At 46.0% G+C, this 144179-nt stretch overlaps 1 protein-coding gene across 2 annotated transcripts; it reads left to right on the top strand.

Moving 5' to 3' along the window:
* Window positions 1-47071: 47071 nt before the first annotated feature.
* LOC140191916 (tubulin alpha-1C chain) lies at window positions 47072-91463 on the top strand. Of its 2 annotated transcripts, none has more exons than XM_072249783.1 (4): window positions 47072-47147; window positions 89829-90051; window positions 90149-90297; window positions 90385-91463. In XM_072249783.1, the coding sequence occupies exons 2-4, from the start codon at window positions 89931-89933 to the stop codon at window positions 91357-91359; spliced, it is 1245 nt and encodes a 414-aa protein (XP_072105884.1). In that variant the 5' UTR covers window positions 47072-47147; window positions 89829-89930; the 3' UTR covers window positions 91360-91463. The 2 variants fall into 2 exon arrangements, with proteins under 2 accessions (XP_072105884.1, XP_072105883.1); XM_072249782.1 differs by lacking the exon at window positions 47072-47147 and adding an exon at window positions 88631-88769.
* Window positions 91464-144179: the final 52716 nt, after the last annotated feature.

The raw sequence follows: 144179 nt of genomic DNA, 5'->3' as shown, positions 1-144179 counted from the left end.
ATGAGTGTGCATGTGAGAGAGTGAGTGAGAGTGAGTGAAGGTGTGAGAAAGAGATTGAGAGTGTGTGAGAGAGATTGAGAGTGAGTGAGGTAGAGGCTGAATGAGAGTGTGTATCAGAGAGAGAGAATTAAAGTGTGTGGTGTGTGTGAGGCAAAGAAAGCAAGTGAGTGTGCATGAGAGTGAGTGAGTGTGGGTGTTGTCCTTGTGAGAGAGTGTGTGTGAGTGAGTGTATGTGATGTGTGTGTGAGAGAGATTGTGTCTGAGAGAGACTGGGTGAGAGTGTGTGATAGATTGAGTGAGGATATGGGAGAGAGTGAGTGAGAAAGTGTGTGAGAAAGAGATTGAGTGAGAGTGAATGAGTGAGAGATTGAGTAAGGGTGTGTGAGAGTGTGAGCGAGAGGGTTGTGTTGAGTGTGTGAAAGTGTGAGAGAGTGAGCATGTGTGTCAGAGAGAGAATTCGTGTGGTGTGAGAGAGATTGAGTGAGAGTGTGAGAGAGAGATTGTGTGGTGTGTGAGGGAAAAAGAATCAGTGAGTGTGCACGAGAGATTGAGTGAGAGTGTGTGAGAGAATTCGAGTGTGTGTTGTGTGAAATAAAGAGAGTCAGTGAGTGTGCATGAGAGAGTGAGTGAGAGTGTGCGTGTTGTGCATGAGTGTGAGTGAGTGTGATGTGAGAGAGAGAGAGTGTGAGAGAGCGAGTGAGAGAGAGAAATTGAGTGATAGTGTGTGTGGTGTGTGTGAGAGAGGTTGAGAGAGAGACTGAGTGAGTGTGTGGTATGTGTGAGAGAAGGAGAGTCAGTGAGTGTGCATGAGAGTGAGTGAGAGTATGTGTGTTGTGCATGAGGGAGAGTGTGAGTGAGTGTATGTGACGTGTGAGAGAGATTGTGTGTGAGAAATTGAGTGATAGTGTGTGTGGTGTGTCTGAGAGAGATTGAGTGTGTGAGAGAGTGAATGAATGAGTGTGAGAGAGTGAGGGTTGAGTGAGTGTGTGAGAGACACATTAAGTGAGAGAGTGAGTGAGTGTGTGTGAGAGAGAATGTGAGTATGTTCGTGAGAGTATGTGGTGAGTGTGAGAGAAAAAATGTCAGTGAGGGTGTGCGTTGTGTGTGAGAGAGCGAGTGAGAGTGTGCATAGTGTATGAGAAAGAGTAAGTTAGAGAGAGAGAGATTGAGTGAGTGTGTGTGTGGTGTGTGTGTGTGAGAGGGATTGAGACTGTGTGTGAAGTGTGTATGAGGGAAATTGAGTGAGAATGTGTGAGAGAGATTGCGTGAATGTGTGAGAGGCAGGTTGAGAATGTGTGAGAGCGAGATTGAGTGAGAGTGTGTGTGAGATTGTGTGAGAGTGTGTTATGTGTGGGAGAGAAATTGAGTGAGTGTGTGAGAGAGTGAGAGTATGTGATGTGTGAGAGAGAGGGAGAGTGGGAGTCTGAGATTGTGTGAGCGTGAGTGAGACTGTGAGAGAGAAATTGAGTGATTGTGTGTGGCATGTCGGAGAGAGAGATTGTGATAGTGTGTGAAAGAAATGGAGTGATAGTGTTTGTGGCTTGTCTGAGAGAGATTGAGTGAGTGTGTGCATGTGTGTGTGAGAGAGAGTGAGTGTGAGGTAGAGGGAGAGTGAATGCGTGTGAGAGGGCGAGTGGGTGTGAGGGAGAAATTGAATTACAGTGTGTGTGGTGTGTGTGAAAGAGATTGAGTGAGTATGTGAGAGAGATTGAGTGAAAGTGTGAGAGAGAATGAGTGAAAGTGAGAGAGAGATTGAGTGAGAAAGAGAGAGTAAGTGAGAGTGTGTGACAGAGAGGGTGAGATTGAGTATAAGACAGTGTGTGAGAATGAAACTGAGTGATAGTGTGTGTGGTGGGTGTTAGATTGAGTGAGAGCATTTGAGAGATAGAGTGTGAGAGAGAGATTCAGTGAGGTGAGAGAGAGATTGAATGAGAGTGTGAGAGGGAGATTGAGAAGGTGCGAGAGATTGAGAGAGTGAAAGGGAGAGTGAGAGAGAGTGACTGAGAGTGTGCAAGAGTGTGAGTGAGAGAGATTGTGTGCAAGTGTGAAAAATTGAGTGAGAGAGATAGAGAGTGTGTAAGGGAGTGATTGAGTGAGAGTGTGAGAGAGATTGAGTGAGAATGTATGTCATAGAGAGAGTCAGTGTGAGAGAGAGATTGAGAGTGTGTGTGTGAGAGTGAAAGTGAGTGTGGTGTGTGTGAGAGTGAGAGATTGAGAGTGTGTGAGAGAGTGATTGAGTGAGAGTGTGAGAGAGAGGGTGAGTGTATGTGAGAAAGAGAGGATGTGAGAGAAATTGAATGGGAGATTGAGTCAGAGCGTATGAGTGGTGTAAGAGAAAGTGGGTCAGAGTGTGTGTGAAAGAGAGAGTCAAGGAGTGTGAGAGAGAGTGAGTCAGGTTCTGTGTATGAGAGAGGCGGTGTATGTGAGACAGATAGGGTGTGTGAAAGAGAGAGAGAGTGTGAGTGACAGAGACACAGAAAGTGTGTGAATGAGAGTGCATGAGAGAGAGTGCGTGAGTGAGAGTGCGTGAGAGGGACATTGAATGAGAGTGTGTGAGAGGGAGATTGAGTGAGAATGTGTGTGAGAGAGAGATTTGTGAGAGAGTGAGGAGTGAGAGATTAAGTGAGTGAGAGTGTGTGATATATTGAGTGAGAGTGGGGGAAGAGAGGGATTGAGTGAGAGATTGAGATTGAGTAGAGCGAGAGACAGAGATCAAGAGAGAGAGAGAGTGCACACGGGAGAGAAAGAAAGAGGGAGATTGAGAGAGAGAGTGGAAGAGAGACCACTGGGGAGAGAGAGGGAAAAAGATCGAGAGAGAGATCGTGAGAGAGAATGTGCACAGTAGAGAGCACGATAGAGAGAGATCGAGATTGTGGGGAGAGAGAAGGAGAGAGATCCAGAGTGAGAGAGAGATCAAGAGAGGGAGAGCGCATGAGAGGGAGAGGGAGATCGAAAGATTGGGAGGGAGAGAGTATGTGAGAGAGAGAGAGAGAGAGCATAGGAGAGGGAGAGATCAAGAGAGTGTGTGGGGGAGAGAGAGAGAGATCGAGAAAGAGAGAGAGAGAGATCGAGAGACAGAAAGTGTGAGTGAGAGAGATAGAATGTGGTTGAGGGAGAGAGAGCATGGGAAAGAGAAAACAAAGGAGTTAGAACGTGGGAGAGAGGTTGAGAGAGAGAGTGGAAGAGAGATTGAGGGAGCTACGAAAGAGGAGACAGTGCACAGGTCTAGGAGCGAAGTTTAAAAGGGGAAAGCTTTGTGGAACTCGGCTATAACCGGCACACCAATTGTGAGTTGGAGAGCTACGAGAGAGGAGGCGGTGCACAGGTCTGACCGAAGTTTAAAAGGGGAATGCTTCATGGCAACTCAGCTATAACCAGCGCACCAATCATGTGTTGGACAACAGAGGAGGTTCAGGTATAAAAGGAAGGCAGTGCCTAGCAGAGTGGTCATCAAAGGAGAGGTCATTGATGGAGTGGTCTGAGTCAGAGTGGTAGAGCTTTGGCTCATTCGGGCTTCGGCGAGGTAAGTGAACCTCGTTTTTGCCTTGCATTTTTTGAGGAATAGAAAGTATTGCTGTAGGGTTAGTGCTTTGCTTTGGGTGTCAGATGTGAGAATACTCGGAATCTTCCAGTCTCCCAGATGGCCACATCTGCACCAGGTGCACCGAGGTGCAGTTCCTGAGAGACCGTGTTAGGGATCTGGAGCTGCGGCTTGATGACCTACAGTTTATTAGGGAAAGTGAGAAGGAGATAAAATAGGAGCTACAGGGAGTTAATCACCCCGAGGGTATAGGAGTTAGACAAGTGGGTGACTGTCAGGGAGGGGAGGGGAAGAGCTCAGATAATAGAGAGCACCCCTGTGGCCATCCCCCTCAGTAATCGTTATCTCGTTTTGGATGCTGTTGAGGGGGGTGACCTGACAGAGGACGACCATGGCGATTGGGTCTCTGGGGCTGAGCCTGGTTCTGTGGTGCAGAAGGGAGAGAAGAGGAGGAGGAATGCGGTAGTCATAGGGGATTTAATAGTGAGGGGAACAGACAGGAGGTTCTGTCAGCCTGATAGAGATTCCCACATGGTGTGTTGTCTCCCAGGTGCCAGGATATGGGATGTCTTGGATCGGGTGCAGAGTATTCTGAAGGGAGAGGGTGAACAGCCAGAAGTCTTGGTACACATTGGTACCAATAACATTGGTAGAAAAGGGGAGGAGATCCTGAAGAGAGAATTCAGATAGTTGGGTAGGAAGCTGAAAAGCAGGACCTTCAGGGTAGTAATCTCAGGATTGCTGCCTGTGCCATGTACTAATGAGCACAAGAATAGCAAGATCAGGCATATTAATGTGTGGCTGAGAGACTGGTGTAGAGGGGCAGAGCTTCGGGTTCCTGGATCATTGGGGCCTCTTCTGGGGGAGGTACGACCTGTACAAAAAGGACAGGCTACACCTGAACCCAAAGGGGTCAAATATCCTCACAGGCAGGTTTGATAGAGCTGTTAGGGAGGGTTTAAACTAATTTGGCAGGGGGATGGGAACTGGAGTGATAGGGCTGAGGAAGGGGAAACAGAACTAAATCAGAGATAGCGTGCAACAGGGATGATAGAAAGGACAGGCAGGAGATGAGGCATAATCACAGCCAGTGGGATGAGTTACAGGGCAATAGAGATATGGTGCAGTTAAAACAGAAAGCAACAAATACTGGACTGGAAGTGTTATATTTGAATGCACACAGCATAAGAAATAAAATGGATGATATTGAAATTTAGCTACAGATTGGCAAGTACAGAGTTGTGGCTATCTCCGAAACTTGGCTAAAGGATGGCTGTCATTGGGAGCTGAACATCCAAGGATATACGGTGTATTGGAAAGATAGATTAGTAGGCAGAGGGGGTGGTGTGGCCCTGTGTATAGGATATAATATTAAATCATTAGAAAGGGATGACGGATAAAGTGTAGGTTAGGGTATGTGTGTGTGTGTGTGTGTGTGAGTGACTGGGTGAAGGGATTTAGAATGTAAGTCTATTACACACTCCGGAGCAGAAGGTGGCGTAATGCACCACTAAGCGGGGTGCCAACCGCCGTAAAGCAAGACGGAGAGAGAGAGGGAGAAAGGGATGACATAGGATTGGAAGGTGTAGAGTCTCTATGGGTTGAGTTAAGAAATGGCAAGGGTAAAAGGACCCTAATGGCAGTTGTATACAGGCCTCCAAACAGCAGCCCGGATGTGGATTACAATTTACAGCAGGAGATAGAAAAGGCTTGTCAGAAGGGCAATGTCATGAGAATTGTTGGGAATTTTAACATGAAAGTGGATTGGGAAAACCAGACCAGTACTGGATCTTAAGAGAGGGAATTTGTAGGATGTCAAAGGGATGGCTTTTTGGAACAGCTTGTTGTTGAGCCCACTAGGGGATCGGCTGTGCTGGATTGGGTGTTGTGCAATGATCCAGAGGTGATAAGAAAGCTTAAGGTTAATGAACCCTTAAGGGAACAGTGATCACAATATGATTGAGTTCACATTGAAATTTGAGGAGAAACTAAAATCCAATGTGTCGGTATTTCAGTGGAATAAAGGGAATTACAATGGCATGAGAGGGAAACTGGCCGAAGTTGACTGGAAAGGGACACTATCAGGAAGGACAGCGGAGCAGCAATGGATGGAGTTTCTGTGAAAATGAGGGAAGTGCAAGACAGATATATTCCAAATAAGAAGAAATTTTCAAAGGGAAGAAGGACTTTGGCAAGTGAAGTCAGAGCCAAAGTAAAAGCAAAAGAGAGGGCATACAAGGAAGCCAAATCTAGTGGGAAGATAAAGGATTCGGAAGCTTTTAAAAACTTGCAGAAGGAAACTAAGAAAGTCATTAGGAAGGAAAAGATGAATTATGAAATGAAGCTGGTGACTAATATCAAAGAAGATACTAAAAGCTTTTTTAAATATATAAAGGGAAAAAGAGAGTTGAGGGTAGATATAGGACCAATAGAAAATGACACTGGAGATATTGTAATGAGAGACGCAGAGATGGCAGAGGAACTGAATGCGTATTTTGCATCACAGTGGAAGACATCTGCAGTATACCGGACATTTAAGAGTGTCAGGGAAGTGAAGTGTGTGCAGTGAAAATTACAACTGAGAAGGTGCTCAGGAAGCTTAATGGTCTGAGGGTATTGTACCGGATGACTGGAAAATTGCAAATGTTACTCCGCTACTTAAGAAGAGTGGGAGGCAGCAGAAAGGAAACTATAGACCTGTTACCCTGACATCCTTGGTTGGAAAGTTGTGGAATCGATTGTTAAGGATGAGATTACAGAGTACCTGGAGGCACATGACAGGGTAGGCCAAAGCCAGCATGGTTTCCTGAAAGGAAAATCCTGCCTGACTAACCTACTACAATTTTTTGAGGAAATTACAAGCAGGGAGATGCAGTAGATGTGATGTACTTGGATTTTCAGAAGGCCTTTGACAAGGTGCCACACATGAGGCTGCTTAGTACGATAAGAGCCCATGGAATTACAGGGATCCTATTCTGGCTGGCTGCCAGATACCAGTGGAGTTCCACAGGGGTCAGTGTTGGGACTGCTGCGTTTTACGATGTATGTCAATGATTTGGACTATGGGATTAATGGATTTGTTGCTAAGTTTGCCAATGATACAAAGATAGGCGGAGGAGCGGGTAGTGTTGAGGAAACAGAGAGCCTGCAGAGAGACTTAGATAGTTTAGGGAAACGGGAAAAGAAGTAGCAAATGAAATACAATGTTGGAAACTGTATGGTCATGCACTTTGGTGGAAGAAATAAATGGGCAGACTAATTAGATGGGGAGAAAATTCAAAATGCGGAGATGCAAAGGGACTTGGGAGTCCTTGTGCAGGATACCCTAAAGGTTAACCTCCAAGTTGAGTCGGTGGTGCAGAACGCGAATGCAATTTTGGCGTTCATTTCTAGAGGTATGAAAGGGTTACCGTACGAGGAACGTCTGGCAGCTCTTGGACTGTATTCCCTGGAGTTCAGGAGAATGAGGGGGGATCTCATAGAAACATTCCAAATGTTAAAAGGCCTGAACAGATTAGATATGGCAAAGTTATTTCCCATGGTAGGGGAGACTAGGACAAGAGGGCATGACTTCAGGATTAAAAGACAACCATTTAGAACAGAGATGCAGAGAAATTACTTTTGTCAGAGGGTAGTAAATCTGTGGAATTTGTTGCCACGAGAAGCTGTGGAGGCCAAGTCATTAGGTGCATTTAAGGCAGAGATAGATAGGTTCTTGATTAGCCAGGTCATCGAAATATTATAGGGTGAAAGCAGGGGTGTGCGAATGACTGGAAGAATTGGATCAGCCTGTGATTGAGAGAGCGTGGGGGAGAGAGGGTGTGGAGTTAGAAGAAGAGAGATAGAGAGGGAGAGAGAGCGTGGGGGGGAGGAAGAGAATCATGGGAGAGAATGACAGAGAGTGATTGAGAGGGTAGTTAAGAAAGCTTATGGGGTGTTAGCTTTCATAAGTCGAGGGATAGAGTTTAAGAGTTGCGAGGTAATGATGCAACTCTATAAAACTCTGGTTAGGCCACACTTGGAGTATTGTGTCCAGTTCTGGTCGCCTCACTATAGGAAGGATGTGGAAGCATTGGAAAGGGTACAGAGGAGATTTACCAGGATGCTGCCTGGTTTAGAGAGTATGCATTATGATCAGAGATTAAGGGAGCTAGGGCTTTACTCTTTGGAGAGAAGGAGGATGAGAGGAGACATGATAGAGATGTACAAGATAATAAGAGGAATAGATAGAGTGGATAGCCAGCGCCTCTTCCCCAGGGCACCACTGCTCAATACAAGAGGACATGGCTTTAAGGTAAGGGGTGGGAAGTTCAAGGGGGATATTAGAGGAAGGTTTTTTACTCAGAGAGTGGTTGGTGCGTGGAATGCACTGCCTGAGTCAGTGGTGGAGGCAGATACACTAGTGAAGTTTAAGAGACTACTGAACAGGTATATGGAGGAATTTAAGGTGGGGGCTTATATGGGAGGCAGGGTTTGAGGGACAGCACAATGTTGTGGGCCGAAGGGCCTGTACTGTGCTGTACTATTCTATGTTCTATGAGAGAGAGAGTGTGGGAGAGAGAGATCAAGAGAGTGTGGGAGGGGGAGAGAGAGAGATGTGAGAGAGCATGGGAGGGAGAGAGAGATCGAGAGAGAGAGAACGATTGTAGCAGAGAGACGTGGGTGCGAGAGAGGGAGGGAGAGCATGGAAGAGATAGAGAGTTCGCAAAAGAGAAAGTTCGAGGAAGAGAGAAAGTGTGGGAGAGAGAGATCTAGAGAGATGAAAATGTGGGAGAGAGAAAGGGATCAAGTGAGGCAGAGCGTGGGAGAGAGGGAGAGAGTGGAGGGAGAGTGATCGCACGTGGGGGAGGGAGAGAGAGAGATCAAGAGAGAGAGTGAGCGTGGGAGGAGAGAGATCATGAGGGAGATAGAGCTCAAAGGAGAGAGAGAGTGGGGAGAGAGAGATCATAGGGGTGACAGAGAGAGAGCAGGAGAGAGAAAGATCGAGAGAGAGAGTGCGTGGGGTAGAGAGAGATCGAGAGAGAGTACACCTGGGGAAAGAGAGTGAGAGATTGAGAGTGGAGGTATGTGAGGGAGAAAGAGAGCGCGCATGATGGGAGAGAGAGAGCATAGGTGGGGGCAGGGAGAGTGTGTGTGGGGGAGAAAAAGATTGCGAGGGAGAGTGATAGTGTGGGGGAGAGAGAGAGTGCATGAGCAAGAGAGAGAGTGAGCACGTCGGAGAGAGAGTGTAGGGGGTACAGCATTGGAGAGACAGAGCGAGTGGGTGAGAAAGAGAGCGTGGGAGAGAGAGCCTGAGAGAAAGAGAGAGATCAGGGGAGAGAGGGAGCTTCAGAGAGGGAGAGAGTGAGAGATCAAGAGAGAGGACACGTTGGAGATAGAGCGTGGAAGAGAGAGAGAGATCGAGAGAGAGTGTGGGGGAGAGGGGGAGCGTAGGAGGGAGTGAGAGAGGGTGAGAGCATGGGAGGGAGAGAGAGAGAGAGACCGAGAGAGAGTGTGCGTGGGAGAGAGAGAAAGATCGAGAGAGCGTGGGAGAGAGAGCATAAGAGAGAGGGATAGATTGAGAGAGAGAGTAGAGTGGGAAAGAGAGAGAGAGAGCATGGGAGAGATCGAGAAGTAGAGAGAGAGAGAGTGAGACCGTGGGAGAGGAAGGATGAGAAAGAGAGCGTGGGGGTGGTAGAGAGATCAAGAGAGAGAGCATGGGAGAGGGAGAGAGATCAAGGGAGAGAGAGCATTGGGGAGAGAGAGAAAGAGATCAAGAAAGAGCAGAGTGGGCGCGTTGAAGTGGAAGAGAGAGATCGAGAGAGAGGGAGCATTGGAGAGAGAGTGGGGGTGATCGAGAGGGGAGAGAGCGTGGGGGAGAGTTAGGGAGTGTGGGAGATAGATCGAGAGGGAGAGCGTGGGAGGAAGAGAGAGATGGAGAGAGACTGCATGGGAAAGATAGAGACATCAAGAGAGACTGCTTGGGGGGAGAGAGAATGTGTAGTAGAGAGAGAGGTGGAGAGAGAGCTTGGGAGAGTTCAAGAGCGATCGAGAGGGAGAGAGTGTAGGAGAGATTGAGATAGAGTGAGTGCATGGGGGAGAGAGGGGGTTCGAGAGAGAGAGATAGCGTGGGGGAGAGAAAGAAAGAGATTGAGAGAGAGAGGGAGGATGGGGAGAGAGAGAGAGACATTATGGGGGTGGAGAGAGAGAAAGCATGGGGGAGAGAGAGTGAGAGAGAATGAGATCGAGGGAGAGATAGAGAGATAGTGCGTGGGAGAAAGAATGATTGCGTGAGAGAGAGAGATGGCATGCGAGAGAGAGCACATAGGAAATCGAGTGAGAGAGCATGTGGGAGAGGGAGCGCGTGGGGCAGAGAGAGAGACCATAGGAGAGATTGAGAGAGGGAGTGTGGGAAAGAGAGAGTGTGTGGAAAAGAGAGAGAGATTGGGAGGGATAGCATGAGAGAGGGGCTGAGAGAGCGTGGTAGTGAGAGAGACTGGCAGAGAGCATGGGAGAGATCAAGACAGAGAGAGAGAGAGAGAGAGAATAAAGAGAGGGAGAGAGATAGATCAAGACAGAGAGAGAGAGAGAGAGAGAATAAAGAGAGGGAGAGAGATAGATCAAGAGAGAGACCGTGGAGGAAAGAGACAGAGAGATCGAGAGAGAGCATGGGGGAGAGAGAGGGGGAGATTGAGAGAGATTCTGGGAGTGAGAGAGAGAAGGGGGGAGAGAGATCATGGGAGCAAGAGAGCGAGATCAAGAGAGAGCATGGGAGAGAGATAGAAAGTGTGGGAGAGAGGGAGATTGAGTGCGAGAGAGAGCACGTAGGAGACAGAGAGAGTGGGGGAGAGAGATCTAGAGTGAGAGTCCGTGAGAGAGAGAGAGGGAGAGACATCGTGGGGGTGAGGGAGAGAGCGTAGGGGAGGGGGGGCTGAGAGAGCATGGTAGAGAGAGAGCTTGGGAGAGAAATAGAGCATCTGAGAGAGAGAGATTGAGTGCAAGAGAGAGTGTGTAGGAGAGAGAGGAGATCGAGAGCGAGCGTAGGGGAGGGAGATCTAGTGAGTCAGTGGGAGGAAGAGAGATCAATAGAGAGAGAGAGAGAGAGAGAGCATGGGAGAAAGCGTGCGTGGGAGAGAGAGAGTGCACGGGAAAGAGAGTGTGGGACAGAGAGGGGGTGAGAGAGCGTGGTAGTGAGAGAGACTGGGAGAGAGTGAGAGCTTGGGAGAGATAGAGGCAGATAGAAGGATAGAAAGAGGGAGCATGGGGGAGAGAGAGTGAGAGAGAGGAAGAGATATCGAGGGAGAGAGGGGGCTAAGAGAGCATGGTAGAGAGACAGCCCAGGAGAGAAATAGAGAGCGTGGGAGAGAGAGAGAGATTGAGTGTGAGAGAGAGCACGTAGGAGAGAGGGAGTGTGGTGGAGAGAGATCTAGAGTGAGAGTCCATGGGAGAGAGAATGAGAGCATGGGAGAGAGAGTGCGTGGGCAAAAGAGAAAGAGTGCATTGGAGAGAGAGAGAGAGCTATCGAGAGAGAGAGCGTGTGAGATATCGAGTAAAGGGACATGGGAGACAGAGAGTGTGTGGGACAGAGAGAGGAGGTGACAGAGCATGGTAGTGAGAGAGACTGGGAGAGAGTGAGAGTGTGGGAGAGATCAAGGCAGAGAGAGGGAGAGAGACATATGGAGAGAGAGAGCATGGGGGAAAGAGAGATACCGAGATAGTGAGAGCGTGGGGGAGAGAAAGGCAGAGAGATCGAGGCGTGAGAGAGAGTACGTGGGGGGGTTGAGAGAGAGCGAGCATGTGTGGGGGAGTGAGAGAGACATCAAGAGAGCGTGGGGGACAGAGAGAGATTGAGGGAGAGACAGCATAGGGAGAGAGAGCATCGGTGAGATAGAGAAAGAGCTCAAGAGAGAGAAGTCATGGGGGTGAGAGAAAGATCATGGGAGAGAGAGATTGGGAGAGGTGATGCGTGGGGGAGAGAGAGATTGAGACCAAGAGAGTGTGGGAGGGAGAGAGATCGAGAGGGTGAGAGATATCATGGGATCAAGAGGGAGGGATCGAGAGAGAGAGTGTGCAGGGAGAAAGAGAGCGCGTGTGGAGAGAGAGCGTGTGCATAGGGGGAGAGAGAGTGAGACAGCACTTAGGGTGGAGACAGAGAGAGCGTGTGAAGGGGAGAGAGGGAAAGACAGAGCGCATGGGGGGAAAACAAGAAAGAGAGTGCATGTGGGAGAGAGAAATTGAGAGTGGGAGATCAAGAGAGAGCGCGCGTGGGGGAGAGAGAGATCCACAGAGAGAGCGCTTGGAGAGAGAGAGATTGAGAGAAAGTAGGGGGAGAGAGATCGAGTGAGAGTGTGTGTGTGGGAGAGAGAGATTGAGATAGAGAGAGCGCATGGGGAGAGAGAGAGCACATGTGGGAGAGAGAGAGATCAAGGTTGAGAGCGCGTGAGGGAAGAGAGATCGAGTGAGAGAGTGCATGTGGGAGAGAGAGAGAGCACATGGGGAAGAGATCGAGTGAGAGAGCACGTGGGGGAGAGAGATCGACAGAGAGAGTGCTTGGGGGAGAGAGAGAGTGGGGGAGAGAGAGAGCATGGGGGAGAGAGATCGAGTGAGAGAGTGCATGTGGGAGAGAGAGATTGAGATAGAGAGCGCGTGACGGAAGAGAGATCGAGTGAGAGTGCATGTGGGAGAGAGAGAGTACATGGGGGGTTTTGAGAGAGATCGAGAGAGAAAGTATGTGGGGGAGAGATCGAGAGAGAGGGCATGTGGGAGAGAGATTAAGAGAGGGCATGTGTGGGCAAGAGAGAGAGAGCACGTTGGATGGAGAGAGGGAGATTGAGAGAACATGTGGGACACAGAGAGATTGAGAGAGAGCATGGGGGAGAGAGATATTGAGAAAGCGAGCATGTGGGGGAGAGAGAATGGGGGAGGGAGAGAGAGAGATTGAGAGAGAGCGTGGGGGAGAGAGAGAGGGAGAAAGAATGGGGGAGGGGGAGAGAGAGAGATTGAGAGAGAGCGTGGGAGAGATCGAGAGAGAGAGCATGTGGAGAGAGAGAGAGCGCATGTAGAGATGATAGTGAGAGTGTGTGTAGGAGAGAGAGAGATCGAGAGAGAGCTTGGGGAAGAAAGAAGTCAGAGATCGAGAGAGAGGGCGTGTGGGAGAGAGATTAAGGGAGGGCATATGTGGGCAAGAGAGAGAGCACGTGGGAGGTGAGAGAGGGAGATTGAGAGAACATGTGGGAGGGGGAGAGAGAGATTGAGAGAGAGCGTGGGGGAGAGAGAGAGGGAGAAAGAGAGCATGTGGGAGAGAGAGAATGGGGGAGGGAGAGAGAGAGATTGAGAGAGAGCATGGGGGAGAGAGAGAGAAAGAATGGGGGAGGGGAGAGAGAGAGATTGAGAGAGAGCATGGGAGAGATTGAGAGAGAGCATGTGGAGAGAGAGAGAGCGCATGTAGAGATGATAGTGAGAGTGTGTGTAGGAGAGAGAGAGATCGAGAGAGAGCTTGGGGAAGAAAGAAGTCAGAGATTGAGAGAGAGACAGTGTGGGGGAGAGAGAGATTGAGAGAGAGAACATATGGGGGAGAGAGATCGAGAGAGCATGGTGGAGAGAGCGCATGGGGGACAGAGAAAGATTGAGAGAGAGTCAGGAGAGTGAGAGATTGAGAGAGAGAGAGAGTGAGTGGGGTAGAGAGGGTACGAGACAGAGATCGAGAGATAGGGTGCGTGGGGGAAAGAGAGAATTCATGTGTTAGGGAGCCTGTGGGGGAGAGAGAGATCGAGAGAGAAAGTGCGTGTGCGAGAGAGACAGATCAAAAGAGGGAGTGTGGTGGAGAGGGTGAGAGAGAGAGCACGTGGGGCAGAGAAAGAGTACGTGGAGGAGACAGAGAGAAATTTAGAGAGAGACAGAGTGCATGGGGGAGAGAGAAATCGAATGAGAGAGAGAGCATGTGGTGGAGAGAGCGATCAATAGAGAGAGGGAGAAAGAGAGATCGAGAGAGGGCACATGTGTTGGAGAGAGAGATTGAGAGGGAGAGCGCGTGGGGGAGAGAGAGAGATTGTGGTGGAGAGGGTGTGTGAGTGACAGTGTGGGGGAGAGAGAGAGATCGAGAGGGAGAGAGTACATGGGGAGAGAGAGGGGCCGAGTGAGGGAGAGTGTGTGGTGGAGAAAGAGAGACAAATCAAGAGAGAGAGCACGTGGGGGAGAGAGAGAGAGAGAGCAATCATGGGGCAAGAGAGATCGAGAGATGGGAGAGATCATGGGGGCAAGGGAGGGAGATCGATAGAGAGTGTGTGGGTTAAGAGAGGAAGATTGATAGAGAGCAGGTGGGAAGAAGGAGAGCATGGAGGGGAGAGAGAGAGAAAGTGTAGGAGGGAGAGAGAGTGAAAGAGTGCTTAGGGTGGGGATAGAGAGAGAATGGGGAGAGAGAGATCGAGAAAGAGTGCACATCAGGGGGAGAGAGATCGAAAGGGAGAGCGCGCATGGGGGAGAGAGAGGGAGAAAGAGAGATCGATATAGAGAGTGCGTGGGGGGAGAGTTTGAGAGAGAGAGCACGTATGGGTGAGAGAGAGAGATCACGAGAGAGAGTGCATGGGGAGGGGGAGAGAGAGATCGAGAGAGGGACCGCATAAGGGAGAGAGCGTATGTGGGGGGGGGGTGAGAGAGAGCGTGTATGGGAGACGGCGAGAGATTGAGATCGCGAAAGCGTGACGGAGAGAGAGATTAATCATAGGGGAGAGAGATGCCTGGAGGAGAGAGAGATAATGAGCATGGGAGAGAGATCGAGAGAGAGACAGCATGGGGAGAGAGAGCATGGGGGAGAGAGAGACAGAGTGTGGGGAGAGGGAGAGAGATCAAGAGAGAGCATTGGGGAAAGAGAAGGCTCGAGCGAGCGCAGGGGAGAGAGAGAGAGATCGAAAGAGGGTCGAGTGGGAGAGAGAGAGTGCATGGTGGAGAAAGAGTGACTGATCGAGAAAGATCAACATGGAGCGAGATCGTGGGGGCAAGAGAGGGTGATCAATAGAGAGAGAGCATGCGAGGAGAAAGAGCAAGAGAGAGATTGAGACAGAGAGCGCGTGGGGGGAGAGATCAAAAGAGAAAGCGCTTGTGGGGGAGAGAGATCGAGAGAGAGTGCGTGTGGGAGAGAGAGAGGATGTGGGGGAGGGAGAGGTTGAGAGAGAGAGGGTGGTGGAGAAAGAGATCAAGAGACAGAGTGTGGTGGGGAGAGAGAGACAGACAGAGTGAGTATAGGCAAGAGGGAACACGTAGAAGTGATAGAGTGTGTGTGTGCGAGAGACAGATCGAAAGAGAGATTGTGGTGGAGAGGGTGAGAGAAAGCGCATGTGGAAGAGAGAGAGTGTGGGAAGAGAGAAGACAGCGATTGAGAGAGAGAGCGTGGGGGAGAGAGAGATCAAGAGAGCGTGGTGGAGAAAGCAAGAGAGAGCGCATGGGGGACAGAGACAGAGATCGAGAGAGAGTAAGGAGGATGAGAGATTGAGAGAGAGAGAGAGAGAGTGGGGTAGAGAGGGTACAAGACAGAGATCGAGAGATAGGGTGCGTGGGGGAAAGAGAGAATTCATGTGTTAGAGAGCCTGTGGGGGAGAGAGAGATCGAGAGAGAAAGCACGTGTGCAAGAGAGACAGATCGAAAGAGGGAGCGTGTATGGGTGAGAGAGAGATCGAGAGAGAGCATGGTGGAGGGAGATTGTGTTGGAGAGGGCGAGAGAGAGAGCGCGTGGGGCAGAGAGAGAGTGCATGGAGGAGACAGAGAAATCTAGAGAGAGACTGAGAGACAGAGTGTGTGGGGAAGAGAGAGAAGTCGAATGAGAGAGGGAGCATGTGGTGGAGAGACAGAGAGATCAAGAGAGAGGACACATGTGGGAGAGAGAGATTGAGAGGGAGAGCGAGTGGGGGAGAGAGAGATCGAGAGAGATCGTGGTGGAGAGAGAGAGATCGAAAGAAAGATTGTGGTGGAGAGAGCAGTGGGGGAGAGAGAAAGTGTTGGGAGAGAGAGCATGGGGATCAGAGAGGAGAGAAAAAGATCAAAAGAAAGTGTGGGGGAAAGAGAGAAAGAGATCAAGAGAGAGAGAACGTGGGGGACATTGAGAGAAGGATATTGATAAAGAGAGAGCATATGGGAGAGAGAGAGTTCGAGAGAGAGAGAGCGTGTGGGAGAGAGTGAGATCGTGGGGGAGAGAGAGAGCTTGGGGAGAGAGATATTGAGAGAGTATGGGGAGAGGGCATGGGGAACAGAGAGAGAGAGACAGAGGTCGAAAGAGAGCGTGTGGTAAAGAGAAAAAGAGAGAGAGAGTGTGGGGACATCGAGAGAGGGATATTGATAAAGAGAGAGCATATGGGAGAGAGAGAGTTCGAGAGAGAGAGAGCATGTGGGAGAGAGTGAGATCGTGGGGGAGAGAGAGAGAGCTTGGGGAGAGAGATATTGAGAGAGTGTGGGGAGAGAGCATGGGGAACAGAGAGAGAGACAGAGATCGAAAGAGAGCGTGTGGTAAAGAGAAAAACAGATCGAGAGAGAGTGTGGGGACATAGAGAGAGACGGATATTGATAAAGAGAGAGCATATAGGAGAGAGAGTTCGAGAAAGAGAGCATGTGGGAGAGACAGAGAGAGAGCATGGGGGAGGGAGAGAGAGCATGGGAAAGAGAAAACGAGCATTGGGGGGAGAGACAGAGAGAGATCCACAGAGAGAGCATGTATGGGCGAGAGAGAGAGTGTATGGGGTGAAAAAGAGGTCGAGAGAGCGCGTGTGGGAGAGGGGGTGATTGGGAGAAAGTGTGTGTGGGAGGGAGAGAGATTGAGAGAGAAAGGGTGGTGGAGAAAAAGATCGAGAAAGAGTGTGGTGAAGAGAGCAGTGGAGGAGAGAGTGTGGGGAACACAGAGACAGATTGAAAGAGAGCGTGGGGGAAAGAGAGAAAGAGACTGAGAGAGAGCATGGCGGACATCGAGAAAGAGAGATATTGATAAAGAGAGTGCGTATGGGAGAGAGATATCGAGAGAGTGTGTGGGGGAAAGAGGGATAGAGAGAGAGCGTGGGGAAGAGAGAGAAATCAAGAGAGAGAGAGAGAGAGCATGTGGTGGAGGGAGAGAGGGTGATCGATAGAGAGAGCATTTGGGGGAGAGAGAGAGCGATCGAGAGAGAAAGTGTGTGGGGGAGAGAGAGAGAAAGAGCATTTAGGGGAGAGAGGGAGATTAACAGAGAGCCATTGTGGGGGAAGAGAGATCGAGAGAGAGGGAGAGAGCATGGGGAAGAGAGAGACAGAGATTGTGAGAGTGAGAGCATGGGGGAGAGAGAGATTGAGAGAGAGAGTACAAGGGGAGAGAGAGTGTCATGGGGAGAGAGCAAGAGAGCGCATGGGGGACAGAGACAGAGATCGAGAAAGAGTCAGGAGGATGAGAGACCAAGAGATCGAGAGATAGAGTGCGTGGGGGAAAGAGAGAGAATTTGTGTGGAAAGAGAGAGATCAAGTACAGGGGAGCGAGAGAGAGCGTGTGGTGGGGTGGGCCAGAAACAGAAAGTGCATGGGGAAGAGAGAGAGAAATCTAGAGAGAGAGTGTGGGAAGAGAGACAGACAGACAGAAATCAAGAGAGTGAGAGCGTGAGGGAGAGAGAGCAGGGGGAGAAAGATCGAGGGAGAGAGAGATGGAGTGAGAGAATGTGCCTGGGAGAGCAAGAGCATTGAGAGAGAAATCCAGAGAGAGAGCGTGTGGGGAGAGAGAGAGATTGAGAAAGAGAGCACTTTGGGTAGAGTGACAGCACATAGGATGAGTGATCAAGAGAGAGCATGTGTGTTAGAGAGCCCGTGTGCGAGAGGGACAGATCTAGAGAGATAGCATGTATGGGTGAGAGAGGGTGTGTGTGGGAGAGAGAAAGCATGGTGGAGAGAGAGATCAAGAGAGAGGTTGTGCTGGAGAGGGCAAGAGAAAGAGCATCTTGGGGAGACAGAGAGAAATCTAGAGAGAGAGAGGCCAAGAGACAGAGTGCGTGAGGGAGAGAGAGAGGTCAAGTGACAGAGAGAGCATGTGGTGGAGAGAGAGAGATCAAGAGAAGGAGTGTGTGTTGGAGAGAGAGAGGATGCATGCAGGAGAGAAGGATTGAGAGGAAGAGCAAGTGGGGAAGAGCGAGAGATGGTGGTGGGGAGGGCAAGAGAGAGAGCGCGTGGGGGAGAGAGGGTGAAATCAGAGAGAGATCAAGAGAGAGTGAGCATGGGGAAAAGAAAGGCAGATTGAGAGAGTGGGAGAGAGAGAGAGGGTGTGTGAGGGAGAGAGAAAGAGGTCGAATAGGAGAGAGAGCGCGTGGTGGAGAAGGAGTGACAGATCGAGAGAGAGAGCACGTGGGGGTGAGAGAGAGATCGAGAGATGAGAGATTGTGGGGAAAGAGGGAGATTGATAGAGAGTGCGTGGAAAGAAAGGGAGCACGTGGAGGAAAGAGAGATCAAGAGAGAGTGCACATGGGGTAGAGTGAGCAGGTTGGTTGGAGAGAGAGATCAAGATAGAGAGCGCGTGTGGGGGCAGAGATCGAGAGAGAGATCAAGAGAGAATGCACGTGGGGGTGAGCAAGAGATTGAGAGAGAGAGAGCACATGGTGTGGGACAGATCGAGAGAAAGAGCGCATGTGGGAGAGAGATCGAGAGAGAGTTCGTGGGGAGAGAAAGCACGTGGAGGAGTGAGAGAGATCGCGAGAGAGAGCACTTGTGGGAGAGAGAGATTGAGAGAGCATGGGGGGAGAGACAATGATTGAGAGAGAGAGAGCGGGATGGAGAGATTGAGAGAGCATGGGGGGAGAGACAGAGATTGAGAGAGAGAGAGCGGGATGGAGAGATTGAGAGAGCATGGGAGAGAGATGGAGAGAGAGAGTGAGGGACAGAGAGAGATAATGAGAGTGTGGGGGAGAGAGAGGAAGACACGGAGAGCACGTGGGAGAGATCGAGAGAAACAGTGCATGGGTGAGAGAGATTGACAGAGTGCATTGGGGCAAAAGGGATCGAGTGAGAGAATGCATGTGGGAGAGAGAGAGATCAACATAGAGCGCCTGGGGGAGAGAGAGAGATCGAGAGAGAGTGCGCTAGGGGAAGAGAGATTGAATGAGAGAGCGCATGCAGGAGAGAGAGATCGAGATAGAGAGCGCGTGAGGGGAGGGAGCGCATGTAGGAGAGAGAGATCAAGAAAGAGAGCATGTCAGGGGAAGAGATCAAGAGAGAGAGCGCATGTGGGCAAGAGAGAGCGCATGTGGGAGAGAGAGTGCATGGGGGAGAGAGATCGAGAGACAGCACATGGGGGAGTGACAAAGAGCGCGTGGGGGGAGAAATCGAAAAGGAGAGCATGTGTGGGGGAAGAGAAAGATCAAGAGAGAGCATGCATGGTGGAGAGAGTGAGGTGAACAGAGAGACAGACAGATCGAAAGAGTGCGTGGAGGAAAGAGAGACAGAGATCGAGAGAAAGATACCGAGAAAGAGAGAACATATGGGAGAGAGAGATATGGAGAGAGAGAGGGAGAGAGTATAGGGGAATGAGAGAGAGAGGGTGGGGAGAGAGAGAGAGCAAGAGAGAGGATGCATTGGGGAGAGAGAGGGATCGAGAGAGTGAGAGCGTGGGTGAGAGAGAGATCGAGAGAGTGCGTGGGGGAGAGAGAGCGTGCGTGGTGAAGAGAGCGAGGGAGATTGGGAGGGAGAGATGGATAGAGAGAGAGCATTTGGGGTAGAGAGAGATCGAGAGAGAAAGTGCATGGGGGAGAGAGAGAGAGGTCGAGTGAGAGAGCATTTGGGGGAGAGAGAGACAGAAATCAACAGAAAGAGACACTGTGGGGGAAGAGAGATCGAGAGGGAGAGCACATGGGGAGAGAGATCAAGAGAGGGAGAGCATGGGGAAGAGAGAGACAGAGATCGTGGGGGAGAGAGGTTGAGAGAGAGAACATGTGGGGGAGAGAGATTGAGAGAGAGAACACGAGGAGAGAGAGAGAGCGCATGGGGAGAGAGCAAGAGAGAGCGCATGGGGAGAGAGCGGGAGAGGGCGCATGTTGGAGAGAGCAAGAGAGAACCCATGGGGGACAGGAACAGAGATCGAGAAAGAGTCAGGAGGGTGAGAGACAGAGATCGAGAGATAGAGTGCGTGGGGGAAAGAGAGAGAATTCATGTGGGAAGAGAGAGAGATCAAGCACAGGGGAGAGAGAGAGAGAGATCATGTGGGACAGAGAGAGATTGTGGTGGGGTGGGCCAGAGACAGAAAGCGCATGGGGAAGAGTGAGTGTGGGGGGGGGGGAGAGAGAGAGAGAGAGAGAGCGCGCGTGGGGGAGAGAGAAAGATCGAGAGAGGGAGAGAGAGAGTGGGGAGAAAGATTGAGGGAGCAAGAGCACATGGGGAGAGAGATCGAGCGAAAGAACATGTCTGGGAGAGTGAGAGCAGGGAGAGAGAAATCCAGAGAGGGAGCATGTGGGGAGAGAGAGAGATTGAGAAAGAGAGCACGTGTGGGAGAGAGAGAGAGAGATCGAGAGAGAAGAGCGCGTGTGAGGAAGAGCCAGATCTAGAGAGAGAGTGTGTATGGGTGAGAGAGAGATCGAGAAAGAGGGTATGTGTGGGAGAGAGAGAGCATGGTGGATATAGAGATTGAGAGAGAGAGAGAGAGAGAGAGAGGGGCATGTGTTGGAGAGAGAGAGAGGACGCGTGTGGGAGAGAGAGATTGAGAGGGAGAGTGCGTGAGGGGAGAGAGATCAAGTGAAAGATCGCATCTGGGAGAGAGAGATCCAGAGAGAGGGAGATTGAGAAAGAGAGCACATTGGGGAGAGTGACAGCATGTGGGATGAGTGATTGAGAGAGAGCGCGTGTGTTGGAGCCCGCGTGGGAGAGAGAGGTTGAGAGAGAGCGCATGTGTGGGAGAGAGAGCATGGTGGAAAGAGAGATTGTGGTGGAGAGGGCAAGAGAGAGAGAGCCACAAAGCCATCAATTTCATCATCCAAATCATTAACATATAAAGTAAAAAGAAGCGGTCCCAACACAGACCCCTGTGGAACACCTCCTGCCAACCAGCCTGTGCTCTATCCATGCTGGTACCTTTCCTGTAATACCATGGGCTCTTATCTTGTTAAGCAGCCTCATGTGTGGCATCTTGTCAAAGGCCTTCTGAAAATCCAAGTACACAACACCCACCGATTCTCCTTTGTTTATCCTGCTTGTTATTTCTTCAAAGAGTTCCAACAGATTTGTCAGGCAAGACTTTTCCTTGAGGAAACCATACTTACTTTGGCCTATTTTTTTCATCTGCCTCCAAGTACTCCAAAACCACATCCTTAACACTTCCCAACCATAGAGGTCAGGCGAACTGGCCTATGATTTCCTTTCTTCTGCCTCTCTCTCCCTTCTTGAAGAATGGAGTGACATTTGCAAATTTATACCATAAGACATAGGAGCAGAATTAGACCATGTGGTCCATCGAACCTGCTCCGCCATTCAATCATGGCTGATCCTGTTTTTCTATCTCCTCCTCAACCCCAGTTCCTGGCCTTCTCCCCGTAACCTTTGATGCCCCTCTATCCTGAGGCAATGCCCACTTGTCCTGGACTCTCCCACCAGGGGAAACATCCTTTCCACGTCTACTCTGTCTAGGCCTTTCAACATTCGAAAGGTTTCAATGAGATCCGCCTTTATCCTTCTGAATTCTAGTGAGTACAGAACCAGAGCCATCAAATGTTCCTCGTATGATAACCCTTTCGTTCCTGGTATAAGTCCTCCAGAACCATGCCAGAATATATCGATTCTTGAAATATCATTACTAATACCTCCACAATCTCTTTAGCCACCTCTTTCAGAACCCTGGGGTGTACACCACCTGATCCAGGTGATTCATCTACCTTCAAACTTTTCTGTTTCTCAAGAACCTTCTCCCTAGTAATGGCAACTACATTCACTTCTACCCTCTGACACTCTTGAATTACTGGTATATTGTTAGTGTTTCCAGAGTGAAGACTATACGAAATACTTTTTAAGTTTGTTTACCATTTCTTTAACCCCATTACTACCTACCCAGTATCATTTTCCAACAGTCTGATATCTGCTTTCAGCTTTCTTTTATTCTTTGTATAGCTGAAAAAACTTTTGGTATCCTCTTTTATATTATTGACTAACTTACCTTCATATTATGGCTTTTTAGTTGTCTTCTGTTTTTTAAAAAGCTTCCCAATCCCCTAACTGCCCACTATTTTTTGCTATATTTTCTGCCCTCTCATTTGCTTTTATGCCATCCTTAACTTCCCTTGTCAGCCACAGTTGTGTCATCCTCCTTTTAAAATACTTATTCATCTTTGTGATGTATCTTTCCTGCACTTCTGAATTGTTCCCAGAAACTCCAGCCATTGCTGTTCTGCCATCATTCTTGCTAGTGTCCCCTTCCAATCAGCTTTGGCCAGCCCCTGTCTCACCCTATTTCCCTTTACTCCACTGTAATGGTGATACATCTGACTTTGGCTTCTCCCTCTCTAATTGCAGGGTGAATTCTATCATATTCTGATCACTTGCCCACAAGGGTTCTTTTGCCTTGAGCTCTCTAATCAGTTCTAGTTCATTGCACAACACCCAATCCAGAATAGCATATCCCCTAGTGAGCTCAACCATGAGCTGATCTTAAAAGCCACCTTGCAGGCGTTCTACAAATTCTTCCTCTTGAGATTCACCATCAACCTGATTTTCCCAATCTACCTCCACATTGAAATCCTCATGACTATCGTAATATTGCCCTTTTGACATGCATTTTCTATATCCCATTGTAATTCGTAAATTGTAATTACAGACATCTTTGCTACTTTAGATGCTCTGTATATAACTTCCATGAGGGTCCTTTTACCCTTGCAGTTTCTTAGCTCCACCCATAACAATTCTACATGTTCCAGCCCTATGTCACATTTTTCCTCAGGATTTGATTTCATTTTTTACCAACAGAGCCACGCCACCCCCTCTGCCTATCTGCCTGTCCTTTTGATACGTTGTGTATCCTTGGATGTTAAGCTCCCAGCTATAATCTTCCAGTGATGCACACAACATCATACATGGCAATCTCTAATTGTGCTACAAGTTTATCTCCCTTATTCCATGTACTGTGTGTATTCAAATATAACACCTTAAATCCTATATTAATTAGCCTTTTTGATTTTGTCCTCCTTTTACATTGCAGATCATCCCATTGACTGCAATTTTTACTTATCATCAGCATGTCCTTGTTAGCAGTCTCACTGCACACCGCCTCTGTTTGTATACCAACTGCCCCATCCTCAGCCCTATCACTCTGGTTCCCATCTCCTACTAAATTAGTTTAACCCTCCCGAACAGCTCTAGCAAACCCGCCCACAAGGATATTGGCCTCCTCAGGCTCAGGTGTAACCCATCCTTTTTGTACAAGTCATAGTTCCCCTGAGGAGATGCCAATGACCCAGAAATTATTCTTCTTAGGCACTGGTAAAATTGAAACCTACTTGAAGCAAGTGGGTATCTCAGACTGCCGAATCTAGACGTTAAAGATCTCAATGAACAATCTATCCAGTTTATCAGCACAGGGCATTAGTACTTGGCCAGGTACTCCATCTGGGCTGGATGCTTTTCACAGTTCACCCTCTTGAAGGCTGCTCGCACATCAGCCTCAGAGACTGAAATTGGGATCATCGGGGACTATGGGAGTTTGTGATGGTTCCTCCATTTTTTGTCAGTTAAACCGAGCATAGAACGCATTGAGCTCATCTGGAAGTGAAGCCTTGTTGTCGCCTATGTCACTTGATTTCACTTTGTAAGAGGTGATAGAATTCAAGCCCTGACACAGCTGTCGAGCCTCCTTTGTTCATTCAAATTTGGTCTGGAATTGCCACTTCATCCATGAGAAGGCGATCGTACCTGGAACTCTTGAAACTTTCTTGGTCACCAGACTTGAATGTCTCTGATCTGGCCCTCAGTGGTTTGCGGATCTCATGGTTCATTCAGGGTTCTGGTTGGGGAAGATGCTGAATAATTTTATGGGGACACACTCATCTACAACCATTTTTATGAAGTCCATGACAACCATGGTGTATTCATTCAGATCCACAGATGAGTCCTTGAACATGGCCCAGTCCACTGACTTGAAGCAATCCCAAAGCCACTCCTCTCTCTTTCACAACCACAGTTTGCTGTCCTAATAGAACTTTGTTCTTTATCCTTTGGAAGACAGCCAAGTGATCCGGTTTTGCAAAATGTGGTCTGGGCAAGGAACAATAGGTTCAAAGGTTCATTTATTATCAAAGCACGTATCCATATACAGGTCTGAAATTCGTATTCTCCAGATTTCCACGAAACAGAAAGAACGTGAAAGTCGTTCAGAGAGAAACATCAACCACCCCACTCCTCTGTACAAAAAAAGAAGGGTCTCCCAATCATCAACCTCCCCAAAGCCTCCCCCCCCACCCCGCATAAAACGGAACAGGAACATTGACTGCCAAAAAAAGCCCCTCCCCCGCTTTAAAAAACTAACAGAACACAATAAACATCAACCCCCAAACACCCTCCCCCCACACAACAAACCAGAGAAGGAATGGGTGATAAAAAAAAATCAGAATATAAAACCCACAAGTCTGAAAAAGTCCAGTTCATATTGCAATAGTCCAATCCATAAATGCAGAACCACAATAACATCCTACGATATCACTGACGTTCATCGAAAGAGAGGGATACCACACAAGCGCAGAGGCCTACCTACCTGCCACAGTGATAAGAGTCCAGGACCAAAGAATACAGCCTCAGAAGAGATGGGTGTCTTTTTAGAACGGAGATGAAGAGGAATTTCTTTAGCCAGGGAGTGGTGAATCTGTGAAACTCGTTGCCACAGGCAGCTGTGGAGCCAAGTCAGAGAAACATAGAAAACCTACAGCACAATACAGGCCCTTCAACCTACAAAGCTGTGCTGAACATGTCGTTACCTGAGAAATTACCTAGGGTTACCCATAGCCCTCTATTTTTCTGAGCTCCATGTACCTATCCAGGAGTCTCTTAAAAGACCCTATCATATCCACCTCCACCACTGTCACCGGCAGCCCATTCCACATACCCACCACACTCACCACTCTCTGCATAAAACTCTTACCCCTGACATCTCCTCTGTACCTACTTCCAAGCACCTTAAAACTGTGCCCTCTCGTGCTAGCCATTTCAGCCCTGGGAAAAAGCCTCTGACTATCTACACGATCAATGCCTCTCATCATCTTATACACCTCTATCAGGTCATCTCTCATCCTCCATCGCTCCAAGAAAAAAAAGCTGTGTTCACTCAACCTATTCTCATAGGGCATGCTCCCCAATCCAGGCAACATCCTTGTAAATCTCCTCTGCACCCTTTCTATGGTTTCCACATCCTTCCTGTAGTGAGGCGACCAGAACTGAGCACAGTACTCCAAGTGAGGTCTGACCAGGCTGCTATATAGCTGCAACATTACCTCTCAGCTCCTAAATTCAATCCCACGACTGATGAAGGCCAATGCACCGTATACTTTCTTAACCACAGAGTCAACCTGCGCAGCAGCTTTGAGTGTCCTATGGACTCGGACCCCAAGATCTCTCTGATCCTCCACACTGCCAAGAGTCTGACCATTAATACTATATTATCATCATATTTGACTTACCAAAATGAACGACCTCACACTTATCTGGGTTGAACTCCATCTGCCACTTCTCAGCCCATTTTTGCCTCCTATCAATGTCCCACTGTAACTTCTGACAGCCCTCCACACTATCCACAACTCCCCCAACCTTTGTGTCATCAGCAAATTTACTAACCCATCCCTTCACTTCTTCATCCAGGTCATTTATAAAAATCACGAAGAGTAGAGGTCCCAGAACAGATCCCTGAGGCACACCACTGGTCACTGACCTCCATGCAGAATATGACCCGTCTACAACCACTCTTTTCCTTCTGTGGGCAAGCCAGTTCTGGATCCACAAAGCAATTTCCCCTTGGATCCCATGCCCCCTTACTTTCTCAATAAGCCTTGTCAAATGCCTTGCTGAAATCCATATACACTACATCTACTGCTCTACCATCATCAATGTGTTTAGTCACATCCTCAAAACATTCAATCAGGCTCGTAAGGCACGATCTGCCTTTGACAAAGCCATGCTGACTATTCCTAATCATATCATGCCTCTCCAAATGTTCATAAATCCTGCCTCTCAGGATCTTCTCCATCAACTTACCAACCACTGAAGTAAGACTCACTGATCTATAATTTCCTGGGTTATCTCTACTCCCTTTCTTGAATAATGGAACAACATCCCCAGCCCTCCAATCCTCCGGAACCTCTCCAGTCCCCATTGATGATGCAAAGATCATCGCCAGAGGCTCAGCAGTCTCCTCCCTCACCACCCACCATAGCCTGGGGTACAACTCCTCTGGTCCTGGTGATTTATCCAACCTGATGCTTTCCAAAAGCTCCTGCACATCCTCTTTTTTAATATCTACACGCTCAAGCTTTTCAATCTGCTGCAAGTCATCCCTACAATCACCAAGATCCTTTTCCAGAGTGAATACTGAAGCAAAGTATTCATTAAGTACCTCTGCTATCTCCTCCAGTTCCATACACACTTTTCCACTGCCACACTTGATTGGTCCTATTCTCTCACGTCTTATCCTCTTGCTCTTAACATACTTGTAGAATGCCTTGGGGTTTTCCTTAATCCTGTCCACCAAGGCCTTCTCATGGCTCTTTCTTGCTCTCCTAATTTCTTTCTTGAGCTCCTTCCTGCTAGCCTTATAGCTCTCTATCATTACCTAGCTTTTTGAACCTTTCATAAGCTCTTCTTTTCTTCCTGACTAGATTTACAAGAGCCTTTGTACGCCACGGTTCCTGTACCCTACCATCCTTTCCCTGTCTCATTGGAACATACCTATGCAGAACTTCACGCAAATATCCCCTGAAAATTCTCAACATTTCTTCCGTACATTTCCCTGAGAACATCTGTTTCCAATTTATGCTTCCAGGTTCCTGCCTGATAGCCTCATATTTCCCTTTACTCCAATTAAACGCTTTCCTAACTTGTCTGTTCTTATCCCTCTCCAATGCTATGGTAAAGGAGATAGAATTGTGATCACTATCTCCAAAATGCTCTCCCACTGAGAGACCTGACACCTGACCAGGTTCATTTCCCAATACCAGATCAAGTACAGCCTCTCATCTTGTAGGCTTATCTACCTATTGTGTCGAGAACCTTCTTGAACACACCTAACAAACTCCACCCCACCTAAACCCTTCGCTCTAGGGGCATGCCAATCAATATTTGGGGAATTTAAATCTCCCACCACAATAACCCTGTTATTATTACACCTTTCCAGAATCTGTCTCCCTATCTGCTCCTTGATGTCCCTGTTACTATTGGGTGGTCTATAAAAAAGACCCAGTAGAGTTATCCTGTTCCTAACTTCACCCACAGAGACTCCGTAGACAATCCCTCCATGTCTTCCTCCTATCTCTGATCAACAGTGCCACGCTCCCACCTCTTTTCCCTCCCTCCCTGTCCTTTCTGAAACATTTACAGTCTGGCACTCGAAGTAACCATTCCTGCCCCTGAGCCATCCAAGTCTCTGTACCGGCCACAACATCATAGCTCCAAGTACTGATCCACGCTCTAAGCTCATCCGCTTTGTTCATAATACTCCTTGCATTAAAATAGACACATCTCAAACCATTGGTCTGAGTGCATCCCTTCTCGATCACCTGCCTATCCTCCCTCTCGCACTGTCTACAACCTTTCTCTATTTGTGAGCCAACTGCCTCTTCCTCTGTCTCTTCAGTTCGGTTCCCACCCCCCCAGCAATTCTAGTTTAAACTGTCACCAATAGCCTTAGCAAACCTCCCCACCAGGATATTGGTCCCCCTGGGATTCAAGTGCAACCTGTCCTTTTTGTACAGGTCACTCCTGCCCCAAAAGAGGTCCCAATGATCCAGAAATCTGAATCCCTGCCCCCTGCTCCAATCCCTCAGCCATCAATCCCTAAGTCATTATGAATATTTAAGGTAGAGGTTGATAGATTCTTGATTGGTCAAGGCATGAAATGATATGGGAAGAAGGTAGGAGATTGTGGCTGAGGGGAAAATTGGATCAGCTGTGATGAAATGGCGGAGCAGACTTGAAGGGTCAAATAGGCTAATTCTGCTCCTCTATCATATGGTCTTATCTTAGTATAATAGTGGTCTAGTGCGTCGGGACCTCTGGTGCTGCAGGTTATATGCTGATGGTAATTGGGCAGGGTTTTCTTCAAATGAGCCTGGTTGAAGTCCCCTTCTATGATTTGAAATGCGTCGGGATGAACTGTTCCTTGATTGGAAACGGCATCATGCAGTGTCTCAAGAGCTTTATTATAGTTGACCACTGCTTGTATGTAAACTGCGTTCTGAATTATGGAGGAGAACTCACTAGGTAATAGAATGGACAGCATTTAACAGGTATTCAAGGTCAGGGGAACACGATTTTGACAAAACTGCCACATCGGAGCACCACCGAGAGTTTATCATGAAACACACACCTCCACCTTTTGCCTTTTCCAAATCAGCAGTTCAGTCAATTCAGTGAATCAGAGGCCTTCAGGTCTGATCGCCATATCTGGCATGCTGGGAGTAAGCCACGTCTCATTCAAATATAGAACACAACAATCTCTCATTTCTCTCCTATACAGCAATCTTGCCCTCGGTTTCTCAAATTTGTTCTCCAGCAACTGCACATTTTCTAACAAAATGCTGGGTTGAGGGGGTCTCATTCCTCTGTTTCAGCTTGGTTTGGAGTTACCTCCCCCCCCCCACCTTGCTTCTGGCATGGCGATAAACCTTTACCCGCTTAAAGGTGTCATACCTGTTTGCTAGAGAGTTAAAATAAATCCACAGAGTCCTTCAGAAGATTGTCAAATCTGTAGATCATTAAGTTGATTTAAAAGTACATTGCTTAAAGGGAAATTACATAATGCAGATGGCAGTGAGCGTAGTTCAAAAGAGGTATATTTAGAAGTATTATATGTAGCCCACAGAACGTAGCTGTGGTTCACCAGCACCATCTTGCAGAAGGAGACAAGTCAGTAAAGAAAGTGCTTGCATGCTTGTCAGTCAGGGCATTGAGTATGAGAGTCAGGAAGTCATGTTGCAGCTGTATTAAAAAACTGGTTAGGCCTGTTCCTGTGCTGTACTGTTCCATGTTCGATGTGCACCCCTTGACAACTGACTCCACCACCAACAGCTGTGCCTTCAGTTGCTGAGGTACTAAGTTCTGGAATTTTCTCCTGAAACCTCTTCACCTCCCTTTGAGTGAGCATGTGTTCATCTGTACCTAATATCTCCTGACATGACATATGGCAGATCTTGTTTGATAACAATTCTGCAAAGCACCATCAGGCATTTTGCCATGTTAAAGGTGCTTTACAAATGTAAGTTCTTGATGCTCTTGTTATTTAGAATCACCCTAGACACCTAAGAAAGCAAAACAGTGAAATATTACCAACTGCCCCTCACACTACACCTGGCACCAAGAGTAATCTAAGATAAGCTGTAAGATCCAATGAGGCCAGTTCATCAAGCTAACCCCCAAGTTAACTGCAAGCCCTTTTCTTCAAAAGGTCTGCTGTTCAATTCCTATAGAAGCAACACACACAAAAAATGCTGGTGAACACAGCAGGCCAGGCGGCATCTATAGGAAGGGGTACAGTCGACGTTTCGGGCCAGACCCTTTGTCAGGACTAACTGAAGGAAGAGATAGTAAGAGATTTGAAAGTGGGAGGGGAAGGGGGAGATCCGAAATGATAGGAGAAGACAGGAGGGGGAGGGATGAAGCCAAGAGCTGGACAGGTGATTGGCAAAAGGGATACGAGGCTGGAGAATATTCTGTCTGGGTAGCCTCCAACCTGATGGCATGAACATTGACTTCTCTAACTTCCGTTAATGCCCACCTCCCCTTCATACCCCAACCCTTATTTATTTATTTATTTATTTATTTACTTGCCCCTTTTTTCCTCACTCTGTCCCTCTCACTATAACTCCTTGCCCATCCTCTGGGCTCCCCTCCCCCTTTCTTTCTCCCTAGGCCTCCTGTCCTATGATCCTCTCCCTTCTCCAGCCTCGTATCCCTTTTGCCAATCAACCTTCCCAGCTCTTGGCTCCATCCCTCCCCCTCCTGTCTTCTCCTATCATTTCGGATCTCCCCCTCCCCTCCCACTTTCAAACCTCTTACTAGCTCTTCCTTCAGTTAGTCCTGACAAAGGGTCTCGGCCTGAAACGTCGATTGTACCTCTTCCTAGAGATGCTGCCTGGCCTGCTGCGTTCACCAGCAACTTTGATGTGTGTTGCTTGAATTTCCAGCATCCGCTGATTTCCTCGTGTTCGCATTTTAAAATTCCTATAGAAATTAGCTTGGTTAACAGTGAACTTCAATGTGGATGCAGGTCAATTGCCTGACATTATACACAAGCAAATGAGACGAATTTTATTATCATACATTCAGCATATCAAGCTGAATTGTATTGTTACATTTGCAATGGATGAAAAATTAGAGCTTTTAATCGTAAAGGTTAGAATCTGAAGTGAAACTAATTGCTCTCTTTTGACTCTTGGCTTGTTAGAATAACCCTTACTGCAATCCAGTGCTAGAAATACTTTGAAGCAGATGCTCAAAATCTAAAGTAAAAATAGAAAATGCAGGAATTGCTTAGTATGTGTGGAGGGAGACCCAGTTAGCATTCCAGGCTGATTATATTTCATTAGAGCCCATCCTTCCCAGTTTTTTGTTCTTAAAGAGCAGAGGCATGACTTGAGTCACTCTCTCGCCCAAGAATTAAAAGGTTGTGGGGCCCAGGCCTTACTTCTGAGATTTGAGCACAAAATTCAGACTGAGGCTATGCTCCAGTGTTTATGGATGTGGCATTAAAACAAAACCCTGTTTGCTTTTACAGTTGCTTATAAAATATCCCATGGTGTTCCTGCTTCCTCTTTCTCTCGGTTCTCCTCATCTCTCATACCCAGGGGTTAACCTGCAACAGATAGAATTTATCATTAGGTCCTGCCTCATGTCGTAAAATCTTCCAAGATGCTCAGACATAACCCACCATGGAGTCAGATGAACAAATGTCAGGTCTGTTGGTAAAGAAGAGGTCAGGGTCAGAAATGTGTTCAGCTAACTTCAGCAGTAGGTTCATTCTTTGTTTGAATTCTATTACAAGTCACCAGTCCACAGTCACAAGGACTCACTGTTCAAATATTTGATGCATCAGGATCGAAAAAGAAGCTAGTTTGTATGGACACCATTGACAAATAGACAAGAAGGATTCAGCCAGTCCCTGCGACAGCTGAGTGTACAGCTGCCTTCAGTAACATTGTTGGAATTGCAGTTTGCATTATATTACCCGTAGCACACCACATGCCAACTGTACACGTTGTGGTCACAGTAAGCAGCTGGGTACTTTAATCATCTTTTGGCAGGTAGACAAGGACTTTAAAGGATACCAGTGAATAAAATTAACATTTCATTATTTAGTACCTTTAAGACAGTGTGTTCAACAATCAGAACTTGCATTTCAGAACTGTGGCTTAGAAGTTAAAGAAGATTCAGCTCGTCATCAAAGACTGACAGACGTCTACAGACTCACAGTGGAAAGCATTCTAAAGCAACACACACAAGATGCTGGAGGAACTCAGCAGGTCAGGCAGCATCTATGGAAATGAATAAACAGTTGACATTTTGGGCCAAAGATGTCAGAATAAAAAGATGGGGGGAGGTGAAAGAACCTAGCTGGAAAGTGATAGGTGAAGCCAGGTGGGTGGGAAAGGTCAAGGGCTGGAGAAGATAGGAGACGAGAGTGGATCATAGGAGGGTCACCGTGGGGAATAGGTAGGTGAGACGAGGTAGAAAGGTCAGAGTGGGAAATAGAGGAAACGGGGTGGGGGGGGGGGGGGAGTTTTTTTTAACCAGAAGGACAAATCAATATTAATGCTATCAGGTTGGAATGTATGCAGATGGAATACAAGGTGTTGCTCCTCCACCCTGAAGGTAGCCTCATCTTGGCACGAGGAAGCCATGGACCGACATGTCAGAATGGAAATGAGAATCGGAATTAAAATGCTTGGCCACTGGGAAGTTCTGCTTGTAGCGGATGGAGCGGAGGTGCTCAACGGAGCAGTCCCCCAATTTACGACAGGTCTCACCAATGTAGAGGAGGGTGCATTGGGAGCACTGGACACAATAGATGACCCCAGCAGATTTTCAGGTGAAGTGTTCCCTCACGTGTGAGGACTGTTTGAAGCCCTGAATGGAGGCCAGGCAGGTGGTGAATAGGCAGGTACAGCACTTTGGGTGCTTGCAGGGATAAGTGCTGGAAGGAAGAATAGTGGGGAGGGACGAATGGACAAGGGAACCACAGAGTGAGTGATCCCTGTGAGAGCAGTGGGGGGAAGGTAAGATATGTTTAGTGGTAGGATTCCTTTGGAGATGACAGAAGTTGTGGAGGATGATGGGGTAAGGACAAGAGAACTTTATCACTGGGAGGATGGGGTGAGCACCGATGTACTGGTAATGGGTCAGGGGGAGGGGGTGGGGGTACATGGTCGAATAGTCATTCTGACTGGTTGCTTCACAGTCTGGTATGGAAACTCCAACACAAAGTGTTCTGGCTTCTAGAGGCGCAGTCTACTATTGTTTAAATGATATAGATATGGAGCATTGTGTTTGTGTATTACCTTGGTTAACACTGATTGCCAAAAAAATTAACAATATTAGTATATTCAGGCGCATGGCGATTCTGTATTGAACTTAATACGCATTTTTCTTAACTTTCTGCAGTTTCACAAGTAAGATCTCATTAAAAACCTGCTTCCATCTCAGGTGATCTTTCAGAAGGTGTTTAGCTCACTGCATAGCTTTGTACATAAGCACTGTGAGAGCAGTGGACTTAGGAGTGCAAGAGGCTATAGAGAGTGGTGGATGCAACCTGTTCCATCACAGGTACAGCAAGGACATTTACAAGAGGTGATGTCTCAGGAAGGTGACTCCTATCATCAGGTACCCCCACCATCCAGACCATGCCATTTTTTAAATACTTCCATCAAGCAGGAGGTACAGGAGACTGAAGACCCACACCTCAAAGTTCAACAACAGCTTCTTCCCCACTGCCATCAGGTTCTGGAACCAACCAGAAAACCCTAACACTACTTCAGACTATACTTCTTTCTCTCTCTCAACTTGCACTGGTATCATTACGTTTATTTTGTTATGCAAGTTATATATAATTTATGTTAATTTAAGTTGACATTAACTTATGTTTATCATGTTTATGATGTACTGTGCTGCAGCTGCAAGGAGTTAATTTTCATGCTGTTTATACTCTGCGCATGTGTGCCAATTGCAATAAACTGGAACTTGTTACTATGGCGCAGGAGGAAACCGCTGACTTTATCAGGCAGATTGGTTAATGGAGATGAGCTTTCACAAAGGCACTCCCCACCAACCTTGCTGACTGATTGGTTCATGTCGAAAGGCCCATGACTCAGATTGCAAGTGAAGCAGGTTTCAGCATAAAAGCGGTGCATTTTTTTCTTCATTTCTGAAACCCTATAACGTACTCTATAATGTGTATAAGATGATGAGAGGCATTGATTGTGTGGATAGTCAGAGGCTTTTTCCCAGGGCTGAAATGGCTAGCACGAGAGGGCACAGTTTTAAGGTGCTTGGAGGTAGGTACAGAGGAGATGTCGGGGGTAAGTTTTTTACACAGAGGGTGGTGAGTGTGTGGAATGGGCTGCTGGCAACAGTGGTGGAGGCAGATACGATGGGGTCTTTTAAGAGACTCCTGGACAGGTACATGGAACTTAGAAAAATAGAGAGCTATGGGTAACCCTAGGTAATGTCTAAAGTAAGTACATGTTCGGCATAGCATTGTGGGCCGAATGGCCTGTATTGTGCTGTAGGTTTTCTATGTTCTATGTTCATACAGTTCCACTGATGAACTAGCACAGACCCAAGTGTGTCAGCCTGGCATCGTTGTGTCCATTGTTTGCAAAGCAAATTACAGAGCTTGAGTCAGAGAACACAGAATGTAGATCAGTACAGCAGAGTACAGGCTCTTAAGCCTATGATGATCAATCTAACCCTTCCTCCCTACACAATCTCCATTTTTTTGTCATCCACGTGTCTGTCTAAGAGTCGTACACAGATTCGGCATGTCAGCTAAAACTTTGACAAACTCCTATAGATGCATAGTGGAGAGAATACTGACTGATTGCATCACGGCCTAGTATGAGAACACCAATGCCCTCAAACAGAAACATCTACAAAAGGTAGTGGGAAACATCCAGTCCATCACTGGTAAAGCCCTCCCCACCACTGAGCACATCTACAGGCAGTGCTGGTACAGGAAAGTGGCATCCATTATCATGGACTCCCACCATCCAGGAAATGTGTCTTCTTGGTTCTGCCATCAAGAAGGTGGTACAGGAGCCTCAAGTCCTCACCACCAGGTTCAGGGACAGTTACTACCCCTCAAAGTTCAAAGTGAATGTATTATCAAAGAATATACATGTACTATATACAACCCTGAGGTTCATTTTCTTGCAGGCATACTCAGTAAATCCTATAATCTTAATAGAATCAGTGAAAGACTGCTCTAACCATCGGGCTTTTGAACCAGACAGATAACTTCACTCACCCCAACACTGTTCTGATTCCACAACCTATTTAAGGACTCGACAACTCGTGTTCTCAACATCTTATTGTTTGTTTATTTATTTATTATTTCCTTTCTTTATATTTGCAGTTTGTTGTCTTTTGCACATTGGTTGTTCGTCTCTGTCATGTGTGGTTATTCATTGATTCTGTTGTTTCTTAGTACTTACTGTGATTGTCCAAAAGGGGTGGTATATAGTGACACATATGTACTTTGTGAATAACTTTACTTTCAACTTTGAGCTTTGAACTATTGTATCATCCTCAGCAGTAAGTTTCATGCACTTACCACTCTGCAAAAAAAATGCCTCTGACAACTCCCCTAAACTTTCTTCCACCCACCTTAACCAGATGTCCTTTGGTAATGGCTGTTGCCACCCTGGGTAAAAAGGTGCTAGATGTCCATTCTACACCTCTTATAATCTTACACATCTCTACCAAGTCTCACACATAAAATGCTGAGGAACTCAGCAGGTCAGGCAGCATCTATGGAGAGGAATAAAGAGTCAACATTTTGTTCTGAGACCCTTCATCAAGACTGGAAAGGAAGGGGAAAGGAGCCCCCTTCTTCCCCTTTCCTTTCCAGTCCTGATGAAGGGTCTTGGCCCAAAATGTCAACTCTTTATTCCTCTCCGTAGATGCTATGCAAAAGTCTTAGGCACATATATATAGCTAGGGTGCCTAAGACTTTTGCACAGTACTGTATTTGTCAACATGGAGCAGACAGCAAGTTTGTAAACCTGGCAGGAGCAAACTATGTTGGGAATGACAAGGGTGTTCACCACGGGAGGGGTGTGGGACAGGTGGCAGAGAAGGACTGCCAGGGGCAGGAGGTGGTGCAGGTGCAGACACACCCAGCCCAGAGACACCAGGCAAAGTCATTTGATTCCAAACAATTGATTTACTGATCATTGGCTGACATGGACCACCAACACCTCGCTGCTTGTAAAAAAGGCACAACAAAGACTCTCCTTCCTCAGAAAGCTGAAACAGGCCAAACTCCCACAAAAGCTGTTGCTTAACTTTTACAGAAGCACAATTGAAACCATCCTGACCAGCAACGCCACAGTGTGATATGCCAGCCGCACAGCCGCTGAGCGACAAGACCTGCATCGCGTGGTGAAGGCGGCCCAGCGAATTGTCAGGATGGAGCTCCCAGGACTGGACACCATCTATTCCAGCAGACTCAGGAGGAAAGCAATCAGCAAAACCAGAGACACCACACACCCCGGCCACTCCCTGTTTGACCTGCTGCCATGCAGCAAAAGGTTCCGGACACTAAAAGCCAGAACAAATAGACTGAGGAACAGCTTCTATCCCAGAGCTGTGGCCTCCATCACACCACTCCCACAGAACAATGACTGAAACTGTGAGCACACACAAGGACTCAAATACTTGCACTAACGGCACTTTGTGCATTACTGTGATATTCTGGTGCTGTTGCAACTTATTTTCTGCTACTTACGTAGAGCAGAGAGACATTGATAGGATGCAGAAGTGGGCTGTGAAGTGGCAGATGGAGTTCAACCTGGAGAAGTGTGAGGTGGTACACTTTGGAAGGACAAACTCCAAGGCAGAGTACAAAGTAAATGGCAGGATACTTGGTAGTGTGGAGGAGCAGAGGGATCTGGGGGTACATGTCCACAGATTCCTGAAAGTTGCCTCACAAGTGGATAGGGTAGTTAAGAAAGCTTATGGGGTGTTAGCTTTCATAAGTCAAGGGATAGAGTTTAAGAGTCGCGATGTAATGATGCAGCTCTATAAAACTCTGGTTAGGCCACACTTGGAGTACTGTGTCCAGTTCCGGTCGCCTCCCTATAGGAAGGATGTGGAAGCATTGGAAAGGGTACAGAGGAGATTTACCAGGATGCTGCCTGGTTTAGAGAGTATGCATTATGATCAGAGATTAAGGGAGCTAGGGCTTTACTCCTTGGAGAGGAGGAGGATGAGAAGAGACATGATAGAGGTGTACAAGATATTAAGAGGAGCAGATAGAGTGGATAGCCAGTGCCTCTTTCCCAGGGCACCACTGCTCAATACAAGAGGACATGGCTTTAAGGTAAGGGGTGGGAAGTTCAAGGGGGATATTAGAGGAAGGTTTTTTACTCAGAGAGTGGTTGGTGTGTGGAATGCACTGCCTGAGTCAGTGGTGGAGGCAGATACACTAGTGAAGTTTAAGAGACTACTAGACAGGTATATGGAGGAATTTAAGGTGGGGGATTATATGGGAGGCAGGGTTTGAGGGTCAGCACAACAATGTGGGCCGAAGGGACTGTACTGTGCTGTACTATTCTATGTTCTATGTTTATCTATTTAATACTGTTTTTCTATTACTGTCTTGTTTTTACCTATGGCTTTATTTAATTGCCTGAGAGGAAGCCAAACAGAGTTTCAATGACAATAAAGATCATTCATTCAATTCAATTCAATTCATTACAGCATGTCTCGCTGGTGCTTCCCACTCCCTCCCCTCTCCCTTCCCCTTTTCCTAACCATGAATCCCCTCTTCCTGCTCTCTTCCCACTCTCAGTCCACAATAGAAACCCATATCAGATTCAGGTTTATCATCACTCACATATGTCATGAAATCTGTTTTTTAGTGCAGCATTACAGTGCAATACACAAAATTACCTCATTGTGCAAAAGTCTTAGGCTCCTAAGCTATATCGAATTGAGTATAATGTGTCCGTAACTCTAAATTTCCAGCATCTGCAGAATCTCTTGTGTCTATCAAGTCACCTCTTATCCTCCTTCGCTCCAAAGAGAAAAGCTCTAGTTCTAATCCAAGCAGCATCCTGTAAATCTCTACTGCACCCTCTCTAAACCTTCCACATCCTTCCTATAATTAAGTAACAAGAAATGAACACAATACTCCAAGTGTGAGTTTGCTGGGAAACTGGGGGAATCATTGACAAGTATGGGTGCAGAAGAAACACGGCATGCTGTCACATTCAAAGATTAATTACTTTGGTAACCTTGAAATGCGGACTGACTGCAGAAAAGCTCCAGTTATCAGCCAGCTGAGGCTGAACCTTCTCTACTGTATTGTCCGACAACATTTTCTTGTGCAAGTACAAATTACAGCATACAAGATTCACAGCCTGCAGTGGGGTGAATTAAGTGAAATCAAGAAATGCTAATTGGCCAGCATCAATTCTTAATAATAACTGACAGATGACAGGAAATGGAGTGGAATTCCACCATTTTGAGGTCAGCTCGAGCGGTGGTGAATTAGTTGTGCTGCTGTTTTGACAGACAGTAAATTGTAACGGTCAATAAACAGAACACATCTTGCAGTTTGCTTACTCTTTTAGCAGGAGGGGATTGGGCTTTAAGCCCTTTTCATCGTTCCCTGGAACAGCCCCAGAAACAAAATGTCTGTTTGAATGCCAGGTGGAATGCAGAGTAAGTGACAGTTGGCCTTTACTTTTACTTTAACAATTAACTTTACTTTATTGTCACCGAACAATTGATGCTAGAGTGTACAATCATCACAGTGATATTTGATTCTGCGCTTCACGCTCCTTGAAGTACAAATCGATAGTAAATATTAAAAATTTAAATTATAAATCATAAATAGAAAACAGAAAAATGGGAAGTAAGGTAGTGCAAAAAAAACCGAGAGGCAGGTCCAGATATTTGGAGGGTACGGCCCAGATCCGGGTCAGGATCCGTTCAGCAGTCTTATCACAGTTGGAAAGAAGCTGATCCCAAATCTGGCCATACGAGTCTTCAAGCTCCTGAGCCTTCTCCCGGAGGGAAGAGGGATGAAAAGTGTGTTGGCTGGGTGGGTCGTGTCCTTGATTATCCTGGCAGCACTGCTCCGACAGTGTGCGGTGTAAAGTGAGTCCAAGGACGGAAGATTGGTTTGTGTGATGTGCTGGGCTGTGTTCATGATTTTCTGCAGCTTCTTTCGGTCTCGGACGGGACAACTTCCATACCAGGTTGTGATTCACCCTAGAAGAATGCTTTCTACGGTGCATCTATAAAAATTAGTGAGGGTTTTAGGGGACCTCTAGTGGATAGAGATAAACATATAAGGTGACACACAGAAGACTGCAGACACTGGGATCTGGAGCTATACACAAGCTGCTGGTGGAACTCAGACAACCTGCAGCGTCTTTGAAGTGGGGGTGGGGGAGGGAAGGGAGAGACAAGACAGATAAACATATATGTATACTGATTCATTTCTCACCTTCATCTTGCACAAAACCAGTTTCCAATTCTCCCAAAACATGAAAGCAAGCCCTTTGGCCCATCATGTCCATGCTGCCCATTAACTGCCCATCTACTCTAATCCAATTTCCCAGCACTTGATCCATAAACTTCAATACAGTGGCGAGTCAAATGCTCATCTGAATACTTCTTAAATGCTGTGAGAGTCTCTGCCTTCACCACTCCTTCAGGCAGTGTGTTCCAGATTCCAAACACCCCCTCTGGGTGAAGAAATTTCTTCCTCAGGCTCAGAGAAATACAAATTGAGTCCGTGCAGCCAACCACTCATTTACACTGATCTTGTTTTCTCTCCCCACACTCTCATCAGCTCCCCTCAGATTCAACCCTTCATCCCTACACTAGGGACAGTTTGCAGTGATCAATTAACCCACTGACCCACATGTATGGGTTGTGGGAGGAAAATGGAAAAACATGAAAAAACCCACGTGGTCACAGGGAGAACATGCAAACTCCACATGGACAGTGTCGGATGTCAGGATTGAACTTAGGTCTCTGGAGTTGTCAGGTAGTGGCTCTACCCACTGCATAACTGAACTGTCCCTCAGACTCCCTCCATGTCTCTCCCTCCCCATCCTATACCTATATGGTCTAGTTTCGTACTTCCAAACCTCTTGTAACCCCCCCCCCTTCCCCAGCATCCACACCAAGGGCTCAGTGGGTAGATATCCTGCATTCAGTGGGGAGACTGAGGATTCAACTTGTGCTCCAGAGAACTAAGCAGTTGACCCAGTACGAAGGTCCTTTGAACTGTTGAACTGAAGTCCTGTTTTGTACAGACATCAGTCTCTCAGATGTCCCGAGGCCAATATTTACCCCCAACCATCATCACTGGAAAACATTTCTGTGGGAACTTACTGTGCATAAACTTGCTGGATTAAGCAAAAGTCATGCATATCTAGTCAAGCTGTTTCAGGACAACAAGGACACCGGCCCCTACCTGATGATGAGAGACCAGGTATGTCCTGCCCATAAAAAGCAGAACAAATCCAATCTGGCTAACTACAGGTCCATCAGTCTCTTCTCAATCAACAGCTAGGCAGTAGAATGTTACTGACAGACTGTAAGGCATATATTGAAAAAATATTGTGACATTTTAATTGTACAATCTAACTAGGAAGTGACTTTGATTTCCCTTAGTGTCTTAATTTTGTTACTGTTATGGAACAGGGTTTTAAGGTAAGTACAACATGTATTAACTCAGTGTTAATGTGATGCAACACCAAGAAAACGGCACGATGGTCAATTAATTAAAAAGAATGATAATAAGTGGAAAGAATGTATTCCAGCATGAAGAGGTATAAAACTTGTAAACTGCAAAGTCAGCACACTAGGACAGGAGTAAACCAAAACTGTGCAATGCTTAAAAGCAATAGATAATCAGGGACAGAACATGATCTAAATCTACAAAAAAAACATCTTAATAGAATACATCTGGGGCTGAACAAAATGATTGAGAGGTAGGAGAGAACTGAAAACATCAATACTACCTTATTGATGAAACAATTGGTACCAGTGACTGACGACGTGAATGTTCCAGATATCAAATAGCTCAGCCTGCCAAATAAATATGACTGAGAACCAATAGAACACAAGCTGTATTGTGGAGACTAGAAATCTCTAGGGGGTAAGGTAGTTCAATGAACAGCTGGGTACCATGTTGGAATGTAAGGTCAAAGAGCAAATGCAGAGAGAGGGGGAAGGGGAGAGTGAGAGAAAGAGCTGGGGAGAGAGAGCAAGGGCGGGGGGGACCGGAAACAGAGAGGAAAGGTTGGGGCGGGGAAGGGCAGGAGGGGGGAGAGAGAAAGGGAAGGGCGGGAGGGGGAGAGAGGAAGGAAGGGCTGGGTGGGGGGAGACAGAGGAAGAGCAGGAGGGGTGAGAGAGAGGCAGGGCGGGGGAGAGGGAGAAGGACAGGCAATGTGGGGGAGAGAGGAAGAGTGGGGGTGAGAGAGAAGGGAATGGAGGGGGGAGGAGAAAGAGGGAGGGCTGGGGGACTGCGAGAGGGGAAGGGCTGGGAGAGAGAGAGAGAGGAGGGGCAGGGGTGAGAGAGAAGAATGGTGGGAGAAGCGAGAAAGAGGAACGGAGGGGGCGGAGAAGGAGAAAGAAGAGGGAGTGAGAGAGAAAGGGTGGAGGGGTGAGAAGAAGTGCGGGAGGTGAGCAACCAAGGAAGGGTGATGGGAGAGTGAGGAAAAAGGGTGGAGAGAAAGGGCGGGTGCAGAAAGAAAAAAGGTGAGTGGAGAGAGAGAGAGAGAAAAAGGGCGGGTGGAGAAAGAGAGGGAAAGGGTTGGTGGAGAGAGAAAAGGGCAGGTGCAGAGTGAGTGAGAAAAACGGCAGGTGGAGAGAGGGAGAGAGAAAGGGTGGGTGGAGAGAGAGAAAGAAAAAGGGCGGATGGAGAGAGAGAAAAAAAGGGTGGAGTGAGAGAGAAAAAGGGCGGGTGGAGTGAGAGAGAGAAATAGAGCGGGTGGAGAGAGAGAAAGGGGTGGAGGAGAGAGAAATATAGGCGGATGCAGAAAGAGAAAGGGCAGGTGGAGAGAGAGAGAGAGAAAGGGCCAGTGGAGTGAGAGAGAGAAAGGGAGTTTGGAGAGAGAAAAAAAGCTGGGTGGAGAGAGAGAGAAAGAAAAAGGATGGGTGGAGAGAGAGAGAGAGAGAACAAAAGGGCAGGTGAAGAGAGAGAGAAAGAAATAGTGCGGGCAGAGAGAGAGAAAAAAGGGGCAGGTGGAGAGAGAGAGAGAGAGAAAGGGCAGGTAGAGAGAGGAAAAAAAGAGCGGAGGAGAGAGAGAAACGGCCGGTGGAGAGAGAGAGAGAGAGAGAAAGGGCTGGTGGAGAGAGAAAAAAATGTGGGTGGAGAGAGAGAGAGAAAGAAAAAGGATGGATGGAGAGAGAGAAAAAAGGGGCGGGTGAAGAGAAAGAGAGAAATAGGACGGCTGAGAGAGAGAAAGAAAAAGTGCGGGTTGAGAGAGAGAAAGGGCAGGTGGAGAGAGAGAAAGAAAAAGGGCGGATGGAGAGAGAGAAAGGGTGGGTGGAGAGAGAGAGAGACAAAGGATGGTCGAGAGAGAGAACAAAAGGGCAGGTGAGAGAGAGAAAGAAAAAGTGAGTGTGGAGAGAGAAAAAGGGGTGGGTGGAGAGAGAGACAAAGGGCGGGTGAAAGATAGTGATTGTAAAAGGATGGGTGGAGAGAGAGAGAAATTGGATGGCTGAGAGAGAGAAAGAAAAAGTGCGTGTGGAGGGGTGGGTGGAGAGAGAGAAAAGGGTGGGCAGAGAGAGAAAAAGGCAGAGGAGAGAGAGAAATAGAGTGGGTGGAGAGAGAGAAATATAGGGCGGATGGAGAGAGAAAAGGGCAGGCGGAGAGAGAGAAAGGGCGGGTGAAAGATAGTGATTGTAAAAGGGTAGGTGGAGAGAGAGAAAGAAATAGAGCGGGTGGAGAGAGAGAAAGGGGTGGAGGAGAGAGAAATATAGGGCGGATGCAGAAAGAGAAAGGGCGGGTGGAGAGAGAGAGAGGGCGTTTGGAGAGAAAAAAGGTGGGTGGAGAGAGAGAGAGAAAGAAAAAGGATGGGTGGAGAGAGAGAGAGAGAACAAAAGGGCAGGTGAAGAGAGACAGGAAAAGTGTGGGCAGAGAGAGAGAAAAAAGGTGTGGGTGGAGAGAGAGACAAAGGGCAGGTGGAGAGAGAGAGACAAAGGGCAGGTGGAGAGAGAAATAAAAGGGCAGAGGAGAGAGAGAGAAAGGGCCAGTGGAGAAAGAGAGAAAAAAGGGGCGGGTGGAGAGAAAGAGAGAAATAGGACAGCTGAGAGGGAGAAAGAAAAAGGGCGAATGGAGAGAGAGAAAGGGTGGGTGGAGAGAGAGAGAGAACAAAAGGGCAGGTGAAGAGAGAGAAAGAAAAAGTGCGTGTGGAGACAGAAAAAAGGGGCGGGTGGAGAGAGAGATAGAGAAAGGGCGGGTAGAGAGAGAAAAAAAAGAGCGGAGGAGAGAGAGAAACGGCCGGTGGAGAGAGAGAGAGAGAAAGGGCCGGTGGAGAGAGAAAAAAATGTGGGTGGAGAGAGAGACAAAGGGCGGGTGAAAGACAGTGATGTAAAAGGATGGGTGAAGAGAGAGAGAGAAATAGGACGGCTGAGAGAGAGAAAGAAAAAGTGCAGGTTGAGAGAGGGAAAGGGCGGAGGAGAGAGAAATAGAGCGGGTGGAGAGAGAGAGAAAGGGTGGGTGGAGAGAGGGATAGAAAAAAGTCTGGTGGAGAAAGAGAGAGAAAAAATAGTGGGTGGAGAGAGACACAGAAAGTGGGTGGAGAGAGAGAGAGAAAGGGCAGGTAGAGAGAGAGAGAGAGAGAAAGGGCAAGTGGAGGAAGAGAGAAAAAAGGGGTGGGTGGAGAGAGAGAGAGAAACAGAGAAATAGGACGGCTGAGAGAAAGAAAAAGGGCGGGTGGAGAGACAGAAAGTGAGAAAGGATGGCTGAGAGAGAGAGAAAGGGCGGGTGGAGAGAGAGAAAGGGTGGGTGCAGAGAGAGAGAGACAAAGGACGGGTAGAGAGAGAGGAAAAGGGCCAGTGAAAGATAGTGATTGTAAAAGGGCGGGTGGAGAGAGAGAGAGAGAGAAATAGGATGGCTGAGAGAGAGAGAAAGAAAAAGTGCAGGTTGAGAGAGAGGGCAGAGGAGAGAGAAATAGGGCGGGTGGAGAGAGAGAGAAACGGTGGGTGGAGAGAGGGATAGAAAAAAGTCTGGTGGAGAAAGAGAGAAAAAATGGTGGGTGGAGAGAGACACAAAAAGTGGGTGGAGAGAGAGAGAGAAAGAGAAAGAGCCAGTGGAGAGAGAGAGAAAAAGGGTGGAGAGAGAGACAGAAGGGTGGAGAGTGAGAAAAAGGGCGGGTGGAGAGAGAGAGAGGGCGTTTGGAGAGAGAAAAAAGGTGGGTGGAGAGAGAGAGAGAGAAAGAAAAAGGATGGGTGGAGAGAGAGAGAGAGAGAACAAAAGGGCAGGTGAAGAGAGACAGAAAGGAAAAGTGGGCGGAGAGAGAGAAAAAAGGTGTGGGTGGAGAGAGAGACAAAGGGCAGGTGGAGAGAGAAAAAAAAGGGCAGAGGAGAGAGAGAGAAAGGGCCAGTGGAGAAAGAGAGAAAAAAGGGGCGGGTGGAGAGAAAGAGAGAAATAGGACGGCTGAGAGGGAGAAAGAAAAAGGGCGAATGGAGAGAGAGAAAGGGTGGGTGGAGAGAGAGAGAGAACAAAAGGGCAGGTGAAGAGAGAGAAAGAAAAAGTGCATGTGGAGACAGAAAAAAGGGGCGGGTGGAGAGAGAGATAGAGAAAGGGCGGGTAGAGAGAGAAAAAAAAGAGCGGAGGAGAGAGAGAAACGGCCGGTGGAGAGAGAGAGAGAGAAAGGGCCGGTGGAGAGAGAAAAAAATGTGGGTGGAGAGAGAGACAAAGGGCAGGTGGAGAGAGAAAAAAAAGGGCAGAGGAGAGAGAGAGAAAGGGCCAGTGGAGAAAGAGAGAAAAAAGGGGCGGGTGGAGAGAAAGAGAGAAATAGGACGGCTGAGAGGGAGAAAGAAAAAGGGCGAATGGAGAGAGAGAAAGGGTGGGTGGAGAGAGAGAGAGAACAAAAGGGCAGGTGAAGAGAGAGAAAGAAAAAGTGCGTGTGGAGACAGAAAAAAGGGGCGGGTGGAGAGAGAGATAGAGAAAGGGCGGGTAGAGAGAGAAAAAAAAGAGCGGAGGAGAGAGAGAAACGGCCGGTGGAGAGAGAGAGAGAGAAAGGGCCGGTGGAGAGAGAAAAAAATGTGGGTGGAGAGAGAGACAAAGGGCAGGTGGAGAGAGAAAAAAAAGGGCAGAGGAGAGAGAGAGAAAGGGCCAGTGGAGAAAGAGAGAAAAAAGGGGCGGGTGGAGAGAAAGAGAGAAATAGGACGGCTGAGAGGGAGAAAGAAAAAGGGCGAATGGAGAGAGAGAAAGGGTGGGTGGAGAGAGAGAGAGAACAAAAGGGCAGGTGAAGAGAGAGAAAGAAAAAGTGCGTGTGGAGACAGAAAAAAGGGGCGGGTGGAGAGAGAGATAGAGAAAGGGCGGGTAGAGAGAGAAAAAAAAGAGCGGAGGAGAGAGAGAAACGGCCGGTGGAGAGAGAGAGAGAGAAAGGGCCGGTGGAGAGAGAAAAAAATGTGGGTGGAGAGAGAGACAAAGGGCGGGTGAAAGACAGTGATGTAAAAGGATGGGTGAAGAGAGAGAGAAATAGGACGGCTGAGAGAGAGAAAGAAAAAGTGCAGGTTGAGAGAGGGAAAGGGCGGAGGAGAGAGAAATAGAGCGGGTGGAGAGAGAGAGAAAGGGTGGGTGGAGAGAGGGATAGAAAAAAGTCTGGTGGAGAAAGAGAGAGAAAAAATAGTGGGTGGAGAGAGACACAGAAAGTGGGTGGAGAGAGAGAGAGAAAGGGCAGGTAGAGAGAGAGAGTAAAAGGGCCGGTGGAGAGAGAGAGAGAGAGAAAGGGCAGGTGGAGGAAGAGAGAAAAAAGGGGTGGGTGGAGAGAGAGAGAGAAACAGAGAAATAGGACGGCTGAGAGAAAGAAAAAGGGCGGGTGGAGAGAGAGAAAGTGAGAAAGGATGGCTGAGAGAGAGAGAAAGGGCGGGTGGAGAGAGAGAAAGGGTGGGTGCAGAGAGAGAGAGACAAAGGACGGGTAGAGAGAGAGGAAAAGGGCCAGTGAAAGATAGTGATTGTAAAAGGGCGGGTGGAGAGAGAGAGAGAGAAATAGGATGGCTGAGAGAGAGAGAGAGAGAAAGAAAAAGTGCAGGTTGAGAGAGAGAAAGGGCAGAGGAGAGAGAAATAGAGCGGGTGGAGAGAGAGAGAAAGGGTGGGTGGAGAGAGGGATAGAAAAAAGTCTGGTGGAGAAAGAGAGAAAAAATGGTGGGTGGAGAGAGAGAAATAGAGCGGGTGGAGAGAGAGAGAGAAAGAAAAAGGGCAGGTGGAGAGAGAGAAAGGGCATTTGGAGAGAGAAAAAAAGGAGGGTGGAGATAGAAAGAAAGGACGGGTGGAGAGAGAGAGAGAGAACAAAAGGGCAGGTGAAGGGAGAGAGAAAGAAAAAGTGCATGTGGAGAGAGAAAAAGGGCAGGTGGAGAGAGAGAGAAATAGGATGGCTGAGAGAGAGAGAAAGAAAAAGTGCAGATTGAGAGAGAGAAAGGGCGGGTGGGGAGAGAGAGAGAGAGAAAGGATGGGTGGAGAGAGAGAGAACAAAAGGGCGGGTGAAGAGAGAAAAAGGGCAGGTGAAAGATAGTGATTGTAAAAGGGCGGGTGGAGAGAGAGAGAGAGAAATAGGATGGCTGAGAGAGAGAGAAAGGGGTGGAGAGAGAAATAGGGCGGGTGGAGAGAAAGAGAGAGAAAGGGTTGGTGGAGAGAGAAAGAGAGAATAGGATGGCTGAGAGAGAGAGAGAAAGGGGTGGAGAGAGAAAAAAGGTGGAGAGAGAGAAAGAAAAAGGACAGATGGAGAGAGAGAGAGAACAAAACGGCAGGTGAAGAGAGAGAGAGAAAGGGGCGGGTGGAGAGAGAGAAAAATTGGGGTGGAGAGAGAGAGAGACAGAAAGGGCAGGTGGAGAGAGAGAGAGAGAAAGGGCTGATGGAGTGGTACATCTGTAGAAATACTGTATGCTCTGTCTTTTGTGACGTTTCAAATCTCTTCACACTCCTAATCAAGTATAGCTGCTGGCGTGCCTTCTTCATAATTGCATCAAAATGTTGGTCCGAGGATAAAACCTCAGAGATGTTGATGCCTAGGAAGTTGAATCTACTCACTCTTTCCACTACTGACTCCTGGAAGGTGATTGGTGGGTGCTCTCCTGACTTCCCCTACTGAAGTCTAAATCAATACCTTGGTCTTGCTGATATTGGGTGCAATTTTGTTTTTGTGACACCATTCAACCAGATAATCTAAGAACAAAAATAAAAGACAATAGCAACACACAATCTTCTGGAGAGACTGTGGGTTGAGCAGAATCTGTGGAAGGAAAGAAATTGACAATTCCTCCTCCTCCCCCCACAGATGCTGCTCGACTTTCTGTCCCTCCAGCAGATTGTGATCTAGATGCTCTGGATTCCAGCATCATCGTCCCACATGCCCTTTTCTCACTGTTACCGTCAGGAAGGAGGCACACACTCAGCAATTCAGGAACAGCTTCTTCCCCTCTGCCATCCGAATCCTAAATGGACAGACAGTGAATCCATGAACACCACCTCACTTCTTTTTTATTTGTTATTTTGCACTGCTTATTTTAACTTACCTATTTAATAGACTCATCTATACTTAATGCAACTCAGTTTTTTTCCCTCTATTTATTTATTATGTATTGCATTGTACTGCTGCTGCTAAATTAACATATTTCACGACATATGCCGGTAATATTAAATCTGATTCTGATTCTTGTGTCTCCAAAGGACAACAATAATCTGAACGTGTAGCTGCTGACTCATCTTTTATGAAGACTTGAAGACTGAGCTAAAAGCTGTTTTGAGAGTAAGAGTAATTCCTTGTGGATTAGTTATGATATTGTACGAGTCTAACTGGCACCCTCATCAGTTCTTTCGTCGGCAGAGCATTTTTGCATGTGAGGCTGTACTATTTATTAATCGCCCAGCAGATGGCACTGTTCTTTACCCATCGAGATTTGTAGAATCGCAGAGACGATGGCAAGAAGCTGCACGCCCCACCCAACTGTAACTGATCCCAAAAGCAGTCTGAACTGAAAATAAAATTCAACAATACAGGTAATCACGGGGGCGGGGGGGTAATATTTGATATCGGATTCCTGAAACTGCTCTTTGAAACTGTTGCAGAGAATCATAGTTTGAAACACAGAAAAAAAACTGGGCCGAGTTACAATGCAATTTCTTTGTACGGGTAATGCCATTGATATGTGCTTCATAAAAAATTTATCCCTACATCTAGACGATTACTGACAGCTAATCTGACCATGCAGTTTACCGCAGAACCTTTTGTTGCAGACTTTACATTTGAGATCTCCGTGTGCTGGAAATGTAAGCTTCTTCTGACATAATAAAGTGAAAACCCATGCACAAAGGAAGGTCAAAACAACCTCAGATAACGGGAGGATCAAAATGTACGTGCTGCTCCTGAGGCAGACAGTACTCCAATTAGTGCTGTCCTTCCCTTAATGATACTAAGCTGCAGCCAGAGCTAGCTGCCTTAAAATATTCGGATTTTTAAACATGGATAATGAAAGCTCTTTATTTCGCCTGGATCTGTTTCCGTCCTGGTGGCGTGAACATTGAATTTTCAAACTTCCAGTAACTGCTCCCTCTCTGCCCCTATCTTTTTTTTCTTTTCCCTCTGTCCTGATCCACCTGTTCCCGTCACCCCATCTTCCTCCCCCCACTCTCCATCTGCCCATCATCCACACATTCCTTCCACCAATACCCCTCCCCACCTCCTTCCCTTTATTTCATGGTCTGCCATCCTCTTCTATCAGATTCCATCTTCTTCAGCCCCTTGTCACTTCTACCCGTCACCTCCCAACTTCTGACTTACTTCCTCTCGCTCCCCCCTCATCTGTCTATCACCCCCACTCACCTGGATCCATTTATCACTTGCCTACTTCTTTATACTGGCCATCTCCCTCTTTCTTTCCAGTCTAGATGAAGGGTCTCGACCTAAAACATTGATGCTGCCTTACCACTAAGCTCCTGCTGCAGCAACCACAGCCCCTTGTGTCTCATCTTACATTCTTGGTGTTGTTTGGTTTATATTTTTAATATTGTTGGTTCTGTTCAGAGTAGTGTTTGCACATTTTTCTGGATACAGCACCCATGCTGCTCAAGTGGTTCCCTGCGGTGATACACCATTTCATTGTTTGTGCAACACACACAAAACGCTGGAGAAACTCAGCAGGTCATGCAGCATCTATGGAGAGGAATAAGTGATCGCCATTTTGGGCCAAGACTCATCAGTGTCCTGATGAAGGTCTCAGCTCAAAACACTGACTGTTTATTTCCCTCCATTGACTCAGCTTGACCAGCTGAGTTCCTCTAGCACTTTGTGTGTATTGATCTAGATTTCCAGCATCTGCAGAGTCTCTTGTGTCGTTGTTTGAGGAGCTTTCCCACCAGAGTCTGCTCCCCTGTGCTGGGTAGTGGAAGGAGCCCAGACTGTGGTCCATCCCCACAGAGACTTCGCATTGGCTGTGCCAAGCTTCACTGCGCCCTCAGCCTGTACGCCTGCAGCCTAAATATGCCAGTTGGCAGCATTCCTCCACAGACATCTTGAATTGCTGGCAGACCAACAAGTTTCGAGCAGACCAAAGAATGTCATTCACTGAGTTAAGGACCTTCCTGCAGCACTTGATGTCTGTCTCTATTAACCTGTATCCAGAGCTACCTGTGCTGCTCATTGGCCTAAATTCCTGAGAGGCTACAACTAGGTAAAATCAGCCCAGAATGCAGAGGCAGCTTACATTTTCGTTAAAGCAGCATGCATTGTGGCTTGAGCAAGGGCTGTATCTGCCATAGAATCTGAGATGGAAAGCATTGCTACAATATGGAAGTGAACAGGCTGGACAGGAGGACTCAGTGGGGTGGGGCAGAGATGTCCTGTGTCCACAGGGAGTCGGGAGGTCCTTTACAGGCACGTGTTCAATGAGAGGTCTCAAGTCAAGCTACAAAAATTGAATTGAATTGAATTGACTTTATTTCTTACATCCTTCACATACATGAATAAAAATCTTTACGTTATGTCTCCGGCTAAATATGCAATGTGCAATCATAGTAATTTAGAATAATTTATAATAAATAGAACAGTCAATGTAAGATAGAATACACTCAAATCAGCGCCAGTTAATCAGTCTGACGGCCTGGTGGAAGAAGCTGTCCCGGAGCCTGTTGGTCCTGTCTTTTATGCTGCGGTACTGTTTCCCGGATGGTAGCAGCTGGAATAGATTGTGGTTGGGGTGATTCGGGTCCCCAATGATCCTTGGGGCCCTTTTTACACACCTGTCCTTGTAAATGTCCTGAATCATGGGAAGTTCACAACTACAGATGTGCTGGGCTATCCACACCACTCTCTGCAGAGTCCTGCGATTGAGGGGAGTACAGTTCCCATACCAGGCAGTGATGCAGCCAGTCAGGATGCTCTCAAATGTGCCCCTGTAGAAAGTTCTGAGGATATGGGGGCCCATATCAAACTTCCTCAGCAGTCTGAGGTGAAAGAGGCGCTGTTGTGCCTTTTCACCACACAGCTGGTGTGTACAGACCACGTGAGGTCCTCGGTGATGTGGATGCTGAGGAACTTAAAGCTGTTTACCCTCTCAACCCCAGATCCATTGATGTCAATTGGAGTTAACCCGTCTCCATTCCTCCTGTAGTCCACAACCAGCTCCTTTGTTTTTGCGGCATTGAGGGAGAGGTTGTTTTTTTGACACCACTGTGTCAGAGAGATGACTTCTTCCCTGTAGGCCGCCTCATTGTTGTTTGAGATTAGGCCAATCAATGTAGTGTCGTTGGCAAATATAATAAGCAGATTGGAGCTGTGGATGGCGACATAGTCATGGGTATACAGGGAGTAAAGGAGGGGACTTAGTACACAGCCCTGAGGGGCTCCTGAGTTGAGAGTCAGGGGGTTGGAGGTGAGGGAGCCCACTCTTACAACCTGCTGGTGATCTGACAGGAAGTCCAGGATCCAGCTACACAAGGCAGGGTCAACACCGAGGTCTCTGAGCTTCTTGTCGAGCCTGGATGGAACTATGGTGTTGAATGCTGAACTGTAGTCCAAGAACAGCATTCTCACATAAGCATCCTTCTCCAGATGTGTAAGGACAGTATGTAGAGCAGTGGCTATTGCGTTGTCTGTTGATCGGTTGTGTCGGTATGCGAATTGTAGGGGGTCCAGTGTGGGTGATAGCAAGCTGCAGATGTAATCCTTGACCAGCCTCTCAAAGCATTTGCTTATTATTGAGGTGAGTGTGACAGGACGCCAGTTGTTCAGGCATGTTACCTTGGTCTTTTTAGGTACAGGGACAATGGTGGAGGATTTGAAGCAGGAGGGCACTCTACACTGGGAGAGGGAGGGATTAAAAATGTCAGTAAACACACCTGCCAGTTGTGCTGCGCACATCCTGAGTACTCGCCCCAGGATGCCATCCGGTCCCGCAGCCTTGTGACTGTCCACTCGTTGGAAACATCTATGTACCTCAGCCTCAGAGATGACCAGGTTGCAGGTTGTAGCCAAGAAGTTGAGCTACCTAACATGAGTGCTCAAAACCACTGGCTGCATCTTCAAGGGCCATAACCAACCCCTTACACTGAGACACCACTCTCCATTTACTCATTTCTCAATAAACTTCCCCAATTAATCGTGTATTCCAACATCCAGTCACCCACTGGCCACTGCTGTGAGCTTTAAGCACCCGTATCACAGCGTGCACAACACGCCGACCATTGTAATCCGATCATCGAAATACACTGCACTTTTCTTCCTTTCCCCCAGCACCTAACTGGATACATTAGGACAACCTTCCCCCTGCAAAGGAGATGGAGCTCATCGTAAGCAGAAAGGCTATAACCAGCAGAAATGGCCTGTGGCAAAATGGAACCCAGAAGTCAAATTTTATTGCCGTCTGCTCAAGTACAGGTGCGATGAAAAACTTACTTGCAGCAGCATCATAGTACACATCATTGGATACACATTCACAAGCAAAATATAAATTACACACAATTTTGATATAAACACAATTTGAAGAAAAAATATCCATGTTAGTGCAAAGTGGTCGTAGCGTTGCTATACTGAGGTAGTGATTAGGGTTGTGCAGATTAGTTCAAGAACTGAATGTTTGAAGGGAAGTTGCTGCTCCTAAACCTGGTGGTGTAGAGTCTTTAGGCTTCTGTACCTCCTACCTGTTGGTAGCTGCGAGAAGATGGCATGGCCTGGATGGTGGGGATCGCTGAAGGGTGTTTGGCAGCACCTCCTGTAGATACTACCAGTGATGGCGCAGGTTGTGCCCATGATGTATCGAGCAGAGTCCACAGAAGACTCTACCCTCCCACTCAGAGTCCATCTTCCCCACTCTCCCCTTACCTACAAGCTGCAACCGCTGTACATTGCTCACCCTGTCCATCACTGCCAGCCTCATCCCCCTCCCTTTGCGCAAACCTGACAGAGCAGCAAGAATAAGTTAGCACTTAATTTCATACCCATGGCCAGCAGGTCACATGCTGACATGTGCATCATGCCCGAGACGCCAGGCACAAGAGAGAGGAGGTAGCCCAGCTGCTACCTTACCAGAGAAAAAGGTTATACACAGGTTCCGTTGCAGGGAACTCAGTCAGCAACTTTGAGGGGGGCAGCCTACTGAGTAAGGCAGCTGGATACATACGTTGAAGGGTCTTGGCCCAAAATGCCGACTATTTATTCTCTTCAAGATGCTGCCCGACCTGCCGAGTTCCTCCAGTATTTTGTGTGTTTGTGTTGCTATGTACAATGAATTGCTTGGTGCATTGGAACGCTTTCTTGAAAGCCTGTCATTGTTGGGAACTGCGCACAAGACCAGCACCGACCATGTAAAGGGCTTTGTTCCAGAGCCCTTTCCTATAAACACAGGCATAACCATGACACAGCATTTCAGTTGTTAAAAAAAACTCAACTTTAGGAAGATTCAGCAAGTATGCATTAAAAACAGCAAATTTCAGCCAGGGAGGTCTTGATAAACGGCTAATGTGTGGAGTGATTTATTTCAGAATTAGTAAAAGTTAGAAATAAAACAGGTTTAATTTTCAGAGAAGGTGGGAAAAGGAGAGGAGACAGGTGGTGTTGGTCCTGGATTATTTGAATAACTTCCACCACCTTCAACATAAACCACTAGATACCTCTTCCCTTCCCCTCACATTTCAGTAATCCAAAGGACTGTTCCCTCTGGTCTATTCTTACATCCCCACTGATATGGGCTCCCATTTTCACAGCACCTCCCCTTGCAACAGCATCTACCCATGTATCTGTTCCATTTTCTTTGGTCAGGGACATAAATAGTTCTTTCAGCTTGAAAGGAGATTTACATGCCCCATAGAAAACATCCCATCTGGATGTATCACAGCCTGGTATGGCATCTGCTCAGCCCGTGATCACAAGAAACTATAGAGGGTTTTGGACACAGCTCAACACATCACAGAAACCAGCCTCCTCCTTCATGGACTCTGTCTGTACTTCTCATTGCCTCAGTAAAGCAGCCAGCATAATCAAAGACCCCACCCGCCCTAGACATTTCTCTTGTTCCCCTATTCCATCATGTAGTGGATGCGAGAGCCTGAAGACATGTACCATCAAGCTTGAAGACAGCTTCCAGCCTGCTGTTATGACCATTGAACAGTCCCCTAGAATGATAAAATGGACTCTTGACCTCGCAGTCATAGGATGAAGTAAGAAGTTGGGAGGTGAAAGTTGGAAGGGGTATAGGATAATCAATGTTTCCAGTCTTGAAGCTGTCATTTCGAGCATTCACTGTGTTTTTTCACTTTTCTGCTATTTCGCATGCTGGCGGAGCACCTCCTTCAGTGATGCCTTTAGCAGCCGTTTTAATCTGGCCTCATCCGTTCACTCACCTGGTTTCCATCCTAACACAGCTCTCTTCATCTTCAGAGCCCACCCTCCCTGCCGCATCTGCCCTTTCTCCGCAACTTACAATATGGCTTATTTCTAACTTTCCAGTGGTGATGAAAGGTCATCATTCTGAAACACTATCACTGTTTTGTTCCTCTGCTGTATTCCAGCCCTTAGTGTTTATATTTTAACAAAGCTCCAGGATCTATAAAATATTTGCTCAAAGCTGTGAAATGGGAGGAGGGGAAGTAGAAACAAAACAAGTGTTGGAAGCAAACTCAAACCCCATCTCCAAACCTTTCACCTGTTCTCCTCAACCATCCTCCCCCTCTCTCTAATCTCTCTCTCTGGGTTAAAACAAAGAACTTGCAGCTACAGAGAAGGACAATCCATCACTCCTCTTTTAATGAGCTGTGATACGATTAGTGCTGCCTTCGAGTGACTGAAGAGCTGTCGATCAGTCAATTGATGAGCTTCGTGCAAATATACAATCGTCCAAACAAAGGAGATTTATTTTCACTATATAAGCAATGCTTAAAATGCCCAGTCCATTCTAGCATCTGTGTGATCAGATTTTAACTAAAATGTCACTGTTGGCAGAATCTCAGGTGATGACGAGGCGACGTACAGCAGCGAGGTAGATCATCTGGTTATGTGATGTCACCAAAGACGCTTGCAGGTTTTTACAAATGTGCAGTGGAGAGCATTCTGACTGGTGGCATCAGAGCCTGGTGTGGGGGCTCCAATGCACAGGATCAGAAGATGCTGCAGAGGGTCGCACACTTGGGCAGCTCTGACCCTCCCCACCATGCAGTGCCTCAAGAAGGCAGCATCCATCATTAAAAGCCCTCACCATCTGGGACATTCCCTCATCTCTTTACTACCATCAGGGAGGAGGTACAGGAGCCTGAAGACCCACAACGATTCAGCAACAGCTTCTTCCCCTCTGCCACCAGATTTCTGAATGGTCCATGAGCACTATTTCAATACTTTTGCACTATTTATTTTGTAATTTATTGTAATATTTATGCTGCCACAAACCAACAAATTTCATGACATACCATATGTCAGTGATAATAAACTTGATTCATACTTAGTATGACTGGCTAAGGTTATCTGAAAGATGTCATTTTTTCTTGTAAGCACTCATGTATTTTGTGACTTTCTCTGACTCTGTGTGTGAACAGTTCCTAGGGCTGGGAAGGCAATGTTTGAAGCCTCATCTGGTCCGATGTGATTTGGCCAGAAAACAAAGCCACAGAAACCTTATGCAGGCATCACCCCAGGCTGTATAAAACACTGATTTGCAACTGGAAATATGAACTGCTGATGCTTCGAGTAGCTGATGGGTTAACTACACAGGGGAGTGAATTTGATAGGCCCTCTGATACAGAGGGCGGACCAAAATGAGTAATTATAGAGACACAGTCCCAACGTAGGATTTCGACCTGAAACTTAGACAATTCCTTTCCCCCCACCCCCACAGGTGCTGCTTCACCTGTTCGAGTTCCTCCAGCAGATTAATTAAAGGAAATCAGCCCACCAACCCTGTGCCATTTGCTTACTTCCCGGAAAGCACCACCCAGGTACCAGCACGGTACATCGGCTGGATGCTTCATCAGGGCGCCAATGTTGTGAGTGTTTAGCACCGGGTAAAACCAGCCTGGGCAGCTTAAAGCCAGGCGCACCTGCTGAAAGGTAGGCTCAGTAAATTGTGGCTGGAGCAGAGGCTGAATCTGCAATGCAAATGCACAGGAAGCATCAAAAAATGGGACAATGTGGGAGAGAGCAGACTGACATGGCTAGGGTAGATTTCCTGTGTCCACAGGGAGTCGTATGGTCCTTCACAGACACGTGTTCAGAAGGGATGGTAATTGGGAATTAGTTTATTATGGAGATGGCGTGAGAAGCATTAGTTTGCATGCCATCCAGACAGGTCATTCAAGTACCTCGCAGTAGTACCAAAGGAAAAACAATAACAATGCAGAATATGGTGTTACGGTTACAGAGAAAGTGCAGTGCAGATAGACAATAAGGTGCAAGGGTCATGGCACGGCAGATTGAGAGGTCAAGATTTCACCTTTATCATACAAGAAGTCTGTTTCAAGAGTCTGATAACAGTGGGATACAACCTGTCCTTGAACCTGATGGTACATGCTCTGAAGCTTTTGTATCTTCTGCCTGAGGGAGAGGGCAGAAGAGAGAATGGTCAGGGTGGGTGGGGTCCTGGATTCTGTTGGCTGTTTTACCAAGGCACCCGGAAGGAGAGACAGAGTAAATGAAGGGGAAGTGGTTTGCATGACAAACTGGGCTGTGTTCACAATGCTCCGCGATTTCTCACGGCCTTGGGCACAGTTGCCATACCAAGCTGGGAGTAGATCACTGCCAGAGTGGGACCCCAACAACCGGATGCAATGCAACATCCATCTCCAGCCACCCAGGGGACTGTCTGACACACCACACTCCCATCCGTCAACAGACAACAACCTCTGTCAAACAGGACACATTCATTCACCTGCTCCACACTGAACACCACAGGAAGCCTCACACCCACATCTCCACCAGCCCTTGCTGTTTGCCAGCCTGGGCTGCTGCTACATTGCATTCCAAAGACAGGCCTTTTAAGGCCCAGATCCACTCACTATCATTGTCCAAACCTATCTTTGGTGGGGGGGGTGGGGGGGTGAAGGCAGCACAGTAGCATAGTGGTTAGTGTAACACTATTACAGAGCCAGCGACCCGGGTTCAATACGTCCTCCCTGTGACAGCATGGATTTCCTCCAGGTGCTCTGGATTCCTCCCACATCATCTGAAGACATATGGGTTTGTTGGTCAGTTGGTCACCATGGGTGTAATCGGGTAGTGTGGACTCATTGGAGTGGAAGGACACATCACCATGCTGTATTTCTAAATATAAATAAATAAATCTGCTGAAAATCAATAGCCTTCCCCCAAGAGAGCTGCCCTGCATGGCAGCAGTGGTACAGAGAAAGACACCCAGACAACTGCTATTACCAGCTGGCACGAGTCCCAGACTATTGTGGATACCTTGTGAAATTGCTGTCTGTGCCTTGTGCTGTGAATGACTGTTGGTACTGCCTTGCACCTTGGCTCCAGAGAAGGCCTGTTCTGTTTGGCTGTATTCATGAGTGTTTATGTATGGTCAAACGATAATTAAACTTGAGACGAGCTACACAGGACTGATGAAATGAGAGAAGAAAAACTGTTTAAAGATGATACTCCTGATTCTGAATTTAAAACAGAAAGTGCCAGAACTGCTCAATAGACAGGCGACATCTGAGAGCAGAGAAACAAGGGCATTGTTTTAGTTGGTGATCTTCAGATGTGCCCCACTCCACAAACACTGATTTGAATCTTCATCCTTTGAGACAATCTTTCACTGCAGATCAATTTACAGAAGTGGTGAAAGAGTAATATTTAACATCTGGATCTGATCTTAAGCAAGAACTGAGAGAACCTGAAATCATCAGGACAGAGATGTCTCTCAGACCCTGCACAAGTGCCTTTTGCATTTAGCTCTGCGTGTCTAAGCAATAACAAGAGCAAATGTTGTGTCACCTTCAAGGGCTGGAATCCAGTTGGATTCCACAGCACATCAAAAACTCTGACCCAAGCAAGATGGAGGACTAAAATGGGGAAGTAAAACTGAAACGCCTGCAAAACTGTGAAGACTAAGCAAGAAATATTTCACAGAAAAATAAATAGAATGTTATTCCTTGAAAATATTTTAAATCTTGAGTTCTGGGTATCTTTGGATTTGATATTTTTTATTCCTTCCAGCATGCATCACTAGGAAGTCCAGCATTTACAGCTCATCCCTAGTTGCCCCTTCGGAGGGCTCCTGTAGAGCATTTGTGTAAAGAGTTCCAGACCCAGTGATGTTGAGCTCTGGTGTGTGAACTGGATGGGCCCATGCTGACCCCTCCACCAGCCATATCTTACCCCCGCCCCACCACGTCCTGCTTTCTAAAGAGACCAAGCCCTCAGATTCAGATGTACATCAATTCAGATGTATCACATGTGGACAGTAGGTGACTGGATTGATGCGATGGAAGGGACCAATAAACCGGGGAAGGATTTGTGGGAGTCGGTGCACAGAGACAGATCATGGGTGGACACCAGACCTGGTCCCCATACCTGAGTAGTCTGGCTGGGTGCCACTGGCAGTTGGCCTAGTGGCAGTAGGCACAGTTGACATATAGGATGGCACTCTGTGCCCTCTTCCAAGCATTCCACTAGTGTCAAACCAGAGCCCTGGTGGATCAGACCTCCACCGTTGGCTTCTCCATGGGGATCAATGGGGGTTGGTAGCCATGAAGCACTTCAAAGGGTGTCATACCTGTGGCAGAGGAGGTGTGTAGATTGTGGGATAGTTATGCCCAAAGCAAATACTTCTTCCACGTGGAAGGGTTAGAGGTGATGAAGCATTGCAGAAACTTCTCCACTCTCTGATTGAACAGTCAGAAAGAGTCATTGGTCTGCAGGCCATAGCCAGAGGACAAACTCACTGACATGCAAAGGAAGGAGCAGAGGGATTAGCATAAGCAGGAGATGAATTGTGGGCCCTGTCCAACACAATGTCCTGGAGGAGACGTGGAATCAAACTATATGTTGAAGAACCAGGTCTACTATCCCAGCAGCTGATGGGAGTTTGGGGAGAGCAATGAATTAGGCCACCTTGGAGAACTGGTCCACCACTGTCAAATCCCTGGTGATATGGGACCACAGGAGCCCAGAGAACTGCTGGTTGGAGGAATTGGATTGGGCACATTGAGGGCAGGCAGCGATGAACTGACATACATCTGTGATCCTGGTGGGCCACCAGAACCAATGTCACAGAAAGTCCAGAGTGTGTTGTGTGACTGCATGGCCAGAGAGGGGTGAGGAGTAAGCCCATTAGAGTGCCTGAGAGTGCACAGCTACTGGCACATACATGTGATTGTCAGGTGTGTCAGCTAGAGCAAGCTCGTGCAATAGGGCCTGGTGGATCTGGTCCTCAAGTTACCAGAGGATCAGGGCGAGAACCTGAGAGGATGGAATTATGGGCTGAGGGTTGATATCCGTTTCCGCTGGGTCAGACTGTCATGACAGGGTGTCCAACTTAATGTCCTTGGAGCCGGGTCAGTAGGAGATGGTAAAATTGAACTGCTCGAAGAAGAGGGCCCAGCGAACCTGACTTTGGTTAAGTTGGCGGGTCTGTTGAATGGATATGAGGTGGTGGTGGTCAGTCTAGATCAGGAAGAGCTCGGTGCTTCCCATCAGTGAACATCTCCATTCCTCAAGGCCCATTTGATGGTGTTTAGCTCCCTGTCTGCTACTCCATAACGGCGCTGTGTAGTGTTGAACTTGTTTGAGAAGAGGTCACAAGGGTGTGTCTTCCATCTGGTCTTTGCTGTCAGATGCATCCACCTCTACCACAAAAGGTCCGGAGGGGTTCAGATGGTGGAAAATGGGAGCAGTGGTGAAGCGTCTCTTGAGCTCTTTGAAAGCATGGTCAGAGAAAGCAGACCAGGTTATCCATGAGGTAGATGACTTTGTGAGGGAGATGAGAGGAGCGGAGATTTGGCTGTAGTTTCTAATGAACCAGCGGTAGAAGTGCTGCAGCTGTTTGAGGACGTGCAGTCACCATTCAATGACATGGCGCACTTTCTCTGAGTCCATGGAAAACAGCTGGACTGTTGGAAAGTCCAAAAGGCATCACCAAGTATTTGTAGTGGCCAGTGGGTGTTAGGAACACCATCCTCCACTCACCCCCCGGCGGATGAGGATCAGGTTGTACGTGCGCCGTAGATCCAGCTTGGTGAAGATCTGGGCCCCGCGGAGCGTTTCAAATGCACTGTCTATCAGAGGGAAAGGGTAGTGGTGCATCATGGTGATTTTGTTGAGTCCACAGAAGTCAATGCAGGAACAGAGACCCGCATCTTTCTTTTTGACAAAAGAAGGATCCTGCACCAGCTGAGGACTGGGATGGTCGAATGAAGCTGTGCTGTAGCTCTTCAGCGATGTAGTCGTTCATGGCTTGGGTCTAAGGAATGGAGAGAGACAGCAGACGACCTTGAGGGGTAGTGTCAAGAAGGAGTTTGATCGCACAGTCGTGTGGTCTGTGCTGGCTTCACTTTTACTGAAGACAATGGCAAGGTCATGGTATTCCTGGAGAAGTTTGGTGAGGTTGAGGGTTTCCTCCGTCTCCTCGTACTTACAGTGTGAAGTCAGCTCAAGCTGCAGGCAGGTGGGTCCCCAACTCAGCAGTGAACTAGATGACCAGGTGAAGTGAGGGTCGTGAGTGGAGAGCCAGGGGTAACCCAAGATGAGAGGAGTGTTGCGTTAGTCGATCAGGAGGAATAGGATGGATGCTCATCTGCACAAGTCATATGCGCCCTCTAACCATCCTAGACCCCAAGGGATGTCTGTCAATGGTCATGATGCAGAAGGGGTGCGAGGTCGGCTCGGTAGAAAGTCCAAGCTGCACACACACAGCCTGGTCCAGAAAGTTGCCTGCTGTGCCAGAGCCTCCCGTGTGCAAAGCGAGAGTGAGTCAGACCATGGTGCTGGAACAAGGGGCGAGGAGGAGCTGACCAGATAGAAGGCCCATCATCTCTACCTGGTGGTGCTGTTTTCACGGACACAGTGGCTATTTGATGCGTGGGTGATTGGCTGCTCACAAGTTGTTTCTCCACAGACGCTGACACTTGTGGGAGGTTAAGAACCCTAACTGCCCGGGTTCTGGAGGCTTTGCTGAGGATGGTCCTGCAGCCTGAACTGGTTCTGGGAACAGAACTGGGGTTCTGGCTGGTGATCTGGGGGGTCATTCCACAAGATGCTTGTCAACACAGAGGGCCAGAGTAATGAGGCCTCCGAGGTTTGTGGGCATATCCCATGTAGTCATTCAAGCGCTCTGAGTGGTCATGATGGTAATGGGCCAGCAGCACTTCCACATTCCAGCTGCACTCTGCCACAAGCGTCCTGAGTTCCATAGTATTATCCAGCAGCAAATGTAAGCCTTGATGGAGAGGAAGCAGCTGATCCACTGCCTCCCTTCCATTTCCCAGATGGTCAAAAACCCAGCGTATCTCAACAGTGAATTTCTCATATTGATTGCAGATGGTGGTTTTATTGTCCTAGTTAGCAGTAGCCCAGGTCAGAGCTCACCCAATCAAGAGAGCAATGACGAAGGCAATCATGGCTCGCCTTGTAGAATACAGTGTCTGCAGAGTGCAAGACGCACTGGGACAGGAAGTTGCAGCATCCGGTTTGGGATAGAACATAGAATAGTACAGCACAGTACAGGCCCTTCAGCCCACAATGTTGTGCCAACCCTCAAACCCTGCCTCCCATATAAGCCCCCACCTTAAATTCCTCCATATACCTGTCTAGTAGTCTCTTAAACTTCAATGGTGTGTCTGCCTCCACCACTGACTCAGGCAGTGCATTCCACGCACCAACCGCTCCCTGAGTAAAAAACCTTCCTCTAATATCCCCCTTAAACTTCCCACCCCTTACCTTAAAGCCATGTCCTCTTGTATTGAGCAGTGCTGCCCTGGGGAAGAGGCACTGGTTGTCCACTCTATCTATTCCTCTTAATATCTTGTACACCTCTATCATGTCTCCTCTCATCCTCCTTCTCTCCAAAGAGTAAAGCCCTAGCCCCCTTAATCTCTGATCATAATGCATACTCTCTAAACCAGGCAGCATCCTGGTAAATCTCCTCTGTACCCTTTCCAATGCTTCCACATCCTTCCTATAGTGAGGTGATCCGTCGAAGCATTTGAGAACCGGAATCCAGGGCTCCAGGGGAAGAGGTTGACTGGTGTGGGGTTGCTCTAATGAGATGGAGAGTTACAGAGTGGCAAGCAGATGGTCAATGGCTTCCTGTTGCTTTGGAATAGTGTGCTCCAGTCGACGGATGACTTCCTTTAGGCGAACATACTCTGCTGGGTCAGTGGTTGGTTCACTCATCCTGTCAGGAAATGTAGAGGAGACTTGATCCAAATGCGGGGTAGCAGTGATTATTTAGCAGTGAGCAATAACTTTAATAATAAACTGCAAAATAACAAGCCACAAGGAGCCACAGATACTTAACACAACAGGGAGGGATCAAGGAACAACTGCACAGGTGCGAGGACATCAGTGAGTTAGACCGGCGGGAAGAGTTGAAAAAGAAGACAGTTTTATAGAGCGGGCAACAGAGTAGAGGGCTTTGGCTCAATAGGGCTTTGGTGATAACGGGTCGAGGCAAGGTAACTTACCGGTACTTGTGAAGAATGGGATTAGGAAGTATGTCTATATGTTCTGTACTGGGTGTCAGATATGGGATGTCCAGGAGGCTCCCAGCCTCCCAGACGGCCACATCTGCGCCAGGTGCATCGAGCTGCAGCTCCTTAGGGACTGTGTTAGGGAACTGGAGATGCAGCTCTATAACCTTCGTCTGGTCAGGGAAAGTGAGGAGGTGATAGATAGGAGCTATAGGCAAGTAGTCACACTGAGGCTTCAGGAGACAGATAAGTGGGTAACAGTCAGGAGAGGGAAGGGCAAGAGTCAGATACTAGAGAGTACCCCTGTGGCTGTCCCCCTTAACAATAAGTACTCCTGTTTGAGTACTGTTGGGAGGGATGGCCTACCTGGGGGAAGCAACAGTGGTCGCGCCTCTGGCACAGAGTCTGGCCCTGTGGCTCAGAAGGGTAGGGAAAGGAAGAGGATGGCAGCAGTGATAGCGGACTCTATAGTTAGGAGGTCAGACAGGCGATTCTGTGGACGCAGGAAAGAAACATGGATCGTAGTTTGCCTCCCAGGTGCCAGGGTCCAGGGTGTTTCTGATTGTGTCCACGATGTCCTGAAGTGGGAAGGTGAACAGCCAGAGGTTGTGGTACATATTGGTACCAACGACATTGGTAGGAAAAGGGAGGAGGACCTGAAAACAGACTACAGTGAGTTAGGAAAGAAACTGACAAGCAGGACAACGAGGGTAGTAATTTCGGGATTACTGCCTGTGCCACGTGACAGCAAGTATAGGAATAGAATGAGGTGGAGGATAAATGCATGGCTGAGGGATTGGAACAGGGGGCAGGGATTCAGATTTCTGGATCATTGGGACCTCTTTTGGAGCAGGTGTGACCTGTACAAAAAGGACGGGTTGCACTTGAATCCGAGGGGGACCAATATCCTGGCGGGGAGGTTTGCTAAGGCTACTGGGGAGAGTTTAAACTAGAATTGCTGGGGGGTGGGGTGGGAACCGAACTGAAGAGACAGAGGAAGGGGCAGTTGGCTCACATATAGCGAAAGCTTGTAAGCAGTGCGAGAGGGAGGATAGGCAGATGATCGAGAAAGGATGCGCTCAGACTGATGGTTTGAGATGTGTCTATTTTAATGCAAGAAGCATCATGAACAAAGCGGATCAGCATAGAGCGTGGATCAGTACTTGGAGCTATGATGTTGTGGCCAGTACAGAGACTTGGCTACTTACAGGAATGGCTATTTAAAGTGCCAGGCTTTAGATGTTTCAGAAAGGCCAGGGAGGGAGGCAAAAGAGGTGGGGGCGTGGCACAGCTGTTCAGAGACAGGGTCACGGCTGCAGAAAGGGAGGAGGTCATGGAGGGATTGTCTACTGAGTCTCTGTGGGTGGAAGTTAGGAAGAGGAAGGGGGTCAATAACTTGACTGAGTGTTTTTTATAGACCACCCAATAGTAACAGGGACATCGAGGAGCAGGTAGGGAGACAGATTCTGGAAAGGTGTAATAATAACAGGGTTGTCATGGTGGGAGATTTTAATTTCCCCAATATTGATTGGCATCTCCCTAGAGCAAGGGGCTTAGGTGGGGTGGAGTTTATTAGGTGTGTAACTACAGCCTTCATCATGCGGGTAATTAAAAAGCACAATGACAATGCAATATGAAAGCAGTGGATGAGGCTGGGGCCTGTTAATTTCAGCGGACTGACTCATTACAATGAACAATGTAACCTACAGTATTTGCAGTGACCTCACTGATTATTGTCTTTCAGTTTTCATGTTTGCATGAAGTAAAATGTACTCATAGCACAAAGCCAGAGCTCTGCTTATAGACTGTGGATCATCATTGACAAATGACGACTGTGTCAAGTAATAAAAATCACTCCACAATAAACAGACACAGTGTCAGAAATAAGCCAGGAAAATGTGAATCCAGTTATAAACGGTGTGAGAATATGGAACACAAAGTCATGAATCCGGAGTCAACTGAGACCTTTAAAAGGCAGGTAGACATGGAAGAAGAGTGGAGGAATGGGATTGGAGAGCTGGCCATCAAAATTGCAAAACAAGCTCTAAAAGCTCTAATCTCCTGTTCTTATGTCATCTTGAAAACAAGTACAAGTTTAATTTTGTTTTTTGCATTATTGTGTATTCATTCTTCGTATCTTAATGAGAAATATACCTGCTTGCAGCAGCCAGCATTCTCCAGATCAGCTGATACATGGGCTTGGACGGAGGAATTATTGATCTTGGTTCACCTGTTTTTACCTTATGTGACAAATGGATCAATGTTTTGGAGTGACCTGTCTTGCATCGCTCTTCCTTATTCACACTTGCCTCAACACCTTTTCCTCTTACCATTTTTCGGATCCATCAGTAGTCTGGATGTAGGGTGTAAGTTGAATCAAAAGTTATAATTGGCATGTCGCAAAGGTAATGCTACAGTTGTTCTGGGGGACTTCAACATGCAGGTAGACTGGAGGAATCGGGTTGGTACTGGACTCCAAGAAAGGGAGTTTGTGGAGTCCCTCCAAGATGGATTCTTAGAACAGCTTGTACTGGAGCCTACCAGGGAGAAGGCAATTCTACATTTAGTGTTGTGCAATGAACCAGATTTGATCAGGGACCTCGAGGTAAAGGAGCCATTAGGAGGTAGTGACCATAATATGATGAGTTTTAATCTACAATTTGAGAGGGAGAAGGGAAACTCGGAAGTGTCAGTATTACAGATGAACAAAGGGAACTATGGTGCTATGAGGGAGGAGCTGGCCAAAGTTCAATGGAACAATACCCTAGCAGGGATGACAGTGGAATAACAATGGCAAGTGTTTCTGGGAATAATGCAGAAGGTGCAGGATCAGTTCGCTCCAAAGGGGAAGAAAGATCCTAAGGGGAGTAAGGGGAGGCAGTGGCTGACAAGGGAAGTAATGGACAGTATAAAAATAAAAGAGAAGTATAACAGAGCAAAGACGAGTGGGAAGCCGGAGGATTGGGAAACTTTTAAAGAGAACAGGAGGTAACTAAAAAGGCAATATGCGGAGAAAAAATGAGGTACGAAGGTAAACTAGCCAAGAATATAAAGGAGGATAGTAAAAGCTTCTTTAGGTATGTGAAAAGGAAAAAAAAAATAGTTAAGACCAAAATTGGGCCCTTGAAGACGGAAGTGGGTGAATTTATTATGGGGAACAAGGAAGTAGCAGACGAGTTGAACAGGTACTTTGGATCTGTCTTCACTAGGGAAGACACAAACAATCTCCCAGATGTAATAGTGGCCAAAGGACCTAGGGTAATGGATGAATTGAAAGAAATTTATATTAGGCAGGAAATGGTGTTGGATAGGCTAATGGGTCTGAAGGCTGATAAGTCCCCGGGACCTGATGGTCTGCACCCCAGGGTACTTAAGGAGGTGGCTTTAGAAATCGTGGACGCATGGTAATCATTTTCCAATGTTCTATAGATTCAGGATCAGTTCCTGTGGATTGGAGGGTGGCTAATGTTGTCCCTCTCTTCAAGAAGGGAGGAAGAGAGAAAACAGGGAATTATAGACCAGTTAGCCTGACATCAGTGGTGGGAAAGATGCTGGAATCAATTATAAAAGATGAAATTACGACACATCTGGATAGTAGTAACAGGATCGGTCTGAGTCAGCATGGATTTACAAAGGGGAAATCGTGCTTGACTAATCTTCTGGAATTTTTTGAGGATGTAACTATGAAAATGGACAAGGGAGAGCCAGTGGATGTAGTGTACCTGGACTTTCAGAAAGCCTTTGATAAAGTCCCACATAGGAGATTAGTGGGCAAAATTAGGGCACATGGTATTGGGGGCAGAGTACTGACATGGATTGAAAATTGGCTGGCTGACAGAAAACAAAGAGTAGCGATTAACGGGTCCCTTTCGGAATGGCAGGCGGTGACCAGTGGGGTACCGCAGGGTTCAGTGCTGGGACCGCAGCTGTTTACAATATATATTAATGATTTAGATGAGGGAATTAAAAGTAACATTAGCAAATTTGCCGATGACACAAAGCTGGGTGGCAGTGTGAAATGTGAGGAGGATGTTATGAGAATGCAGGGTGACTTGGACGGCTGGGTGAGTGGGCAGATGCAGTTTAATGTGGATAAATGTGAGGTTATCCACTTTGGTGGTAAGAACAGGAAGGCAGATTACTATCTAAATGGAGTCAAGTTAGGAAAAGGGGCAGTACAACGAGATCTAGGTGTTCTTGTACATCAGTCACTGAAAGCAAGCATGCAAGTACAGCAGACAGTGAAGAAAGCTAATGGCATGCTGGCCTTCATAACAAGGGGAGTTGAGTATAGGAGCAAAGAGGTCCTTCTGCAGCTGTACAGGGCCCTGGTGAGACCACACCTGGAGTACTGTGTGCAGTTTTGGTCTCCAAATTTGAGGAAGGACATTCTTGCTATTGAGGGAGTGCAGCGTAGGTTCACAAGGTTAATTCCCGGGATGGCGGGACTGTCATATGTCGAAAGATTGGAGCGACTGGGCTTGTATACTCTGGAATTTAGAAGGCTGAGAGGGGATCTTATTGAAACATATAAGATTATTAAGGGATTGGACACGCTGCAGGCAGGAAGCATGTTCCCGCTGATGGGTGAGTCCAGAACCAGAGGCCACAGTTTAAGAATTAGGGGTAGGCCATTTAGAACGGAGTTGAGGAAAAACTTTTTCACCCAGAGAGTGGTGGGTATATGGAATGCTCTGCCCCAGAAGGCTGTGGAGGCCAAGTCTCTGGATGCTTTCAAAAAAGAGATGGATAGAGCTCTTAAAGATAGTGGAATCAGAGGTTATGGGGATAAGGCAGGAACTGGATACTGATTGTGGATGATCAGCCATGATCACAGTGAATGGTGGTGCTGGCTCGAAGGGCCAAATGGCCTACTCTTACACCTACTGTCTATTGTCATCAGTGGTGATTCCTGCTTCCTTCTGCCACATCAAGGTTCCCTGAGGAGCATAAGACCATAAGACTTTGGAGCAGAAGTAGGCCATTCTGCCCATTGAACCTGCTCGGTCATTCTATTACGGCTGATTTATTATCTGTCTCAACCTCATTCTCTTGCCTTCTCCCTGTAACCTTTGAACCCTGACTAACCAACAACCTATCAACCTCCACTTTAATTAAACCTAATGACTTGGCCTTTACAACCAGTCTCTGGAACTCATACCATATCCATTTTCTCACTTTATTTAACAAGCCTGGTAGGTGTATGTGAGACTGCATGCACAATCTGATCGGAAAGCTATTGATGTTTTCTTGTTTTGTAAGTTACCCTGCCCACTGGGCCATTCCTGAGTGCTTGGTACAAGCTCTAAGTATGATCCCCACATGTTTGGCAGCTACCTAAACACCAGCTCTTCAGTTTTCTTCTGAGAGGAGAGATAAGCCAGTTTAATTTGGAAACAATACTGTTCCTTGCGACATGAACAAAAATGTAAAAACAGGAATTTGAGAAAGCCTCATCATGTTAATTTGTGAAGAAAAAAAGTCCCCAAATTCCTGTGTTCCATTCCTGAAGGTATTGACTCACACTTTAATGCATTTAGCTCCTTAACCATTTATTCACTATATTATGTTGACTACCGACTGACTGTAATTCTGTTCACACTTGCTCACTTTCCAGCACAGGTCACTGAATAATGAGAGGAAGTAGGAACCCAGGATAATTTCTCACTACCAACACCTTCCACCCCCATCTACACTTCCTGCTGCCTCGGGAAAACAGCCAACATAATCAAAGACCCCTCCCACCCCGACAATCCTCCCTTCTCCACCCTCCCATCAGGAGGAAGATACAGCCTGAAAACACATCCCAACCAGGCTCAATGACAGCTTCTATCCCACTGTTATAACACTACTGAAGATAAAATTAGCTTTATTTGTCACATGTACTTTGAAACATCAAAACATACTGAGAAGTGCATCGTTTGTGTTGACCAGCACAGTCCGAGTGTCGGCACCAACATAGCATGCCCACAACTTTTTAACCTTAACCCATACGTCTTTGGAATGTGGGAAGAAACCCACATGGTCATGGGGAGAAAGTATAAATTCCTTGCAGACAGCAGTAGAATTGAAGCCAGATTGATTCTTGAGCTCACATTCTAACATTATGGCCATACACCTTCTTGTCAGCCTGCATTGCACTTTCTCCGTAACTGAAACGCTTTATTCTACACTCTATTATTGCTTTTCCCTTTGTATTATCTTGATGTACTCATGTTTTCAATGATTTGTATAGATGGCATGCAAAACAAAAGCTTTTCACCATTTCTCAGTACGTTTGATGATAATATCCCAATTACCCAGGGTGTATGGGGTATCCAGGGAGGGGTAGCACATCTGGTGAAGGGGCTTGTCGTGTCCATTTTGGGACAGCTCGCTCACCTTTGGTCCCCATGGACACTCAGCTCTCACCTGTGGCTCCAAGTAGCTCTTTGCATGTGACAGTGGCCACACCCCAGTACACCACTTCAACAGGAGTCTAAACCAGCTGAGGGTGGCCAGTAGACCTCATACCCTGGTGAAATAGGGACAGCCTGTCCTAGCAGGAGAAGGCAATTCCAGCGGACTGGTTGGATGGGATCCAATGGCCAGAGAGGCCATTCTGCGATGCTTCGTGGAGAGTGAAGGGCACGATAGGGCACAGAAAAAGTCATGTTCATCCACTGCAACCAAGGAAGATCCCAGTCTGCGACGGCTATTCTCACTTCCTGGACCTCCAGGGTCGAGAGAGTGGAACTGCCCCAGTGCAACAGCTTTTCCAATTGAAAAGCTCTTTCGCACAGGTTTCCTGTCATTGTTGGATAGGAAGCAAAGAGTGGGAATAAACGGGACCTTTTCAGAATGGCAGGCGGTGACTAGTGGGGTACCGCAAGGCTCAGTGCTGGGACCCCAGTGTTTACAATATATATTAATGACTTGGATGAGGGAATTAAATGCAGCATCTCCAAGTTTGCGGATGACACGAAGCTGGGTGGCAGTGTTAGCTGTGAGGAAGATGCTAAGAGGATGCAGGGTGACTTGGATAGGTTAGGTAAGTGGGCAAATTCATGGCAGATGCAATTTAATGTGGATAAATGTGAAGTTATCCACTTTGGTGGCAAAAATAGGAAAACAGATTATTATCTGAATGGTGGCCGATTAGGAAAAGGGGAGGTGCAACGAGACCTGGGTGTCATTATACACCAGTCATTGAAAGTGGGCATGCAGGTACAGCAGGTGGTGAAAAAGGCGAATGGTATGCTGGCATTTATAGCAAGAGGATTCGAGTACAGGAGCAGGGAGGTACTACTGCAGTTGTACAAGGCCTTGGTGAGACCACACCTGGAGTATTGTGTGCAGTTTTGGTCCCCTAATCTGAGGAAAGACATTCTTGCCATAGAGGGAGTACAAAGAAGGTTCACCAGATTGATTCCTGGGATGGCAGGACTTTCATATGAAGAAAGACTGGATGAACTGGGCTTGTACTCGTTGGAATTTAGAAGATTGAGGGGGGATCTGATTGAAACGTATAAGATCCTAAAGGGATTGGACAGGCTAGATGCAGGAAGATTGTTCCCGATGTTGGGGAAGTCCAGAACGAGGGGTCACAGTTTGAGGATAGAGGGGAAGCCTTTTAGGACCGAGATTAGGAAAAACTTCTTCACACAGAGAGTGGTGAATCTGTGGAATTCTCTGCCACAGGAAACAGTTGAGGCCAGTTCATTGGCTATATTTAAGAGGGAGTTAGATATGGCCCTTGTGGCTACGGGGATCAGGAGGGAAGGCTGGTGCAGGGTTCTGAGTTGGATGATCAGCCATGATCATAATAAATGGCGGTGCAGGCTCGAAGGGCCGAATGGCCTACTCCTGCACCTATTTTCTATGTATGTTTCTATAACCAACAACCAATTACCCTCCCCTCAATATTGAACAATATATACAACTGTAGCTCCTCAGTTATATCAAATAACTAAGCAGAGCTGGTATCATATCTCAGCTCTATCTGTTCTGTCTGCTCAGTGTTACTTTGAGTGACAAAAGGACACACACAACAGAAGCTGGAGGGTTCCAGCAGCCCATCCAACCTGCTGCACTATGTAATAAGATCACGGCTGATACTTTGCCACAATCCATCAACTGAATATGCTCAATGAGCAAATATCATAGCTCTTTGGAGTAGCAGATTCCAAAGAATCGCAAAAGAAATTGCTGCTTTTCTCAGTAATAAATGCTTGACCCCTTATCATGAGACTGTTCCCCAGTTTTGGACTCCCCATTCAGAAAAAAAACACTGTCAATTCTCAGAATGTCTCAATAACATCATCTTGTACTCTTCTAAAAAAAATCTGGTGAACGAAGGCTTTTCTTACACAATCATTCCTCCGTGGGCAAGTCATACATCCTGGAAATTAATCTAGTAAAACTACACTCCATGGTCACTTTATCAGGCACACCAGTACACCTTGTTAATGTAAATATCTAATCAGCCAATCATATGGCAGCAACTCATAGAACATACAATAGTACAGCACAGTACAGGCCCTTTGGCCCACAACATTGTGCCGACCCTCAAACCCTACCTCCCATATAACCCCCCACCATAAATTCCTCCATATACCTGTCTAGTAGTCTCTTAAACTTCATGAGTGTATCTGCCTCCACCACTGACTCAGGCAGTGCATTCCACGCACCAACCACTCTCTGAGTTAAAAACCCTCCTCTAATATCCCCCTTGAACTTCCCACCCCCTACCTTAAAGCCATGTCCTCTTGTATTGAGCAGTGCTGCCCTGGGGAAGAGGCGCTGGCTGTCCACTCTATCTATTCCTCTTAATATCTTGTACACCTCTATCATGTCTCCTCTCATTCTCCTTCTCTCCAAAGAGTAAAGCCCTAGCTCCTTTAATCTCTGATCATAATGCATACTCTCTAAACCAGGCAGCATCCTGGTAAATCTCCTCTGTATCCTTTCCAATGCTTCCACATCCTTCCTATCATGAGGCGACCAGAACTGGACACAGTACTCCAAGTGTGGCCTAACCAGAGTTTTATAGAGCTGCATCATTACAATGCGACTCTTAAACTCTGTCCCTCGACTTATGAAAGCTAACACCCCATAAGCTTTCTTAACTACCCTATCCACCTGTGAGGCAACTTTCAGGGATCTGTGGACATGTACCCCGAGATCCCTCTGCTCCTCCACACTACCAAGTATCCTGCCATTTATTTTGTACTCTGCCTTGGAGTTTGTCCTTACAAAGTGTACCACCTCACACTTCTCCGGGTTGAACTCCATCTGCCATTTTTCAGCCCACTTCTGCATCCTATCAATGTCTCTCTGCAATCTTCGACAATCCTCTACACTATTTACAACACCACCAACCTTTGTGTCATCTGCAAACTTGCCAACCCACCCTTCTACCCCCACATCCAGGTTGTTAATAAAAATCATGAAAAGTAGAGGTCCCAGAACCGATCCTTGTGGGACACCACTAGTCACATCCCTCCAATCCGAATGTACTCCCTCCACCACAACCCTCTGCTTTCTGAAGATGATCCAATTCTGAATCCACCTGGCCAAACTTCCCTGGATCCCATGCCTTCTGACTTTCTGAATAAGCCTACCATGTGGAACCTTGTCAAATACCTTATTAAACTGCATGTAGATCACATCCACTGCACTACCCTCATCTATATACCTGGTCACCTCCTCAAAGAACTCTATCAGGCTTGTTAAACACGATCTGCCCTTCACAAAGCCATGCTGACTGTCCCTGATCAGACCATGATTCCCTAAATGCCCAGAGATCCTATCTCTAAGAATCTTTTCCAACAGCTATCCCACCACAGACGTAAGGCTCACTGGTCTATAATTACCTGGACTATCCCTACTACTTCTCTTAAACAAAGGGACAACATTCGCCTCCCTCCAATCCTCCGGTACCATTCCCGTGGACAATGAGGACATAAAGATCCTAGCCAGAGGCTTAGCAATCTCTTCCCTCGCCTCATGGAGCAGCCTGGGGAATATTCCGTCAGGCCCCGGGGACTTTTCCATCCTAATGTATTTTAACAACTCCAACACCTCCTCTCCCTTAATATCAACATGCTCCAGAACATCAACCTCACCCATATTGTCCTGACCTTCATCAAGTTCCCACTCATTGGTGAATACTAAAGAGAAGTATTCATTGAGGACCTCACTCACTTCCACAGCTTCTAGACACATCTTCCCACCTTTATCTCTAATCGGTCCTACCTTCACTCCTGTCATCCTTTTGTTCTTCACATAATTGAAGAATGCCTTGGGGTTTTCCTTTACCCTACTCGCCAAGGCCTTCTCATGCCCCTATCTTGCTCTTCTCAGCCCCTTATTAAGCTCCTTTCTTGCTTCCTTATATTCCTCAATAGACCCATCTGATCCTTGCTTCCTAAACCTCACGTATGCTGCCTTCTTCCACCTGACTAGATTTTCCACCTCACTAGTCACCCATGGTTCTTTCACCCTACCATTCTTTATCTTTCTCACCGGGACAAATTTATCCCTAACATCCTGCAAGAGATCTCTAAACATCGACCACATGTCCATAGTACATCTCCCTACAAAAACATCATCCCAATTCACACCCACAAGTTCTAGCCTTATAGCCTCATAATTTGCCCTTCCCCAATTAAAAATTTTCCTGTCGTCTCTGATTCTATCCTTTTCCATGATAATGCTAAAGGCCAGGGAGCGGTGGTCACTGTCCCCCAGATGCTCACCCACTGAGAGATCTGTGACCTGACCCGGTTCATTACCTAGTACTAGATCTAGTATGGCATTCTCCCTAGCCGGCCTGTCCACATACTGTGACAGGAATCCGTCCTGGACACACTTAACAAACCCTGCCCCATCTAAACCCTTGGAACTAATCAGGTGCCAATCAATATTAGGGAAGTTAAAGTCACCCATGATAACAACCCTGTTATTTTTGCACCTTTCCAAAATCTGCCTCCCAATCTGCTCCCCTGTATCTCTGCTGCTACCAGGGGGCCTATAGGATACCCCCAATAGACTAACTGCTCCCTTCCTGTTCCTGACTTCCACCTATACTGACTCAAAAGAGGATCCTGCTACATTACCCACCCTTTCTGTAGCTGTAATAGTATCCCTGACTAGTAATGCCACCCCTCCTCCTCCCCTTTTTCCGCCCTCTCTATCCCTTTTAAAGCACTGAAATCCAGGAATATTGAGAATCCATTCCTGCCCTGGTGCCAGCCAGTCTCTGTAATGGCCACTACAGCATAATTCCATGTATGTATCCAAGCTCTCAGTTCATCACCTTTGTTCCTGATGCTTCCTGCATTGAGGTACACACATTTCAGCCCTTCTACCTTACTGTCTTTACACCGTTTATTCTGCTTCTCTTTCCTCAAAGCCTCTCTATATGTTAGATCTGGCTTTACTCCATGCACTTCTTTCACTGCTCTATCGCCCTGGGTCCCATCCCCCTCGCAAATTAGTTTAAACCCTCCCAAACCATGCTAGCAAACCTACCTGCAAGGATATTGCTCCCCCTCGAGTTCAGGTGAAACCCATCCAATCTGTACAAGTCCCACCTTCCCCAGAAGAGATCCCAATGATCCAAAAATCTAAAACCCTGCTCCCTGCACCAACTCCTCAGCCACGCATTCAACTGCCATCTCCTCCAATTCTTACCATCTCTGTCACGTAGCACTGGCAGCAATCCTGAGAATGCCACCCTTGAGGTCCTGTTCTTCAGCCTTCTGCCTCGTTCCCGAAACTCACACTTCAGGACCTCATCCCTCTTCCTGCCTATGTCGTTGGTACCAACATGTATCACGACTTCTGGTTGCTTTCCCTCTCGTACCAGGATGTCGTGCACCCGGTCAGAGACATCCCAGACCCTGGCACCCGGGAGGCAACAAACCATGCGGGTGCCCTTCTCACGTCCACAAAATCTCCTGTCTGCTCCCCTGACTATAGAGTCTCCAATGACGACAGCTCTCCTCTTCACCGTCCCACCCTTCTGCACCACAGGGTCAGACTCAGTGCATAAAAGCATGCAGACATGGTCAAGATGTTTAGCTGTTGTTCCGACCAAAACATCAGAATAGAGAAGAAATGTAATCTAAGTAACTTTGATCGTGGAATGATTGTTGGTGGCAGACAGGGTGGTTTGAGTATCTCTGAAACTGCTGGTCTCCTGGGATTTTCATGCATAACAGTCTCTGGAGTTACAGAAAATAGTGTGAAAAAAAAATCCAGTGATCGGCAGTTCTGTTGGTGAAAATGCCTTGTTAATGAGAGAGCTCACAGGAGAATGGTCAGACTGGTTCAAGCTGACAGGAAGGCAACAGTGACTCAAATAGCCTTGCGTTACAACGGTGTGTGCGGAACAGCATCTCTGAATTGACAATATGTCAAACCTTAAAGTTGATGGGCTACAACAGCAGAAGACCATGAACAGACACTCACCGGCCACTTTATTTCCTAATAAAGTGGCCACTGAGTGTATGTACTCTGGATATGGAGACCAGAAATGTACGTAGTACTGGTGAGATCCTGCCAAGACCCTGTTCAAGCAACACACATCAAAGTTGCTGGTGAATGCAGCAGGCCAGGCAGCATCTCTAGGAAGAGGTACAGTTGATGTTTCGGGCCGAGACCCTTCGTCAGGACTAACTGAAAGAAGAGCTAGTAAGAGATTTGAAAGTGGAAGGGGGAGGGGGAGATCCAAAATGATAGGAGAAGACAGGAGGGGGAGGGATGGAGCCAAGAGCTGGACAGGTGATTGGCAAAGGGGATATGAGAGGATCATGGGACAGGAGGTCCAGGGAGAAGCAAAAGGGGGAGGGGGGGAAAAACCCAGAGGATGGGCAAGGGGTATAGTCAGAGGGGCAGAGGGAGAAAAAGGAGAGAGAGAGCAAGAATGTGTGTATATAAATAAATAACGGATGGGGTACGAGGGGGAGGTGGAGCATTAGCGGAAGTTAGAGAAGTCAATGTTCATGCCATCAGGTTGGAGGCTACCCAGATGGAATATAAGGTGTTGTTCCTCCAACCTGAGTGTGGCTTCATCTTTACAGTAGAGGGGGCCGTGGATAGACATATCAGAATGGGAATGGGATGTGGAATTAAAATGTGTGGGCACTGGGAGATCTTGCTTTCTCCAGCGGACAGAGCGTAGGTGTTCAGCAAAACGATCTCCCAGTCTGCGTCGGGTCTCAGCAATATATAGAAGGCCACATCGGGAGCACCGGACGCAGTATATCACCCCAGCCGACTCACAGGTGAAGTGTCGCCTCACCTGGAAGGACTGTTTGGGGCCCTGAATGGTGGTAAGGGAGGAAGTGTAAGGGCATGTGTAGCACTTGTTCCGCTTACGAGGATAAGTGCCGGGAGGGAGGTCGGTGGGGAGGGATGGACAAGGGAGTCGCGTAGGGAGCAATCCCTGCGGAAAGCGGGGGGGGGGGGGAAGATGTGCTTAGTGGTGGGATCCCGTTGGACGTGGCGGAAGTTATGGAGAATAATATGTTGGACCCGGAGGCTGGTGGGGTGGTAGGTGAGGACAAGGGGAACCCTATTCCTAGTGGGGTGGCAGGAGGCTGGAGTGAGAGCAGGTGTGCGTGAAATAGGGGAGATGCGTTTGAGAGCAGAGTTGATGGTGGAGGAAGGGAAGCCCCTTTCTTTAAAAACAGAGGACATCTCCCTCGTCCTGGAATGAAAAGCCTCGATAAGCAGGCACTCCCAGTGGCCACACATTTTAATTCCACATCCCATTCCCATTCTGACATGTCCATCCACGGCCTCCTCTACTGTAAAGATGAAGCCACACTCAGGTTGGAGGAACAACACCTTATATTCCGTCTGGGTAGCCTCCAACCTGATGGCATGAACATTGACTTCTCTAACTTCCGCTAATGCCCCACCTCCCCCTCGTACCCCATCTGTTACTTATTTTTATGCACACATTCTTTCTCTCACTCTCCTTTTTCTCCCTCTGTCCCTCTGACTATACCTCTTGCCCATCCTCTGGGTACCCCCCCCCCCCTGTTTATCTTCCTGGGCCTCCTGTCCCATGATCCTCTCGTATCCCTTTTGCCAATCAATTGCCCAGCTCTTGGCTCCATCCCTCCCCCTCCTGTCTTCTCCTATCATTTTGGATCTCCTCCTCCCCCTTCCACTTTCAAATCTCTTACTAACTCTTCCTTCAGTTAGTCCTGACGAAGGGTCTCGGCCTGAAACGTCGACTGTACCTCTTCCTACAGATGCTGCCTGGCCTGCTGCATTCACCAGCAACTTTGATGTGTGTTGCTTGAATTTCCAGCATCTGCAGAATTCCTCGTGTTTAAGACCCTGTTCGGTTGCCCATGCAGAGGGCCATCACTGAGTCTTTCAGGGATCGATTAGTACTTGGATTACAAAAGGGAATAAATACTTAGCAACTGGGGGGGGGGGGGAAGCAGTTGAGGCAAAGTGATGTCTGTGGTCCTGGCATCAAAAGCCTGATCAACTACAAGACCTCCTTCAACTACTACCACTATGCCTTCTAAATCCACCATCTCCATCACCTAGAAAGCTCAAGAGAACACCAGCCTCTGCAGATTCCCGCCAAGGCACACACCACCCTAACTTGGAAATCTGTCACTGGATTGTGGCGTTTGAAAAAGGCAGCTCACCGCCACGTTCTTAAAGGCAGCTGAAGATAAGTAACAAATGTCAGTGATAGAAATATAAAATGACTCTTGCGTTCATATACCTGACACCTCTTTTGTATTTATTTAATTGAAAAGCAAAATTACTGTTTCACATTACCCTCACTGAGTAGTTTTCAAAATGGTTAATGCAGTGTCCATAAAATGTTTCAATTCTATTGTTACATTGTGCTGCACTGCTGAACAGTGCAGGAATCAATAAGTGGCGCTATCTAACATTCCACACATTGCTGAGTCAGTATCAGACTGCCTCCACGCAGATAAAGCTGCATGCTTGACTTTGTTCAACTGCAGAATGCTCTCACGCAGCATAACAATATAACTTCAAACTGCATTGAAAAGCTTAAACTTGAGAGCTTGTTTCTCATACCTTCCGCGGATCATATCGCCTGTAAAAACCTGCCTTGAACCCGTTTTTTTGGAACCTTGCCGATGTATCAATCTGTTTCAATGTGCTATAAATATTTCAAGGCAGAATAAAAGATAAAATACTCAAAATGGTGAAAGCAGCGGGCGGGGGGGGGGGTAGATTGGAAGTGGTTACTATACAACTTCCTTTTCTTGGACGTCAGCAAGATAATTGTTTAAAATAGCCTGCACTTAACTTCAAAAATAAATTAAAATAGACGTTGAAGTCCTTTAAACTAGTCAGTGCTTCATAATGCTTTTGTTTGAAAAAAAACATAACCAGATTGCCTGACAATGACTTACAAATAAGTTAATACCCCAGCATTATTCTGCACCTTTTGGTTCGGGTTTGGCCTAGAAACTTCTCTTATTCACTTCTCTAAACACTAAAATGAAGGAGCGCTGAAAATTAGAAGCAATGAGTGAACAACTTGTACGTAAGGCAGTATGTAATGCAAGTCATTTCTTCTTCTATACCTTTTATTAATGTCATTTCACAAACAGAAGAGGCACCTACAATGAACCAAATCAACTTATTAGTATTATGCAAACTAGTAAAGAATTGCACAATTGAGTTCAAGAGTCAGGAAGTTTTGATGCAGCCTTATAAAACACTGGTTGGGCCACATCTAGAGTACAGTATTGCATTCAATTCTGTTCAGCCCCATCATAGGAAGGATATGGAGGCTGTGGAGAGGGTGCACAAGTGGTTCAGAATCAAGCTTAATATCACTGGCATATGTCATGAAATTTGTTGTTTTGCAACACATAATAAAATTATAAATTACAATAAGAATTATATATAAAAAAGAAAATTAAATTAAATAAGCAGTGCAAAAAGAGAGGGAGACAAAAAATAGTGAGGTAGTTTTCATGGGTTGGTTCCTTGTCCATTCAGAAATCTGATAGCGGAGGGGAAGAAGCTATTCCTGCAACTATGAGTGTGTGTCTTCAGGCTCCTGTACCTCCTCCTTGATGGTAACAATGAGAAGAGGGCATGTCCTGGGTGATGGAGGTTCTTTATGATGGATGCTGCCTTTTTGAGGCATTGCCTTTTGAAGGGGTCCTGGATGCTGGTAAGGCTAGTATCCATGATAGAGCTGGATGAATTTACAACTTGCTTGCAGCATTTTCAACATCCAAAGTATCAAAGTATGTATTTTGTATATGACCTTGAGATTCATCTCCTTACAGGCAGCTACAAATGAAAGAAACCCACTAGAACCCATTAAAAAAAAGACCATCAAACACCCAATGTGCAGAATAAAACAACAAAGTCCGTGCAAATAACAGAAGTAAGTAACATTGGGAACTGAAGTTCACGAAAGTGAGTCCACAGCCATGAAGCCAGTCACTACTGTAGCCAATCTAGGAGCCCGTTGGTTGCAGACCACGGCATCAGTTCAGCGCGGAGACAAATAAGTTCACAGAGCAGCGAGCTAAACCAGCCCATCACTCCCCTCCAGTCCCAACACCCTGACCTTTCCAATTCAGCCCAGTGCTTAAATCAATCAAACCTCGGGTTGTTCCTTGGTCTTGAATCCAGACCCTGCTGCTTCAATATGCTCTTGGGCCTGAGCATTGCTGGCTCAATTCAGTCTGTACCCGACCCTTCTAATTGGCCCCGGCACTTAAATCAATCAAACCTCGGGTCTTTCCTTGCTCTCAGGCCCCGCTGTCTTGACTCTGCTCACCTCACCTTGGTTCTCGCACATCAAATCGCCTCCAAATCCGCTCCAGCAATGGCCAAACATTGGCTCATTCCCCACTCTCAGGTCCGGGCCCTGCCGCCTCGATTCGGCCTGTACACGCGACATTCGTCCGGCATCTTTGAGATTTCAGTTTACACTGCGAAAATGCCAGGTTGTACAGGCAGTGCAATTCTGAAAGGAAAGCTACAAACTATTGATTGCAGTGATCATGTCTGAGAAAACGTGATTAATACAGTAATTTATGGTTTAGTTTATTTTGTTTGCTACCAGAAAATAGTCCCTGTGCTTCACCAGTGGCATCTTAAACTGGAAGCCTGATTCCAATCCAGTGCAGTGGCCCCTCCATACCAGATTGTAATGCAACCAGTTAGAATGCTCTCTACGGTTCATCTGTAGAAATTTGTGAGTATCTTTGGTGACAAACCAATGCTCCTCAAACTCCAAATGAAATATAGCTGCTGTCATGCCTTCTTTGTGATTGCATCAATATGTTGGGCCCTGGGTAGATCCTCAGAGATGTTGACACCCAAGAACTTGAAACTGTTCACCCTTTCCACTTCTGATCCCTCGATGAGGACTGGTGTGTGTTCCCTCGACTTCCCCTTCCTGAAGTCCAAATCAGTACCTTGGTCTGGCTGATATTGGGTGCGTTGTTGTTGTTTCAACACCACTCAACCAGCTGATCTACCTCACTCCTGTACGCCTCCTCGTCACCATCTGAGATTCTGCCATCAACAGTTGTGTCAGTAAATTTATAGATACCATTTGAGCTGTGCCCAGCCCCACAGTCATGGGTGTAGAGAGTAGAGCAGTGGGCTAAGCACACACCCCTGAGGTGCACCAGTGTTGATCGTCAGTGAGGTGGAGATGTTAGTTCCGCTCCACACAGTCTAGTCTCCTGGTGAGGAAGTCAAGGATCCAGTTGCAGAGGGAGTTACAAAGGCCCAGGTTTTGAAGCTTTTTGATTGGAACTGATTGGTATGATTGTGTTGAACGCTGAGCTGTAGTCAACAAACAGCATACAGACGTAGGTAGTACTATCATCCAGGTGATCCAAGCCCAAATGGAGAGCCAGTGAGATTGCATCTGCTATAGACCTATTGAGATGATAGGCAAATTGCAGCGGGTCCAGGTCCTTGCTTAGGCAGGAGTTGACCTAGCCATGACCAACCTCTCACAGTAGATGCGAGTGCCACTAGGCAATAATCATTGGGGCAACTCACCCTGGTATGATTGTCGCCGTTTTGAAGCAGGTGTGAACCTCTGCAGCAGTGAGAGATTGAAGATGTCCTTGAACACTCCCGCCAGTTGGTTGGCACAGGTTTTCAGAGCCCTATCATCGGGGTTGATGCCTTGCAAGGTTTCATCCTCTTGAAAGATGTTCTGATGTCAGCCTCTGAGACGGAGATCACAGGGTCACCAGATGCCGCAGGGATATGTACAGTTGTAGTTTTACTCTCCCTTTTAAAATGTGCATGAAAGGCAAGGAGCTCATCTGGGAGTGAAGCATCACAGTCATTCATGATGTTTGGTTTCATTTTGTAGTATTAGCCCGCAAACCATGCCAGAGCTTATGTGTATCCATTTCTGTCTCTAACCTCAAGGTTGTACCTGGACTACTTATATAGTTCTGAATCACCGGTCTCTAACCTCAATTGGAATTGTTTTCTCGCTGTTAAAATAGCCTTCCGTAGATTGTACCTGGACTTCTTGTATAGTTCTGAATAACCACTGTTGAATGCCACAGACCTAGCCAACGAACTACGAATCTTCTGGTTCATCCATGGCTTTTGATTTGGGTATGTCCAGTATGTTCTCATCCGCACAGGGTTTGATGAAGTTGGTGATAACTGTGATATTCATTCAGACTCGAGTCCTGTGAGTGCTCCTCCACCTCCCTTGACCAGACTTACTTGTTTCTCACCACTAATGCTGTAGTGTTTAGTCTTTGCCTATACGCTGGGAGTAGAAGTACAGCCAGGTGATCGGACTTCCCTAAGTGTGGACATGAAATGGTAAGCTTTCTTGATAGTGGTATAACAGTGGTAAAGTGTGATGACTTCTCTGGTTCCACAGGTGATGCGTTGGTGGTAGTTGTTCAGAGACTTCTTCAAGCTGGCCTGGTTTAAATCTCCCACGATGATAGGGAAGGCATCAGGGTGCACAGTTTTGTGCCTGCTGATTACGTTGCACAGCTCTTCCAGTGCCTGTCTGACATTGGCCTGAGGTAGAATGTACACGGCTTCCAAGATGATGGCAGAAAACTCCCTCGGCAGGTAAAAAGGGTGACATTTGACTGCTAGATGTGCCAGGTTGGGTGAACAGGACTGAGACAGAACAGCTAAGTTTGTGCACTATGATGAATGAATCATATAACATACTCCATCTCCGCTGCTTTTAAAAGACCGAGCTGTCCTTTCTTTGCGGAGAATGGTGAAGCCATCCAACCCAATGGAACAATGCCCACTTATCAGAAAGAAAAGGCAGCTGATCCCACAAATGGACTCAGACACAGCCACGACCCACTAACTTAAGCAGCAGAGGAAATGAGGAACATAAATATGGTTCTCATGTGGTTCAAAGTTTAAAATTATATATATATAGTCAAAAAAAAACCCAAGATGCAGCCATGCTAAAACTTTACAAGGCAATGATCAGACCACATTCGGAATATTGGGAGCAGTTTTGGGCCCCATGTCAAAGAAAGGATCTGCTGGGATTGGAGAGGGTCCAGGGAAAGAAAGGGTTAACAAATGAGGAGGGTTTGATGGATCTGGACCTGGAGTTTAGAAGAATAGCGGGGGGGGTGGGGGGTCTCATTGAGAGTTAAAGCCTAGATAGAGTGGATGTGGAGGGGATGTTTCCTATAGTGGCAGAGTCTAGGACCAGAGGGCACAGCCTCAGAATAGAAGGATATTCCTTTAGAACAGAGATGAGAAGGAATTTCTTCAGCCAGAGAGTGGTGAATCTGTGGAATTCATTACAAGGCGTTGCTCCTCCAACCTGAGTGTGGCCTCATCGCAACGGTACAGGAGGCCATGGATGGACATGTCAGAATGGGAATGGGAAGTGGAATTAAACTGGGAGATCCTGCTTTTTCTGGCGGATGGAGCATAGGTGCTCGGCAAAGCGGTCTCCCAATCTATGTTGGGTCTTACAGGAGGCCACACTGGGAGCACCAGATAAAATAAATGACCCCAACAAACTCACAGCTGAAGTATCACCTCACCTGGAAGGACTGTTTGGGGTCCTGAATGGTAGTGAGGGAAGAGGTGTAGAGGCAGATGTAGCACTTGTTCGGCTTGCAAGTGCCAGGAGGGAGATCAGTGGGGAGAGATGAATGAACAAGGGAGTCCCATAGGGAGCAATCCCTGCAGAAAACAGAGTGGGGGGGGAGGGAAAGATGTGCTTGGTGGTGGGATCCTGCTGGAGATAGTGGAAGTTACAGAGAGTTATGTGCTGGATGCGGAGGCTGGTGACAGGCTACCTCCGGGCATCCAGCGTCCAGTGTGTGGATTGTGGGCCTGCTATGTTGGCATTTGAATGTGTGGCAACACTTAAGGGCTGCCCCCCAGCACATCCTTAGGTTGTATGTTTCAATGCACATGTGCTAAATAAATGAATCTGAATTTGCATGTGTACAGTAATAAGCATAAAGAAGCATATTGATCATTACTTTAGGGGTTTCAGATTAGACAATGACCTTCCCTGTCCAGAACCATGACACACATCAGGCTGAGTCAATGGTCTCTCAGTTCGTATCAAATTAGTTATCATTCCTACTTCCTTGGGACACTAAAGGAATATGGTACATCCACTTTGACCCTCATCAGTTTTTACAGATGCACCACAGCTTGGTATGGCAACTTACACAAAATGCTGGAGGAACTCAGCAGGTCAGGCAGCATCTATGGAGGGGAATAAACAGTTAATGTTTCAGGCCGAGACTGAAGAAGGGTGTCAGTCTGAAACGTTGACTGTTTATTCCCCTCCATAGATGCTGCCTGGCCTGCTGAGTTCCTCTAGTACATTGTGTGCATTGCGCTAGATTGCCAGCATCTGCGACATCTCTTGTGTTTTTGGCATGACAACTGCTCTGCCCATGACTGCAAGAAACTGCAGAGAATTGCGGACATAGTTCAGCACATCACACCAGCCTCCCTTGCATGGACTCTGTCTACACTTCTTGCTGCCTCAGGAGAGCTGCCAACATAATCAAAGACCCCACGTACCCTGGACATTCTCTCTTCTTCCCCCTCCTGTCAGGCAGAAAATACAAATCCTGAAAGCATGTACCACCAGGCTCAAGGACAGCTTTTCTCCCACTGTTATAAACCTATTGAACAGTCGATACTACAATAAGGTGGACTTTTGAGCTTACAATCTACCATGTTATGGCTTTGCACCTTATTGTCTGCCTACACTTCACTTTCTCTGTAACTGTAAAACTTCATTCTGCATACTGTTATTGCTTTCCCTTGTGCTACCTCAATGCATTGTTGTGATGACATGATATATATGGACAGCATGCAAAACAAAGTCTTTCGCTGTAACTTGGTACATGTGACAATAATAAACTGACAATCTACCAATTTTTACATTGGATCTTTATTTGTTTGGGTTGCAGTTTATTAATGAAAAATGTCTTCAAATTGGGTTGAGGGAAAAGGTTTGACCAACATAAATATAAGGAGTTAAAATATGGTGTCAATCTCTCACAACCCAACTTATAGATACACCAAAGTAAAATGGTCTTCCAGGAAAGCTGAAACGGTGCAGTTGTGCTTTTTTGAAAAAAAATCCTCCTGAACAAGGAATGAAAAAGAAAAAAAAAATGCCCTTTGTATTTTTTTCAGCCGGTGATGTGCAGTTTGAAGTTGTAATGCAGAAAATGTGGCTGCTAAATTATAATGGCCAGCCTACCTTTCTAGCAATGTAGTGAGAGGGATTAATATTTGTCTGGACACCAAAACTTTTTTCAGCTTCCTCACAATAGTGTCACAAAATCTTCTATATTCACCCAAGAAGGCAACTGGGGATGTGAGTTTATATTTTATCTGAAAGACAGCACCTCTCACAGTGTGGTACTTGACTCGCATAGCACGGGAAGTATGAACCCAGATCTTTGTGCTCTAGCTTCAGGTGTGGGATTTGAATCAGAAATCTTCTGACTCAGCAGCTGACCCAGAAGAGTCTGCTGCTGACTCTTGGTACTAAATTGTAAGTCTGGACTGGATTGAACATGTACAGTACATATTGGGTGTGGCTGCTGACTACGAGGCAAGTTTGATCATCTGAATGTTGCTTCTACTCAGATCCTTGCGAATGTAATATGATGCCAATGCAAGCAATAAGAAAGCCTCAGCTTTGAACCTAGTCTCAGTGCTGACAACAGATATGATTTCAGATTAGTTTGAAATGCTGTCGCGCTCAACTGGTATTAAAGCCAGACTTGAATTCCATTGTAATGAATCTGTCTCATGTATGAATTGCTGGGTTGAATATATACAAATCATATCAATATATGATACTGTATTATTCACTGCTGCACAGAATAGAAAGCTTCAAGAAATTTAGGACAGCAAACTCACATACCTTTTATCATTTTGAGAAGATTACAATGTTCTGTGTTATTAATATGTGATTAAAATTAAATCTTTACCAACTCAGGTTGCCATCTGTAGCTATTAGGCTTTAACAAGTGAATCTGGGTGAATTCCAGTATTTATCCGGGTGGCACAGTGGTAGTGCCAGTTGAGCCTCTGCTTAAGAACGCTCGAGATTCGGACTTGATTCCAATCTCAGGTGCTGTCCATGTGGAGTTTGCACGTTCTTCCTGTATGGATTTCCTCTCAAATCCCAAAAGATCTGTGGGTTGATAGGATAATTTGCTGCTGTAAAATGCCTCTTAGTGAGTAGGTGACAATTAGAATCTGGGGGAGTTGTTGGGAATGTGGGAAGAATGAAATGCGATTAAAGTTGTGGTTGATGGTCGGCATGGACTTAGCGGGCTGAAGGGCCTGTTTTCCTGCTGTATTGCTCTATGACTTTCATCAAGGATGCATCTGTATCTCTAAACACTAGGAACATCATGAAAAATCTTTCTCAAAATCTCACTTTAAACCTTTTAAGATGAAAAATAAACTATCAATTGAGTCAATATTTTTAAGAATGTGTTAAAGTAGAAGTACCTTGGATTTCAGGATCCTCCAGCAAGTTCTTCTCCATTCTTAAAAATATTGACTGTTTATAATCTATGTAAGATAACTGCCAAGCTCATCTTTCAAACAAGTGTTGCCGCAGTCCCGACATGTCCTGACACAAGTAGTTTGCTTCAATGGTTACTGGCTGCTTTCAAGAAACACAAGAAAATGTAAAGTCGTGAGTTATATGAGGCTATAAAAGACAACATCCACTCTCCATCTGCAGTAGAGGTAGGGCCGGGGTGGGGGAAGTCACCAGACATCCATTAAATGCAAACCCTGGCCTACCTCTTGCTAGCCTAGGGCAAAATGAGGTTAATTCAGCTGGCCCGCCACTGCCTTAGCTGATATTAACACTGCAAGAACATACTTTGGACTTTATTGTCTAATTCCAGGGCACTTAACCCTTGTAATTCAGAAACCTGCAATGTTGGTGAACAGAGACAATTGTGTTTACATGTTCTGCTGTAAATTGGGGTTGGCGAGTTCAGAGGTCAAAGACCAAAAGTTGAAGCCCTTAGGTTGGCGAGTCTGGAGGTCAGAGGCCCAATGTCTACATGTCGGGGACCATGTTCTGGAGGTTGAAGGCCTGGAGGTGGCCTGTCCTTTGTTTGGAGGCTCATCTATGTGTGTGGGTGGGGAGGTGGGAAAGGGGTTGGTTTTGTTGCTGTTGCTTGTTATTGGTGTTTGTGTTGTTCTGCCGTGATGTGTCAGTGCCAGAACGTGTGGCAACACATCCTGAGACTGTGTTGGTTGTTAACGTAAATGATGCATTTCACTGTGTTTCGATGTACATGCAATAAATAATAAATACATTTAAATCTAAATCTAAATCAGTTAGGTTGTAGTTGGTTTACTGGGGGAAGGGGAATGTACACATACATTTCTATTACATTTATATTGAATTCTCTGCATTTGACCCAAAGCCTCCATTAATTCATGAACAGAGTTTGAGGAAAAAACTCACCCATCCTCCCCAGAGCTCCAAGTATCTTCCTGATACTGTGTCTCTGATATGCCAGCAGGAGCCTGTAGCCCTAAATGACTTTCCCAACTCATTTTCTTTATACAAGAAGAAGGCGAGGATGGCAAGGAGATGGTAGTGGGAGAGAAGGGACTGATGGGGACATGGTGTATCAGAAGTCAAGTGAATGGTGGGAGAGGAAAGGGTTGGTAACTGGGATTGGAAGAGGAATCCCGGAACAGAATGATAAGGATTGAGGAGGAGGGTACAGGTGATCAAAGTTTGGGGAAAAGAGGTCACACCTTACATATTAAGAACACAGTACAGTACAGCACGTGAAATGGCCCTTCAGCCCACCATATCTGTGCTGAGCACAATGCAAAATTAAACTGAATCCCCTTTCTGTCTGCAGATGATCCATATCCCAGCATTCGCTGCATACTCATGCCTCTCTCTAAAAGCCTCTTGAATGCCACCATCGTATCTACTTCCACCACCCTTGGCAGTCCATTCCAGGCACCCACCACTCTGTGTAAAAAACTTATCTCGCACATATCCTTTAAATTTGCCCCCTCTAAAATTAAAAGCATGTCCTCTAGTCTCTGACATGATTCTGGCTGTCTACCCTATCTGTGCCTCTCATCATTTCATAAACATATCCAGCTAGACCCCTGAATCCGTGCATCCAGAAATCCACTCATACCGTATTTTACCCTCCACTGTACAATCTGCAAAGGTGCAATAAATATGCTGCGACATACTTTGTTACTTATATACTGTGTCAACTTGTAGTTGAGTGGTGTAATATCTGCAGCTATTACCAATACGTGCAACTGAAGCTAAGAGCTACTTAAATGTTTTGCTGCATTGCAGTTTCAGAACACAGCTCAGCATATCACAGGAACCAGCCTCCCTTCCATGCACTCTGGCTACACTTCTCACTGCCTCGGTAAAGCAGCTAGTGTAATCCAAGACCCCACCCACACTGGTCATTCTCTCTCCCACCAGGCAGAAAATACGAAAAACAGAAAGCTCGTACCACCAGGCTTAAGGACAGCTTCTACCCGAATGTTATAAGACTATAGAATGGTCATAAGTACGATAAGATGAACTCAACCTCGCAATCTACCTCATTCTGGGCTTGTACCTTATTGCCTGCCATTATCTTATTAAATGATTGCCCAACTCTTGTTCCAAAATCATTCATGCATATTGAATTTCTATCCTGGCTACTTTACTATACTCCATGTCCCCAACTTTGGTGATATGGACACTCAAGGCATTTCATACTTTTGTTCAGTTTAAGAGACGCCCAATGAGAGGCTCAGACACCAAGCATAACTTGAGACAAGAGGTGGTCATTCGTGCTGATCAGAAAAGGCTACAGAAAGTGGTAGATACAGCCCAATCCATCACAGGTAAAGCCCTCCCACAGAAGCATTCATTATCAAAGACCCCTACCATTCAGGCCATCTCCTCTTCTTGCTATTACCATCAGGCAGGAGGTACCAGAGCCTTAGGTCCCACACCACCAGTTTCAGGAACAGTTATTACCCTCCAGCCATCAGGCTTCTGAACTGGCGTGGATAACTTCACTCACCACTATTCTGAACTGAGTCTACGACCTACAGACTCACTTTCAATGACTCTTTACAACTCATGTTCTCAGTATTATACATTTTTGCAGAGCTTGTCTTCTTTTGTACCTTGGTTGTTTTCTCTGTAGCAGTGGAAAATGAGGAGAGACCTGGTATACGTTTATAATCTAATGAGAGACATCGATACAGCTAGTACCTTTATCCCAGGGTTGAATTGTCTAATACAGTACCAGTGGGCACATGTTTAAGGTGAAGGTGTGGGGAGGGGCAAGATCAAAGGAGATGTGCACGGGAAGTTTTTTTTATACAAAGAATGGTGGGTGCCTGGGGTATTGGTAGAGGCAGATACAACAGAGGCATATAGAAGAAGCTTAGATAAAGCACAAGAATGTGCAGAAAAAGTGAACATCCCCATTTCTTATGATGGAAAGATGTCAAACCAGGTCAGTCTCTCCCCCTTCCCCCTTTTTCCATTTCCCATTCCAGCTCCCCTCTTACCCCTTCTCTTCTCCTCACCTGCCTATCACCCCCTCTGGTTCCCATCCTCCTTCCATTTCTCCCATGCTCCAGTCTCCTCTCCTATCAGATTTCTTCTTTTTCAGCCCTTTACCTTTCTGCCACTATTACAGCTCAGATTCCGGAGTTCAATTCTGACATCATCTGTAAGGAGCCTGCAGTCCCTGTGAAATGTGTGTGTTTCCTCTGTATTCCCTGTGGAATTGTGGGTTTTCTCTGGGTGCTCTGGTTTCCTCCCACAGTACAAAGATGTACTGCTGAGTAGGTTAATTGGCCATTATAAATTGTCTTGTGATTAGGCCAGGGTTAAATTGGGGATTGAAGGACTGGAAGGACCTATTCCACATTGTTTCCCAATAAAATAATCACCTCTGTACTTCTCATTTCATTTCCCCCTTCCCTCACCTACCCACCATTCCCCCTCACCTATCATCTGCGAACATGTACTCTTTCCCCTCCCTTCCACCTTCTCATTCTGGCTTCTTCCCCCTTCCTTTCCAGTCCTGATGAAGGCTGTTGGCCCAAAACGTCAACTGTTTATTCCCCGCTGACTTGTTAACTCTTCCAGCATTTTGTAAGGAATTGAAGCCTGGGGCAGAGTATCATATATGGAGGTACATGTGTGAAGGCACAAGTGGTCAACTTCTGCTCCTACTTTCTTGTGCATATCAAACTAGGAAATTACAACAAAACATTTAGGAAGTTTTCCTGATGGACTCAGTCACCTAAAATCTCGAAGTATGTTTATTAACCAAAATACCAGAAGACCTTAAGACACAGGAGCAGAATTATGCCATTCACCTCATCGAGTCTGCTCTGCTATTTTAATGGAAAAATCCATGGCTATTAAACGTCTGTTTTCCATGTTATCACCAATAAATTTACAAAAGCCTAATAGATTAAAAGTGTAAGATGTAAACTAAAAAGGTTAACTATTTTGAATATTTAGCCGTAAAGATGATGTAAGACGTGTTGGAAATAATGTCACGCTTTTGGCTGAAGCTTTGAGGCAAATTATCTGTTTCTGAGATCATGGCGCTTAATTGATACTGTACTGCAGCAGCACCAGCGTGCAACGAGGGGAGCTGCGCCTTTTCCAAAGCTGTTCTTCACAAGATGCCACATTTCCTTTTCGAGTAATTTTTGTTTAAAATGTGATGAGATGACCAATTGCGCCGCGCCCCGCCGAGAGCGCGCCTGTCAGTCAAGCCTCGTTTGCCCCACCTAAACCCATTGCCCCGCCCACCATTATGTGACGTCACAGACCCTATTAAAGTAGCCGCACCCGCACGGAAGAAACAGAGATCTCTTACAGCGACTCATTGCGGTCACTTTGTAAGAGAAGAAGCGACTCAGCAACGGTCATCAAATCGCTATTTTCTTGAAATCTGAAAGAAGCTGAAAGCACGAACCAATATGGTGAGTCTTTTTACATTCATAATGTAGTGGGAAAGTAATTGTAAGCGGGTGACTTTTGGTTTCCATCTTTATAATCGGACCCTCCCTCCTAAAGTTATCTTCACTTAACTTCAATTTGAAATTTCACTTATCTATTTCTTCCCTTTAACCTCCCGTCCCTTGTCTTGTTTTCTGTTTTTCCCGCCTTTCAGTCGTTAACGGTTACAGTGAGCGATAAATTTTAGAGAATTTGGCGCCGAAGGGATCGGAGAATGAAGGGGTGTGAGAGTAACTGAATTTGCGTTGGTTTTAAAATAAAAAAAACTTTTTTTTGAGTTAACGAAAAAGTTGGTGCGCCCCTTTTGCCTTGTCGGATGTTAAGATGGTGGCGCGCGGTGACGGTTGCCGTTGGACCGAGCACGAGGCGGCGGTTTAGCCGCGCGCTGATTGGCCACGAGGCCAACTGCCGCCGCACTTCAAAAAAAAAAGCCGTTATGCCCACTTGTCTATTCCCGGCGTTGGTTGACTTTTAATCACTTTTTTTGTGATAGTAGTCAATAGCTACGACCTAATTGCTAGTTTAGCTAGTTTTGTTCTGCTTGAAGATGCCTTTATCTGGAGGAGATGATGTAATTAGCAACCGGTCACATGGCTGGTGATTTGGCAACTGATGAGATCATGAGAACTAACCTCGATCTACTGGGAGAAGTTTCTTTTTCGCTCTGTTTAGTCGCATTAGCTCTTTAGATGAAAGGTTTGGTTGCCTAGAGCCCTACAGGGAATTTTCTTTGTGAACCCAACTCTCTTCTCTTCTCTCTTTCCCCCCCCCCCCCCCCGTTTGCTATTAGCATGCTGCGTATTATTAATTCAACTATTGTGACATAATTCAGGCATTTAGAATCGGCTTGAATTACCTTGTATTTGCAGTTAATTAAGTTTGTTTTTTTTTCCCCCAATAGTGTTTTCTTTGGCTTTTAGTTTAACTTGCCTTTAATTGGATTTTCCAGTTTTGTTTGGGCTAGCTTCAAATAACAATCTGGTATATGCAAGTTAACACTTTTCTCTCATATTTCTTAACAGCGTGAGTGTATCAGTATCCACGTTGGCCAGGCTGGTGTCCAGATCGGCAATGCCTGCTGGGAGCTGTACTGCTTGGAACATGGCATCCAGCCTGATGGTCAGATGCCCAGTGACAAGACCATTGGAGGTGGAGATGATTCCTTCAACACGTTCTTCAGTGAGACAGGAGCAGGAAAGCATGTTCCCCGAGCTGTGTTTGTAGACCTGGAACCAACTGTGATAGGTAGGTGCCACTTGCTTATTCCATCATTCTTAGTCACATAATAATAATAATAATAATAATGTATGACTGAGACTGAAAAACCTTGCTTCTTCTATAGATGAGGTTCGTACTGGTACTTACCGCCAGCTCTTCCATCCTGAGCAACTCATTACTGGGAAAGAAGATGCAGCCAATAACTATGCCCGTGGCCATTACACAATTGGCAAGGAGATCATCGACCTGGTTCTGGACAGAATCCGCAAATTGGTAAGTATTTGTGCTGATGTCTGGAAATGAACTTGTGCCAGGGTGTATTTGGATGCAAATGACTAAATGTACCCTTGTCTTCCACAGGCTGACCAATGCACAGGCCTCCAGGGCTTCCTGGTCTTCCACAGCTTCGGTGGTGGCACTGGCTCTGGCTTTACATCCTTGCTGATGGAGCGTCTGTCAGTTGACTATGGCAAGAAATCCAAGCTTGAATTCTCCATCTATCCAGCTCCCCAAGTGTCTACAGCTGTAGTAGAGCCCTACAATTCCATCCTAACCACCCACACCACCCTGGAGCACTCAGATTGTGCTTTCATGGTTGACAATGAAGCCATCTATGACATCTGCCGCAGAAACCTTGACATTGAGCGACCCACTTACACCAATCTGAACCGCCTCATTAGCCAGATAGTGTCCTCCATCACTGCCTCCCTCCGCTTTGATGGTGCCCTGAATGTTGATCTGACAGAGTTCCAGACCAACTTAGTGCCATATCCCCGCATCCACTTCCCATTGGCCACCTATGCCCCAGTCATCTCTGCTGAGAAAGCCTACCATGAGCAGCTGACAGTAGCAGAGATCACCAATGCTTGCTTTGAGCCAGCTAACCAGATGGTCAAATGTGACCCACGCCATGGCAAGTACATGGCCTGCTGCCTCCTTTATCGTGGTGATGTGGTGCCAAAAGATGTCAATGCAGCCATTGCTACTATCAAAACCAAACGTACCATCCAATTTGTGGATTGGTGTCCAACTGGTTTCAAGGTTGGCATCAACTACCAGCCTCCCACTGTGGTCCCTGGTGGTGACCTGGCTAAAGTACAGCGTGCTGTGTGCATGCTGAGCAACACCACAGCTGTTGCTGAAGCCTGGGCTCGCCTGGACCACAAGTTTGATCTGATGTATGCCAAGCGTGCCTTTGTTCATTGGTATGTTGGTGAGGGTATGGAGGAAGGAGAATTCTCAGAAGCCCGTGAGGATATGGCTGCTCTGGAGAAGGATTATGAAGAAGTGGGTGCTGATAGTGCTGATGGTGAAGAGGAAGGAGAAGAATACTAGATCCTAGTTCATAACTAATGTTGCCCTGTTTCATTCTGTTTTCTTCTAATTCGTGCCTTTGTTCTGTGAAACACCTTTAATAAAAGCTGAAGTTCTGAAATAAATATTGGTGTAGAATCACTCAATGGAAATATATTTTAATATTAATTGAGTTTATTTGTTGGCTGTGGGGGGAATCATTGAGGTTTGTATGGGTGAAAGAATATAGTTTGTATATATTAAGAGGCATGGAGTAGATTACCATAAATCTATATTCCAGGGTTTTTTTAAAAAATAAATAAATCGGTGGAGGGGAGTATACAGTGTAATTACATTAAATGGTAGATGCCTGAATCTCACTGGGGTAGTGGTGAAATGTAATAATTCAAAGGGCTTTTAGATGAGTGAGTCGTGCAGGAAGGTGTTGCTCTGTACAGACATGAGATTTTACTGGAGGGCTATGCCCTACTATAATCTGTTTAAAGCTAATTAAACAGGACTGTTAAAGATGAAAATTGTCTATATTGCAGTGTCCAGATGAATTGGTCACCTAAAATCAATTGCTATTAAAACTAAATTGGACTTGAAAGTTACTAAATGCATCTCTAAACCAAAGATACCAACTTTAATTTATGTTTATGGTTTTAGTTGTAAATGTGCAAGAAAGTAAGACTACAGAATCATGAGTGACCAATTTCAGATGGACCCTGCAGAGGAGGCATTTCTGTTTCAAAATATCCAAGATTTTTCTACCCTGCCATTGCAGATGGATGAAGGTAATTGTAGCACTGAATGCCCAACTAGAGATAATTCATTGCTTGATAAATTCCCTTGCATTTCATTCCAATTCTGAATCGTCTATCTTTGCTTAATGAATTTTAACCTGAACTGTAAAAATTGTTCAGCTGTAGCAGCAGCAGTGTTGCCAGGGAATCTAGGGTAGTAAAAATAAGAAACATTGCTATTTTAGTACTCTGGGATAGAAGTAACACTATTCAGTTTCCACAAAACTTGCTCAGGGCCAGTAAACCAGAGGCATTTTAGAAAATATTTTAAACAAATATAAATGGTGTTCAAGCAAAACTTAAATTACCAGCTCATCTTGAAAGGGATGACCAATTCCTTATTGCACACACTGTACATTCATACAATAAATGTTTCTAATTTGGTTTGAGGCTGCTTGCTTTTACTTCAAATTAGACTTTAATATTATGTAGTTACTGTAATGTCTGCTGAATTCAATCAAAACACTGACCAAGAACTACTTGCTGTCTCACTGCCTCAGGAAAACAACACAATTTAAAGATCCCATGCACTGTGGGCATTCTCTTCCTCCTCTCTTTCCACCCCCCACCTGACAGCTATTGAACTGTCTTCTCATGCAAGATAGATTCTTGACCTTACAATCTGCTTCATTATGGCCTTGCACTTCAGTGACAGTCAGCATTGCACCTTCTCTGTAGCTGTAAGTCTATCCTGTATTCTGATATTTTCCCTTGTACTATCTCAATGCACCAATGTGATAATCTGTGTGCATAGCATGCAAAACAGTTTTAAGTGTACCTTGGTACATGTGACAATAAACTAAATAAGCAGCAACTGTCAATCCACTTAGGAAGGGAGTTAAAAGGGATTCCTTTGTTTGACATGATAAAGTAGGGAATAAAAGAGGAGGGGTGGCATTACTAGTCAGGAAAAATGACAGGCTATATGGGCAGAGCTGAGGAATAAGCAAGGTGTGCCCATGTTAATGGGGTTATAGCCCACCAAATAGCAGGATTTAGAGGAGCAAATTGTGATAGTAGGTGATTTTAACTTTCCACATATTGACTGGGACTCTGACACTGTAAAATGACTAGATAGGATAGTTTGTCAAATGTGTTCAGGAAAGTTTCCTTAATCAATATATAGAAGTCCCAATAAGAATGTGTGCAATACTAGATCTATTGGGGAATGAGACAAGGCAGGTGACAAAAGGTTGTGCAGAGGACCACTTTAGATCTAGTGATCATAATGTCATTAGTTTCAAGATAATTATGTAGAAAGAGGTCTGGTCCTCAAGTTGAAATTCTAAATTGGAAAAAGGTAATTTTGATGGTATCAGAAAGGATCTAGCAAGTGGGGATTTGTCAACAGTGTGCTTAGTAAGTTAGTAAAACTGAGATTCTGAGAGCACAGAGTTAGTACGTTTCTGTCAGAATAAAACACAAGGATAACAGGTTTAGGAAACCTTTGTCTTCAAGAGATATTGAGGTCCTGGTTAAGAAAGAAGGAAGTGCATGGTAGGTATAGACAGAATGAACGAGTAAGATACTTCGAGTATAAGAAATGCAAGAGAACACTTAAAGAAGGAAATCAGGATGGCTAAAAGAAGGGATGAGATTGCTCCAGCAGACAAGGGCTTCTACATATAAATAAAGAGCAAAAGGATTGCAAGTGACAAAATTAGTCCTTGTGAAGATCAGAGTGGTGATCTATGCATTGAGCCAAAAGAGATGAGGAAGATCAAATGGATTTTTTGTATCTGTATTTACTTGGGAGATGGATACAGAGCCTATAGAAGTGAGGCAAAGCAGCAACGAGGTCATGGACTATACAAATTACTGAGGAGGATGTGCTTGCTGTGTTGAGACAAATTAGGATAGATAAATCCCCAGGGCTTGACAAGGTGTTCCCTCAGATCCTGTGGGAGGTTATTGCAGGAACCCTAGCAGAGGTATTTAAAACATCCTTAGGGTGCGGTGCTGGATTAGAAGATAGCTAATATTGTTTTGTTGATTAAGAAAGGCTCTAAGAATAAGCTTGGAAATTACAGGCTGGTGAGCCTGATGTCGGTAGTGGGTAAGTTATTGAAATATATTCTAAAGGACTGGATATATAAATATTTGGATAGAGGGGACTAATTAGGGGTAGTCAACATAGCTTTGTGTGTGGTAGGTCATCCAAACAATCTTACAGAGTTTTTCGAGGATGTAACCAGGAAAGTTGATGAAGGAAAGACAGTGGATGTTGTCTACATAAACCTTGACAAGTTTGGCAAGGCCTTTGACAAGGTCCCACATGGGAGAATATTCAAGAAGGTTAAATCACTTGGCACTCAGGATGAGGCAGTAAATTAGATTAGACATAGGCTTCATGGAAAAAGCCAGGGAGTGGTAGTAGATGTTTCCCTCTCTTGACTGGCCACTGTGACTAGTGGAGAGCCACAGGGATCAGTGCTGGGTCAATTCTTGTTTGTCATCTATATCAATGATCTGGATGATAATGTGGTTAACTGGATCAGCAAATTTGTGGTTGACACCAAGATTGGGGACAGTGAGGAAGGCTGTCAAAATTTGCAGCTGGAAAATGGGCTGAAAAAATGGCAGGTAGGACTTAATGCAGACAAGTGTAAAATGTTGCACTTTGGGAGAACAAACCAGGCTAGGACTGACACAGTGAATGGTAGGGCACTGAGGAGTACGGTAGAACAGAGGAGTCTGGGAATTCCATTCCATAATAATTGAAAGTGGCATCACAAGTAGATAGGGTATTAAAGTAAGGTTTTGATTTATGAAAGCCAATGTGCCAAAGTATTGAGTGCAGGAGTCCTTCCTTCCCCAACAAAAACAGAACAGGTACATCAAATCCCCCTCCCTGCACACAAAAAAGCAAAGAACGCAGAATACAAAAAAAACTGTAAGACTGAAAAAAAGTCCACATCCAAAATGTGGAAAACCCGGGCAACATTCTCCCTCTCCATAGTAGAGCGATCTCACCATCAATAAAAAAAGGCAGTTTCCCCTCTCTGTAGCAGAGCAATCTCCCCAGTGACAAAAAGGCAGTCTCTCCTCTCCAGCAGCAGAGGGATCCTCCAGTAATAAAAAGGCATGCAGCCAGCGATTCAATCATCACTTTAATCGGCAAACAATGGAAACTTTAATCAGTGAAATGGAGTCAAACACTGGCTCGCAGTCTTCTTGCCACGAGGTTCCTGCACATTGCTTCTACCTTTTGGAATCCCCTCAGAGACTGTAGAGTGCTGAATCACCTAAACAATCTCCAAACTGCAAATCACAGGCTCCAAAAGTTCCAGAATCACATTCAGGATGAAAAACAAACAAAAGAAATGAAATATATGGTTTCATGATCTATCCAGAGGATGTCAACTGATGCATGCAGGCACCATCTTGACCAGAAACAATAAACGAATACCAATAACTTTTGAGTGCTAGATCTGAGTGAGGTGTGATGTTAAAATAGTGACAGCTTTTTCTCCACCACAATCCCCACAGAAACAACTCGGTAGCATAGCAATTAGTATAATGCTTTCACAGCACCAACAATCGGTGTTCAATTCCCATAGATGTCTGTATGGAGTTTGTATGTTCTCCCTGTAACCACATGGGTTTCCTCCCACATTCCAAAGATGTACGGGTTAATTGGTCACATGGGTGTAATTGCATGGCATAGGCCTACTGGGCCAGAAGGGCTTGTTACCATGTTGTATCTCGAAATAAAAACTGCTAAGATTACCTGAAACAGTTAAGTGAGGCCTTAGGAAGGCTGCGCTTAGTAGATTGCAAAGTTTTGACTTACAGAAAAAGAAAATTATTTTTCATTAAACAGAAAATAATGTTTTGAAGAAGGGCAAACGCGAGAAAATCTGCAGATGCTGGAAATTCAAGCAACACACAAAATGCTGGTGAATGCAGCAGGCCAGGCAGCATCTATAGGAAGACGTACAGTCGACATTTCAGGCCGAGATCCTTCATCCTGAGGAAGGGTTTCGGCCTGAAACACCGACTGTACTTCTTCCTATAGATGCTGCCTGGTGTTCTGAAGAAGGGTCTCGTCCTGAAATGTTGACTGTTGACTCTTTTCTATGGATGTTGCCTGATGTGCTGAGTTCCTCCAGCATTTTGTGTGCGTTGCTTTGGATTTCCAGCATCTGCAGATTTTCTCAGGTTTGTAATTTTCCAAGTAACTGACGAGACAAATTCATTCTCTAAAGTAATGATAAAAAAAATTACAACTAGGTGAGTAAGCTGTGAGTTGGGGCATATTTCCAGTTAAATAGTCGAGTGGAATGCTTTCAGGTTGAACAGCTCATTTTCCTAGCTGCTAGTTTAATCACAGCAGCAGGTTTGTAATAATGACACTCCATGTTTTTGATATTCAACTGTGTTTTCATAGTTTGTAGAGCCCAGCCTTTAATTATGAAGCTTTTGCATCGTTGCCTTAGTTATGTCACACAAGAATCCACAGACACAGCAAGTTACCAAAAAATAGCTACTTGCATGGTGTGACTAGTGCCACAGGAGTCCAAGTTTCTACATGCAGCTGACTACACCAGTTCTTGGAAATTTCAAATCCTTTGGTGATCAGTTGTAGCACCACTCCTTTTTGTCATGCATCCATCATTGACCAGATTGAGGAAGTGCATCCATGCAAATGACAATACTTCAGCTGCTCAAGCTGAACCCTAGAAACCACACACTCTGGTGATATGAATGTGGTGAAATACTGGGTGAAGAGACACTCTCAACTAAAGGAGCTGTCTGCCTTTCTTAGAGTGTGTATTCACAGTAGAATAAGGCAACGAGAAGGTTGAAGAATGGAGAACAATTGATGGTCTAGCATCAAAGATCTCCACCATCCAGGCCATGCCACCTTCTCACAGCTGCCATTGGGCAGGAAGTCCCCCACTACCAGATTCAGGAACAGATATTTTCCTTCAACCACAGAGTTCTTGAAACAATCAGCACAGCTCTAAACACTGCCTCAGTATAGCAACACTTAAACATTTTACAATAAATGTACTTAAACATTTATTTACATCAATTAAACACAAATTATGCACAATTTTTACAACAAATAATAGTTTTTTCTTATGAATGCTGCTTATCTGATGCTATGTGCCTGTGAAACTGTTGCAAGTAAGTTTTACACTAATAGGCAGCTGTCGATCCCAGGGATTCATGTGTTTGTGCCTCTGGTGAACTGTCCCCTCTCTAGGGAGCAAGCCTGGGTGGGAAGATTTGAAGAACCAGCTGTTGCCCATGCAGCAGGTTCCCCCTCTCCACATCACTGATATAGTCCAAGGGAAGGGCAAGTGCCGATACAGCTTGGCACCAGTGTCATCGCAGAGGTTGCCAGAGTGAAGTTGTAAACAACAACAAACTGCCCGAGGGTCTCCGGCTCCAGATTTCTTCCTCGGGGTTTACTCCTGAAGCCTTTCCCATGGGTGGGTATGGCTGCAAGGCAGCAGAGGTTTAAAATCAGAGATTTCCTTCTTTTCGGCGGGCTGCCGTCCAAGGCTGATGAGCCCCACCTGTCCGAAAGTTTTACATCGCACCAAATGCATAGTTGTATTTGCACTTTTGACAATAAATTTGACTTTGACTTTGAAAAGCCACATGTTCTGAAAGCTAAATGAGTTCACAGAACAAATATGTTCATTGAAAAAAAACAGAATTAAGCACCTTTTGGTAAAGATAATTTTTTTCCTTTGTATTTGAATGGACATATTTTTCTGTCTTATTCCAGATTCCCTGGTGTCATATACTATGGCCTTGATGAGTTACATCCTCTATTTGCCTCCAGGCTTTGTCTTGGCTTACTACAGCACCTACCTTAAATGCTTCTGTGTGATTGGAGGAGATGGGAAAAATAGTTTTTCAGAAATGAGAATATCACATAGAGACATCACCCATCCAGCAGGGTGGGATAGCCTGGGTTCCTTTCTTATCTATGCACTACAGAGTCTTCTGCAACAGCTTTGCTTTCTTCTGCTCCATTGTTACCTCAAGTGTCAAAGCAACATTATACATTAGGCTGGGGTTAAATTGGGGAATAGTTGGGCAGTGCAGCTCTAAGAACCGGAAAGGTCTATTCCGTGCTATATCTCAACCAAAAAAAAATAACTGTTCCTGAACCTGGTGGTGTGAGTCCCAAAGCTCCTGGATGGCAGCAGCGCGACCTGGGTGGCGGAGGTCCCTGATGATGGATGTGGCTTTTCTGCGACAACGATGTCATGCTGAATTTTTGTAAACTCCTAAGGAAAGTGCTGCAATGCTTTCTTGAACTTGATCCCCCGACTAATGAAGGGCAATATTTGATGCTAAACTGAACCAATCACCGAATGAAAACCATTTTCACCCTGAGCTTCTACAGACTATCAATCAGGTTTATTATTTAGTTTGTATATATATGTCATTGAGAAGACTGCCTATTTCCACCTCTATAGTTGTCCACAACAGCAAACACCACCCCACTAGCTCTTTACCACTTACCTGCTGCAGAAGGCCCACATTGATGCCTGGATTGCCTCTAGAACTGAGCTCCTATCTATAATTGAGCTCACTCAGACTGCTGCACTCATCCTAATAATGTTAATAATTTAAAAATCTTATTTTCTCTTTGATAATTTCATTTCAGTTTTTAAATTTTCTTTTTGAATTCCTTAAATTTCATGATTGCAACTGATGTAGGGCTGTTACTAATTGTACACACATACAGCCATATTCCCATCACATATACAGTAGATACACATAAGAATATAGAACAATACAGCATAGAAACAGGCTCTGTGGCCCACAACGTCTGTGAGAATGAAACTAAATCTCTTATGCCTGTGAGGATGTCAAGACAAAGCAAGAGATAAGATGATGCACAGGCAAGGACAGTGTGCAGTCAACCAAGGCAAGAAATCTCCTTCCTTGAGAGCCAGGCTGCCTTTGCACAGCATGGGTCTGGAGCCATTTGCCATACAAGACAAGAGGATACAAATGAAGAATGCAAGGCACAGACTATCTATTCAACAATTACTTCACTAACATTAAAGTCATTGGCTATTGGCTTATAGTTGATATTGATTTTTACCGTGGTGTGATTGATAATAGATTAAACAAATAAGAAATTTGTACAGAAGGTTACCTGTTGGTCAATGTCTGTATCCAACTAGCCAATTTCTGTATAAAAATGGCATTTCTTTGTTCAAACCTCAGAACAGTTTGGTGACGGGGCCCAAGCTGTTCCCTTTGTGCACGAGAAAATAAAGTGTGATTGAGGAACGAGTGAAAGCTTTGAGTCCAGTTAATTGGCAACAATCCACTTCCCTTACACATTAAGAACACAGTACAGTACAGCACATGAAATGGCCCTTCAGCCCACCATATCTGTGCTGAGCACAATGCAAAATTAAACTGAATCCCTTTTCTGTCTGCAGATGATCCATATCCCACCATTCCCTGCATACTCATGCCTCTCTCTAAAATGTCACTATTGAATCCACTTTCACCCCTCCCCCCCCCGCCCCCCCGGAAGCCCGTTTCAGGCACCCACTGCTCTTGGTGTAAAAAAACTTGCCCCACACATCATCTCCTTTAAACATTCCTCCTCTCACCTCAAACACATGCCCTCCAGTATGTGACATTTCCACTCTGGGATAAAGATTCTAACCGTCTACCCTACAGTCTGCATAGGTTGGGTGAGTGGGCAAATTCATGGCAGATGCAATTTAATGTGGATAAATGTGAAGTTATCCACTTTGGTGGCAAAAATAGGAAAACAGATTATTATCTGAATGGTGGCCGATTAGGAAAAGGGGAGGTGCAACGAGACCTGGGTGTCATTATACACCAGTCATTGAAAGTGGGCATGCAGGTACAGCAGGCGGTGAAAAAGGCGAATGGTATGCTGGCATTTATAGCAAGAGGATTCGAGTACAGGAGCAGGGAGGTACTACTGCAGTTGTACAAGGCCTTGGTGAGACCACACCTGGAGTATTGTGTGTAGTTTTGGTCCCCTAATCTGAGGAAAGACATCCTTGCCATAGAGGGAGTACAAAGAAGGTTCACCAGATTGATTCCTGGGATGGCAGGACTTTCATATGAAGAAAGACTGGATGAACTGGGCTTGTACTCTCTGGAATTTAGAAGATTGAGGGGGGATCTGATTGAAACATATAAAATCCTAAAGGGATTGGACAGGCTAGATGCAGGAAGATTGTTCCCGATGTTGGGGAAGTCCAGAACAAGGAGCCACAGTTTGAGGATAGAGGGGAAGCCTTTTAGGACTGAGATTAGGAAAAACTTCTTCACACAGAGAGTGGTGAATCTGTGGAATTCTCTGCCACAGGAAACAGTTGAGGCCAGTTCATTGGCTATATTTAAGAGGGAGTTAGATATGGCCCTTGTGGCTACAGGGATCAGGGGGTATGGAGGGAAGGCTGGTGCAGGGTTCTGAGTTGGATGATCAGCCATGATCATAATAAATGGCGGTGCAGGCTCGAAGGGCCGAATGGCCTACTCCTGCACCTATTTTCTATGTTTCTACCTATGCCTCTTGTAAGTTCGAAAACTTCAATCATATCTCCCCTCAGCCTTTGATGTGGTGGAGAAAACAGCCCAAGTTTGTCCAACTTCCCCTTATAGCTCAAACCCTCTCATCCAGGCAGCATCTTCTGTACTCTTTCCCAAGCTTCCACATCCTTCCTGACCAGAACTGCACACAGCACAGTTTTAAAGTGAATGTACAGTCTGTTGGTCCCAATGGGGAGATTCACTTAAGCATCATGACGTCACACTGCATATCTGACTCATACTTCAGCACGATACAGATGATCACAGCAGTGCAGGTTCTGTGATATCACTCTGCCTTTTCCTTTTTCTGGAATAATTATATTTATACTTTACCAGGAATTTAAGCGATAGAGCCATAGGATACCACAGCACAGAAACAGCCCATCTTGTCTGTACCAGCCTGGTTTTCTGCCTCGTCCCAGCTGCCTGCCCTCTATATCTCTCTCTCTCATACATAACGATAGAGATTAGCTTTATTTGTCACATCGAAACATACAGTGAAATGCATCGTTTGCGTCAACAAACATTGACTGAGGATGTGCTGGGGGCAGCCTCAAGTGTCGCTATGCTTCTGATCCCACCGTAGCATGCCCACATCTTACTAGTCCTTACTAATCCATACATCTTTGGAATGTGAGAGGAAGCTAGAGCTCCTGGAGGGCTCCCACATAATCATGGACAGAACCTACAGATACTGGTGGGATCTAAACCCCAAGTGCTGGTGCCGTAAAGCATTACACTAACCATTATGCCACCGTGCTGCCTTTATCTACCTATCCAAACAAATCCTCAAGACTGTCTACAGGGGCACCATTCAGAGCATCCTGACTGGCTGTATCACTGCCTGGTACAGGAACTGCACCCACCTTGATCGCTGGGCACTGCAGAGAGTGGTATGGACAGCCCAGCACACCTGTGGATGTGAACTCCCCTCCATTGAGGACATTTACAGCAGCAGGTGCATAAAGGAGGCCTGGAAGATCACCGGGGACACCAGTCACCCCCACCATAAACTGTTTCAGCTGCTTCCGTCTGGCAAATGCTACCGCAGCATTAAAGCCAGGACCAACAGGCTATGGCACAGCTTCTTTCTACAAGCTATTAGACTTATAAATTCACATGTCTGCACATTGCAACGGAGTCATAACGCAAAGATTTTTTATTCATTCCCTCACATTGTGGGACGGATGTATGATTTTAAATGAATTCAAATTCAACATAACATCCCAACTCCCATACTCAGTACGTTGATTCATTGTGCCAAAACGTCTCTTTACAACCCCACCTCCCTGTGATGCCTCTTTCAAGGAATTTTGGATCTGTATTCCCAGATCCTTTTGTTCTACTAAGTTACCATATCTTCTTTGCTGTGAGTAATTCTATTGATTTTGTCTTCTCTTCCAGTACATATAAGAGAAAGTAATTGCAATACTTTGTTCCTTGATCATTCAAGGCCGTACTGCATCACCTCAAAAACCACTGGTCACTTCGCTGGAAACATGAGTAATAAGGAGTGAGAGGGGGGAAAGCCAGTTGAAGAGGAGAGTGGAGGGAGCGAGGGCAAAGGACGGGGTGAATGGCGCAGAAAAACAGTGAGCATGAGGAGAAATGGGTGGCAGAGGAGAAAAAGGGGACAGAGTGGATAGGTAAAAGGAGGAGGTGGGAAAAAAAGTGGAGGGAGGAAGGGAAGTATAGCAAGAGGAGAGCAAGGGAAGGATAAAATAGGGAGAAAGGGGTGAGGGAGGGGAGTGGAGACAAAGAGACAGGAGAGAGAAAGAGAGGGGGAGGGGGAAGGGAGTGGGAGAGAGGAGAAGTAGTAAGGGGAAGAGGAACAGAAGAAGGAGAGAAATAAGACGGATGAATGGGGAAGGAGCTAGGAAGTGGAAGAAACATTACATCACATTGGGCATAACTTTAAGGTGATTGGAGGGACTTATTGGGGGGATATCTGAGGTAATTTTTTTTTTAAAAAAACACAGAGTTTGGAACACCCTACCAGGGATGGTGATAGAGGCAGATACATTCAGAACATTTAAGAGATTTTTAGATAGGCACATGGATGAAAGAAAAATGGAGGGCTACGTGAGAGGGAAAGGTTAGATAGATCTTAAAGTAGATTAAAAGGTCAGCACAACATCATGGGCTGAAAGGCCTGTACTGTGCTGTTCTGTGTTCTTTATTCTATTAAACTGACAAAGCAGGAATTGAAAGAATTCTGTTGCGGAAAAGTATAAAGTATTTGAAAGCAAGGATAGGAAATCTAGTTGGGGGTAGCCATGGAAACACCAATGCCCTTGATACGGCCCAGTCCGTTATGGGTCGCAGGAAAGCAGAATCCATTATCAGGGATCCCCACCACACAGGTCATGCTCTCTTCTCGCTGCTGCCATCAGGAAGGAGGTACAAGAGCCTCAGGACTCGCACCCCCAGGTTCAGGAACAGTCATTAACAGTCTCAACCATCAGGCTATTGAACTAAAGGGGATAACTTCACTTGCCCCATCACTTAAATGTTCTCACAACCTACGGACTCATTTTCAAGGACTCTTCATCTCATGTTCTCAATATTTATTGCTCATTTATTTATGTATTATGGTTATTGGGGTTGAGTATGCCCACAAGGTTGCAATAATTTGTAGTGAAATGGGAGAATGCCTGCCTCCTGTGCAATCAGCAACTCGTAGATGGAATCCCACATATCGGCAACATTCTCAGAAAGTGCAATTTCATTAGCGACCTGTCATTTCCAAAGAGAAACAGCTGTCTCTACTTCCCCATCAGATGGAATTTCATTACCTGGTCTACCTTCCCTTTGGGATTTTCTTCATTGTTTAAAATTCCTGGAGAATTGGTGTTGATTGAGAGGCAGGCTGGCAGTCACATCAAAAGCGGAGCTGGAGAGGTGTTAGATTAGCTTAAATGCTATTTTTTGGTATTATCCCTTGCGTAATCACACAGTGTTTACGCACCCAAAGGAAAGTCCCTTCCGCATCCTGCTTATTAACTAAAATGAAAGTTTCATGTAGCAAAGGGACATTTTTGCATTCAGCTTAATCGAGTCAAAAGATCCATTTTCTGGACTGTAAGGAAACAAGTAGACCAAAGGCAGATTCATCAGTAATGAAATACACAGCAAAGAAGAAACGGGGACACAAGACAATGTAGAAGCTGGTATCCCAACTGAAAAACAAACTGCTGGTGAAACTCAGCGGGTCCAGGCAGCATCTGTGGGGGGGAAGTGGAAGGTCAAGACCCTTCATTTGGACTGAGAGATAGTATGAAGAGGTGAGGGGAAGGGGTGGCAGGTGATGGGTGTATCCAGGTCAGGAGGGGCAATAGGCAGATGGAGAAGGGGAGAGTGGAGATTGTGACAGAAGCCGAGAGGTGACAAAGGGCTGCAGATGGTGGGATCTGATAGGAAAGGAAAATGGAGCATGGAACCAAATAAGGGAGGTGAGAAGGGCAGATGGGAACAGTGGGAGAGTGGACCCAGTGGGAGGAGTGTGTGGGTGATGGGCAGATGGAGTGAGTGCATGAAATAAAAGAAAAAGGTTGATGGGGTGGGGGTGGAAGTAATTCCTCTCTTACTTAGATTTCTCTGAACTTCACAGTGCCTCAGTGTTTGTGGCTGTTCATAAGCAGAGTATCCTTAGCAAAAAGATGTTTGGTTTCCCTGAAATGAATGACGTCCCTTCAAAGTTTCCCTTATGCTATTGCTTGAAATTCCTTCAATTTGCAAAAGAGCAGCATTTTTCATGCCATGGATTGAAAAAAGCAGTTTGATCTCCTAGCTCCATCACCGGCCAATCACCAGCCAGTGGTATCAGTGAGTGGCAAACCAAGCTGACCACTGTCTTTGCTTTATTGATCTCTCTCCCCTTCCCCATTCATTATCTCTGTCCACCTCACATCAAAGCAGTTACCATGATGATCCACCAGCTGGAGTACGCTGTCTCTCGGGGGTCTCATCCTTTCCTTCTATCTGCATCTACTTTTAACAGTAAATTGCCCGAAGACAGTTTGCATGTGGGTCAGATGCACTAGGGGACAGACCACTTCCTGTAGAAGCCGCCTTCAAAGTAAGCTTATTATCAAAGTATATATATGTTATTATATACTACCTGAGGATTCATTTTAACAACCAATGTGCAAAAGAGAAATTACAAATAATAATAATTGTATATGCAATTCTGATACAAAGTACACAACACTAGATTTAAATGAGACCACAACCCAGAAAAATGAAGACATTATTACTATTGATGAAAAGGTTACCCAATGGAAGAGCATGACCCTCTATGGAAGACATCCCCACGATCTGAGCAGACTAGATGTCAACAAGGAAGCATTGATCACCTGGCTCAGCACTGGAGATCTCTTCCCAGTAATAGAAGGGATCCTTGTGACAATACAGGACCAAGTGGTTAACACAAAAAAATCATCAAACATACATAATAAAAGACCAACAAATTGAAGATGATGAATGTCGAAAAAGCTAAGAAAAACCAGAAACAGTCCAACACATTACAGGAACCTGTAGCAGTTTAACTCAATCTAATTACTTACACAGGCACAAACAAATGGCAAACAGCATTCATCAAAATCTTGCATAAAATATAAACTCATGAAAAAAAATCACATTTTACCATAAATACAAGCCTGATCCAGTTTTAGAGTCAGAGTCCCAGAGATTATATTGCAACTGATCAGTTATTACAGATAGGGCAATCCATAATAACCATCTGGATATAATAATACAGAATAAACAAGCAAGATCAGCTTCTTTAATAGATATAGCCATTCCAAACACATAAAACTTACAGAAATCAATAAATGCAAAACACCAGAAATATGTTGAATTAAAAGAGAAAATTGCAAGACTTTGGAACATGAACAGGGTATACATTGTCCCCAGTAGTAATATCGACAACTGGTATCATCCCAAAGTCACTACACAGTATCATTAAACAATTAGGGTTACACGGCAATATCTATGTATTTCTTCAGAAAGCCACAATATTAAACACCACTAGAATAGTCTGAAAGTTCCTAGCAATTGAGTAATGAGTGTGCTTGGCTATGCTCGTACCTCAGGTTTTACCAGCTTGAGCAGAGAAAAAATGTTTACATTTTTAAAAAATGAACAAATAAATATATAATATTGAGAATATAAGTTGTAGAGTACTTGAAAGTGAGACCATAGTATGTGGCATCACTTCAGAGTTGATGTCATTTATGGCTGGTTCACAAGCCGGAGGTTGAAGGGTAGTTGAAGGTCCCCATGACCCGCTGACACCTCTGTAATCCTGCTTGCACCCTGCCTAGGTTCTTTTGGACTGGATGCTGGCTTTCGTGAAGAAGCTGCTGGTCTGACAGGTCAGAACACGACAATCCTTGGACAAGTCTGGTGCTATTTCCCTTCAATGTAATCCCTGCTCCAGCTGTGTTAACTTACTCAGACCCTGCAGAATTCAGCTCAGCCCAGCCCAGTTCTTTCAATTTTAACTGCTTCACTTCACTAAAAACAGACTAAAGTGGTCACTCAGAAAGCAACTAAGCTTAATAAGAAAAAGCAATTTGTCCTTCTTGGGAGAAAAGTATCAGTGGTACCACATTACCAATGACATCTGTATCAAGTTCCAGCTGTTTCTATATGTTTACATTGAAAGCCTTGGGAATCAGAATGCATGGACACCAGATCTCTCAGGAACCTGACATGTCCCCTGTGAAACACACCAGCAGAGGTGTGGGAGTCCCTTGTCTCTAACACCGGTGACACTCCCCATGAGATATCTGTCTTGTTAAATGCTCAAGATTGCTGGTGTCATTTTAAAATTCACTTGCAAGATTTTGGCATTGCAGTCGTGGCCAATGTTTACCGCTCACCTCATTGCCCCCGAGAAGATGGTAGTAAGCAGGCTTCTTGACCTGCTGCAGTCCTTCTGGTGAAGGTGTTGTTGGATAAGGTATTCAGACCAAGTGACGATGAAGGAATGGTGATATACAGTATTTTCAAGTCAGTATGGTGTAACGCTGACAAGAAAACCTATAAGTCCTGTTACCCCTATCCTCAGAGAGCAGCTCATTCTGTTTGTCGATTGATCCCACTTGCTGGTGTCTTTACACAATTTAAGATCACGGTTCTATCACCAAGCAGCCTTGTGGCTGACCTCCGGCTAAGGAGAGGCACCAGCAGCATAAAACATTCAACTACAGAGCAAAAGCAAAGCCCCTTTCGAAATGTACAAGTTCATATCAAAGAGTGGAATATATATCTACAATTAAGGTGAATGTTAAAATATAAAAATAATTGAACAGTACAACACAGGAGCAGGCTCTTCATCTCATGGTGTCTATGCCATCTACCCACATGTGATCTACATCCCCCTATTCCCTGCCGGTTCACGTGTCTGTCTAAATGCCTCTTAAACGTTGCTGTTATGTCTGCCTCCAGCACCCCTCTGGCAGAGCATTCCAGCCACGTAACACTCTCCGTGTTAAAAAAAAACTTGTCTTGCAAATCTCCTTTAGACTTTCTTCCTCTCAAGTATTAAACATGTCCTCCCTAGGAAAATACTCTACCTACGTAATCTACCCATCTAACGTTTAATATTTTAAAACATATTTTGAAATCCGCACAAATAAAGTTGGTTTCTCAGCCGCAGTGCATTAGTCAATTGGTATTTGTGATTTTTTTTACCGGTTCGCTGACCTCGGAAGATGATGGTGCGAAAGCGCGCACCCTGTGGAGGAGCGGGGAATCTCAAAGGCGTGTCCGCATTGCGCACGATGTGCTCTGCAGATTACTGCCAATTTCACCCGGTAACCATTGTTTCACTTTTGTTATTCACCAACTGCTCTCGCTGCAAATGCATGAATTTAGTGATGTGTTCAGAAATAATTACTGATTTATAGGAGCTCCTTGCAAATTCCCTCAGGTTTTCCAAAATATTGGAATTGATTTATTATTGTCACATGCATAACGATACAGTGGAAAACTTAAGTCCTGATGAAGGGTCTCGGCCAAAACTGATTATTCGACTGTTTATTCATTTCCGTAGATGCTGTTTGACAGCTGAGTTCCTCCAGCATTCTGTGTGTGTTGCATTGACAAATTAGTCGTGCATACTGCTCATACAGATCAAATCATTCCACAGTGCATGAGGTAGCACAAGGCATGGTGTTCCATGTGTTATTTTGTGTTCTCCAAATATTATAAAAGTTACGTTGTGGCTTTTCTCAGCAATACATAAAAAAGGAGCAGATGAAGGCCTTTCAGCCCTTTGAGCCTAAACTCATAATTCAACACAATTATAGCTGAGCCTCCACCTCAATATCATAGTCCCACTCTTCATGTACACCTTGATCCTTCCATATTTAGAAATCTACTTCCTTTTTTGAGCACTACAGCACAGAATCAGATTTAATATCACTGGCATATATCGTGAAATTTGTTAACTTTACGACAGCAGTACAATGAAATACATGATAATATGGAGAAAAAATACTGTTAATTACATAGTGTATATACAGTAAATATCCATTAATTAAGTTAGAATAAGTGGTACAAAAAAAAAACAGAAATAAAGAAAAAATAGTGAATTAGTGTTCATGGGTTCAATGTTCATTTAGGAATCGGATGGCAGAGGGGAAGAAGCTGTTCCTGAATCATTGAGTGTGTGCCTTCAGGCTTCTGTACCTCCTACCTGATGGTAACAGTGAGAAAAAGGCATGTGGGACACTGGGTTGTGGGGGTCCTTAAAGATGCACATCGCCTTCCTAAGGCACTACTCATTGAAGATATCTTGTACACTACAAAGGCTAGTGCCCAAGATGGAGCTGACTAATTTTACAAAGTTTCTGCAAGTTACTTTAATCTTGTGCACTAGCCACCCATCCACCCACCCCATACCAGACAATGATGCAGCCAGTCAGAACTCTGTGGTGGAGAATTCTAAGTGAACAGATTTCTGCTTTTCTTGGCCATGCCATATCCCAAAAATCTGCTTTTATAAGCCTTTGTCAGACAATTCAAAGCAGGTTAGAGTCATAGAGAAGCATAGCACAGAAACAGGCCCTTCAGCCATCTAGTCCATGCTAAAACCATCTAAACTGCCTACACCCATTGACCTACACTGGGATCATAGCCCTCTATATCCCTACTTTCCGTGTATCTATCTAAACTACTCTTAAATGTTGAAATTGGAATCGCATGCACCATTTGTGCTGGCATCTCATTCCACACTTTCACTACCCTCTGAGTGATGAAGTTTCTCCTCATGTTCCCTTAAACTTTTCATCTTTCACCCTTAACCCATGACCTCTGGTTGTAGTCCCACTCAGCCTCAGTGGAAAAAGCCTGCTTGCATTTGCCAGTCAAGGTGGCGCCTGTGTACAATGCTCCTTTGGTTGACATCTTCTGGATAGATCATGAAACCATCTTTTTCACTTCTCTTATGTCTTGTTTCTCATCTTGAATGTGATTCTGGAACTGTCGGAGTCTCTGTTTTGCTGTTTGGAGATCGTTTGGGTGCTTCAGTGTCTGAGTGCCTGATCTGTTTTGTTCATTTTTTTTGTGTGGCAAGAGGGATTTTGAGGATCCATTTTGTTTGTTTCTTTGTGCAGGAAGAGGGATTTGGGGGTTGATGTGCCTGTTCTGGTTTTGTTTTTTTTGTGAGGAGGTGGGATGGATGATCATGCTGCCTTTCTTTTTTTTCTTGGTTTCATGGCTACCTGAAGATTGAAGAATTTCAGAGTTGTGTACTTTGATAATAAATGAACATTTGAACCTTTGAATCTATACCCCTCATAATTTTGTATACCTCTATCAAATCTCCTCACAATCTTCTATGTTCCAAGGAATATAGTCCTAACCTATTCAATCTTTCTTGATGAATGGTGTGACTGTTGTATTTTTAAGAGGACTGAACTGGAAGTATCAACGTGCTTTCTTCCAGTTTTTCCACTGGCAGGTTTTTTTTACATAGAGTGTTGGCTGTATGGAACGGGCTGCCAGGGGTGGTAATAGAGACTGACGTGATAGTGGAATTTAAGAGGCATTTAGGCAGGTACCTACAGTGAATGGAGGGAGATGGACCATGTGCAGGATTATTTTAATTTGTCAGATACCCCACCCACCCTAAACAATCCTGGAAGTGCATAGCCTCAGGCTCAAGGACAGCTTCTATTCCTCTTTTATAAGGCTATCTTGATAAAAAGTTGCACTAGGGATCTGTTCAACTTGTCCCCTAGTACAACTTCTTGACCTGAAATTCTACCTCGTTATGGCCTTGCAGCTTGTTGTCTGCCTGCATTGCATCTTCTCTGTAACTGTAACACTTTATTCTGCTTTCTCTTGTACTATCTCAATGCACAGATGATCTGAATGGATGGGATGCAAAACAAAGCTTTTCACTGTACCTCGGTACATATGACAATAATAAACCATTTTATCAGTTCACCATCATACTGGGCCTTTACTCTGCGCTGGAGTGCCTGTTCCTATGCTGTACTGTTCTATATATCTTATGAATTTTTGGCTAGCAAAAATAGATAATAATTTAATTTTATAGTTTGGCTTATATTAATAAGGTTTGATATTTATGTGCATACTTTATGATATCATTTGAAGTACAGTTTTGTTATTGTCTCCCAAACATCCTAATTTACAGGTTGGACTATCATACACAAAGGAGCCTCTTTGTTAAGGCAAGCCTCAAAACCAGCAGCTGATACTATTAATGGACCATTTTATCTTTAATCTTGAACTGCCAGAAGCACTAGGCTCATTCTGTCTGAACTGACCCCATCTGCTGGGGTGACTTTGCAGAGTTCCTGATGACAACTCCACAACCGAGCAAAGCCAGGAAGCAAGTGTCGAAACACAGGATTTTGGGGCTAATATTTTATGTCTTGTTGAATTGTGCTGTTTGTTTAAACTAGAAGCTTGGCCAGCTGATTTGTTTTAATCTTTTGATGCTTCCTTTAAGTTTAAATTTACAGATCAGTGCCAGAACCTTTAGTTTTGTGGGGCTCTGTCAGTTCCTGACATGGCTGTGCAGGATTGTGATCTCAGAGCTATTAGATGTGCATTCGGCTTTAGATCAACCCACTGCTCAGGGACTGACGCTGTTTACTTTGTGGCGAATTGTGATGAATTATTGTTGGGAGCCAGACCATTCTAAACCCTACTGAATATACATGAGGATCTGGACCAACATGGGTATGACCTCTGTGACCCTGCTCTCCTTAAGCGGAATGGCAGATGTGTGGCTCTGCGCTCACGGGAATACTCTGAATAAGGCTGTTCTCTGCTGTGTCTGTTACATTTCCTGGCTGATGTGAATCTGTTTGCTAATAATCCTTACATCTACAGGAAGGAGAAAGAGAATGATTCCTGTCTCAATTTACTTTGCTTTCTCCTCCCTCCTGTCCTGACTCACAATAAGATTCATTTCTGCTTGTATCCAATTACCTGTGCCCTGGGTGGAAGACCTTCCATTTCAATAGCGACCTTTGCAGTCTTAGAATGTTCCAGAGTATTTCATGGGACAGATGCTCTGGCAATGCAAGTCTTTTACACCGTGACTAGATACCAGGCACATGTTCAAAGGACCTTCCAGGATCCTGATACACTTACACTTCAATAATTGATTTAGTATTGCTGCATATACTGAGATATAGTACCGTCCACACAGATCATTCCAAACATAAATGCATTAAGGTAGTGCAATGGAAATCAATTAGAGCATGCAGACTTCCTCCGTCACCACTACAGAGCAGCTAGACAATAAGGCTAGCTAGCCACGACGAGGTAAACTGAGAGATCAAAAGTGCATCATTAACGTAGAAGTCTATTCAAGAGTTTGATAATAGTGGGATAGAGGCTGCCTTTGAGCTGGGTGGTGTGTGTTTTCAAGCTCTTGTATCATCCACCCAACAGGAGGGGGAAGAAGAGAGAATGTGCAAGGTGGGAGGGGTCCTTGGTTCTGTTGACTGCTTTCCCAAAGCAGCGAGAAGTGTAGATAGAGTCCAAGAAGGGGAGACTGGTTTTCGTGACGAACTGGGCTGTGTCCATAACTTTCTGCAGCTTCAACGAGGTCCCACCAGTGTTGGACTTTCCTGCTACAGGAAACATCCTCTCCCGGTCCACTCTATTTAGGCCTTTCTATACTCGGTAGGTTTCAATGAGATCTTCCCTCATTCTTCTAAATTCCAGTGAGTACAGGCCCAGAACTCAAGTGTTAACCCTTTCATTCCCGGGATGATTTTTGTAATTCTCTCTGGAACCTTTCCAATGCCAGCACATCCTTTGTCAGATATGGGGCTCAAAACTGCTCACTAATTCAAATGTGATTGGACCAGTGCCTTATAAAGCCACAGCATTACATTCTTGCTTTTATATTCTAGTCCTCTTGAATTGAATGCTAACATTACATTTGCCTTCCTCACCACTGACTCAACCTGCAAGTTAACCTTTAGGGAATCCTGCACTAGGACTTTCAAGTTTCTTTACATCTCCAATTTCTGAATTTGCTTCCCGGTAGAAAATATTCTACACCTTGCAATGTGGTGCTGGTGGTGGCATCCGTTAGTCTCGCAAGACCATGGATCTGCACCTGGAAAGTCTCACTTCAGCCTGTGTTGGTAGAGCAGCGTCCGTTGTCGCTGATAACTGGTAGACTGCTGCTTTCTGTGTTGTGCCGTCGCAGTGAGGCGACGCTGGAGTGTCCTCTCCAGGGCGCAGGCCTGGGCAAGGTTGTATGGAAGACTGGCAGTTGCCCATGCAGCAAGTCTCCTTTCTCCATGACGCCGATGTTGTCCAAGGGAAGGGCAAGGGCCGATACAGCTTGGCACCAGTGTCATCGTAGGAGTTGCCAGAACGAGGTTGAAGGCAACGTTGGACTGCCTAAAGGCCAATTTATACTTCTGCATCGAATCTACGCCGTAGGTACGGCGTAGCCACGTACCTCCCCAAAAATATAACTACGCGTCACGGCGACACAGACCGCAACAACTGTGATTGGTCTGCTTGGTAGCATCGCATTTGCTCCTACGCATTTCCAGTTGCTTCTTCTTCTCCGCCATTTTCGAATTGAGAGAGAAGAGAGAAGAACAACGTGAGTTGAATGTGAGTTGGAAAATGGACCAAATTGAGGAGAGGTTAATTAAGGAAGTCCGAAAATATGTACATTTGTACGATTGTTCGTCGCCAGACTATAAAGACTGCCATCTCCTCTGACGTCTTCTCTCTTTTCTGCATTGCAGTAATTTCAATAAAAGTAACTCTTGTTCAACATTTATTAGCTCCAACTCTAACATGATGTGCTCAGTTTCAGTCACCATTGTTTGAAGTACACAAAGAAACTCAACACGAAGAAACTGAACACAGTGGCATAGAAACCCCACTGCCAACTAGCGTTTTGGCGGTGAATTGCACAGAGACACAGAGACACCAACGCACAAGTATAAATGCTCACAATGGCGTAGGCCGCTTGCGTAGGTTATGGCATAGAGCCTATGCAGAAATATAAATCAGCCTTTTGGGACTCCAGCTCCGGATTTGTCTTCTCCCATGAGTGGTTATGGTTGTAAGGCAGCAGAGGTTTGAAATCAGAGTTTCCCTCTCTTAAACGGACTGCCTTCCCAGGCTGACGAGCTCTATCTACCCAAAGCACTGGTTTTAAGGTGCCAGGACCCGCCTTCGCCCCTTCTGTTGTCAGTGGAAACAGTTCCGCAGGGCTTAGAGGCTAAGCCACATGAGAAGGCCAGGAGTTGGAGTTGGTTGTCAGAGGTTATTTGAGGCGCATACCATGAGGAGCACTTTTAGGTAGTGGGAGCTTGTCCCCAATACCACTCCTCGGCTTGACAACCTTGGAACCACACCTTTCAATAACCATTCAATAATAAAAGAAAGACTCTCAGTTTCAGGACTTTCCTCATCATTCCAGTAAGATGGTGGTGAATGCAGATGAGGCCTCTCGGGGGTTAAATGTTTTATTTAATCATAAGACTATACTGGACTGCAATAACTATGGGTACAGCAGCAGGTCTACTGCATCAGTGAGCTACTTGTTGTTTGGAGTGGCCAGCTGGCTGTTTAGAGAAGGGGAGACCAGCCGTCGGGTCACTGGGCTGTCGGAGCAGATTTGGGCCGCCAGGCCATAGCTGGAGCCGGATGGGTTCGGAGGAGTTGACCTGGCTGCAGACCGTACTGCTGCCTGCTACTCAAAGGCATTGGAGTCGGTGTGCAGTGAAACCATGATTGACTGTCTTGGACGTTTCTTTTGTGATCACAACACCTTGTTCAATATTGATTGCCTCAGGCCTGTTTCCCTTGCTTGGTGGCGAAACAGGGGGCAGGGCAGTAATGTCACTTCTGTTGTAGCAAGGTCTAGGCCTCAAACTGTGGGCTTACCTGCTACTGCAGTTCAGGTGAGGAGAAGCCGAAGGCGGTATAGGATAGCGTCTGTGCTTGGTTAGGGGGTGCCCTCTCCCATCGGTGCTGCCCTCTAGTGTTGGAATGGTGGAATCATAGGCTGGACTGCCAGGAAGCATCAACTTGCAGGACATTGCTCAGGGTCTTGGACTAAAAATGTGTTTTCCTACATGATTAATCTAATCTATGTTCTTTTATTTTCTCTCTCGCTATTTTGAATGTGCTGTGTATGTTTTTGCACCTTGGCCCGAGAGGAACGCTGTCTCATTTGGCTATATTCATGTATGGTTTGAATGATAATTAAACTTGAATTGATTTGATTTTGATTTGATCCAGATACTACAAATGACACATGAGCCATGAGATTACCGGACATGAGGTGAATCGATTAGCTTCCATGTCCTGCTGTGTTTGGTAATTCTGTGTGCTGCTGCTCCATTAGATCCACTGTAATCCCCAATATTTGTCCCGTGTAATGGAGACAATCTAGTCGATGGAGTAGATAGTGAGTACAGGCAAGAGTATGTGAATTTAATACTGACATTAAGGGAAATATGCTGGCAAAGTAAAGACCTGATCAGAGAGAAACAGAGCCTAGGAAGCAGGAGGAGGGTTTTCAGAGACCTTCATTGTCAAAGGCCACTGTTTTAGCCGTTACTAAGGAATAGATGTGGTCTATTTCCACCACTGCTGGGTAGGGGTCAGGATTTCATCAGCACTGGACACCCATAGATTAGTAAAAGAATAGACTTTGATTAGGCCACAGTCTGTAGTTCTGCTCACCCTTATTATAGGAAAGATACAGAGATGCAGTGACAGCCAACAGAGTCCTTAAAGAATGGAGGGTGTGAATAGGCTGGGGAGATTTGCCTGTCCCTCTATACATATACACGTGGGTAAAATCTAAACCAGAGTCCTGTAGAGTGATACAACGCTAATACATTGAAAGAGCTTTCAAATTACTCCTACTTCTTTGCTTAGTGTCCTATGTCAGTGTAATTTTTTTTCCTCTTTATGCGTATTTCACAAACTCCCTTTCCAAACATTGAACAGAGAACAGTATAATACAATGGCCCTTTGCCCACAATGTTTTCTCAAACTAATTTAAACTAGTTTTTAAATGCCAACCTAATTTCAGTTCCCCCTTCCTCTATTCCCCACTCTGACCTTTCACTTCTCCTCACCTGCCTCTTACTTCCCTTCCCTTTCTCTTCTCCTATCAGATGCTTTCCTCTCCAGTCCTTTACCTTCCCTACCCACCCGGCTTCATCTGTCACCTTCTAGCTATCCTCCTTCCCTCCCCCCCACCTTTTTATTCTGATGTCTTTCCCCTTCTTTTATAGTCCTGAAAAAAGGTCTCGGCTCGAAATGTCGGCTCTTTGTTCAGCTCCATAGTTGCTGCCTGACCAGCTGAGTTCCTCCAGCATTTTGTGCATGTTGCTAAATGAATCCCTTCTGCCTAGGTAATGCCAATTCTCTGCACATACATATCCATATCTAAGAGCCTCTTAAAACACCTCCATTGAAGTTGCCTCCACCATCACCCCAGGCAGCACATTCCAGGCACTCACCACTGTCTGTGTAAAAAAAAAACTAGCTCCACAAATCTCCTTTGAATGTACCCTCTCTAGTCTTAGACATTTCGGCCCTGGGACAAAGATGCCAGATACTCCATCTATGCCTCTTAAAATTTTTAAAATTTCTATCAAGAATCCCCTTAGTGTCTGAGGTTGAATCTGCTTTCAGATAGTGTGACTCCATAGCTCTGACACTGACATCGAAAGGCATCCTTACACTGAAGCCCCTCATGGCTATAAAGACAAAGACCCTCCCCCTCAAGGAAAAGCAACTCCTGTTAAGATGTGGAACACTCAATCATTTCCACCTTTCACACTTAAAAGATTTTCACACAAATTTTAACAACTACTTGTGTCCCTTCTTGATGTTTATTTTTAAAGATCCAAGACTTCGATTCACTCTACTAAGTCTGCCTTCCTCCCTTCCCCTCCCTCCCCCCTATTCCAGCCCCATGGGAACACACACGTTCATAGAACTGCGCTGAATTCAGACCACTGTCTGAAGCTGAGCTCATCGTCCCGATTAAAATGCCACACATCACGTCCACAAAGCAAAGCTTTCTCCAGCCAAGAGTCTATTCATCAGCACACCAGCACCCTCTCAGTCAGGAACCGTCACTGTGGTTTTAAGGGGGTGAAAGGGAGTGAGGTAATCTGGCAGATGGCTTTTCACAGAGCGGGCTCGTTGATCCATTTATTCACTACAGAAAAAGATACATGAATGTTCCCACGGCAGGAGTTCATAGTGTGATGATGCTTTTGATGTTCAGTACTCCTGGATCAGACCGCACACACTCACCCCTTCCCCTCTCCCAAACAACCCCAGCCCAATGCCACCACTCTCTTAACTATTCACTCGTGGGATTCTTGCTGGATGCCTGGACTGCATAGAGCTTGTCAGCTCTTGCTCCACCCTTTCCCTTTACACCAGCCGTCTCCCCTCTATCTTTCAGTGCAGATGATGTGTCTCAACCAGAAACATTAACTGTACATTTCCGCCCACAGATGCTGTCTGACCTGCCGAGTTCCTCCAGCATCCCAATCGTTGCTTCCTTGATGCATGCTGGGAAGCTGCTTAACTGTGTGAGGCATCACAGCCAGGCCCAATTCTGTTTATTTTATTCTAGTGTCTGGTATGGTAGTGGTCAGAATTGGCAACCCTGGCCCATTCCCAGTCCAGCACATGAAAGAAACAAAGAAAGAGCTTGCCTTTCTGTAAGAGCCTTAACAACCTCAGGACATTCTGAGGCAATTTACAGCCAACGACATGTCTGATGAAGCGTTACCATGGTTATAAGGTGGCAAACACAGCGACCAGTGTGTGCAGATCAATCTCCAGCAGTGAGTGGTGTGAAAGTAAACCATGCTCTGAGTGGTAACTCCAGTCGTTATTGGAATTAGAACTGGTTTATTATTGTCAGTGAAAAGGTTGTATCCTGTTCATACAAATCAAATCATTACACAGTGCATTGAGGTAGAACAAGGTAAAACAATAACAATATAAAATAAATCTTAACAGTTATTGTAACTCATAGTAATGTTTAAAAAATTTCTTGCCACAACTACCGCCACAAAACAACACACTTTATGACATGTCAGTAATAATAAGCATGATTCTGCAAGTGAGGTCAAGAGCCCATCCGAATCAGCTTTATTATCACCGGCATGTGTTGTGAAATTTGTTAACTTAGCAGCAGCAGTACAATGCAATACATAATAATATAGAAAGAAAATAAAATAAGTAAGTAAATCAATTACAGTAAGTATATATACATATATTAAATAGATTAAAATAGTGCAAAAATAGAAATATATATTTAAAAAGGTAGTTAGTGTAGAAGGAGCTGACAGATTTTACAACTTTCTGTAGCTTCTTTTGGTCCTGTGCAGTAGCCCCCTCCCCCCATCGTACCAGACAGTGATGTAGCCTGTCAGAATGTTCTCCTCGGTACATTTATTGAAGTTTTCGAGTATTTAGGTGACAAACCAAATCTCTTCAAACCCCTAATGAAATATAGTGAATGAGCAAGAAAGTGGTAAATGAAATACAATGTTGGAAAGTGTATGGTCGTGCACTTTGATAGAAGGAATAAAAGCATAGACTATTTTCTAATTGGGGAGAAAATCCAAAAATCTGAGATGCAAAGGGACTTGGAAGTCCTTGTACAGAATACCCTTAAGGTTAACTTGCAGGTTGAGTCAGTGGTTCAGAAGGCAAATGCAATGTCAGCATTCATTTCAAGATGTCTAGAATACAAGAGCAAGGATGTGATGCTGAGGCTTTATAAGGCACTGGTGAGGCCTCACCTTGAGTATTGTGAACAATTTTGGGCTCTTCATCTAAGAAAAGATGTGTTGGCATTGGAGAGGGTCCAGAGGAGGTTCACAAGGGTGATTCAGGGAATGAAAGGGTTATCATATGAGGAACGTTTGAGGGCTCTGGGTCTGTACTCGCTAGAATTCAGAAGGATGGGGGGGGAATCTCATTAAAACCTTTCGCATGTTGAAAGGCCCAGACAAAGTAGATGTGGAAAGGATGTTTCCCCTGGTGGGGGAGTCGAGGACAAGGGGGCGCAGCCTCAGGATTGAAAGACGACCATTTAAAACAGAGATGGGGAGAAATTTCTTCAGTCAGAGGGTGATGAATTTGTGGAATTTGTTGCCACAGGCAGCTGTGGAGACCAGGTTGTTGGGTGCATTTAAGGCAGAGATTGATAGATTCTTGATTGGCCACAGCATCAAAGGTTACAGGGAAAAGGCCAGGGAATGGAGCTGAAGAGGGGAAAAAAAGGATCAGCCATGATTGAATGGTGGAGCAGACTCGATGGGCTTAATGGCCTAATTCTGCTCTGATGTCTTATGGCCTTGCCTTTTTTATAGCTGCATCGATATGTGGGAGCAGGTTAGATTCTCAGAGATCTTGACACCCAAGAACTTGAAGCTGCTCACTCTCTCCACTTCTGATCCCTCTATGAGGATTGGTATGTGTTCCTTCGTCTTACCCTTCCTGAAGTCCACAATCAGCTCTTTCGTCTTACTGGTATTGAGTGCCAGGTTGTTGCTGTGGCACCACACCACTAGTTGGCATATCTCACTCCTGTACGCCCTCTCGTCACCACCTGAGATTCTACCAACAATGGTTGGGTCATCAGCAAATTTATAGATGGTATTTGAGCTATGCCTAGCCACACAGTCATGGGTATAGAGAGAGTAGAGCAGTGGGCTAAGCACGCACCCCTGAGGTGTGCCAATGTCGGTCGTCGGCGAGGAGGAGATATTATCACCAATCCACACATTGTGGTCTTCCATATCAGGAAACCATTTGATAGTGTTATTACAGCAAGGTAGATCCTGTCCTTGACCCTGGTGGTACTTTCAGGACTTTGTATCTTCTGTCCAGTGGAAGAAGAGAGAGGAGAAAATGTCCAGAGTGGGTGGGGTCTTTGATTATGATGGCTGCTTTACCAAGGCAGCCAGAAATATAGACAAGGTCCAAAGTGTAAGTTCAAAGGAGATGTGCCTGGCAAGTTCTTTACACAGAGAATGGCGGGTAACTGGAATGCACTGCCAGAAGGCAGAAGGGATTAGTTTAGTGAGGTATAATTAGTCTGACAGAACAGTGTGCTTCTATGCTGTAATGTTTCATGTTCTATGTTCTAACTCTCACAGATGCTGGTGATTCTCTGGAATTCTCTGATTTGTGGAAGTCAAATCATTGGAGGTATTTAAATGGGAGGTAAATGCATTTTTAAAAGATTAGAGAATGGGGGTCAGGCAGGCAGGGGAGGAGTTGAGGCTTGAGAAGACAAGCCAGGATCCTGTTGAGTGATAGGTTAGACGCGAGGGGCTGAGCGGCTTACTCACGTGTGTATCTTCTTGTGTGTAGAGCAAGTGACAGACTAACAAAATGGGCAGAATGCAGAACCAACAAGAATCACATTTTCAGCTGGATGACGGGTGGTTGTCAAGTTTGACACTGAGGGAGGAAAAGTGAACTGGCCCTGGCTAAGGAAGGAGGAATTTGTCAAACTAATGTCTGCCTGCTCTCTCAACATGATCCATTGAACAGCAGAAGAAATTAGAACAATTATGCATTTTGTACAAAGCAGGCTTACTGGAATTACTTCATGATGAGGTAATGAACTTAGACAGGATGTAACTCTAGTGTTGACCAAGGTTTTATGCAGACAAGTCCTTTACACATGGGATGTGAATACCCAGATACACCTAAAATAGGGATAATGGCTCTGGTGCCGAACTTGGGATGAACTTTAACCATTAACAAGTGTTACAATAAACTTTCAGCACTTAGTGATCATTCTGCAGTGTTGCAGCAGATAATGCTACTGCCTCATAGGCTACGTCCACACTACGCTGGATAATTTTGAAAACAAAGCTTTTTCTCTTCGTTTTGACCTTCTGTCCACACTGAAATGGCATTTTCAGCCACCGAAAACGGAGATTTTCAGAAACGGTCTCCAGAGTGAATAAATCTGTAAACACCGGATATCCGTTGCAGTGTGTACGGGGTAACTGGAGCTTTTTAAAACCGCTGTCATGACGTGCCGGAACAGGTGGCAACAGCACGGCATTTCACTATTTTCTTCTTCTTATTATTATTACTACTTTATTGTCGCTAAACAATTGGTACTAGAGCGTACAATCATCACAGCGATATTTGATTGTGCGCTTCGCAGAACCTAACAATTTCAGAACAGACGGCAACGAGACTGAAGCCAGAAGAGTTTGAAATGTACTCACCAAATACTTTGGCCCATAGCTTACTGAATAAATAAGTATACTCACTTTGCCCTGTTTTCTGTCCTTGCTTGTATGAAGGTGGTTCACCTACTTATACAAGTACTTCTCTGACAATAGATGTGTAACAGCCTAATGTAACATTGTATGGAAATACAAGATAACACTGATGCAGACATGTTTTATACATTTAACAAGGTGCTTTATTAATGCAACAGAGTTAGTCAGTTTTTCAATGCTCGTCATCAGCCGGGTCATACTGTCCGTGAACTCCCTGTCGGCTGCCTCCATACGCTCCAGTATTTGTTTTTGTTTTAGTTTTAAGTCCTCCTGCGCGAGAGCCAAGAGCAATTCCTTTAAAGTTTTTCTACTCTGTAACTGGACAAATGCGCACTAAGTATACCGTTTCCTCTTCGCTTGTTTTGTGTCCTGCGCGTGCCCAGTAGGAGGAGATTCGCCCAAATATCCCTCTAATGTGGACGGAGATATTTTGAAAAACACTTAGTGTGGACGCCTGTCGTTTTTACTCGAAACCGGCGTTTTCAAAATTATCCGGTGCAGTGTGGACGTACCCATAGTTCCCTAGCTTTGATCCTGACCTCTGGTGCTGTCTGTGTGCAGTTTGCATGTTCTTCCTGTGACTATGTGGGCTTCCTCACTGGGTGCTCCAGTTTTCTCTCACACCCCAAGGTCAAGCAAATTGATGGGTTAATTAGCCTCCTTAAATTGTCCCATGTGTGTGAGTTGGAAATGAATCAAAGGGGAATTGATTGGTGTGTGAGAGAGTATAAGCTGCAGGGAGATAATTGGACAGATAAATGTGTTGTGAGAGCTTGCATAAAATTGATGGGCTGAACAGCCTCATTGTGAGTCACTTTAGCAAATGTGAAATGCTTCAGAATCCCCCAGAGGGTAAACACTTGCCTTTTACATTGATGCCTCTAGTGCCTATTGCAACATACTATTTATGCCAGGATTCACAATAATTGGTTGATTGGATTGGACTGTGAACAAAAACTAATATAGACTGGTGCCGATTGTAAACTACCACTGTGCAACGTAACTGGTATAACACCCCCATCATCTGTTATCAGCTCATATATCTAACTTGGCTTGTCCCAGCACTACAAATCAGCACACAATGTGTTCCTAACTTATTTGACTCAAACAATTCCTTTAAACTAATCATAATTTACTTGTGAGGCTACCAATGAAATGCAACTTTTCTGATTCATTTCAGACTTCCAAAATCTTTAGTATTTCAGTTTTGCAATTTGAAAAGATTCCCCTTGGTGTTTGAATGACAGTGTGTGAGAAGGAAGTGAAGGGAGTGTGGGGCTTTTGGTGAGAGAGGGAGTGAAATGAGTCAATGGTTTTTTTTCTGAAGCATTCCTGAGATCTGGCCCAACAATAATGTAGTAGCAAAACATTTAATGTGTAATAGAATTTTGCCAAGGCTTTCTGATTCAGGGTAAATCTAAGTCTTTCTGCAGCTTTAATGTGACTCATGTTCCCTTCTCATATTTCCCATCATTCCCATCATTCCTTTCTATACTAAAGGAGGCCAGTCAGCCTATTTAGTCCCTGCTGGCTCTCAGAGCATTACCAGCACTCCCATTCCCCCACAGACATTTCCCCAGAGTCTCTTCCACATGGCCCTCACCTGCACACAAAGGGTAATTGTGACTGATTGTAACTTCATTTCTGCCTTCTCCGTGTATATTTCCACCAAGAGATTCCCATCTGAGAAGCATCAGGGTACCCAATCCCAAGGTCTTTCTACGCTCCCATTCTGTCTTCCCCTCCTGTGGTGATTTTCCTTCTGGATTTCACTCCACAGTGATGTTTCCCATTGGGAACCCAGATCCCACCCTCTGTTTTCATTCACCAGGGCCAGAGCGATGGAGAAAGAGATCTTGGGGTCTAGGTCCATAGCTCGCTGAAAGTAACCAGGCAAGTAGAAAGGACATGAAAGAAGGTGTACAGAATGCTTGCCTTCATTGGTCAGGGAATTGAGTTCAAGACTCAGGAAGTCATGGTGCAGTTCTATAAAAGCCTAGTTAGGAAACACTTGGAGTAATGTGTACACTTCTGGTTGCCCATTACAGGAAGGGTGTGGAAGCTGTGGAGAAGGTGCAGAAGAGGTTCACCAGGATGCTGCCTGGATTAGAGAGCAGGTACCATTAAGGGAAAGTTGGACAAACTTGGGTTCTTTTCTCTGAATCAATAAAGATTGAATTCTCTGAATAAACTTGAATCAATGAAGGATGTTCAACAGTTGTGGCAGGGTTTGAATACTATCACCTCTTATAAAGTTAAATCAAGCGACATAGGCGAGAACAGGGCTTTGCTTCCAGATGAGCTCAATGCCTTGTATGCTCGCTTTGACCTTCAAATCATGGAGGAACCATCAGGAACTCTCACAGCTCCCGATGATCCTGTGAGGCTGACGTGTGAGCAGCCTTCAGGAGTGTGAAGCCACAGAAAGCATCCTGCCCAGATGGGGTACCTGGCCAAGTACTAAAGACCTGTGCTGATCAACTGGCTGGGGTGTTCACTGAGATCTTTAACCTCTCCCTTCAGCAGTCTGAGGAACCCACCACCTTCAAGCAGGCTTCAATTATACCAGTGCCTAAGAAGAATGTGGTAACCTACCTCAATGACTGTCATCCAGTAGCACTTACATCCACAGTGAAGAAGTGTTTTGAGTAGTTGGTGATGAAGCGTATCAACTCCTGACTGAGAAGTGACTTGGATCTGCTCCAATTTGGCTACTGGAGCAACAGGTCCACAGTAGCTGCCATCTCACTGGCTCTTCACTCAACCCTGGAACATCTGGACAGCAGATTTATACGTGCATACATTATACAAACATTTGTACATCAGGATACTCTTTATCGATTACAGCGCAGTACCCAATGCCATTGTCCCCTCAAAACTAATCAATAAGCTTCAAGACCTGGGCCTCAATACCTCCTTGTGCAATTGGATCCTGGATTTTCTCACTTGCAGACCCCAGTCAGTTCAGATTTTTTTTAATTTCAATATATACTTTATTCAAAAATAAATATATACAATAAACCATTCAATAACTTTTCATCCTTTACATATGTTTCCATTATACTCAGTACATATCCGTATTTATAGCCATCCACGTGGCACTCCAGTAGTTCAGCTTAGCATATCATTGTTGAGGGGTACTCCCCGCCCACCGACCCCTCCCACACCCGCGGGTGAAGAAACCTATACTGTGGTCCTTCCCCACCGGGCCCTTGCGGTGGCTGCACCGAGTTTCAGTGCGTCCCTCAGCACGTACTCCTGCAGCCGAGAATGTGCCAGTCGGCAGCATTCTCCCACGGACATCTCCATGTGCTGGTAGATCATCAAGTTTCGGGCCGACCAAAGAGCGTCTTTCACCGAGTTGATGATCTGCCAGCAGCACCGGATGTTGGTCTCCGTGTGCGTCCCCGGGAACAGCCTGTAGATCAGAGAGTCCTCTGTTACGCAGCTGCTGGGGATGAAACGTGACACTAGCCCTTCCATCCTCCTCCACACCCTCTCTGCGAACTGACAGTGTGCAAAGAGGTGGGTCACAGACTCCTCCTCACTGCAGTCCTCCTGTGGGCAGTGGGGTGCGGAGATGACGTTCCGGGCGTACAGGAGGGCTCTGACTGGGAGGGCCCCTCTCACCGCCAGCCAGGCGAGGTCTTGGTGCCTGTTGGTGAGATCTGGCGATGAGGCATTTTGCCAGATGAACTGGACAGTCTGCTCAGGGAACCACCCCACTGTGTCCATCACATCCTTCTCCTGCAGTGCCTGCAGGACACTACGTGCCGACCACTGCCTGATGGCCCTGTGGTCAAAGGCGTTCTCCTGGAAGAACTTTGCTACGTAGGACAGGTATGCCGGCAACGACCAGCTGACTGGGTCGTTGCGCGGGAGTGGGGCCAGACCCATCCTTCGTAGCCAGGGCGACAGGTAAAACCTGGGCACATAGTGGTACTTGGTGCCCACATACCTGGGCTCTACACACAACCTGATGCAGCCACATACGAAGCTGGGCATCAGGGTGAGGGCGACATTGGGGACGTTCTTGCCCCCGTTGTCCAGGGACTTGTGCATGACGGTCCGTCTCACCCGCTCCATCTTGGATCCCCAGACGAATCTGAAGACAGCCCGGGTGATTTCCGAGCTGTAGGAGCGGGGGACGGGCCAGACCTGCGCCAAGTACAGCAGCCCTGAGAGCACCTCACACCTGATGACCAGGTTCTTGCCCGTTATTGACAGGGAGCTCCCCCCCGACAGTCCCAGTTTCTGTTTCACCTTGGCAGTCCGCTCCTGCCAGTTCTTGTTGCACGCCACAGCCCCTCCGAACCAGATCCCCAACACCTTCACGTGGTCAGACCTGATGGTGAAGGGGACGCTGGATCAGTCGGGCCAGTTGCCGAAGAGCATGGCTTCGCTCTTCGTGCGGTTGACCCTGGCCCCCGACGCTAGCTCGAACTGTTCGCAGATGCCAATCAACCTGCAAACTGACCTTGGATCAGAGCAGAAGACGGTGTCGTCGTCCATGTACAGGGAGGTTTTCACTTGGGTCCCTCCACTGCCTGGCAGCGTCACCCCTCTTATACCCTCATCCCTCCTGATGGCTTCCGCAAAGGGTTCTATGCAGCAGACAAACAAGACAGGGGAGAGGGGACAGCCCTGCCTGACTCCAGACCTGATGGGGAAGCTGTCTGTTTCCCACCCGTTGACCTGGACTGCACTACAGATGTCTGTGTAGAGCAGTCTGATCCAATTCCGGATTCCCTCCCCAAATCCCATTTTGGAGAGCACGTCCGCCATGTACGTGTGCGATATCCTGTTGAAGGCTTTCTGCTGGTCCAAGCTGACCAGGCAGGCGTCCACCCCGCTGTCCTGCACGTAGGCGATGGTGTCCCTCAGCAGTGCGAGGCTGTCTGAGATCATCCTGCCCGGTACAGCACAGGTTTGGTCCGGGTGGATCACCTGTCCCAGAGCAGACTTGACTCTGTAGGCGATAGCCTTGGACAGGATCTTGTAGTCCACATTCAGGAGAGAGATGGGTCTCCAATTTCTAATGTCCTCCCTTTCCCCCTTCTGCTTGTAGATGAGGGTGATGATGCCCTTCTTCATTGACTCCGACATGCTGCCGGCCAGAAGCATAGCGTTGTACACTTCCAGCAGGTCTGGGCCCATCCAGTCCCACAGAGCCGAGTACAACTCAGCCGGTAAGCCATCGCTTCCAGGAGTCTTACCTGACCCAAAGGAACGGATGGAGCCTGTCAGCTCGTCCAGGGTCAGTGGCTGATCCAGACTCTCCCGCTTGCCGTGTTCTAAGACCTGCGTGATAGACGACAGGAAGTTGCGGGAGGCTGTGGATTCTGTGGTCTTTTCGTCGTACAGACTGACATAGAAGGACTTGCAGATCCTCAGTATGTCGGTCTGCGAGGACGCGACTGAGCCGTCCTCTTCCTTAAGGTTGTGGATCACAGAGCTCCCCCTGTGCACCGTTTGGAAGAAGAAGCGTGAGCACGTCTCGTCCTGCTCCACGGTTTGGACCCTTGATCGGAAGATGATCTTGGAGGATTCAGCGGCGAGGTGCTGGGCTTGCTGGCCCTTCAGTCTCGCAATTCCTCCCTGACCTCCACCCCCTTCGACTGCAGAAGGAGAAGTTGCTGCAACTCTGTCTGGAGTTTACGCAGTTCCCTCTGCTCCTGCCTTGCTTTCTGGATACCCTTTGCGGATGAAGAACCTCTCGATGTTCTCCTTGGTGGCTTCCCACCAGTGAACCGGGGAATCAAAGAAGGCTTTCAAGGTTCTCCAACCTGTGTACTCCCTCTCTAGTTCCTCGATGTTCTCTGGAGTCAGCAGCTTTACGTTCAGCTTCCAAGTCCCCCTGCCTGCCTTCTGGTCCTCCCGTAAGAGACAGGTGGCTCTCAGAAGGCAGTGGTCAGAGAAGAACACCGGCATGACGTCAGTGGACCTGACCGTGAGGGACTCAGACAGGAAGAGGAAGTCGATCCGGGAGCGGGCTGAGCCGTCCGATCGTGTCCAGGTGGCTTGTGGCTGTGCTCCACCTGTGGGGGTGCCAAAGGCGTCGCGCAGCTTGGCTGTCTTCACCGTTTCCCTCAGGAGTCTAGAGGTACTGTCCAGCCTGCCGTCAGCACTGCTGGGTCCTCCAGCCGCATCAATGGTGCAGTTGAAGCCTCCGGCCAGAACGACCGGCTGGGACGTCACCAGCAGCTGTGGGAGCTGCTCGAAGACGGCCAGCCGCTCGCTCCGCACGGGGGAGGCGTACACGTTGATCAGCCGGAGCAGAGTGCCCTGGTATTTGACGTCTGCTACCAGGAGGCGCCCCGCAACCACCTCTTTAACTTGGGTGATTGAGAAGCTGCCTCCCCGGAGCAGAATCCTCAGGCCGGAAGCGCGACATTCGTTGCCCCCCGACCACACAGACAAACCTTTTTTCCACCACCGTGACCACCTCCGGTAGTTATGGAGGTGTGGTAGTCCGCACTCCTGGAGGAAGGTCACGTCGGTCTTTACAGTGTCCAGGTACTGGAGCGTGCTGACGCATCGCCCAGTACTCTTCAAACTGCGCACATTCAAGCACACCAATTTAAGGTCTGCCATCATTGTAAGTCTTTTATTTTGGCTGCTCTCCGTCCTCACCCTTGCCATCCTGAGCCTTCATTCCCACTGCCTTTGTGAAGTTTTCCACCTCCTGTGGACTCAGGTACTGCTGGTAGTACTCCTCCGTGTGTGGCCGTTCTGGGTCTGGGCCCGGGGGGTTGTTGGCTTCCTGGGCTGCTTCCCCTTCCGGCTGCTGGGTGCCAGCCGTGGCTCTGCTCCCGGATTCCCGGAGCTCTGTGTGTCTGCTGCTCTCCGCCTCCTGTACTTTGGGGGTGGCCAGCAGACTTTCTCCCTCCTCTCTCCTCCTCTCCACCTGTTCTGCCAGCCGCTTCTTCCGCCGGGGCTGCTGGCCTCCCCCAACTCCTTCCTCCTCTGAAGAGGACAGGGTACCAGAGGCTGTGTGGTTCCCTGCCCTTTTCTTGTGTTGCTCCGCCTTTTGTCGCTTGGCCGCCGCCTTTTGGGTCTTTTTGCGTTTCACGACCTTCCATTCAGTTTCCACCTCAGCTCTCCCCTCCTCCATGGACTCCTGCTCGTCGTTTGCCTGGTCCAGGAGGGTCTGCAGTGGGGTGGCAGGTCTTCGGGTGCTTGCACCTTCCTCCCTGGTTTCATCGTCCGTCCTGTCGGGTGCCTCGTCTGCAGCGCTGGCGGGTACGTCCGAAACTGCCTGGGCCCTTTCAGGGCCAGCACCTCCCCTGGTCGCCTGTGCGTAGGTGCCCCCACGCCTTGGACAGGCTCTGTACAGGTGGCCAGCCCGTCAGCAAAGGTTGCAGGACTTGGCCTGTGTGCAGTCTTTGGTCAGGTGGCCTTCGGTTTTACAGTTTTTGCACATCACCACCCTGCACTGGGCTGCGATGTACAACATCTCTTCCATGATTTCCATCAGCACAGGAGCACCGCAAGGCTGTGTGCTTAACCCCCTGCTCTACTCACTTTACACTTGTGACTGTCTGGCTAAGCACAGTTCCGATGCCATATTCAAGTTTGCTGATGACACCACTGTTATAGGCTGAATCAAAGGTGGTGATGAATCAGCATATAGGAGGGAGATTGAAAATCTGACTGAGTGGTACCGTAACAACAACCTCTCACTCAATGTCAGCAAGACCAAGAAGCTGATTATTGACAACAGGAGGAGGAAACCAGAGTCCATGAGCCAATCCTCATCTGAGGATCAGAATTGGAGAAGATCAGCAACTTTAAATTCCTCAGCGTTATTATTTCTGAGACTCTGTCCCGGGCCCAGCACATAAATGCAATTATGAAGAAAGCACAGCAGCACCTCTACTTCCTTAGGAGTTTGTATAGATTTGGCATGACATCTAAAACTCCGACAAACTTCTATAGATGTGTAGAGGAGAGTGTATTGACTAGTTGTATCACAGCCTGGTATGGAAACACCAATGCCCTTGAATGGAAAATCCTACAAAAATTAGTGGATACAGCCCAGTCTATCACAGGTAAAGCCCTCCCCACCATTGAGCACATCTACATGGAGCGCTGTCGCAGGAAAGCAGCATCCAACATCAGAGACCCTCACCATCCAGGATGTGCTCTCTTCTCCCTGCTGCCATCAGAAAGAAGGTACAGGAGTCTCAGGACACACACCACCGGGTTCAGGAACAGTTATTACTCCTCGGCCATCAGGCTCCTGAACCAAAGGGGATAACCTCACTCAGCTTCATTCAACCCATCATTGAAATGTTCCCTCAACCTATGGACTCACTTTCAAGGACAGTTCATCTCATGTTCTTTATATTTATTGCTTATTTATTTATTATTATTATTTATTTCTGTTTGTATTTGCACAGTTTGTTGTCTCTTGCACACTGTTTGAATGCCCAAGCTGGTGCGGTCTTTCATTGATTCTATTATGGTTGTTATTCTATTATGGATTTATTGAGTATGCCCGCAGGAAAATAAATCTCAGGGTTGTAAATGGTGACATATATGTATTTTGGTAATAAATTTACTTTGAATTCAACTTTGAAGTGTGACAGAAGACCTGATAGAAGTTTATAAGATTCTGAGAGGCAAAGATGGTCAGAGTCATTTTCCCAGAAATATCAAGTACTAGAGGGCAATCATTTCAAGGGAGAGGGGGTAAGTTTAAAGGAAATGTGTGGGGCAAGTTTTTTACACTGGGAATAATGGATGCCTGGAATGTGCTGCCAGAGAGATGGTGGTGGAAGCAGATGCGACAGAGGCTTTTAAGATGCTTTTGAATGTAAGTGCTCTACTCTTGATTGACCAAACCCGCAGACAGCAGTAAACACTACCCAGTCCATCACAGGCTCCTCAATGGATTTTGTTTTCATTTAAGTTTATGGTTCCTTGTGAGTGCTGCTTATCTGATGCTTTTTTGCCTGTGACGCTGCTGTAAGTAATTTTTTACAACAAACTTAAATTCTGCACAAGTTTTACAAGGAAGTACACAATCACAAGATTACCATTAGAACAAATGAAAATGAAGTCCTTTGTAGTGAAAAGTGCTCGAAGTGGTCATAGCGTTGCTATACTGAGGTAGTGATTAAGGTTGTGCAGATTAGTTCAAGAACTGAATGTTTGAAGGGAAGTTGCTGCTCCTAAACCTGGGGTTGTGGGACTTTAGGCTTCTGTACCTCCTACCTGTTGGTAGCTGCGAGAAGATGGCATGGCCTGGATGGCGGGGATCGCTGATGATAGTTGTTGCCTTCTTAAGGCAGCATTTTGTATAGATACCACCGATGGTGGGAAGGCATGTGCCCACTGCTCTGTGCAGTACATCCCTACTCATTTCGATTGCTGTACTAGACCATGATGCAACCAGTCAGAACACTTTCTAAAGTGCACGTTTAACCTCCTCAGAAAGAAAGGATGCTGGCATGCTTTCAATGTGATTGCATCTACGTGCTGGGTCCAGGATAGGTCATCTGACATATTTGCACTATTCTGTCGTTATATGCTCGTTTCTGTATTGATTGTTGTATTTATTATTAGCATGTGCTCTGTTCACTCTGAACTTCACGTAACCAGGGAACTTCATTGTACCCTGGTGTATATGACAATAAACTAATCGGAATTTGAATCTCAGGCGGAGGTTTCAGACCACCATAAAGGCACTGACATCGTCCTTTCTGTAAGATACATAGTTAGCCTCAGCCCATGTTTGATTGGTGTGTCGAATGAGTCACAGTGGCTTGACCTCAGTTCGGACAATGCAGCCTTATCCACTGCCCCTCTTCTTTGCAGAACTAGTGGACAGGCAATAGATGCTTGGCCTGCCAACATTCTCAAGAACAGATAAAGCACATCAGTTCTGGTAGCACAAGAAATTCTGTAGGTGCTGGAAATCTTGAGCAACACATAAAATGCTGAAGGAACTCCGTGTCTATGGAGGGAAGTGAACAGTCCACCTTACAGACCAAGTCCCTTCATTAGATGTCAACTGTTTACTCCCCTGCATAGATGCTGCCTGACCTGCTGAGTTCCTCCAGCGTTTTGTGTGTGTTGTTCAGTTCAGGTGACTGTGACAGCAACTTCGTTGGCTGTAATGTGATTTGGGAGGTGCTCAAGTAATGGAAGGTAGCACAAAAATGCAAGACTTCTGAGCTTGAGAGACACAAGGGATAAAAGCCTTTTCTGTATTAACACTGCACCATCTCATACTTGTCTGTGAATTTGCCCAAAAACTTGCCACAAATGGGAAAGTGAAATCTCAGGTCAACACTTGGCACCTTTAATGTGGTAAAATGTCCTGAGGAGTTTCTCAAGAGTATTGGTGTGCAAAAGGCTTGATTCAGAAAGCAGATTTTAAGATGGACCTTAAAGAAAGAGAGAGAGAGAACAGGGAAGGGAATTTCGAAGGTCAGGCCACAATCACCTGAAGGCACAGCCACCGATGGAGGAGCAATGGCCTTCAGGGAAGACAGAGAATTCAAAATGGGAGGAGAGCCAAGGAATAGAAAAAGCAGGGTGGGAATGGAAATAAAGAAATAACATTAATAACTGTGAACTCATATGAAAATCTGGTCAGTTATGAGGACCGCACTGTATTAGAGTCATAGGGTCATGGAGCACTACAGTACAGAGCCAGGCTCTTTGGCCCATCTAGTGCATGCCAAACTGTTAGTCGGTCTGTTTCATCAACCCACACCTGGAACATAGGCCTCCATATGCCTCCCAACCATGTACTTATCCAAACTTCTCTTAAATGTTTGAATTGAACCAACATCTATCACTTCTGCTGGCAGCTCGTTCCACACTCTGAGTGAAGAAGCTCCCCCACAGGTTCCCTTAACCCATCTTTCATCTTTCACCCTTAACCCATGACCTTTAGTTCTAGTCTCACCCAACTTCAGCCTGCTTGTATTTACCCCATCTACACCCCTCATAATTCTGTATACCACTAACAAATCTCCCCTTGTTCTCCTACGCTCCAGGGAATAAAATCCTAACCTATTCAACCTTTCCCTATAACTCAGGTCCTCAAGTCCCGGCAACATCTTGTAAATTTACATACACAAAATGCTGGAGAAACTCAGCAGGTCAGGCTGATCTTCTAAGTTTTCTCTGTACTCGCTCAATCTTATTGATATCTTTCCTGTAGGTAGATGGCCAAAACTGCACCCTATATTCCAAATTTGGCCTCACCAGCATCATATGCAATTTCAACATAACATCTCAACTCCTGTACACAATACTTTGATTTATAAAGCTCAATGTGCCAAAAGTTCTCTTTACAACCCTATCTACCTGTGACGTCACTTTCAAGGAATTATTGACCTGTATTCCCAGATCAAATTGATTGCATCTACGTGCTAGGTCCAGAACAGGTTATCCGATATACTTGCACTACTCTGTCATTTTATGCTCGTTTGATGTGGATGTGGAGACTTTAGGAAGGGTGCAGAGAGATTTATAAGGATGTTGCCTGGATTGGGGAGCGTGCCTTACAAGAATAGGTTGAGTGAACTCGGCCTTTTCTCCTTGGAGCGACGGAGGATGAGAGGTGACCTGATAGAGTTGTATAAGATGATGAGAGGCATTGATCGTGTGGATAGTCCCAAGTTTTATCCCAGGACTGAGATGGCTAACAGGAGAGGGCACAGTTTTAAGGTGCTTGGAAGTAGGTACAAGGGAGATGTCAGGGGCAAGTTTTTTATGCAGAGGGTGGTGAGTGCGTGGAATCAGCTGCCAACGATGGTGGTGGAGGTGGATACAATAGGGTCTTTTAAGAGCCTCTTAGATAGGTACATGGAGCTCAGAAAAATAGAGGGTTTTGGGTAACTCTAGGTAATTTCTAAAGTAAGTACATGTTGGGCACAGCTTTGTGGGCTGAAGGGCCTGTATTGTGCTGTAGGTTTTCTATGTTTCTATCCCTCTGTTCTACCACACTCCTCAGTGTTCACTGTGTAAGTCCTACCCTGGTTTGTCCTCCCAAAGGGCAAAACCTCACACTTTTCCGCATTAAATTCCATCTGCCGTTTTCAGCGTAATTTTCCAGCTGATCCAGATCCAGCTGCAAGCTTTGATAGTCTTCCTTCCTGTCCACTATGCCCCCAATTTTGGTGTCATCCGCAAATCTGCTGATCCAGTTTACCACATTATCATCCAGATCATTGATATAGGTGACAAACAAGAACTGATCCATGCGGCATAGATCTCCAGTCAGAAAGGCAACCATCCGGAAAGTGAAACTGGAAAAGTGGTAATGGAGGACAAAGAAATTGCAGACAAACCTAGTCAGTATTTTGCATCATTCTTCACTGTGGAAGACACCAGCAGAATGCCTGAAATTCAAGAATGTCGGGGGCAGAAGTGGTGTAGTCGCTATTACTAAGGTGAAGGTCCTTGGGAAGCTGAAAGGTCTGAAGGTAGATAAGTCACCTGGACCAGATGGACTACACCCCAGGGTTCTGAAAGAGGTAGCTAAAGAGATTGTGGAGGCATTAGAAATGATCTTTCAAGAATCATTAGATTCTGAAACATTCTGGAGGACTGGAAAATTGCAAATGTCGCTCCAGTCTTTAATAGGGAGGGGGTCTAAGGACAGAAAATGATAGGCCAGTTAGACTGACTTCAGTGGTTTGGAAGCTATTAAGGTCCATTATTAAGGACGGGGTTTCAGGGTACCCAAAGGCACATATTAGCATTGTTTCCTTAAGGGGAAATCTTGCCTGACAAATCTGTTGTAATTCTTTGAGGAAATAACAGGCAGGATAGACAAAGGAGAGTCGGTGGATGTTGCTTACTTTGATTTTCAGAAGGCATTTGACAAAGTGCCACATAGGAGGCTGCTGAACAAGATCTGAGCCCATAGAATTACAGGAAAGATATTAGCATGGATAGAGCATTGGCTGATTGGCAGGAGGCAAAGAGTGGGAATAAAAGGGGTCATTTCTGATTGGCTGCCAGTAACTAGGGGTGTTCCATGTGTGTCTGTGTTCGCTACTTTTCATGTTATATGTTAATGACCTGGATGGCGGATTTGATGGCTTTGTGGCCGGTTTTGTGGATGATGGAACGGTAGGTAGTGTTGAGGAAGCAGGCAGCCTGCAGAAGGACTTGGACAGATTAAGACAATGGACAACGAAGTGGCAGATGGAATACATTGTAGGGAAGTATATGGCCATGCACTTTGGTAAATGGAATAAAGACATAGACTATTTTCTAAACGGGGAGAAAATTCAGAAATCAGAGGTGCAAAGGGACTTGGGAATCCTCCTGCAGCTTGAGTCGGTAGTAAGGAAGGCAAGTGCAATGTTAGCATTCAGTTTGAAAGGAGTAGAATATAAAAGCAAGGATGTAATAGAGAGGCTTTATAAGGCATTGGTCAGATTGCATTTGGAGTACTGTGAGCAATTTTGGGCCACTTATCTAAGAAGGGATGTGTTGGCATTGGAAAGGGTCCAGAGGAGGTTCACAAGAATGATTCTAGGAATGAGAGAATTCATGTATGAGGAGCGTTTGATGGTTCTGGACTTGTACTTGCTGGAGTTCAGAAGAATGAGGTGGGACTTATCAAATATTGAAAGACCTTGATAGAGTGGATGTGCAGAGGAAGTTTCTAATTGTGGGGGAGTCTGGAACCAGAGGGCACAGCTTCCCTTAAGAACAAAAATGAGGAAAACTTTCTTTAGCCATATGGTGGTGATTCTGTGAAATTCATTGCCACGGACAGCAGTGGAAGCCAAGTCATTGAGTATATTTAAAATGGAGGTTGATAGGTTGTTGGTTAGTCGAGCATCAAAGGTTATGGGGAGAAGGCAGGACAATAGTGTTGAGGGGGAAAATAAGTCAGCCATGAGCAGACTTAATGGGCCAAATGGCCTAATTCTGTTCCTATTTCTTATGGTCATCTACTACCACTCTCTGGCTTCTACTGTGAATCCAATGTTGAATCCAGTTGACTACCACACTTGCCTTTCCTTCATCAACTTTACTTGTAATCTCCTCGAAAAACTCTATAAGATTGGTTGGACATGATCTACCACACTCAAAGCCATGTTGACTATCCCTAATTAGGCCATGTCTATCCAAATGCTTCTACATCCTGTCCCTTAAAATACCTTCCAATAACTTTCCCACTACTCATGTCAAGCTCACCAGCCTATAATATCCCGGTTTACGCTTAGAGCCTTTCTTGAACAATGGGACAGCATTAGCTACCCTCCAATCCTCTGGCACCTCACCATGGCTAAGGACATTTTAAATACCTCTGCCAGAGCCCCTGCAATTTCTGCATGAGCTTTCCACAAGGTCTGAGGGGATACCTTGCCAGTCCCTGGGGACTTACCCACCTTAATTTTCCTCAAGACAGCAGGCATTTCCACTTCTGTAATCCAGATACAGTCCATGACCTCACTACTGTTTTGCTTCAGTTCTACAGACCCTGTGTCTATTATCTCCTGACAAAATACAGATGAAAAAAATCCATTTAAGATGTCCTGTATCTCTTTCGGCTCCATGCATAGATGACCACTGATCTTCAAGAGGATTGCTCAGACTTTGTTATTATCCAAGCCTTTGGCACTTTTGCACGACTTGTCAAATTAGTAAGCCGCAAAATGAGCTAAAAGTAAGCTTCCTGTTTTTTTCAAAACGTAACTGGTTTATTGTATTTTTCTCTCATTATCCACACTTGGAGGGTTGGGCAGCTTTTGTCAGACTGAATCCATGAAGGTGACTTTGAAAGTGCAATATGATAGATGGGAAAAATATCTGAGGTTCTGGTTGCTGGCTTACAGCGGAGGGGATAATATGCCCTGTGGGGCTTTTGTTTGCTGGAAGTGAACTGCCCTGCTTTTAAGGCAAGAGCATTTGATTCTTTTCCTGCTGCTGGTAGTGCCGAGCCAGTACAGCAGTACCATGGCAGTGGTCCGCCATAGAGTGCAGCAAAGCCACCTGCAGTCCACTACAGCTGCAACTGCAGTCACCAGGCCCCGGCTCCTTGGGGTCAGAGGAGGTCAATGCCCATGAAGGGGCTGCGAAAACAAAGGGAGTGAAAGGCTTTGCCTTCTTAATGGAAATCTATTGCAAGGAGACAAAGAGTCTGGCTCCATCCCTCTGGGGCTCTGATTACTGATGTGAGGCTCATCTTATTGCTTTTCATCTAGGTTGCATCTGTAATCAGGCACAGAGACATTTCCTGACCTCACTGAGGGAGGAGAAACATACAGCCGGCAATATTCTCCTTAATCAGCCTCCTTTGAGTCTTATAAAATCAAACGCAGCATTTCACAGAAAAATAAACACACTCCAGCTCCAGTCCACAATTTTCATTACAGTTATACAATGAGAAAGCTCGTCTCTCTTTATGGACACACCATGTCATTTTGTGCCCTTGCACGGTGTGTGTAAAGGGGGTTGGCGGTCGGGGTGATGAAGGGGACATTGCAAACAGCCTTCTACCAGAAGTTTGATTTGCCACTTTGTTGGACTGCCTTCCATAGCCTGGATCTTGGAGTGAGCTGGCAGCTGGTAGTAACACTTGGTTATGGGGGTGGGTCAGGGTGTTTCTCTTCTGGTTTCAGATGGACCACAAGGGCTCCTTTCACTAAGGTGATAGATTTCAGGCACCAATGGATGAGAGCAGGCCTGCTAAATCCACAGTGGTACACTTTTTTCAGGATAGCTTTCTGGTAATTATTTGCAGAAATGATGTGTTGGTATTGGAGAGGGTCCAGAAGAATTTTATGAGAATGATCCTGGGTTAATGCATGAGGAGCATTTGATGGTGATGGCCCTGTACTCGCTGGAATCTCGAAGAATGAGAAGGGATCTCATTGAAACCTATCAAATATTGAAAGGCCTAGGTAGAGTGGACATGGAGATGATGTTTCCAATAGTTGGAGAGTCTAGGACCAGACGGCACAGTTTCAGAGTAGAAAGATGTCCCTTTAAAACTGAGATGAGGAGAAATTTCTTTAGCCAGAGGGTGGTGAACCTGTGGAATTCATTGCCACAGGCGGCTGTGGAGGCCAAATCATTGGGTATAGTTAAGGCGGAGGTTGATAGGTTCTTGATTAGCAAAGGTGTCAAAGCTTACAGGCAGGAGAATGGAGTTGAGAGGGAAAATAAATCAGCCAAGATTGAATGGCGTGCCAGTGTAGAATCATAGAGTTGGCATGGAAACTGTCTCGTCGGCCCACTGAATCCACCATTTACACGAATCTCATTTTATTCTCCCCACATTCCCATCAACTCTCTGAGGTTCTATGCCACACCTATGCACTAGGTGTCCAATTAACCCCTCAACCCACATGTCTTTGGAATGTGGGAGAAAACCAGAGCACCCGATGGAAACCCACACGGTCATGCGGAGAACGTGCAAACTCCACACAGTCAGTGCTGGAGTTCAGGATTGAACCCAAGTCTCTGGAGCTGTGAGGCAGTGGTACGACCCAGTGTGCTGCATGAGCCACAGAGCCACAATGAAGTGAAGCCACAATGCAAGATGGTAGTTAGTTTCTGTGCAGCAAGATCCCACAAGCAACAACAAGTCAGACAGTCATATTGATTGAGGAATCAAATGTTGGACAGGACACCAGGCAAAGGTTTTTGTTCCTGAAAGCACCTGATCTGGCCGTGACAACGCCGCTGTTCTTGTAGGGTGATTAAATTCCAGGAGCTCATGAGGCCAGGACTAGAGGAGAGCCAAGGTCAGGAATGGCTGCCGCGTTGCCTTCAGTATACAATGAGACCACCTTAACGATGCTGCCCTGGTATAAGGGGAGCAGGAGAAGGGAGGAGAGCCCAACACTTATAAAAGGTTCTCCTGTTATTCTGGGATGCCTGAAATCTGAAGTAAAAATCTTGAGACACTGAGCAAGTCAGTCAGCCTCAATGAAGTAAGGAACAGAGCTAATGTATCGGGACATTGACCCGAGACCAGAAGTTACATTAAGTCTGTTGGTTACTTGCTGAGCAAGCCAACTGGTTTCCACGGAGACCAGTAATGAAGCAGATTCAGTGATTATTTGGAAAAGGGTGTCTGATAATTCTTGGCAATCTTGCTTGTGGGGGTCTCTTCTCTTCCTGCACAATGCCAACCCCAACCCCAAACTCCGTCCATCATCGAGGACATCCTCACGCAGAGGAACAGCTTCAGGAACAGCTTCTTTCTCTCTGCCATCAGTCCACGAACAATACCTCATTATTCCCCTTTTGCATTATTTATTTATTCTGTAACTTTTAATAAGTTTTTTTGTCCTGCACAGTACTGCTGCCACAAATCAGCAAATTTCACAACATATAACAAGGATAATGACCTAATTCTGATTCAGCAAGTCATGGGTGGAAGATTGAGATTGAGAACATAGCAACCCAGGTGCAAGCTCCCTCCAACAGTGATGACAGCCAGCTTGAACGACAACAACTGGCCAAGACGCCAGTAATAACTTTTCGACCACACTTTGACTCAGACTCTCCATCACAGCCATATATCCTTTCTTGGAACGTGTACTATAAGCCTACTGACTCTCACAGCTATCTGGACTATTCCTCTTTTCACCCTGTCTCTTGCAAAAACGCCATCCCCTTCTCGCAATTCCTCCGTCTCTGCCGCATCTGCTCTCAGGATGAGGTTTTTCATTCCAGGACGAGGGAGATGTCTTCCTTTTTTAAAGAAAGGGGCTTCCCTTCCTCCACTATCAACTCTGCTCTTAAATGCATCTCCCCCATTTCACGTACATCTGCTTTCACTCCGTCCTCCCGCCACCCCACTAGGAATAGGGTTCCCCTGGTCCTCACCTACCACCCCACCAGCCTCCGGGTCCAACATATTATTCTCCTTAACTTCCGCCACCTCCAACGGGATCCCACCACTAAGCACATCTTTCCCTCCCCCCCCCCGCATTCCACAGGGATCGCTCCCTACACAACTCCCTTGTCCATTCGTCCCCCCCATCCCTCCCCACTGATCTCCCTCCTGGCACTTATCCGTGTAAGCGGAACAAGTGCTACACATGCCCTTACACTTCCTCCCTTACCACCATTCAGGGCCCCAAACAGTCCTTCCAGGTGAGGCAACACTTCACCTGTGAGTCGACTGGGGTGATATACTGCGTCCGGTGCTCCCGATGTGGCCTTTCATATATTGGCGAGGCCCGACGCAGACTGGGAGACCGCTTTGCTGAACATCTACGCTCTGTCCGCCAGAGAAAGCAGGATCTCCCAGTGGCCACACATTTTAATTCCACATCCCATTCCCATTCTGACATGTCTATCCACGGCCTCCTCTACTGTAACGATGAAGCCACACTCAGGTTGGAGGAACAACACCATATATTCCGTCTGGGTAGCCTCCAACCTGATCGCATGAACATCGACTTCTCTAACTTCCGCTAAGGCCCCACCTCCCCCTCGTACCCCATCTGTTACTTATTTTTATACACACATTCTTTCTCTCACTCTCCTTTTTCTCCCTCTGTCCCTCTGAATATACCTCTTGCCCATCCTCTGGGTTCCCCCCCGCCCTCCTCTGTCTTTCTTCCCGGACCTCCTGTCCCATGATCCTCTCATATCCCCTTTTGCCTATCACCTGTCCAGCTCTTGGCTCCATCCCTCCCCCTCCTGTCTTCTCCTATCATTTTGGATCTCCCCCTCCCCCTCCAACTTTCAAATCCCTTACTCACTCTTCCTTCAGTTAGTCCTGACGAAGGGTCTTGGCCTGAAACGTCGACTGTAACTCTTCCTAGAGATGCTGCCTGGCCTGCTGCGTTCACCAGCAACTTTGATGTGTGTTGCTTGAATTTCCAGCATCTGCAGAATTCCTGTTGTTTGAGTAATAACTCCTGACCTTTTGTTAAGAGATTTCTGCAGGATCTAAGCATGATGATATTTTTTTAAGTGTTGTCACTTTTGCAGTGTACGAAACGCAGCAATTGATCTGCACACAGCAAGATCCAAAAACTCTGATAATGAGCAGACCACTTGCTTTTAGTTATATTGATAACTGGATATATATTAGACAAGAGCAGGGAAGAACGCCCTTTTTATTTTTTTTTAAATACCCTTGTGGGATCATTAACATCCAGGAAAGGAAGAAGATGTGGTGGGTTAATGAGGCACTTAAAAGGCAACCCCTTGGGAGTTCAGCCCCTCAGACTCCGTGCTGCTGTGGTGGCCATATTCTGGGGCGTGAGGCGCTGGCGTAGGATTTGAATCCAGGCCCACTGAGGCAGGTGCTCTGCTCACTGAGTCACAGCAGCTTTACTCCTAAAACTCTTTATATCACAGTCATTCCGCAATAGAAAACAACTAGGGGCTATCAGGTTCCTGAATTAAGGAGATAATTGTTTCCTCTTGTTTGACCCCCTTGGCCTCATTCTGAAAATAAATCACTTGCAAAAATAACCTCTTGGCCCCATTATCTTAACCATTTCCAGCTCTGCCTTATTTCATGGCCAGGCTTCTCTGTCTCCTTATGGTTTTCCCAGTCCCCTGGGGTTGAGAGCAGTGCTGTTCTACAGGAAGATGCACTTGGAGGTATGTTCTCCAGTGTCTGGGATGAATCAACCATCTGCAAAACTGCACAACCCTAATCTCTACCTCAGTATAGCAACACTAAGACCACTTTGCACTACAATGGACATTTTTTGTTCAAGTTGTGTTCTTTCTTGTATAATTTTGTATTATTTATATTTAATTTATTTCTCTCTTGTGAATGTTGTGTCTGTAATGTTTTGTGCCTGCAAGTAAGTTTTTCATTGCATCTGTGCATACATCTACTTGTGTATATCGTCATAGAAACAGCCCCTTCAGCTCCACTGGTCCATGCCAACCAAGATTCCCATCTAAACTAGTCTCATCTGTCCTTATTTGGCCCATATCTCCATAAACCTTTCCTATCTCTGTTCCTGTCCAAGTACCTTTTCAATGTAGGTATACCCAACTTTGACTTTGACTTTGATTCTGGCCTAAAAGTTTCAAGTAAAGGAGTAAAAAGGAGGAGATACTGACTCTAAACAACAGAGGGCCTGCCAGGGCCACGGTGGCGTAGCATTTGCAGTGCCAGCAATCACCAGGACACGTTTTTTTACACAGAGAGTGGTGGGTGACTGGAATGGGCTACCAGGGGTGGCGGGGGAAGCAGATACAATGGCGCTGTTAGACAGACACATGACTAGGCAGGGATCGGTGCCGGGGGGGGGGGGGGGGAGATGGATCATATGCAGGCAGAAGAGATTTAGTTTAGTTTGACATCATGTTCAGGCTAGACGTTGTGAGCCATAGGGACTGTTTCTGAGCTGTTCTATGTTCGGTGAAAATTCACATGTCTGGATAACAAGTAAAATTCATTCTTAACTCTAATCCCCAGGGTGATTTAGCCTGGCAAAACTCACTTTCTTGCCACACCTGTATATATCTATATTGCTACCATAGGTTTTGCCACTGGAACTGCAGTATTCTTCCATTTATAAATGGTTGCCTTGTGAATTTTCATCACAGCACCTTTGAGTCTTTGCTGATTGGTAACTAGTTGATTATTGTCACACATACTGGAATACAGTGAAAAAACTTAGTTTACAGGCACATTATTCAATATATAGGTATATCCAGGTAGTACGACAGGAAAACAGAATGGAGAATTTAATGTTACGTTTCCAGAGAGAGTGCAGTGTAGGAAGACAAATAAAATGCAAGGGCCACAACGAGTTCGATTGAGAGATCAAGAGTTCATCTTTATTGTACAAGAGGTCTGTTCAGAGTCTTATAACAATGGGATAAAGTTGTCTTTGAGCCTGGTGGGACATGCTTTTACACTTGGGATGATTGTCTTTGACTGATGACACGATAGTTGCTGTGGTGCGTCCATCTCCATGCATGGGAATACACTGTACCACAATGCCCCTAATGGATTTATGCCCAGCCTTTTTGATTTACAAAGTTCCACTGAGGCTTTTTCAACTGAGGTTAGGTGGGAGGTCATGGGTTAAGGGTGAAAGATGAAATGTTTAAGACCATAAGACAAAGGAGCAGAAGTCGGCCATTCGGCCCATCGAGTCTGCTCCACCATTTTATCATGAGCTGATCCATTCTCCCATTTAGTCCCACTCCCCCGCCTTCTCACCATAACCTTTGATGCCCTGGCTACTCAGATACCTATCAATCTCTGCCTTAAATACACCCAATGACTTGGCCTCCACCGCTGCCTGTGGCAACAAATTCCATAGATTCACCACCCTCTGGCTAAAAAAATTTCTTCGCATTTCTGTTCTGAATGGGCACCCTTCAATCCTTAAGTCATGCCCTCTTGTACTAGACTCCCCCATCATGGGAAACAACTTTGCCACATCCACTCTGTCCATGCCTTTCAACATTCAAAATGTTTCTATGAGGCCCCCCCTCATTCTTCTAAACTCCAAGGAGTACAGTCCAAGAGCGGACAAACGTTCCTCATATGTTAACCCTCTCATTCCCGGAATCATTCTAGTGAATCTTCTCTGTACCCTCTCCAACGTCAGCACATCCTTTCTTAAATAAGGAGACCAAAACTGCCCACAGTACTCCAAGTGAGGTCTCACCAGCACCTTATAGAGCCTCAACATCACATCCCTGCTCCTATACTCTATTCCTCTAGAAATGAATGCCAACATTGCATTCGCCTTCTTCACCACCGACTCAACCTGGAGGTTAACCTTAAGGGTATCCTGCACGAGGACTCCCAAGTCCTGTTGTATCTCAGAACTTTGAATTCTCTCCCCGTTTAAGGGGAACATGAGGGGACACTTCTTCACTCAGAGGGTCATGAAAGTGTGGAAGGAGCTACCAGCAGAAGTGGTGCAAGTGAGCCCAATTTCCAAGTTTAAGAGAAGTTTGGATAGATACCTGGATGGGAGGGATATGGAGTGCTATGGTCCCAGTGCAGGTTGATGGGAGTAGGCAGCTTATATGGTTTGCATAGACTAGATGGGCTGAAGGGCTGGGTTCTGTGCTGTATTTCTCTATGACTGTATGAACAAAGTGATCCCCAGGGATGCATCACACCCAAGGAATGCACGTATTCTCCTGTAAAACACACCAGCCAGGATACTGTGGCCTGAATAAAAGTGATAACTAAAAAGTCTATAGACCCGAGTATTGTTAGTCCATAACCGTCAGATAAACTACCTTATGTCTAAGTTGCAAAAGCTTAACTTGAATTAATTCTCTTAAACTCTCATCATGAGCACTATGGATTAGATTTCAAATAGTTTGGGGTTTCAGAAACACTTGGTGTGCTGGTAGGAAAAAAGTGCAACAGATGCTGACCTTCAAGTACCCAGTACAGAAGGGGATAACAACTATGTGCGTCACTGATTGAATTCCTGGTCTTCTCTAGCCATTTGTACAAAGTACATCTGGGAGCTGGTTACTTGCACTTAAATAATTAACAGCCGGCATCATTTCTGGCTGCAGACTGCATCTCAAATCTCAGCCTTCAGAGTGTTCAGAAAGAGGGGTTACCTGATATCACTGAAGAAAGGAATATGCATTAGAGGCAGTTTTCCTCTGAGCATGACAGAAACAGAATCCTAAGCACATTCTTTATGAGCAGGTTTCTGAAATTGCCCATGTGCAAAATCATCCCATTTTTGGCTGGATATTTAGAACCCTGTTTACCACAAGAATTGAGATGGCTTAGAATCAGGTTTATTACCACTGACTTATATGAAATGAAATTTATTGTTTTGTGGCAGCAGTACAGTGCAGAGACACAAAATTATTAGAAATGACAAAATACAAGAAAAAAAGGAATACTAGGGTAGAGTTCATGGGTTCATGGGCTGTTCAGTAATCTGCTGGTGGAGGGGAAGAAGCTATTTCTGAATATTTGAGTGTGGGCTTTCAGGCTCCTGTTAAATGAAGTTCAAGTACAGGTCACCAAAGATCTGATTGAATGGCGGAATCTAATTGAAATGACTTCCTGGACCATTTCAGAAGACGGTTAGCAGTCATCCACTTTGTCAGTAATGTGGAGTCACAAGCTGCTTCCCTGAGACACTGGTGAACCAGATTTTTGATTAGGAGCAACAATCTTGCAGTTTCTTTGTAACCATTAATCAGAGTATCACAGAATTCCCAATTGATGTAATTATTTGAATTTCAGTCTGGCAGTTGCAGAGGTGGGATTTGAATTTGTGCCACTGGATCGATGGCCCAGGCAGCTGGAAGCGGTTCGATAGCATAACGATAGCCCTGAACCTATAACTGAACAGTCCTGTGGAAATCAGACTTCAACTGACTTCAAATTAGCTCAGGTCTTTCTCATCTGCTCTAGTCTATATCTACTGTGCAATAATTAAGAATGAATATGGCACTTATGCCACAATTGATAATGATGAGGCTTTGAACCATTTTATGACACTACGCTTTATGCAACAAGTCAGAATGTTCTTCATGGTACACCTGCAGAAATTTGCAGAAGTTTTTGGTGACATACCAAATCTCCTCAAACTCCTTACAAAGTACAGCCATTGGCATGCCTTCTTCATGATTGTGTTAATACGTTGGGCCCAGGATAGATCCTCAGAGATTTATACACCAGGGACTTGCAGCTGCTCATCCGTTCCACTGACTGGTTGACTGGTGTCACAACAATCACCTTGCA

Source organism: Mobula birostris, chromosome X (assembly GCF_030028105.1).
Source record: "Mobula birostris isolate sMobBir1 chromosome X, sMobBir1.hap1, whole genome shotgun sequence".
Lineage (NCBI taxonomy): Eukaryota > Metazoa > Chordata > Chondrichthyes > Myliobatiformes > Myliobatidae > Mobula > Mobula birostris.
Note: the sequence above shows the minus strand (reverse complement) of the source record. Positions and strands in the feature narration are given on the sequence as shown.

Bases quoted from the DNA above. Each gene is read 5' to 3' on its own strand.
- LOC140191916 (XM_072249782.1), top strand. The intron at 90,052-90,148 runs GTAGGTGCCACT...CTTCTTCTATAG, and splicing joins CCTGGAACCAACTGTGATAG to ATGAGGTTCGTACTGGTACT. The intron at 90,298-90,384 runs GTAAGTATTTGT...TGTCTTCCACAG, and splicing joins TGGACAGAATCCGCAAATTG to GCTGACCAATGCACAGGCCT.